This window comes from Leuciscus leuciscus (genome assembly GCF_965113295.1).
Source record: "Leuciscus leuciscus genome assembly, chromosome: 1".
In the NCBI taxonomy this organism is placed as follows: domain Eukaryota; kingdom Metazoa; phylum Chordata; class Actinopteri; order Cypriniformes; family Leuciscidae; genus Leuciscus; species Leuciscus leuciscus.
Genome location: NC_138725.1, coordinates 3,662,534 through 3,806,712, shown reverse-complemented (window position 1 = coordinate 3,806,712; position 144,179 = coordinate 3,662,534). Strand labels below are relative to the sequence as shown.

Below are 144,179 nucleotides of genomic sequence, written 5' to 3'. Positions count from 1 at the left end.
GTAATCAGCAATATTTTAAAATGTTGTTTAACAGGGAGCAATCTTGTAAGTAAAGAAGTTCATAAAGTCATTACTGCTGTGCTGCTTGGAAACGTCTGGGCTTGAAGCTTTATTTTTCGTTAGTTTTGCCACTGTTTCAAATAAATACCTAGGGTTTTGTTCATTTTCTTCTAATAGGGTTGAAAAATAAGCAGATCTAACAGCTTTTCTGAAGGCCACTCTGTAAGTAATCGAGCTCTCCTTCCATGAAATGCGAAATACCTCTAGTTTTGTTTTCTTCCAGTTGCACTCCATCTTTCTGGCTGCTCTCTTAAGGGCCCGAGTGTGCTCGTTGTACCACGGCGTTGGACTATTTCCTTTAATCTTCTTTAAGCGCAACGGAGCAACTGTGTCTAAAGTGCTGGAAAAGAGAGTTTAAAGTTTCTGGCGCAATATCAAGTTCTTCTAAGCTATCCGGGATGCTAAGATGATGAAACTGATTAGGAAGATTATTAATAAAGCAATCTTTAGTGGCAGAAGTGATAGGTCTAACATATTTGTTACACGGAGTCGGCTTTGCAGCCTTGGCTAAATGTAATTTACACGAGACTAGATAATGATCTGAGATGTCATCGCTCTGCTGCAGAATTTCAACGGCATCAACATCTATTCCATGTGATAATATTAGATCTAGAGTATGATTACGACAACGAGTAGGTCCTGACACGTGTTGTCTAACTCCAATAGAGTTCAGAATGTCCTTAAATGCCAAACCCAATGCATCTTTTTCATTATCGATGTGTATATTAAAATCCCCAACAATTAGGACTTTATCTGCAGCCAGTACTAACTCTGATAGAAAATCAGCAAATTCTTTGATAAAGTCTGTATGGTGCCCTGGTGGCCTGTATACAGTAGCCAGCGCAAATCTCAAACGTGATTTATCATTTACACTACAGTATATATTGTTATATTAAGCACCAACACTTCAAAAGAATTATATTTGAAACTAGACTTCTTAGTAATTCTGATAACATTACTATAAATTACAGCGACACCTCCCCCTTTGCCTTTCAGACGAGGTTCATGTTTATAACAGTAATCTTGCGGGGTTGACTCATTTAAAGTAATGTAATTGTCTGGTTTTAGCCAGGTTTCTGTCAAACACGGCACATCTAGGTTATGGTCTGTAATCATATCATTAACAATAAGTGCTTTTGAAGTAAGAGCTCGAATATTCAGCAACCTGAGCTTTATCATTTGTTCATTTGTATTTTATCTGTTTTTTTTTATTTGTTGAACATCAATTACATTTTTACCCTTAGATGGGTTTGGAAATTTGTTGCATTTCCTAATTCGGGGAACAGACACAGTCTCTATATGATGATAGCTAGGTAAAAGAGGCTCTATGTGATTGGATTTATCTGACCTTGGTGACATGAGACAGCTAGCAGACGGTCGGTTTAGCCAGTCTGTCTGCTTCCTGACCTGAGCCCCAGATTGTCATGTTTGAGCTCTAAGACTATGTGCCATATTACTAGAGAGAAGAGCATCACCATCCCAGGAGGGATGAATACCATCTCTTTTCAACAGGTCATGTCTGCCCCAAAAACTTTTCCAATTGTCTATGAATTCTATATTATTTTGTGGACACCACTTAGGCCCCGTCCACACTACTGCGTTTTCGTTTAGAAACGGAGACCTTTTGCTACGTTTGCACCTCCCGTCCACACTAAAACGGCAAAAACGGAGACCCAAAACGGAGAAGTTTAGAAACGCTGCCGACCCGTTTTTCGTTTTGAATCTCCGGAGGGCGTTTTAGTCTGGACGGGTCAAAACGGAGGACTTTAGAAACGATGACGTAGTAGAGGCTCACGCTCGGATCTATGATTGGGTGTCATCAGTCATGGCGTAGGCTATATCTTTTCTAGCAGCTGTTGTGCAAGTAAATTCTGCATTTTACAATGCTAACTGCCTACATGCGCCGGAGGCAAGCTATTATTCGAGCGATCTGTGACAATTCCCGGTAAAATAGTGACAATGTGACAATTCCCGTGTGCAACTGACAATTCCCGATAAAACAGTTTACGTTTGACAATTCCCGGTATCGACCGTGTACATGGAGCATCGGTTTTGGGTTAACCTGGGAAGAACCAGCGCATGGTGGGATAATTTTATCAATGAAGTTGATAGTGTTTACACCGGCTCGTGCATGCCCAGTGTTGGTGAATGGTCACATGATCCGCGTTTTCAGTCGTTTTAATGTGGACGGAGATCAATTCTAATACGCAGCTAAAACGCTGGTGTGGACGGAGATCGTATTCGTTTTAATTCTCCGTTTCTAAACGAAAATGCAGTAGTGTGGACAGGGCCTTAGATAGCCAACAACTGAGTGAACACAATCTATTAACTATCTCATCACTCCTGCAACAGGAAGGGGGCCAGAGCAAATTACAGTGCCTGACATCGTACTTGCGAGTTCACACACCTCTTTAACGTTAGTTTTGTCACAGACCCCTGAGTGAGGTGTCAAATCGACCGGCTCATTGAGGAGAGGTGTGCTATGACTTTTCTAAGCGATCGGGTGTACGATGTTCGCACAGCGGATGAAAAAGCGGCCAAAAAAGTCCCATTGACTTAACATTGGGCATTCTAAAAAATTCAAATCCCAACTGCCGTTTTCACACACACAGACTCCAAAGGGCCTGAAACCCCTGCATCTCTCCCTCTCTCTCTCCCTCAGAGGATTTATATTATCAAGCAGCCAATAAGTAATGGCCTAAAATCTTCATAGCCACACCCTGGCAACCACTAAGAGCTCCCTAGCAACCACCCTAAACCCAAAAAAATTGTTTATTTTATTTTTTTATAAAGCAATATCACACTCGTAGCCTTGCGATATCGCTCCATGCTTGTGCCTATTCGGCCATAGGCACGAGGCCGCAGGCCGAGTGCCGTACTGAAGGCACTCTTTATTAAAGATTTTAAGAACTCTATAAGAAACTCCATAGTTACCATCTTTGACAACTACCAACCACCTAGTAACACCATAGCAACTACCAAAAATACCTTAGCAACCACCCTGAACACCCCAGCAACATCTTGAAACGCTCTAGTAACCACCAAAAATACCCTAGAAACCACCCAGAACACCCTAGAAACTGCCTAGCAACCCCCAGAACACCTAGCAACTGCCTAGCAACCACCCAGAACACCCTAGCAACTGCCTAGCAATGCCCTAGACCCCACCCAGAACACCTTAGCAACTGCCTAGCAACACCATAGCAACCGCCCAGAACACCCTAGCAACCACCCAGAACACCTTAGCAACTGCCTAGCAACACCATAGCAACTACCCAGAACACCCTAGCAACCACCTAGCAAACACCAAGAATAACCTAGCAACCGCCTAGCAACTACTCAGAACACCTTAGCAACTGCCTAGCAACCACCTAGAAACCACCCAGAACACCCTAGCAACTGCCTAGCAACCGCTTAGTAACAAAGTAACTTAGATTTCATAAGACCAATCATTTTTGAGTGAATCGAAATCAAGTGACTGTAAACTTTTTATATGCTACGTCAAAAACTTAAATGGAGCTGTTTTAAATAAACATTTCAAAACCACACTCAGAACAACCAAAAACAAGCAAACAGGAACGTTGTGTGGAGGTACAGTACAACCACAGGAGAACGTTTTAGTTGGTTGGTTCCCTTAAAGTTTAGGGAACGTTATAACCCTGAGGGAGTTCCCTGAACGTTAGTTTTTGGTTTGGTTCAAACTAAACTTTAGAGAACCATAAACTGTGTTAGTGGGGATGACAGCGTATAATCAAAGAGAGTTGGATAATTTTGTAGAGGCAAAAGTTCAAATTGGTCGCAAAATTATACCATTTAGTCAAAGTCTGGAGCCCCGATTTACAGTGAATCGCTATTGGCAAGTTGGGGCTATTTATAGAATGTGTTTAGCGGGCAACTCACAGGCACCAGGTTGGAGACCACTGCTATACTATAACTTAACTATTCAAATATCATGTAAGCAAATTTAAAAGTGTAGTAGGCCTATAGGTAAGCCTTACAAAACTAACTTTCTGTCAGTGGATAGACCGACTCTTCTTCCTCAGTTGTGTTTTTACACGTAGCATATATAAGTGATTTTTTTTTGTGCCGACGGCCCTCGGTTGGATGGCCGTTCTGGACTTTTCCAGAAGCACAGATTGTCAGTCCGTCCCTGCACATATGAAAAAATGCTGGTACAATAATCAGTGATCATGCAGCAGTATCTATGGAGATACATTTGGGTAGATTTCAGCATTGTTCCAGATGGAGGTTGCAAATTTTGTTACAAGACCCAGCTTTTATCAAATTTGTGGAGAATTGTATTGCTAAATATTTTGAACTAAATACGAATGAAACTACGGCAAGTATTAGATGGAAAGTGTACGTAAGAGGAGAAATTATTAGTTATACAAACAACATAATAAGGAATTATGAGAGCTAACTATGATAAATTAACAACCGACAGCCTATATATAGCCTTTCAAAATCCACAAATGCGTGAGGGGATTCACAAATGCACAAGAAGAGATTCACAAATGCGTGCAGCGATTTACAAATGCACAGAAAGCGGTTCACAAATTAATGCCAGGCAGAGTTGTGTTTGTTAAATAATAAAACATTTGTAAATATTTTTTTATTTGCAAATCTTATTTTTATCTTAAATCTTATTTGTGAATTTGATATTTTTTGTGAATCTCCTTACATTTATTTGCAGATCTTAATCTATTTATTTGTGAATTTGATACATTTTTGTGAATCTCTTTACATTTATTTGCGAATATTAATCTATTTATCTGGAATAATGCAACAATTTTAACCCCATAATCCTCCTCTGCCTATTCTGCCTATTTTGTGCTTCACTTGAAAAAGTTCCTTTCACCTTTAGTAACTGGAGTCACTTCAGTTCTAAAATAATAATAATAATGGAAGGCTACTAGTAAAGCTGAATCTGCGTGGCCCTGATTGGCTGCGGGGGTGTCCCGTACGCAGGCTGATGACGTCACCGCTCGCTCGCGCCGTCTCTCTTCCGTCATTGAGAGTTTTAGCGTCGAGTCTTCTGAGGTGAGGAGAGCAGGGCTGCGTTCCAGTCCAAAATTGTCATGCCCTTCACTCGCTAAATTCCCTCCATCTCGTTCACTCGGATGTACGTCATTGCGAGTGCTCACTACTGGCGGAAACTGCAATGGGCTGAATTGGAACGTCCTAAGCCCTTGATCACTTGGAATCAGCTGTGGAGTTGATTTATTATTTACATTTTTTTTCCCTTTAAGAATTTGTTTAATGCAGCATCCAAATGTTTATAGGTGTGTTTGGGTTGTTTTAAATTAAAAATATATATTATTAATATATCACAGAGTTGTCTGTTGTGGTGGTGATTAGATGAGATATGTGGTGACGTCACAATCGTACTGCATTGTGGGACATATAGGTGCCTGAAGTGTACATTTGAAGCAGACTCGCTCCCTCGGTCAAAATCGAGGGAACGAGGGTCTGTCCATATAAACTTCCCTCGTCCACTTCACGAAGTGGAACGCACTTAAAAATGGCGGCAGGGATTCCCCCAAGGGGAAGTGCTTAGGGAAGTTTGCAAGTGCGTGTCTAAAAGTGGACTCGAACGCAGCACAGTTCACGGTATTTCTCATATTTACACAACCATAACACACACTTTATACAGTTTGATTAAGCGACAGGCTCATTTCTGTATTGTTTTCATCGATCACAGCGATACTTGTGCGTCTTTTCTGGCGTCTTCCTTCTGAAATAAACATTTAGTGCAGCAGCAGCAGCGAGCATGAGGAGAATATGTTGAGTTCATTCAGACCTGAGCGAGTTTGTGTTCGTTTGTGTGATTGACTCGTCAAGTCAAAGATCTGTGAAGGGAATGAATGGATATCGATCTCAAGTGTCATACTGGAACAGATCTGCTAAAGCTTTACATTATTTTACTTTACTCTTATATACTTAAAGTTTACAGCCTATAATGAGCCACGTGAGACATTAAATCAATAGCCTACTTATAAATATGAATAGGGTTTTACTCTTGGAACAATAGTGCTCTTTGGTGCTTTTTATTTTCAAAAGTTTAATGATAATTCTCAGTTTCTGCACATATAAAATATTATTATAATGATCTAATTTATAGTGATTAATGAATCATAAGATCAAACTATATTTAGATTAATTTGGACAGATTATGCTGCTGTAGTTATTTATCTGTAGTGGTTGATGAAGATGAGTGTCATTTAGGGATGTCAATTTTCATAAATTCCCATCGATCGATTGTCGTTTAAATTAACGATCAATTAATTGATTAATCGTTAGCCTTAACACTGCAATATGAGTCTGCTGCAGTGGCATATGGCCAACAGCATGACAGGTTGTGCAAATACTATGGCTGAACGATTTTGGAAAATAATCTAATTGCGATTTAGTTTTACCAATATAGCGATTGCGATTTGATATGAGATTTTTTTTAAAGCTCTTTATCTTTTCTATTATTCAACCAAAACAAGCAATAAATCATTGTAAAATAGGGAAGGGAATCTTTAGGCACCTCATGAGCCGATTACATTTTGTTCTTTTATTGATCTTATTAATAAAACTTAAAATATTTAATTACATAATTATAAGTAGGCCTACTTATAATAATTACACATTAAAAAACTAAATTAATACAATTACATGTTAATAATTTTAACAAACAAATATAGCTTCAAAACAAATAACAAAGAGGGGAAAAAAATATTAGAAGCAATAAACAAAGAGTGCTTTCAGTATTTAAGAGTAGGCAAGGCTATCTAACGTTTTCATCTCTTTTGCAATTATAAGATGTGGTTTGTCCTGTCTGTTTAATAACTTAAGATATAACTGCCTGTGTCTCATTAATTTCGCGTCATAAAAGCATTTTGAGATGCAAGTACATTTAACCACGTAGACGGAGTCAATCACAGCCGCATGCTCAAACGCTCTTCGCAAAGCGCGCGCGAGTATTTGAAATTGAAAGCAGCTTCTGTTGGTGTTTTTCATATTTTTAAATATATAAGCCAACTGCATTCCAAGGTTCCCACACGTCCTGGAAAACCTGGAAAATGAAAGACCAATTTTCCAGTCCTGGAAAACACATGGAAAATGGAAAAAAAAGTAAAATGTCCTGGAAACTTTTGCGTTGTCCTGGAAAATAATTTTCCCTCCTTGTGGATGAACGCAAACCGGTTAAACATTTTACGCATGAATGTCTGTTTTCAGCTGCCTTCAACGGGTAATATCAGAGAATGTCTAATAGGAAGAGAATTGGCACTCTCTGGTGGTTACTTCCGGTTTCTTGACTGGCTGCAGTAACACGTCTCTGTCCATGCGGGGGAGCTCGCAGGCGAGTGCAGAATGAATGGAGGTCTATGGCGCTATACCCCTCAAAATCCACTTTTCTCAGGATATAATTTTTACAGATACAGAATCGTTAGAGAGAATCTATAACATTGATCATCGATTAAGCAGGTTCATGCGCGCGCGCGTGCTGCTCAACCGCAAAACATGTATAGCGAGCACGCCGGAGTTATGTTTGGGACCATTTTACACCTTCATCATGACTATAAGTTTGCGTGTGCATTCGCTAGGGCTGGACGATTTTGGCTAAAATCATAATCGCAATTAATCAAACAAGTTACCTCGATTACGATTATTGAACGATTATTTATAAAAAAAAATTCCTATGTCACTGGCAAGGCTTATACTGTAAATACGTTCGTATTTTTACTGCTAAAACTAAAATAATTTGTTTTTAGCCTTAATGTGGATAAATAAAATAAAAAAGTGGTTTAAATTCAAACTTTTCTACTTGTCTTCAAAAAAAAAGGTTGAAAAAAATGTCAATAATTATCGATACCGAATGATATGAAACATTATATCGTGATAATTTTTTTAGCTATATCGCACAGCCCTAGCTTACGGTACGTGATCCTCTTCAGTTTCAGCGCACACAGCTCAAACGGCAATGCACTGTCATATTACATAACATTATAAAGAGAACAATATTGAAATAAAATATTGTGAATTATTTGGGTTTAGTTGCCATAGTCGCGTTGCTCCAGAAATAGCACGTCCACAACATGAGTCATTCTGAATGGCACGTAACTTAGTTCAAGTTCACTTGTGCATTCGCTTCATTTTGTTCAGATATAATTTGTAATATTATGTTTATTTTGTATCTGATTAATCTCATATGCGTTTCTTTGAGTTAAATAACGCTCTGGCAAAGTGCTCCAGTTTGACGGTATTCATTCAGCGCGCCGCTCAAACAGCAATGCACGGTTATTAATAACTATGATTAGGACTGTCATATTACATAACATGAGTTGTGAATTCATTGGGTTTAGTTGCCATTTTCAGCGCGTTGTTCCAGGAAGAGCACGTCCACAACAGTCACATATTCCAAGCACGCATCTGAGGCGTTGTGACACTTTTCATTAGTCGTTATATTTAATTATTAAATAATTAATTTAATGAAATAATCACATTGAAACATTTTACAATCCTAAGTAGCCCTTTATTTAGATTAAAAAACATTTCTCATTCATTTGGTGAGGAACATAGCGTTTTGTGCAGTATTTGCACACCCTGTCCTGCTGTTGGCCATATGCCAATGCAGCAGACTCATAATGCAGTGTTACGGCTAACGGGTAATCGATTAATTGATCATTAATTTAAACGACGATCGATCATGGGAATTTGTTAAAATTGACATCCCTAACGGCAACTTAACCCAAATAATTCACAATGTTTTATTACAATGTTGTTCTCTTTATAATGTTATAATATGACAGTCCAATAGTCATTATTAGTCGTGCATTGCCGTTTGAGCTGCGCACGCTGAAACTAAAAAGGATCACTGTACACTTTACTACATTAATTCTTAACCACATGCGTCCTATATGAGATAAATCAGATATAGATAGGCCTACACAAAATAAACACAATATTACAACTTACATTTGCACAGAACAAAAGGCTGCGAATGCACACGCAAACTTATAGTCATGATAAAGGTGTAAAATGGTCCCAAAAATAACTCCGGCACACTTGCTACGTTTCGTGGTCGAGCAGCACGCAGACGCACACTTATGAACCTGCTTAATCAATGACTGATAAGTTTTAGCGATTAAATGTATTATCGTCAATTAATCGTTAACGTCCCTAGTGTCATTAGTGATTGTTTTTGTATTATTGATGTTTTATCCATGTCATAGTGTGAGAAATGACAGTATTGTCTTTCAATGGAGCAGTTTAATAGGCTTTTGTCATCTATCTGACTCAAATAATGTGTTTCTAACAGCAAACACTCAGAATAAAGTGAGTTGATCTGCTGGTGATTCTGAATGGCTTGTTGAATGAGTGTTGATTTGGGCTGTAGCGATATGCGACATGAAACCGAAATCGCAACACTCAGATCCACGAACCTGTGTCACGGTGTGAGAAGGTAAAATCGCGACACACCCCTTCCAACACTCAGAGTTATCCTTCCCGTCCAGATCCAATGCTACCTAGGGCTGTGACGTGGCAGTTTTTTACCACCACGGTGGAAATTGACCAATACCGGCGGTGATTAGGGGGTGTTTTTGAAAAGTCAAGTCAAGTTTATTTATATAGCGCTTTTCACAATACAGATTGTATCAAAGCAGCTTCACAGTATTTAATTAAAATAATACATCAATGTTTGTTTCTAGTGGAAAACGTCCACGTTTGGTAATGCTGATCAATAGTATTGTTGATTGATTAATTAAATTAAATATCCCCAAATGTCCCCAATTGAGCAAGCCAAAGGCAACAGTGGCAAGGAACCAAGAAACTCCATCAGGTGACCTAATGGAGAAAAAAAAAAACCTTGGGAGAACCCAGGCTTAGTTGGGGGCCAGTTCTCCTCTGGCGTTTATGAACTAGAGACCGGATTTAACTGTAAGATTAAAAGTATTATATGAATGCCTGGCTGAAGAGATGCGTCTTTAATCTAGTTTTAAACTGGGAGAGCGAGTCTGAGCAACGAACAGTATCAGGAAGACTATTCCAGAGTTTTGGAGCTAAATATGAAAATGCTTTCCCTCCTTTGGTGGACCTAGATATCCTAGGTATGACCAAAAGCCTCGAATTTAGTGATCTTAAAGAGCGCAATGGATTATAGGGCGATAGAAGATCCGTTAAATAGCCGTTTAGGGCTTTATAAGTCAGTAGCAATACCTTGTAATTAATACGGAACTTTATAGGTAAATAATGTAGTGATGATAAAATTGGTGTTATATGATCATATTTTCTTGATCTCGTAAGAACTCTAGCGGCGGCATTTTGGACTAACTGTAGCTTGTTTATTGAGGACGCAGGACAACCGGCTAATAAAGCATTACAGTAATCTTATCTCGAGGACATGAATGCATGAACTAACTTTTCTGCATCAGAAACTGATAGCATATTACGTAGCTTAGCAATGTTTCTAAGGTGGAAAAAAGGCTGTTCTTGTAACATATGAAATATGATTTTCAAAAGACAGGTTGCAGTCTAATATAACACCCAGGTCTTTTACTGTAGAGGATAAAGTAACAGGACATCCTACTATGTTAAAGTTGTAGTGTGAGAGGTTTTGTAGGCGTTTTTTTGAACCGATAAGTAGTACCTCTGTCTTGTCAGGATTTAATAAAAGAAAATTGCGCGTCATCCAATCTTTTATATCTTTAACACACTGTCAATTTGGATAATTTAGCGTTTTCATCTGGCCGTGATGAAATATATATTTGAGTGTCATCAGCATAACAATGGAAACTAATTCCATGTTTCCTTATAATATTTCCAAGTGGCAGCATATATATTGAGAATAACAGAGGGCCTAACACAGATCCCTGCGGCACTCAATAGTTTACTGGAGTTATGATAGATTTTTCTCCATTTAAATAGACAAAATGGTAGCGGTCAGATAGGTATGATCTGAACCAGCTTAATGCTTGTCCTTGAACACCAGTATAATTTTGTAGTCGATCTAAAAGTATTGTGTGATCTATAGTATCGAACGCAGCACTAAGATCAAGTAAAACTAGTATTGAGATACAGCCTTGGTCAGAAGCTAAGAGTAAATCATTTGTGATTTTAACAAGAGCAGTTTCAGTGCTATGATGCGGTCTGAATCCAGACTGAAACTTTTCATAGACGTCATTTTCTTGCAGGAAAGAGCCTTGTTGGGCGGACACAACTTTTTCTAGAATTTTAGACATAAAAGGAAGATTTGAAATGGGTCTATAATTTGCTAGATTATGTGGGTCTAATTGTGGTTTCTTAATGAGAGGTTTTATAACTGCCAGTTTAAATGTTCTTGGAACATGACCTAAAGATAAAGATGAGTTAATAATATTGAGGAGAGGCTCTTCCACTATAGGTAACACTTCTTTCAGTAGTTTAGTGGGTATAGGATCTAATAAACATGTTGTTGTTTTAGATGAAGTGATACGTTTATTTAACTCTATTTGTTCTATAGTTGTAAAGCACTGTAATTGTTCTTGCGGGGTGATAATTGAGGCTGAATTATAAGGCGCGATTGAGGATTGAACTTTTACAATTGTGGTTCTGATGTTTTCTATTTTCTCAGTGAAGAACTTAATGAAATCATTACTACTAAACTGTAAAGGAATATTTTGTTCAGGTGACATCTGTTTATTTGTTAGTCTAGCCATGGTGTTAAATAAAAACCTAGGATTGTTTGGGTTGATTATATGAAAGCGGAAACCGTATGAGATGAGTAAGATAGGATCATAAGATGCCCAATATATCGGGAGACATATGGAGTGGGTCAGACATGATTTTGACCACTTAAGTTTTGATTTGTAGAAAGCCTTTCGTTAAAGTGAATTTCGTTTTGTATAAATTGTATAGGCCTATTAATTTAATCAATGTTTCATCAACCTATTGCCTGGATTTAATAAATAAGAAGCAAATAAAGCAGACAATATAATCAGGACACGGAGGCGCCGGTGCGTGAACTGGAGCTCGCCTCATAAATGAACAGAAACTCAGTGTATAGGCTATATTTGCCTCACAGACTTGAGAGAAAGCTTGAAATGTCTACTTTTAAACAAAACAATTCAAAACGAAAAGAACTGGGCTACTCTCTGCTTATGTAGGCTAATTCGTATGAAGTGTGCATTTCTCTCTATAGGTGGGTTCACTAAGTACTGCGAGGATGGCGAGTCAGCATCACCAACTTTGTTTGCAGCCGACACTGACAGAAATCACTAGTTTATTAATAAACAATTAAAATGTCTCATGCATAATCATTACTTTTGCCGGTTCTTTGTGGCAAGCGTTATGCCTGCGCTTGAGATGTGGAATCGGACTGGCACCCTCTGCATTACAATCTTCTGTTACATACGAGAAACATCAAACAAAACGAAAGTGAAACGAAACTGCACTAATCTGGGGGTTTTTTTGCGCTATTCTTTTGAGTTGAGCTCAGAACAGGTTTATCCGTGGGCCGATCTCAATCACAAGACACTGTTATTACACAGCGCTGGGAGATCCAGTGAGAAAGCGTTTGAATTCACAGCAGAATTAATAACATCGCAGTGAGATCTAATTGGAAGCATTCAAATTAGGCGCAGAATTCTGTTATAAACCACACGTCAGATCAAACGTCTGAAGCACGTATGTCAACTAGTTCATTGGAAAGAACGAACGTCACGGGCGGGTGACATCATGAACAGGAAAGGATAAAAGCACATTCTGTGCTGCTTCGAGAGCTGAAGCAAAGTCGATCACAGGGATGCAGAAAGTATGGCAGGGTGCAGCGTCTCGTTCCCTTCTCAGGGAAATAGGGTTACAGTCGTAACCTGTGACGTTCCCTTTCGAGGGAACTCGCGCTGCGTCAATGACGCTTTGGGAACAAGAATACCCAATACGCCATACTTACAATTGCCTGTATGTAAAACTGTTGCCAATCTATGTAAGAAGCACCTGAGACCCTGGGGCAGCGTCCAGGTCAAGGCTATAAAATCTCACAAATGTGAGAGGCGAGAACCAACCCACCGCATCACAAACCTCTTGAAGGGAAACCCCTGATAAGGCTTTAGAAGTTGCCATACTCCTAGTAGAATGAGCTCTGACCACCAAAGGGCACGGCTGGCCAGAGGATTCATAGGCAAGAAAGATAGCCGTCCTTCGGATGAGACGTTAAACCGAGGTCCTGACTCTCTGTGGTCATTAAAAATCCCAGGATGTCCTTCGAAAAAGAGTAGGGGTGTAACCCCGGCATCCTGGCCAAATTTGCCCCTTGGCCTCTGTCCATCATGGCCTCCTAATCATCCCCATATACTGATTGGCTTCATCACTGTCTCCTCTCCACCAGTAAGCTGGTGTGTGGTGGGCGTTCTGGCGCAATATGGCTGCCGTCGCATCATCCAAGTGGATGCTGCACATTGGTGGTTGGTGGCTGGAAGACCCTTCTTAGGTGATCCAAAGCAGACAAACAACTGATCTGATTTTCTCCACGGCCCAGCCCTGTGGACATAAGTATCCAGTGCTCACACTGGACATAAGTATCCAGTGCTCACACTGGACACAAGAGATTCAGTTTTTCCTGGTCCGAAGAAGCAAACTGAGGAGGACAGAAAGCCTGCAGCACAATAGGCCTCGGAATATTGGTCGGCACCTTAGGGACGTATCCCTTCTTAGGGTATAAGAATGCCTTGACCATCCTGGGTGCAAACTCAAGGCAGGTGGGAGAAACCGAAAGGGCCTGAAGGTCTCCGACTCTTTTGAGGGACGAAATAGCTAAAAGAAAGATGGTCTTGAAAGTCAGAAATTTTTCTGAGACTGAATCTAGGGGCTTGAATGGAGTCCCTGACAGGCCTTCCAAAACTATTGCCAGGTCCCAAGCCGGCACCCTAGTGCGAGTTGCTGGCCTCAGCCTCAAGGTGCCACAAAGGATCGTATGACCAGGGGGTCTTGACCCAAAGATGTACCACCCACCAGGGCGTGGAAAGCTGCAATGGCCGCCACGTAGACCTTTAAGGTGGAAGGACATAAACCTGATGCAAAGCGATCTTGCAGAAACTCAAGTACTGTGTTTACAGAACAGTTAACTGGATCCCTCTGATGCTGGTGGCACCAGAAAGTAAAAACTCTCCACTTTAGTGCATATAATTTCCTCGTAGCTGGAGCTCTGGAGCTTAGGATGGTCTCAACAACCTCATTGAGGAGATGAATTAGGTCCGCAAACCAATTTCAGCTCGGCCAGCATGGTGCTACTTGCAGTAGACTTATTCCGTCCTGGCGGACTCTCTCCAGAACTCCTGGGAGCAGAGCAACAGGGGGAAATGCGTACAGATGTAGCCTCGGCCACGTCTGCACCATAGCATCTAGCCCCAGGGGGCTTGGTGAGTGAGGGAAAACCATAGTGGACAAAGCGTTGTGTATTGAGACACAAGCAAATCCACTTCTGCATGGCTGTAAAATTCCCATATTTGCTCCACCGCCTTGGGGTGGAGTCTCCAGTCCTCTGGCCTCAGCCCCTGCCTCGACAGGGTGTCTGCTCCTATATTTTGCCCCCCTGATACACTGCCCTCAGAGAGAGTATTTTCCCTAAGGACCACAGGAGGATCTGGTGCGCCAGTTTGCAGAATGGACGAGAATGCAGACCCCCCTGACGATTTATGTAAGAGACCACCGATGTGTTGTCTATGTGCTCCACAAGCACATGATGGCCCCTCAGGTCTGGGAGGAAATGTCTCAACGCATTGAAGACTGCCATCATGTGCCATGTGATTTTGATCGTACGAAATGGGTTTCCCCTCAGGGAGAACCCTCTGGTCCTGAGCCACCACTGCAAGGGTCTCATGTACAGTGGGCCCAACAGTCTCTCAAACTGTTTCACAGTGTGTGACTGGCCTAGTTTCAACTCTTTTGTGGCTGTGAGGATAGTAGCTACACGAACAGGCAATAGTGTGGCTTGCATCGTGACTGAATCCCATATCACATCAAGGAAAGTGGTTCTCTATAGTGGAGAAAGCACACTCTTCTGAACGAAAGCACCCGGTATTGGTATTCTTTGCCCCCGAAAGAAAACCTCAGGGACTTCCTGTGTCGAGAGAGGATGGAGACATGGAAGTAAGCATCTTTTAAATCTGTCTTGACAAAACAGTCCTCATATCTGATTTGAGTCACGATCTGTTTGAGTGTGAGCATCTTGAACTTGAGTTTCTCGACTGCGCGATTCAACAGATGAAGATCTAAAATTGGACGCAACAATTTTGTTACCCCCCCGCAAACCCTGATTCTCTATTGGGCGAGTACACCTGCTCTATTGCTCCATTCGTTAATATAGAGATTTCTGCTAAATTTAACCAGAGATGTCTCTCAGTAGCTACAAGGGCTGCCATAGACCACCCATGAGTGGTTTCCTTCGTAGCCCTGAGAGACAGATCTGTGGCCCGACGAAGTTCTCGAATTTCATCGGACCCACTCCCTCACTATTATCCAGATCCCCCAACAGGTCTGCCTGATAAGCCTGAAGCACTGCCATAGTGTGAAGACAGGCTCCAGATTGACCTGCTGCAGTATAAGCTTTGACCACTAAATTAGATATAGTTTAATTTTAAAGGTTTAGTGGGCAGCACGGGAGCCTTCAGGGACTATGCTTAACCAGGAGACAGATAGCTCGCGAGCTTCTGCTCAGCCCGGGGCATCAACCCATAACCATGTTCCCTCAGTCCCCTTATGTCTGAATATGTATGCACCTGGGGACTGAAGAGAAGGGAACAATATGGTTTATTCCACGATCTACATAGCTCACTATGTAGATCGGGAAAAAATGGAGGCCCCGTGATGGAGATGATAAATTAGAAGATAAAATGCGCTCGTCTAACTTGCTTTTGGGACGAGCACCTTTTTTCTTGGCTGGCCACTCAATTTTTAATTTATGTACAGCACGAGTTATCACCTCCACAAGCTCCTTATATGCTGCGGAAAGAGATGGTGAATCCTCTTCCCTAATGTTTGAGACACTATCTCCAATGCTCAGTACATCTGCCTCCTCAGAGCTAGAGTACCGAAGCATTGGGCTCTCTCCCCGGGTGGAAGGAGCCGCAGGATGGGCTTCCGACACAGGCAAAAGAGCAATGGATCCCACGGATAAGGGAGGAGATAAGGCAGGGGCCGTCTCCAACCCCACCGAGAGATCCATTTGCGAACCCCAGGTATGCGATCTCCGTGCTGCCTAAGCAGCAGCGGGTCCCACACCCTGAGGTTTGCGAGCCTGGCCACTTTCATCAAATAATGACAGGCGGGAGCGGAGCATGCGGGGCGGGAGCGGAGCATGCAGAGCCGTAGCTGCTCACAATGCTGACAGTCAGCTCCCTCAAAGGCTGACAATAGCATGCTCCACTCCCAAACAGATTACACAAAAATCGTGTGTATCCCCACCCGTAAGGAAACGAGGGCAAGGAGAAGCACATGACTTGAATAACTGTTTTGCCATACTTTAGATAATGATGTGACAGACAAACAATAAATATAATAGACAGTTTTGACACAGAGCACTTTGCTGAGGCACAAAAGCTAGCGCCGGTTGCACCGGATGTGCTTATTATCCTTTCCTGGTCATGACGTCACCCGTCTGTGACGTTCATTATTTCCATTGGACTAGTTGATTTATGTGCTTCAGACGTAATCATGTGGGGGCGTTCCCAAAGCGTCATCGATGCAGCGCGAGTTCCCTCGGAAAAAGGCAACAGAAGTGTTAGCCTTTAGCTTTGGCTATTTATTTATTTTACTTCGGTATATTGTTAATAATTTGCATAGTTAATAATGTTATTTGGTGTTCCGTTTATACAGGTTTTTCAAATGTTATTTAATAAGAATATCTTTTTTTTCCACAAAATATCTTTTTTTGCACTCCTGCACATCATCGGTGAAGCTCCTCCCACTGCAATCACATCATCAGTGAAGCTCCTCCCACAGTAATTCAGCAATAAATGCTGTAAATTCCTATCAGCTACAAGTGAAGACGAGCATGAAAGCATCAGGAAGAGCTGAAATCTGCAAAGTTTATTAAAGAGGACAGTGAGAACATGAGTGATCCAGAACCCTGCAAAATGAAACACACTGAAGATCCTGAAGAACAAAGAGGTTGGTGTTTATTCTTCATTCATTCATGATGCTGAAGAACATTCATGTTAGAAACATTCAAGCACTTCATCACGTTTAGATAAACAGTTCAACTATGAAATGGTACAGAATGTTCTGGGTTTTCTTCAACAAATGGTCAGTAAAGGGAGATTTGAGACATTTTTATATTGATTGTCAATATGAGATCAGGCTAAATACTATTTTAATTGTTTTATTTTATATTTATTTTATATCTGGTTTCCAATTTGCAACAACGTTACCAGAATTTTAGTCATTTTCAACAGTTTACAAAATTAATATTATTATATTAACGGCCATTAATAATTAAAAAGTTTTTAGTAAAATAAATATCAATCTCAAAGTTGGTGTCAAAACATGGAAGTATTGTATATTTTAATTTTAATATCATGTTAGATAATTGTCATTGATCAAATACATTTAATAGTTCTTGCTAAAGAAACATGGGATTCGTGCCTACAATGTTTTAAAAATAATAAAAATAATAATTGGAAGATATATTGACCTCATTCATGGAAAGTTTCAAGAACATATAATCAATTTAATGATAATTTTATTATAATGATAATTATATTTATAAAAAGGCATCAAATGATCACAATAATTTATAACAGTTGTCTACTTTCTACAATTACATCAGGGCTCACTTTCATGTCCTTTCACTTTATATTTCTCTCTTTGAATTATTTTGATGTACTGAAAATTAAATGTAATATTTGTTTCTTTCATGTCAGACCTGATGGAAGTGAAGGAGGAGAGTGAAGAACTGAGTGAAGTGGAGGAGGAGAGTGAAGAACTGAGTGAAGTGAAGGAGGAGAGAGAAGAACTGAGTGAAGTGAAGGAGGAGAGTGAAGAACTGAGTGAAGTGGAGGAGGAACATCATGTCCAACCTCAAAGTCGCTCAAAGACTAAAAAGACATTTTTAAAGAAAAGAAGAGCCAAGAAATCTTTCATCTGCACTCAGTGTGGAAACAGTTTCACAAGAAAACAAAGTCTTCAGATTCACATGAGGATCCACACTGGAGAGAAGCTATTCTCATGTGATCAATGTGGAAAGCATTTCACACACATAGCAAATCGTTATCGACACATGAGGATCCACACTGGAGAGAAGCCGTTCTCATGTGATCAGTGCGGGAAGAGTTTCAGTCAATCATCATCCCTTAATGTTCACATGAGAATCCACACCGGAGATAAGACGTTCACATGTGATCAATGTGGCAAAACATTTCTCTGTGCATCACACCTGAAGACACACCTGGCAGTTCATACGAAGGAGAAGCCGCATTCATGTTCTGTTTGTGGAAAGAGTTTTTCACTGCTGCAATATTTACATGGACATGAGAAAATTCACACTGGTGTAAGAGAGTACATGTGCTTTGAGTGCGAGAAGACTTTTACTACAGCGTACAATTTAAAACAGCACCAGAGAATTCACACTGGAGAAAAACCTTACAAGTGTTCACACTGTGACAAGAGATATAGTCAGTCATTATCTCTGAAAAAACATGAGAGGATTCACACTGGAGAGAAGCCGCATGTATGCCATCAATGTGGAAACAATTTCACATACAAACATTCTCTTGATGTTCACATGAGGATCCACACTGGAGAGAAGCTGTTCTCATGTGATCAATGCGGGAAGAGTTTCAGTCAATCAGCAAACCTTAATGTTCACATGATGATCCACACCGGAGAGAAGCCGTTCTCATGTAACCAATGTGGCAAAACATTTATTTGTGCATCAAACCTGAAGAAACACCTGACAGTTCATACGAAGGAGAAGCCACATTCATGTTCTGTGTGTGGAAAGAGTTTTTCACTGCTGCACAATTTACATAGACATGAGAAAATTCACACGGGTGTGAGAGAGTACATGTGCTTTGAGTGCGAGAAGACTTTTACTACAGCGAACTGTTTAAAACGGCACCAGAGAATTCACACTGGAGAAAAACCTTACAAGTGTTCACACTGTGACAAGAGATTCAGTCTGTCAGCAGATCAGAAAAGACATGAGAGGATCCACACTGGAGAAAAAACTTACAAGTGATCCTTTGATCCTTTACCACCTCTGTGTGACAACAGCTCATTTGAACCACATTCAATCACCATTAAAATCCATTTATAGTTGGATTTCTTGCAGGGGTTCAGGCTGCAAGACTGCCGAATGACTAAAGAAACGTTGTCAGCAAGATGGTCGAAAACTGTAAATTTCTTGTCTATTACCACCCACTACAACTTATACCAATGACGGAAATAAGCGCAGTTAAAATATCTTAAAGCAGGGGTTCCCAAACTTTTCAAATGACAAGGCCCCCAAATACCACTAGGTTCTGGCCAAGGCCCCCCTTTTGCAGGTTGTGTTATTGAACCCATCGACAATACTATACGGCAAATGTAGAAATAAATAAATGAAACATCTAGGTGAACATCAGATTATGTGATAATGTTTGATACCAGCCAATCAGAAAGATTATAGAGATGCACCGATTACAATTTTCTAGGCCCATTCCGATTTTGCATTGAGTTTGACCTGCCGATACAGATTTTAGCCGATTCCGATTTCATTTTTTTAACCACTTTACAGCACACACAAATATTTAAGAAGAGTCAAGAGGCATTTATTTGTCATTTGCATAGTTAACACTGGGGAAGAACTGTGCATTGAAATGCTTGTGACGAGGCTTAATTTCTTCTTGTGACTTAATTTCTATATACAGTGGGGAGAACAAGTATTTGATACACTGCCAATTTTGCAGGTTTTCCCACTTACAAAGCATGTAGAAGTCTGTCATTTTTATCATAGGTACTCTTCAACTGTGAGTGACGGAATCTAAAACAAAAAAATCCAGAAAATCACATTGTATGATTTTTAAGTAATTAATTTGCATTTTATTGCATGACATAAGTATTTGATACATCAGAAAAGCAGAACTTAATATTTGGTACAGAAACCTTTGTTTGCAATTACAGAGATCAAACGTTTCCTGTAGATTTTGGCCCACTCCTCCATACAGACCTTCTCCAGATCCTTCAGGTTTCGGGGCTGTCGCTGGGCAATACGGACTTTCAGCTCCCTCCAAAGATTTTCTATTGGGTTCAGGTCTGGAGACTGGCTAGGCCAACTACAGGACCTTGAGATGCTTCTTTACGGAGCCACTCCTTAGTTGCCCTGGCTGTGTGTTTCGGGTCGTTGTCATGCTGGAAGACCCAGCCACGACCCATCTTCAATGCTCTTACTGAGGGAAGGAGGTTGTTGGCCAAGATCTCACAATACATGGCCCCATCCATCCTCCCCTCAATACGGTGCAGTCGTCCTGTCCCCTTTGCAGAAAAGCATCCCCAAAGAATGATGTTTCCACCACCATGCTTCACGGTTGGGGATGGAGTTCTTGGGGTTGTAATCATCCTCCTTCTTCCTACAAACACGGCGAGTGGAGTTTAGACCAAAAAGCTCTATTTCTGTCTCATCAGACCACATGACATTCTCCCATTCCTCTGGATCATCCAGATGGTCATTGGCAAACTTCAGACGGGCCTGGACATGCGCTGGCTTGAGCAGGGGGACCTTGCGTGCGCTGCAGGATTTTAATCCATGACGGCGTAGTGTGTTACTAATGGTTTTCTTTGAGACTGTGGTCCCAGCTCTCTTCAGGTCATTGACCAGGTCCTGCCGTGTAGTTCTGGGCTGATCCCTCACCTTCCTCATGATCATTGATGCCCCACGAGGTGAGATCTTGCATGGTGCCCCAGACCGAGGGAGATTGACTGTCATCTTGAACTTCTTCCATTTTCTAATAATTGCGCCAACAGTTGTTGCCTTCTCACCAATCTGCTTGCCTATTGTCCTGTAGCCCATCCCTGCCTTGTGCAGGTCTACAATTGTATCCCTGATGTCCTTACACAGCTCTCTGGTCTTGGCCATTGTGGAGAGGTTGGAGTCTGTTTGATTGAGTTTGTGGACAGGTGTCTTTTATACAGGTACTAGTTCAAACAGGTGCAGTTAATACAGGTAATGAGTGGAGAACAGGAGGGCTTCTTAAAGAAAAACTAACAGGTCTGTGAGAGCCGGAATTCTTACTGGTTGGTAGGTGATCAAATACTTATATCATGCATTAAAATGCAAATTAATTATTTCAAAATAATACAATGTGATTTTCTGGATTTTAGTTTTAGATTCCGTCACTCACAGTTGAAGAGTACCTATGATAAAAATTAAAGACCTCTACATGCTTTGTAAGTAGGAAAACCTGCAAAATCGGCAATGTATTAAATACTTGTTCTCTCCACTGTATATATATTTTTTTATAAAACACCACTTTTACCCAAACTGATTAATAAAAACAAGTTTAAATGGGTACATTTTATATAAATATGTTTGAGTCTTTCTGATTTTTGACATTAAAACACACTATACATGGAAATTATGTGCATTTTAGGTACTTTTAGTGTGAAATCATATTTATTTTGTCCATCAAAAGTGTGCTTTCACTTTAATTGAGCGTGAGCAGTGCAGCAAAAATAGTAGGTGGCGCTCATGTAAAGCAGAAATACAGCACTATACAGGGCTCTAGACTGCGAGTAAATGGTCACATTTTGTGACCTTTTATAAGAGAGAGCTGCCATTTCTGCCGCATACGAGAAACATCACACGGCAAACGAAAGCAGAATGAAACCACGCTACTCGCCTGAGGCTGCGCAGCACACACAGTTTATCCGCTCGGAGCAATACTAGACAGCGGTTTACTCGAGCCGATCTCGATCACACAACAACATTACTACACAGAGCTGGCAGATCCATTGAGAAAGCATTTTAAAGGGATAGTTAGCCCAAAAAGGAAAATTAGCCCATGATTTACTCACCCTCAACTCATCCTAGGGGTGTTTGACATTCTTCTTTCAGACAAATACAATCAGAGTTATATAAAAAATGTCCTGGCTATTTATCTTCTTCATCCTAGCGTTTGTCCCGCGCAGGTGCAGGGTCCGCTTTTTGGCAGGCTGCTTTCCATTTATTCCAGTCCGTAGTGTCCTCCGGGGCGACTTGCACGTCCTTCATATCTTGTTTGAGCCGGTCCATCCATCTCATCTTTGGGCGGCCACATGGTCGGTTACCGGGTGGGTCAAGGCGCATAGCTGTTTTCGCCACTGAGTTCTCATGGCTGCGTGTTACATGGCCGTACCAGCGGAGACGAGCCTCGAGCATCTTCTCCGTAATCTGCGCTATTTCCATCCGCTTCCTGTCGTCAATGTTCATGACGTGGTCTAGCCTTGTCAGGCCGAGTGACCGGCGGAGCATACGCATTTCCATGGCGTGTAGAAGCTGGCCATGTTTGGCAGTCGCTGGCCAACATTCGGCTCCATACAGGGCGACAGGGCGTACAATGATCTTATAGATTTTGGACTTTAGGTGGATGGGCATTCGGCGATCGCATAGCATTCCCGTGACTTGGCGCCACTTTGACCAGGCGGCACTCACACCCCGAACATCCCGCTGTAGGTCCCCGAGGGTCCTCGTTTCCAGCCGACGCCACGAGGAGGAGGTGGTTGGCTTTTGACGGCCGTCCTGGCTATTTATAATGCGCTTATAATGGCAGGGAATGGCTTTTTATGTTTTGAAGTCCATAAAAGTGCATCTATCCATGATAAAAGTGCATCTATCCATGCTAAAAGTGCTCCACATGTCTCCAGGGGGTTAATAAAATGCCTTCTGAAGCGATGCGTAAGAAAAATGTCCACATTTAAAACTTTATAAAGCAAAATAACTAGCTCCCGGCCAAACAAACATATGGATTTGACTTAAGTTGCGCTTAGACTGACGCAAATAATGTGACGCACTGCTGATATTTACGCTACGCCATGACACACTTAGTGCTTTAGGCGCAAGTAGACTGCATTCAGCCGAAAGCTAGAATTATAAAGTCCATGAGTGTCGATCACTGAGATCTCTTAACCCATCCTCACTGTAGTTTCTGCCCGACACTGTTTCGTCTGAGAGTCTGAACCGGATGTAGATTTAAACAGGTTTCTGCCGATGATGGTGTTTCCAGTGGCACTTTTCCCACATCCAGTTTTTCCCAGCAGAATCAGTCTGATCTGGTCTTTCCTCACAGGAATCTGATGCTCATCTTCAGCTGTTGAACTTTCTCCTGAAACTACAACACAACAATCACATCAATGTGCAATTTAATTAAATACAACCTTCTCTATCAGCTCTTCTCTTTTAAGATCAGTGATAGTTACATATCAGGCATTAGCAGATGTTCTCAAACGGGTTATGAAATGCATTTTTTAAGTTATTATATCATGGTCATGAGGTGCTCTTATAATGCTAGTTTTTTTTTTTTTTACATAAAAAATGGTCATGATTTAGAAAAAAAAAAAAAAAGTTCCTAGCCTGATTTTAGCCTCTGATCTATTAATAAGAAATAGCCACTTTTGGTCAGGGATAATATCAGTGAATTACTATATCACCTAATCATCTTTGTTTCAGGTTCCCTTTGCAACAAATTATGTGTTTTGTTGAACACTGTTACAAAGACCACACACTCACATAAAAGCCAAGAGTCAAACTGTCAACTAAATGAAACACTGATCACCATAATGGTAACCACACATGCTCAATAAATCATCAACATTTAAACCACTGTTAATCTCAATAAGAGCTTCTGTAGACATCTGACAGAAATACAGTCGATCTGTTTATTAATAAGATAAGTGAAGCTGGTAATGCTGTTTGTGGAGTTGTTTAATCATCCTCTGCTGAAATCTCCAGAGATGTAAAGGTGCTGTAGGACATCTGGGAAAATGCTAACTTTAGCCTGATAGCACTAAAAGCAAACGTATGCGAGAAGTGATATGGAAATAACGCGAGATCACGCATGCGTGAGACCGAAATTGTTATTAAAAATGATAGCCCGCAAGAAGATTGCGATCCAAATTGTCTGTGCGCTGATTTGCAGTAAAAAGGAGAAAATGAAAAACAGATTATGCAGAAGGAAATGGTTGAGGAGAGCAAGGATTGTGTGTTTCTGCAAAGAGAGTTGGGGGTAAATAAATAATTTTGCAATGTGCTGCTGTTGCTGCTGGTCAAGCAAATGTTTGTGCTTTATTTCTGTATGATATGATGGTAAATATATCTCTTAAATTGTCTAGTCTATAACTCCTCCCCGAACATCCCGCTGTCCTGTATCTTGCTCTCTCATTGGCTGTCGATCATGTTTTTGGTAGGCTAAAACGTTTAGCCTACCCGCGGCATCGCCCGCGCCTACCGATAGCTGGGCCGGCCCTACCGTAACGGTACGCGTCAGGGAGGATGGATGGGAGGAAGAGGCCAGGAGGGATGGAAGCTTGTTTCCGCCACAGAATAAAACATTTTAAAAGATAATTGTGACTTTTTATCTCACAATTGCGAGTTTACATCTCGGAATACATCAGAATTGCCTGAAATAAAGTTGCAATCGCGTGTTATAAAGTCAGCATTGCGAGATGGTCAGAATTGCGTGATATTAAGTCAGAATTGCCTGAAATAAAGTTGCAATTGCGTGTTATAAAGTCCGTCAACATTGCGAGATGGTCAGAATTGCCTGAAATAAAGTTGCAATTGCGTGTTATAAAGTCAGAATTGCGAGATATAAAGTCAGAATTGCCTGAAATAAAGTTGCAATTGCGTTTTATAAAGTCAGCATTGCGAGATGGTCAAAATTTTGAGATATTAAGTCGCAATTGCGTGTTATAAAGTCAGAATTGTGTGAATTAAAGTCGCAATTGCTTCTTATAGTCAGAAATTGCAAGATATAAAGTCAGAACTGCGTGAAATAAAGTTGCAATTGCTTCTTTTAAAGTCAGAAATTCAGAATTGCGAGATATAGTCAGAATTGTGTGATATAAAGTCGCAATTGCTTCTTATAAAGTCTAAGTGAATTATTATTTAACCTTTACATTATTTGTTGAACTATGGTATTAATACAAACTACACAATAGTAACAGTTGAACTGTTGCTTCATTTATCCAAATTAGAAAAAGTGCTAATTTGGAATTCCACCATGGAGAAAGTGGGCCGGTCTTGGGCCTGAACTCCAGGGCTGAAAAGTGGCCCCACTCCGGCCCTGCATCATGCTTTTGATCAGCGCAGTCGGTGGAGAGCAACTGCGCTCGACTGCAGAATTCGACACGTGCGCCTTGCGCTCGCGATAGAGTTTTTTGAAATACGTCAGCATGACATCAGACCAAGGCGGACCGCACTCGGACACATTTCTAACTGGCATGCATCTCGCGCTGATCACCGGTGATCGGTTCTGCGCAGATTTTGCTAATCTCAAACAAGCCTATTCACACAGCAGGATTGTGAATCACCGATATTTAGCCAAATATCTCACGGATATTTTCTCAGATCGAGTCTTTGATAATTCACACTGTGTGATTGTCACTCACGGGAACGAGCACCATTTTGCCTGTGATTTCGGGCATTTGTCGGCGATCTCCCAAACGTGTTGGCGAGTGAAAATCGGGGCTAAAATCATTCAGTGTGAAGCACTCAGCATAACACTCTTTAGAGAGGGACAACTTGTACTCTGAGCAGATTTAATTTAACTGACTAATTTAACTTAATTGTTTGTTTTTTGACATTTACAACATGCTCTACAATAGAAAAAAATCAAACTTGCACTCTCCTATTCACATAGGTATACAGTTACTTTACACTCAAACTCAAACAAACTCAACATGTGATGCTGACATCTGAGAAACAAGACCATGGGTCAAGAAGTAAGGTGTGAAACGAGTGCTGGAGTCGTTGTGTTGTAAGCGAAAGCCACATGCTTCACATAATCGTCCCATTCCCCTCCATAGGTCAAAAGAGTCTTAGCCAGTTGATCAATCAGGGTCCGATTAAATCGTTCAACCATAACGTCCAACTGCGGATGGTAGGGAGTGGTGCGTGTCTTTTTAATGCTGAGCAGATGACAGAGATTCTGAACCACCTCCGCCACAAAATGACAACCCTGGTCCGAATGCAAAGTCTCTGGAATGCCATGAATCAGAACATAGTCCTCAAACAGACAATGTGCTACTGTCTGTACTGGCTGATTAAGCAAAGCATACAGGTTGACAAATTTGGTGAAGTAGTCCTCGACAACCAGCACATACCGGTTTCCTTTTAAAGTCACTGGCAGCTCTAAGATGTCCATAGCTACTCTTTCAAATGGCCGTACTGACTCGGACACCCCCCCATCCCCCATCCCCCCCCCCCCCCATTGGTGCACAGAGGGCTGGAACCGGACCGCACCGTGTCTGACATGCCTTGCACTGCTCACACCATGCTTTGATGTAAGGCCAGTAACAAAATAGTCTTGCCTATTCCCACACACACTCCGAAGAGAAATGGGCAGAAGCTGGGGCCCCTGGTTAGGGAGATTAAAGAGCTGTTATTTCTCAGAAGATTTAAAACTGACCAGGTTTGTGTGAGTTGTTTTTTGTAATATTAGGTCAGAGCAAATTGTCACCCCTTATTGATCATGTCCCGCTTCTCCATTCTTTGTTGCAGTGGTAAAGGTCATTTTGAAATGTCATAGAAGTTAACGCTAGTATTTTCTTGGTATCGTAAGCTGTAAACATTAAATGTTCGGTTGTGGTTAAGACAGTGTTAGTTAACGTTAATGTGTTGATGTGCGACATCAGTGGTGTCTTTTTGGGGGCTGAACGTTTAATGAAGGCTCTCTTTTAACGTAATTCTGGGCCAGTTTGAGTAAGCAAAAACCCTAACTTGATCCAACATTTTCACCTTTGTAACAAAACGTCATCAACCACACTTTTAATCATTCAAACTTTGATTTTTCATGCTCAGAGTTCATAAAAGAAACATTGATTCTAGTATCTAGCCAAAAATATTCAGAAAATAATATTATACATATCTAGAATATCCCCTATTATTGCAAAACAAAATAGATTTAGCACAAGACTGCTTCAATTACTGGCATGATGTCCATAACTTGTAGTTTAGCTCTGATAAAGGTGTAAATAGTTGTTAACAAGAGGGAAAAGAGTTGTAAATAGGTGAAAATTGTAAATAGTTTAGATTGTAAAAAGTTTTGTAAAATGTTTGTGGTTTAGTTTTCATAGTTTTCTTTTTTGATTCATTGTCTTATTTGTTTGTTCCAAATGAAATTTTTATAGAAATGTAACATTTATTTGTATAAAAGCAATCAAACAAATAGTATGGAAAAAAAAAACAAATCAATGTGTGTTGTGTTATCATATGCCAGATCAAGTAACTAAGTGACCTTTAGGAATCACCAATATGGTGTGCCTGACCCTTAGTGGATTTATGGAGGTGATGCAGCTAAAAGTCTCACAAAGCTTTTTTGAGATTTTGACCTTAAATTATTAACACAACTTGGTTAGAACTATGGCTGAAACCTATATTAATTTATATATTTTTTTAATAAAAGAAAAAATCTATATTTTATTATATTTTCATTACAATAAATTTACACTTCAATAACTTTTATATAATTTAATTATATTAATTTATTCCACTTCAGCAATATCTTACTATGATGTTTCATTGTGGTATTTGTGAGTTTATCAGTGCCTCAGTTTCGGACTATGTGAAGTACGTCAGGACCCATAGAAACATTAGCCGGGCAATTTTTCCTTGTGGCAGAAGCTTTTCCTCTTATAATTCTTTAAATGTGCACTTGTCCAGAATTCACCGTGAAGGGGGAAAGCAGTCTTTTAATCGTCATATATCTGTGCAGTTAAAGTGTTCTTGGGAGTTTTGTGGCAAAGAGTGTGGAAGCATAAAATGTCTTGTATCCCACCTTAAGTGTCTTTATGCGCGTTTCCATTACAAAAAACTATTGCGAAATGACGGCGTTTCCATTAACCAATGTTGTGCGACTAAAAGTCAATTTTTTCATCTCGCAATAAGTAAAATCATTACAAAAAATAATCCCTTTTGATTAGCCTAATTTTGATTTTAGTAAAGACAAGAACAGCTTAATAAAAAATATAAAATATTATAATTCTTAGTAAAATTAAACATGAATGCAGTTTTGGATTAAATAAAAGTACAGTCAAGTCAAATAAAACACGTTTTATCTAGTTTGGTAACACTACAATAAGATACCATTTATTAACATTACTTAATGCGTTGTCTAACATCAACACATCGAGTGAACAATATATTTTTACAACATTAATTAATGTTTGTGAATGTTATTTAATGCAAACACTTGATTGGTCATGTTTGTTCACTTCATTCATTGTGCATTAAAAACTGTTAAGGCCATTGCACACCGAGTCCGAAATTTTCGTATGCGTTTTTTCGTGTTCGTCAGCCTAAAAATTCGTCACGCACAGAAACCTTGCACACCGAGTCCGATGCGTATTTTTTACACATTTGCGGAAAAAAACGCAAACAATACAAAATGGATTCGTTAAGCAGTGAGGATGATTTTGTTGCCCTGTCTCTTCTTAAAAATAAAAGAAAGAGGAAATATTGGGTCCATCCAATTCTGACTTTGCGGCGAGAGGAAGGAGAGTTTCACCTCCTAATTAAGGAGTTACGAAATTATCCCGAGCGATTTAAAATTTACTTCAGAATGTCAGTGGAACAGTTTGACGATTTGCTAGCAATACTGGAGCCACACATTAAAAAGAAGACCACCAATTATCGTGAACCAATTCATCCTGAACAGAGACTGGCAGTATGTCTAAGGTATGGACACACACACACACACACGGCCGGCCGGCCGGCGGAAGCACTGGGCAGACAGAACAGCTGTAGCCTACAGGCTTTATTTTTTTAACCAAATAATACATTAGTATTCAAATTGGCTGCTCAATCACACCTTAATCCAGGGTTCACCAATCTCGGTCCTGGAGGGCCGCTGTCCTGCAGAGTTTAGCTCCAACCCCAATTAAACACACCTGAACCAGCTAATCAAGCTCTCACTAGGCATACTAGAAACTTTCAAACAGGTGTGTTGGAGCTGGTTGGAGCTAAACTCTGCAGGACAGCGGCCCTCCAGGACCGAGATTGGTGAACCCTGCCTTAATCGATCTGAAATTTCGATCAAATTGAAAGGAGTGGTTTATAATCCTTTTTTAATACGATCGAGAGAACATGTAAACACTTGATCGAATTGAAAACCGAAAGTGAAAGGACTGCGCATGTGCGGAACGAGCTGTTCTTCCCAGAGCCTTGGCTTGTCTCCCCCTGGCCTCACACACACACACACACACACACACACACACATTATTGAAAACAGCATACAAAACCACATCATTTCATGTTCTATAATAATATATGTATAATTTTAGGTATCTGAGCACTGGGGACTCATTCACCACCATCGCCAGCAGTTTTAGGTTGGGCATAAGCACTGTAGGGAAGATTGTGAGGGAGACCTGTGACCAAATTTGGCTGCAGCTCAAGGACACCTACATGCCAACTCCAACAGAGGACATCTGGAAACACACGGCAATGAGGTTCAATGAGAAGTGGAACTTCCCTAATTGCATTGGTGCTCTCGATGGGAAGCATGTCAAGATTGAGGCCCCTGCAAACACAGGTTCCCTTTTTTTTAATTATAAAGGCACCTTTTCCATTGTCCTCCTCGCATTAGTAGATGCTGATTACCGTTTCCTGGCCATCGATGTGGGGAGCTATGGTGGGAACAGCGATGGAGGCATTTTTGCAGATTCTGCACTGGGACGGGCCCTTGGAGCTGTTCCACCCCCATTGGAGCTCCCATCTGCGCCTGAATTGGGGAAAGTCAACCATGTTATCGTGGCAGAAGAGGCCTTTCCCATGAAGCCTTATTTGCTCCGACCCTACGGTGGAAAGCGCCTTGAAGAAGACAAGCGCATCTTCAACCTCCGCCTGTCAAGAGCCCGTCGCATCTCGGAAAATGCGTTCGGCATTTTGACTCAGAGATTCAGGGTTTACAAGAGGCCTATGGAGGTGAACCCTGACCTGTCAGACAGCATCATCAAGGCAACCTGTATCTTATGCAACTACCTGCGCCATGAAGTTGTGGGACAAGCCAGCCTGGGTAAAAGCTTTGATGTTGACGATGCTGGCGGTGGCAACACCAGTCTACAGGAGCTTCAGAGGCCAAGGGGCAACCGCGCATCTGAAGAGGCTCTCCACATTAGAGACACATACACAAAATATTTTGTCTCACCTGCTGGCGAGGTACCATGGCAGTATGACCGTGTGCGTCGTGGACTCAGATTGTAGACACACACAACCAATCACAACGGATAGACCTCAGTCGTGCATTATGTATGCAGTTGTGTATGCAGTGTAGTTTGTAAACACAACCAAATATATACAATCAGTTAACATTATTACTTAAACTATTATTATTATTACATTCAATGCAACACTGATCCACAAATTGTTAAATATACATTATACTCTGTTAAACATGATACTGTATATAGTTTATACATTTAGATTTTGTACATACAATATGTATTCATTTTTGTATTGTAGTTTTTGTTGTATTAATTTTTGTATTATAGTATTGTTATACAATATTTATAAAATAAACATGTAAATATATATAGAAATACAACTTAAGACAGTTGAATGAATCATTTCTTGTTTATTCTGCTTTTAAAAGAACTTGCTGCCCAGAAGAACAGAATCAAAATCAAGTAAACATTTAAAATGTGTTTCTGCATATCAAAAATAATAATAATTTAAACTGAAATTTTAGATGAACCTCTTAAGTCCCAGTTAAACTAGAATAATGCATCAGTAATAATAATTACTTTAATTTTAATAATTACTTTAACACTTAAAGGAGAAGTTCACTTTTAAAAAAACTTTTGCTGATAATTTACTCACCCCCATGTCATCCAAGATGTCCATGTCTTTCTTTCTTCAGTCGAAAAGAAATTAAGGTTTTTGATGAAAACATTCCAGGATTTTTTCACATATTATGGATTCCATTGGGACCCAAACGGTTCAAGGTCCAAATGACAGTTTCATTGCCGCTTCAAAGGGCTTTAAACGATACCAGACGATGAATAAGGGTCTTATCTAGCGAAACGATCGGTCATTTCAAAAATAAAATAAAAAGTTGACGTTTTATAAGCACAAATGTTCGGCTTGCTCTGTTCTGTGATGCGCGTTCGTGACGTCACGTAATACGCAATTACGTTGAAAAGGTCACGCTTGAAAAATTGAAGAAAATGTTCTTTTTGGCTTTTTAATATTAAAACACTCAGGATGCGCACACGAAATGGGCATTTTAAACGATAAACTGACACAAATACATTTGAAAATGTTTATATGGTCCTCCTTCCGCACATTTGTAAACACATCAAACTTGACCTTTTCAACGTAATTGCGTATTACGTGACGTCACGAACGCGCATCACAGAACAGAGCAAGGCGAACATTTGTGCTTATAAAACGTCAACTTTTTATTTTATTTTTGAAATGACCGATCGTTTCGCTAGATAAGACCCTTATTCATCGTCTGGTATCGTTTAAAGCCCTTTGAAGCGGCAATGAAACTGTCATTTGGACCTTGAACCGTTTGGGTCCCAATGGAATCCATAATATGTGGAAAAATCCTGGAATGTTTTCATCAAAAACCTTAATTTCTTTTCGACTGAAGAAAGAAAGACATGGACATCTTGGATGACATGGGGGTGAGTAAATTATCAGCAAAAGTTTTTTCAAAAGTGAACTTCTCCTTTAATGGTTGTGAAAAAATATTTAAGCATGTACAAAAAAATAGTTAATTTACAGAGAACGGTAGTTTGGATTCTGGGAAAACTGCTGATAGTAAACCCCTCCAAATGAAACATTGTGAACCAATTCCTGCATTTTAATTTTTAGATGGGATAATTTATCTGGGGTGAGTCTCCTCATGCTGGGGGCCAAGCTGGAGAGAAAGGTGGACCCCTCATCATTTTGCAGGTCCTGCCAGGCCTGACACTGCTGTCGCTCTGCCTCTCTCTCCTTTAATCCCTTGCTTCTCTCCATTGACAGTACCTCTCTAAGTTGTCCTCACTCTCTGCCTGCATCTTCTTGCTTTTTGCACCGCAGCTACCTGAAGAAATTGTGCTGCCCTATTCCATTCTCATCCTCCTCATCATCAACCGCAAGCTTTATATGGTGCATTTATGGATAGGGTAACATTACCTTCTCCTTGCCAATGAATGTTGTAAGAAGGACATTGAGTCCATATGGACCCACTTCTTTTTCTTGCTGGCTCCCTGTCCACTTCTGCCCTGTCCTTCTTTTTTATAGTGGACATATGTGTCCCGCAGGTTTCGCCACATTTTCTTCACTGCTTCAACTAACATCATGTAAAAAAGGTACATTATTGTTATTATATTATATGTATTGCAGTTATTTATTCATAATATGTAATATAATACACTAATATCATGTATTGTAACATAATATATATATATATATATATATATATATATATATTGTTATATTACTGCAGTAATTTAGGTGACCAGAGCTTTGCATGTATTCTATTAAAGTCCAAGTATGCTAGCAACTGAATGAATAAACCCTGGTTCATTATTCACTACGATGAATGACATTAGCAAAAGAGTATAGCTAACTTGAACACAATACTATACACTTTCGTACACACTTTGTTTTGAAATGAATGCCTACCATCCTGTTTCCCAAGCTGTTCAGCAATCACCTGCCACAATCTGTCTTTATATTCAGTGTCTTTGTAATCCGCATTTTGTTTATCATACAGTGCTTTGTGCTGCGAGACCAAGTGTATCAACTTGTCAGACTGGATGTTGTCGTTCGCTTGTACGGTGGCTCTGAATAGTCACAAATTCTCTCAAAACGCTGCCTGTGGATGCGAAAAACGCAGAAAATCGAACCCAATCCGAATATTTTTATTACGGACGAATGTTTCGGAGGCAGTGTGCAAGCGTGATTGACATAACGTGAGGTCGAATTTTTTTTTTAACGTGCGAAAATTTCGGATGCGAATTTCGGACTCGGTGTGCAATGGCCTTTAATGTTAACTTTTGATTTTAAAAATGTATTTTTAAAATTCAAAAGTTAACATTATTATTATATATTATTAGGTTATTTTATCTAATGTTATCTAACAAATGGAATCTTATTGTAATGTGTTTTTAATACTTCAGTTTCCATCTTTGTAACCGTGTGTCACGAACTGCTCCGAGACTCAAAGGTAAAGATCCAAAAGCAGCTTTATTTGAGGGCAATCCAGAGGCGTAATCCAATGTACAGGCCAGAGTCATACACAGACAGGCAGTCTGTAGCGGCCCTTCAGCTTCGTAGAAAAAGAGGCAGAGAGTTATTGACAGGTGCCTTCGATTTATTTTGTTAAGATGCAATAACAAATTAAAGGGGAAGGCCATTACACAGTCAAAACAAAGAAACAAAGAAACAAACAAACAAAACAGGCAGGGACCAGAGGCAAGAGAGTAATCCAGGGAACAGGGCAAGATATCCAAAAACCAAGAGACATGAAACCAGGGAGAATGCTCAGAAATGCAGTTAGACACAAACAAGACTTCGCGGTGAGTGAATGAATGAACATGGTATAAATAGACTGAGACTAACAGGATAAGACACAGGTGAATGCAATCAGTGAATGAGGTGCAGGTGAATGTGATCAGTGATAATGAGTCCGGGCAGTGAGTTATGGGAAATGTAGTTTGTGAGTGATAATAGTCTTATGTGGAGTGCCCTCTGGTGGCTCTCAAGGGCACTCCAGCTGGTGACCGTTACATAGCCCCCCCTCTAAGGAGCGGATTCCAGACGCTCCTAACATTGTTCAGGAGGGAGGTGGAGCGGAGGCGGACCCGGGGGCGGGATGGAGGGCCAGGCCCGTGGAGCGGCAGAGGACCTGGAGACTGCGGCAGGATGGGAGGCCAGGGCGGATCAGGCTGTGCAGGCGACCAGGGCGGATCAGGCTGTGCAGGCGACCAGGGCGGAGCAGGCTGTGCAGGCGACCAGGGCGGAGCAGGCTGTGCAGGCGACCAGGGCGGAGCAGGCTGTGCAGGCGACCAGGGCGGAGCAGGCTGTGCAGGCGACCAGGGCGGAGCAGGCTGTGCAGGCGACCAGGGCGGAGCAGGCTGTGCAGGCGACCAGGGCGGAGCAGGCTGTGCAGGCGACCAGGGAGGAGACGAACCTTCAGGCGGCCAGGGCGGAGACGACCCTTCAGGCGGCCAGGGAGGAGACGACCCTTCAGGCGGCCAGGGAGGAGACGACCCTTCAGGCGGCCAGGGAGGAGACGACCCTTCAGGCGGCCATGGCACAGGAACAGACACCGGCTCAGTACCAGGAACAGACACTGGCTCAGGAACAGAAAGAGACACCGGCTCAGGAACAGGAACAGACACTGGCTCAGGAACAGGAACAGACACCGGCTCAGGGAAAGGAGCAGACACCGTGGCAGCGGCTATCTCTGCTGAGGGCTCAGGTTCAGGCGTGTCGGCGGTCATCTCTGCTGAGGGCTCAGGTTCAGGCGTGTCAGCGGCCATCTCTGCTGAGGGCAACTCTGCTGAGGACACTGGCTCGGTGGAGACCATCTTGTCCTGAGACACTGGCTCGGCGGAGACCATCTTGTCCTGAGACACTGGCTCGGCGGCGGCGACCATCTTGTCCGGAGACACCGGACGAGACTCTTGACGGGCAGACGTTACGTGAAGCTCAGTCTCTGGATCGGCAGAAGTGACGTGAAGCTCTGGCTCTGGCTCGGCAGGACTGACGTGAAGCTCTGGCTCTGGCTCGGCAGGACTGACGTGAATAGTCTCTGGATCGGCAGGCACGAAGTGAAGCGTCTCTGAGCTTGACGGAACCAGCGGCGAAGAGGGCTTTGAGCTGGGCGGGACCAGCGATGAAGAGGGCTCTGAGCTGGGCGGGACCAGCGATGAAGAGGGCTCTGAGCTGGACGGGACCAGCGATGAAGAGGGCTCTGAGCTGGACGGGACCAGCGATGAAGAGGGCTCTGTGCTGGGCAGCGATGAGGGCTCTGTGCTGGGCAGCGATGAGGGCTCTGTGCTGGGCAGCGATGAGGGCTCTGTGCTGGGCAGCGATGAGGGCTCTGTGCTGGGCAGCGATGAGGGCTCTGTGCTGGGCAGCGATGAGGGCTCTGTGCTGGGCAGCGATGAGGGCTCTGTGCTGGGCAGCGATGAGGGCTCTGTGCTGGGCAGCGATGAGGGCTCTGTGCTGGGCAGCGATGAGGGCTCTGTGCTGGGCAGCGATGAGGGCTCTGTGCTGGGCAGCGATGAGGGCTCTGTGCTGGGCAGCGATGAGGGCTCTGTGCTGGGCAGCGATGAGGGCTCTGTGCTGGGCAGCGATGAGGGCTCTGTGCTGGGCAGCGATGAGGGCTCTGTGCTGGGCAGCGATGAGGGCTCTGTGCTGGGCGAGACCAGCGGTGAAGGCTCTAGCTTGGCGGGCATGTCACTTGCTGTCTCAGGCATGGCGGGCATGACGCTTGCTGTCTCAGGCATGGCGGGCATGACGCTCTCAGTCTCAGGAGCGGCGGGCATGACGCATACTGCCTTGGCTTCGGCAGATTTGCCGTGAATTGCAGGCTCGGCTGGACTGGCGTGAAGTGCAGGCTCGGCTGGACTGGCGTGAAGTGCAGGCTCGGCTGGACTGGCGTGAAGTGCAGGCTCGGCTGGACTGGCGTGAAGAGCAGGCTCGGCTGGACTGGCGTGAAGCTCTGGCTCGGCAGGACTGACGTGGAGCGCAGGTTCGGCAGGGCTGACGGGGAGTGCAGCCTCGGCAGGGCTGACGTGGAGCGCAGGCTCGGCAGGGCTGACGTGGAGAGCAGGCTCGGCAGGGGATACTGTGGGTTCACGGAACTCTTCCTCTACCCTGCCCACAGTAAACGATGAGCCGCTCAACAAAAGGCCCAGGTTAATGTACTGCTCTAAAGTCCCGTGAGGATCATGCAAGGGCATGAATGAACTGAGCGGTTCAGATAGTCCTCCACGAAAAAATATCATTAGGCACTCTGTGGTCATTGAGGTGAGATGTGCCAGTTCAATAAACTCTTCGACATACCTCTCAATCGAAAGATTCCCCTGACGGAGACGCAGGATTAGTACTCCTGTATCCATGGTTGGCATGGCTGCTGGATCTTGGTGTGGCGAAGTCTTCTGTCACAAACTGCTCCGAGACTCAAAGGTAGAGATCCAAAAGCAGCTTTATTTGAGGGCAATCCAGAGGCGTAATCCAATGTACAGGCCAGAGTCATACACAGACAGGCAGTCAAAACAAAGAAACAAACAAACAAAACAGGCAGGGACCAGAGGCAAGAGAGTAATCCAGGGAACAGGGCAAGATATCCAAAAACCAAGAGACATGAAACCAGGGAGAATGCTCAGAAATGCAGTTAGACACAAACAAGACTTTGCGGTGAGTGAATGAATGAACATGGTATAAATAGACTGAGACTAACAGGATAAGACACAGGTGAATGCAATCAGTGAATGAGGTGCAGGTGAATGTGATCAGTGATAATGAGTCCGGGCAGTGAGTTATGGGAAATGTAGTTTGTGAGTGATAATAGTCTTATGTGGAGTGCCCTCTGGTGGCTCTCAAGGGCACTCCAGCTGGTGACCGTTACACCGTGATATACACTTTAATATATGTAAATTTAATCTAAATTTAGCTTTGGTACCGAAATTGGTTCCGAGAACCATGGATTTTCACTGGTATTGGTACCAAATAGGGCTGGGCGATATATCGTTATAAAAAATATATCGATATATTTTTAAATGCGATATGAAATTAGACCATATTGCATATATCGATATAGTTCAAATTTGCGCTCTGCTCCCCGTGCCTCCGCTCCTCCTTTTCCACTCTGCGTGCGTGTTTAGAGCATGTTATGTTATGAGAGGCGAATCATGACTACTTCAGAAAACCCAGCAAAATAGGAACCAGGCAGTGACATAAGTGTACGCTGAAATAAAGTCTTTCACCTCAGAAAAACTGACTTTCTTGTCCTGTCAGCCGTTATCCTGTTCTCGTAGCGCACACTCAATTGCACGCGCAAATGCAGCTGTATCGCCTAACTGATCCAAGTGCAAAAGAAACTACGAGCATGCAACGCCGTTACGTTGTAAATTACACAAAATAAAAGTAATGCATGGATGATTTTCATTCTATTCACCAGGAGCAGTTTCCATGTTTCATTAACAGTTCTTGTTAATATTGTGTATTCACCATGGTAACTGTCGTTTCCATATTAACCCCAAAATGCCACTATTTTTCTTTGTGTTGTTTTTTATATTTTTAAATGACTGTAGTGGCTCATACCAACATTGCATTAACAAAAACTAGTTTAGGACTGCTATTTAATAGCTTTAGCATAATGTTTATTTATTAGTACTAGTCTTTACTATTAGTCATATTCTTACAATTCATGTTAAGTAAAGGGGAAATGTATGTATATATATATATATATATATATATATATATATGTGTGTGTGTGTGTGTGTGTGTATGTGTGTGTGTATATATATATATATATATAGGCAAAATATAACATGTTTACACAAAATTTGTTTATATATATTCAATGTAAACTTTGATAATCATAATTAATAAATCGCAAATAACAATTCGAAGGGAATAATCGGCAATTATGATTTTTGTCATAATCGTGCAGCCCTAAGGTGAATGTAATAGCAATTTTTATCTCACTGGGAAAAACAGCATCACAGGTGTAAGGAACACTCAAGAGGCAAAATTGTAATAAAGAAGAGAGGTTTATTCTCTGAGGATTCGTTACAATACCGCAGCTACCCAGCTTGTAAGCAAACAATCCCGGAGACATAATAAAAACTGAGACATTTTATACAGGCCCCCAACATCTTAACCACACCCTCCTTGGTTAGTGTAATTTTTACAGAAAAGATACCTTCTATCATAGCTGGTTTGGACTGGTTTCTTAACCCCCCCCCCCCCCCCCCCCTGAGCAGACTACACTGTTCTTTGATTCTTGATAACTCAAAAGGCCTTCATTTATGACCTAAATTGCCTCCTGCTAGATTGCCTCCTGCTTCCCCTAAGGGGAGGGCATGGGACCCCATGTTTATTGTTAAACGACCCCTGTATTCTCCTGGCCGGATCCTTTCTCGTGCCCAGGTGTAAGTATTTTATTACCCTGTCTTCCTGTCCCTTCTTCAGCTGTTAGAAAACCCTCACAGAAGCACATGGTCAGATGCTACTACACATAGTTAAATGAAATCAACAAGTTTAAATGAATAAACACAAGAACAATGAATTTTTCATTAACAGTGAAGAAACCTGTTTATTATTTATTCATTTGATTTGCAACTGTTCACTGAAATAGCCGGTTTCAATAAAACTACTTTTAACATGTCATATTTGGCTTTGACTTTGACTGAACATTTGCTCTCACTTTGCAGAAAAAATATCGGGATATATATCGTATATCGATATTCAGCCTAAATATATCGGGATATGACTTTTGGTCCATATCGCCCAGCCCTAGTACCAAATACTGAAATTTTGGTACCCTGACAACACTAAAATACAGTATATACGTCTGCTATATGTTGCCACCCCTCAAAATTCCTGCCCCCCATCTCGCCACCCCATGAATATTTTTCTAGATCCGCCCCTGGCAACATGCCAAAGTAATATTAAATAGTCATTAAAATACATTACAGGATGTGGTCTATCAGCATAATTGCGTAATCAGTGTTAGGTGTAATGCAGTACTAACTAATTAATTAATTACTGTAATTTAATTACTTTTTATTCAAAAAAAATATGTATAGTAATCTTATTACACTGTTGAAGATGTAATTAGTAGCTTTTAGTAGAATAAAGCAGAAGTTATGAGAACAGTCTTCTGTAGAAGTATTTTTATTTCAGTGTTTTTTCTTTAGTAAGGAAATGTGCTAGTCGAACTGCCTCATGGATCTAAACTTTAAACTTAATAGAAGCTTTCTACTTTTATCTGGGGTTTCAACAAAAGGAAATTCTACAGGTGCTAATCTACCGACATGCAGGGGCGTAATTTGTGGGGGGGTTGGGGGGGAGATAACCCCCCCAATATTTAAGCATTACAACCCCCAACCCCCCAATATTTATACCATGATCACATGAAAAGGAGGCATCAGGAGGCATACCCAAACATACCCCCCCATGTTCAAACCAAATCTACGCCCTTGCCAACATGCCTTTACTATTTGTCTTAGGACACTACAGAATAAACTGAGCCGGACTTTACAGGCCAAAACTCTTCAGACTGGATGGAGGTGATCCTCCTCTGCTTATTCTGACTATTTTGTGCTTCACTTGAAAAAGTTCCTTTCACCTTTAGTAACTGGAGTCACTTCAGTTCTAAAATAATAGTAAAGCTGAATCTGCGTGGCCCTGATTGGCTGCGGGGGTGTCCCGTACGCGATATTTTTTTTCCCAGGATGGTAGGGGAAGACTCATGAATATTAATTAGGAAAGTCATCCCTGATTGGTCCGACGACCTACCCCTAACCCCACCCCTAAACCTACCCGCCACTGGGGGTCTGACTATCTACCCCTAGCCCCGCCCTAAACCTACCCGTCACTGGGGTTAAGACCAATCAGGGATGACTTTCCTAATTAATATTCATGAGTCTTCCCCTACCGTCCCGTACGCGCATGGCCGAGTGCTTTGAAGGCCGATGACGTCACCGCTCGCTCGCGCCGTCTCTCTTCCCTCAGTTTCAGTGTCGAGTCTTCTGAGGCGAGGAGAGCAGTTCACGGTATTTCTCATATTTACTCAACCATCACACACACTAATACGGTTTGATTAAGCGACAGGCTCATTTCTGTAGTGTTTTCATCGATCACAGCGATACTTGTGCGTCTTTTCTGGCGTCTTCCTTCTGAAATAAACATTTAGTGCAGCAGCAGCGAGCATGAGGAGAATATGTTGAGTTCATTCAGACCTGAGCGAGTTTGTGTTCGTTTGTGTGATTGACTCGATGTTTGGAGTGAGAACTGTTAAAGTTAAAAAAGTTAAAGTCAAGTTAAAGTTTGAGGTCTGTGAGGGGGATTGATGGGAATCGATCTCAAGTGTTGCTGTTGTCGTTTTCATTATTTCTTTGTCAACATTTATCTTTGGCAGATTACATTTACTTATTAAAATCGATGTAGACACTTTATATTGCCCCTGTATAAGTAATGAATGTGGGAAATATCAAATATATACATGCATGGGAATATAGATAAATATTAATGAAGTTTTACACAGGAAACATTAAATTTTCTTCATTTTTTAAGAGTTTTATGATCATTGTCAGTTTCTGTACGAATATGTAACATGTTAATGATGGAATTACTTTATTGCAATTAATAGTTATTATAAAGTCAAACTATTTTTAGATTCACATATTATGGTGTTGTAGTTATTTGCCTGAAGAAGTTATTTATTTAATTATTTTGTTTTATTATTGGTGATTTATAACTTATTTTGGTGGTTATATTGTGAGAAATAACAGTATTGTCTTTCAGTAGAGCAGTTTTATAGGTTTTTGTCATCTATCCTGACTCAATTAATGTGTTTCTAACAGCAAACACTCAGAATAAAGTGAGATGATCTGCTGATGATCCTGAATGGCTTGTTGAATGAGTGTTGATAGTCTGAGGCTCATCAATATTAACAGATCTGCTGAAAACACTCTTTATTTCATGACAATAGTTCCTGTTTTCACCTCATTTATTATGCTGATGTCTTCAGATCTCCTGTAAATTGACACTTAAAGCTCATTTCATTGGTGTCAGCAGACTGAGGGGATTTGTTGGCTACTATACGTTTATTTCTGTCTTTATGCTTTTAACTGTTTTCCTTAACATTATTTATATTTGGAAGAATTTAAATTATTTATATTATTTTCTTTAGTTCTAGATACCTGTATTTTAATGAAGAAGCATGAATAATGTTAGGATTAGTAATAAAAATAATGAAAAATAATGAATTGGCATCAGTTACTGTACGATAAATAGATGGACAGGCGTAAATGCTTAGAAGTGTCATTTATTATAAAAACAAACTCAGTAATTTATATTTTTGATTTTGGCAGATCAGCTCCTCCCACACTGGAATACATCATCAGTGAAGCTCCTCCCACACTGGAAGACATCATCAGTGAAGCTCCTCCCACAGTAATTCTCCAATAAATGCTGTAAATTCCCATCAGCTACAAGTGAAGACGAGCATCAGAGCATCAGGAAGAGCTGAAATCTGCAAAGACTGAGTTTCTTAAAGAGGACAGTGAGAACATGAGTGATCCAGAACCCTGCAGAATGAAACACACTGAAGATGCTGAAGAACAAAGAGGTTGGTGTTTATTCTCCATTCATTCATTCATGAGGCTGAAGAACATTCATGTTAGAAACCAGTGTTTCCCACAGAATTAGATTCTATTTGCGGTGGGGTGGGGTGGGGTGGGGTGGGGTGTGATTAAGGCACAACAAAAGGGTTAAATATATCATATATTTTTATTGACACATATACACATTTCCATTGTCAACACTTAGTGTTAGATAACTTAAAGACATTGCTATTGCTACATTGCTATGCCATTGCTACACTTTCTATGACTGCTCCACAGACTCCACAGATTTTGCACCCTTTGAACATTTTATTTTACGGGCCTTTTTGAAAAAATGTTCCAGTGCCCTATTCTATGGGAAGGCCTCAGGACAGGGTCCATTAGGGCTAGGTATTGTTAAAAAAATTCCGATACCGATACCTTGATTTCGATACCGGTTCCAAACTATACTTTTTTCAATAACAATTTTATGAAATCCATTTTAATAAGATTACATAACACATTACCTCAGAAAAACTTTGGTTTTATTTTTTCAGTTTGACTCATGCTCCTTAGCCAGCACAAAGGAACACATTTTTTTTTCATAAAGAGCTCATGCTCACCAAAGCTGAATTTGTTTGATCAAAAATACAGTAAAACTTGTAACGTTGTGAAATAGTATTACAATTTAAAATCTTATTTTAAAATATTTCAAAATGTAATTTGTGAGAGATTATTTGCTCCAAGTGAGAATGTTAGTGTGCAGGGTTGGGGAGTAACGGAATACATGTAACGGCGTTATGTAATCAGGATGCAAAAATCCAGTAACTGTAATTCGTTACAGTTACGTCAAAAAACTTAGTAATCTGATTATAGTTAGATTTGGAAAAAAAGGGGGAATACTTTCAGGATTACAATGGTTTCATTTAAAACTAAATAAATCAGTTTTTTTTGGCATCACTATATTAAGCGCTGCTTGATTATACAGTAGTTCCTGGTTCTATTGCCAGTAATGACTCACGTGTGCCACCCGCGGGTGCATGCGCAAATAACAGCTGTAGAATCTGTAGAAATTAGGACAGTAGCTTTTTTAGTACCCAAAATGTCCTTTCTTAATCTCTTCTCTCTTAACGGGATGTTTGCTGTCTAGGTAACGTAGGGGAACTCCCAGTGCCAACGGTCCAAGTTCAGTCAGGCAAATTAAGAAAGATCACGGCTTTAGTCAACATGTAGGCCTATTTTAAAATAAACTAATATGTAGATTGTGTGTAGAATTTTTAAATGTTTTTTTTTTTTCTGTACATGTTAGTTAAAAATAAAACAAAATAATCTGTAATACCATACTGTAGCCACTAGATGTCTGTATAGTCCTTTACATAAATATATATTCAGGGCTGTGAAATTCTTAATAATAGAATTTTTTTAATTTTTTTTTTTATAATATTTGACCTTGAAGTAATCCAAAAGTAATCAATTACATTACTTTCATATTGTGGTACTTGGGTTATGTTACTGAATACTTTTTTTTATGAAGTAATTTGTAACTGTGACGGAAAACATTTTTAAAGTAACCTTCCCAAGCATGTTAGTGTGAAATTGAACACTACAGTTTATGCCAATGTTGTTTTGTTGTTTATAGGCCAATGTTGTCAAAAAAAACATTTGCACAAAGCAAGCCAATCCACTTTTCCATGTTGATAAGAGCATTAACCCTCTGAGGTCGACAAACGCGCCGGCGCGTTTTGCTGGATTTTCTCCACATTGTAGCACTATAAACTTAAATTACTCCGTCATTTATGGTCGTGGGTGGGAGACATGACATGCAATTCTATCCGTCCATGATGTCATAACCTACTAAAAATGGGTATTTGTTAAAAATATATATCTTCATGTTGTTCCTCTGACAAGATATTATTACAACATACCATAGCTGTAGTTGGTGTATAAAGACCTCTACTTCAAATTTTTATCTAAACATCAAAATTGTCATGTGGTGTGACTGTCCGGGATATGTGTGACCTTACTAATACGACAATATATGTCAGCAAAGTATAAATAATTGATTGATTTACACTTTAAGTAACAGAATTAGGCCATTTCAACAGACACAGAAAGTGTTGATGTCTGTGTATGATTTTAAAGCAAGTTCTGGCCAAATACATTTTGTCCGTAAAATGGGTGTCATATGGTGTGACACTGCAATCTATATTTTGAACGGGCAATAATTTGGACATCATTATGATGAAGAGGTCCACACTCAACCAGGAAGTTGCAGTGTCATCTCTGGAGTGGTTTGCAAGGTCAAGAGTTGAGTTCTGGCTTTTTAATTTTTTATTAAAAAGCTCTGTATCTGATATGCTCACTAGTGGTCAATGTTTTGTGTCTTATGGTGTGACATTATTTACATAAAAATAAAACACTTTTATACAAATTTTACTTATTAATTCTTAAAAATCATTCCTGCCATGTGGCAATTTACATGCTAAGTATAAGCTAGCTGTTTTTAGTTAACCAAGAGATTACCTTAACTGAACAAAACGTCATATGGTGTGACACTGTATCATATGGTGTGACTGTTTTTCTAAGTCACACCATATGATATATTTGTCACACAATATTACACACACCTTTTTTAATGATAAATAAATAACTATTCAAAACATATTCAATGATAATAGTGAACATTAAATTACCTATACAATTAATGTATTTCTTTTCAATTTTATACTTAATTTAATGTTCTTGAAGTGAGATGATGTTTGATTTACTCATATTTATGAGTTTCTTATAATTTTAAAAGTTTTTGATTAATGTTTTGATTAATGTTAACTGAATTGAATTAATTGAATGTTGAATGCAAATAAAATACAGTTTTTTGCATTGACAAATTGTGGAGTGGTGCAGTTCATCATATAGCGTGACACTATATCATTTGGTGTGACATTCAGAATTGTGCCAGTAAAAATACTTTCTTAATTATAAATCATTAAAGTCAACGGAACACAAGAGAAATAGTATCAGCAAGAGTCACAAGCATTTTCATAGATTTATAACCGGGTTTAACATAATTAATCTAAAATATCTGGAAAGGTTGAGGAGAGATGACTTACTTTGCATGATGATTTAGAAAAACAATACAAAATCTAATGAATCTGCACAAAAGAAATGTTAAATCTTAAGATAGTAATGAAAACAATTTATGTTGAAGTTAGTTACTTAGGGAGAGTATATCCCATTTTCATTTTATATAGAATAACTTTTATGTCACACCATATGACATTTTTAGGCATGAATGCAACAAATTGGTGAATAAATCCATTTTAAAATAAAAAATCTTAAAGACCACATATATTGTGGGAAATGCAAGAGCCAGTACAACACAACTCAATATTTTTTATGCTTAATATTTGAAGTAAAAAATAAAAACTTTTTTCAGGCTTATATGTCTCCCACCCTCGAATACAGAAAAAAGAAAAATATAAAAATGATCTGTGATATTTCTACTTTTGTATGTGTCCACTTACAATCAAATCAAAACATTGTGCTTTTGTAAAATAAAGAAAATAGACAGGGTGTGCGTTCTGCCTCTCCGTCGCGGTGAACTTTTTTTCTTGAGCACGTCTATAAACTGAAACAAAACTCAGCGAATACTTGTCACACATTTATGAGCCATACACCTTTATAAACATTTAAGTGTGTACTTTTAAATGATCGGGTTCAAAACGAAAACAAATATTTTCTGTTTAAGTAATTTGTATAAAACCAACAAGATGTCCAGCTTCTCAAACGCTTGCTCATTACAGTTAATTTGGCCACGCCCACTCGCGCAAAAGATATTCACATGCAAATCTCCACATGGAACGCGAACGCGTTCGTTACCTCAACAACAAAACACCAAAACACTTCACTTCACTTTTCGTCGAGTTTGAAAGACGCACCAGAGCTTACATTGGATTTAGGCTACCTCAGAAGAAGAAGAACGTGATTTGAAGACAAGAAAGATTTAAGGTAAGAAATTTTTACATATTAGTTTGTTATTGTTGCATAAATGTCACATTGCAGTTGAACTGTTGCTAGATATATGGGGAATATTATAATATTTTGACTTTGTGGATATCTGGTCAAACGTAGATATGTATGGTAACTAGGGGTGGCACGGTACATGAAAAAACATCCGAACCGTTCGGTTCGCTTGTCTCGGTTCGGTGCGTGTGTGCGTCGCGCGGTTCGCACGGTTCGACGCATGCGCAATGTAGCCTTGTGCCCGTGCTACTGCTAATACAATGCTAAATCATAAATCAGACAAATGTAGAATAACATTACAATGTCCAGCAATCGATTTAAATAGTACACTGGGTTTACTTAGACATTTAATGAGATCAACTCCACTAGGCTATATGTTGTTTTTTTCACGTGAATAAATAGGCTACATAGATCGACTGTTCCACGTACCGGTATGTACTTTAATGGTCCAGTGGCAGAACTTGCCAAGCGTGTCAAAGGTTCTGAGTTCTAATCTGCACTCGTATATATTTTTCTTTTTCATCAAAACCGATTATGTTTATCAGCGGTTGTATATCAAGCAGGGACAGATTTGTATGAATTTTGTTTTGTGATTTCATCGGAACGAATAGAGTAGCCTAGAGTCTCCTCAACGGACTGAAGCGCGCGTCTGAGTGAAGAATGTGCGGCCGCTGCGGTGTGTGCGCGAGCCACGAGAACACTGTATCAGCGCCACTGATCGCAACGGCAACGAGAACTTTGATCACTTGATTAAAAAAAACACATTTCAGCGCTAGATTGCTTCTTATTTAACAAACGAACGAAACGAATACTTTGCTAGTTAACTGGAAATGTTTTATTTATTTGTATTGGTACATCCGTGCTGGGACATAATATCAACCCTGGCAAAAAGTGGTGACAAATAACTGTCCGACACAGCCCACGGGAAATGAGAAGCTGCGTTTTGCAAACACACCCCATTTATGAAATAAATTAATTAATAATTAGATAATTCAGCTATATATCATATGCTGAAGTAAATTTTTGGAGTGTTAAAGATTAAAAGAAAAAACAACAACAAGAACCGTACAGAACCGAAAACCGTGACCCTAAAACCGTGATACGAACCGAACCGTGGGTTTTGTGAACCGTGCCACCCCTAATGGTAACCATAATGTTTTATATTTGAGCGCGATTGCGTTTGAATGTATCAGATTTTGCAGCGCGATCGCGTTTGAATGTATCAGATTTTGCAGCGCGATCGCGTTTGAATGTATCAGATTTTGCAGTGCGATCGCGTTTGAATGTATCAGATTTTGCAGCGCGATCGCGTTTGAATGTATCATTTGAAAATTTGAAAAGCAAAACACACCAAACGGCTTCATGTTTTTACTATTATCTCATTTCATATCATCATAACGAATGGAAACATTTGAAGTAACATGATAATCAATATATTTTTCTCTAGCTTGGTTGTTACTGAAATATTTTGGAAGATTTATACTGCTATCTATTGTTATTATTATTTTACCCAGCACTGCGCATAGCTTATGCCTACAAGGCACAACAAACCTGGTGTTCATTATATTGTATATTGTTGGAAACATTTGTGTGTGTATGTGTGTGTGTATTTTGTGAATTTTAAAAAGCAATTTTAACCAGAAAAATCTAATATTTATTTCCAAAATCGTGCAGGCCTTTCTCTTGATATCAGTATGTTCACTTTTTTTTCAGGGCCCAGATGCCACTGAGTCCTGCCGACTTCAACATTCACATGAGTCTCTGGAACATGAACATGGTAAAGTGAAAATCAAACACCTTGGAAATGAAAGGTATGTACAATGTTTTTAGGAATGGCACAAATGTCTCTGTCTTTCAATAAGTGCTTTTTTGCCATTTGTTGTGTCTATTGGGATTATGTTGTGTAAATAAATCCAAACAATCTAAAAGCCATTCTTTTTTAAATCTCCTCATTTACAGTATTGTGCAAGGTTGCTCAGAATGATAGGGCCGTGATAGCTCCTAATAGGGCCGTTAGGGGAGGTTCTTTGTCTTTCTCAGGTGAGAAAAGCCATACATATTAATGAGCTCTCGCATAAGGCTTATTCACACAAAACACGTCGTAAAAATTTTAAATCAATATATTGTCTTCTCTGAATGAGCAGTCAGGGTGATTTTCACATAGTTTTAGAGCAAATATTCTAGGCTATGTCATACAATTTTCAAAAGTCTTGTGAAGAAATAATCAGTAGGGGTTTCATGGCCTTATTTCAGTGAGAATTTTTTTTTGTATTTTCACAAACCACGCATAAATGTCATTATCTCAAAACTGCAAACTTTTACACACATGCTGCTGATATATTATTGTAGCAGAGTTTGTGCTGAATACAGTGTAATTAGACTTTAGCCATGAAAATGTCACAAGTAACAGAAATAACCAGAAATGTCAGAGCATGTCAGAACACCTCCAGGGCCCAGAAAACAGCTCAGACCTCAGAGGGTTAAAATGAGAAAAAATAATGGGACAAAAAGAAATCAAGAGACATTTAGAATAGATAAAAATGTGCGATTAATTGCGATTAATCGCGATTAAATATTTTAATCGTTTGACAGCACTTATTTATACACACAAAAACTTGAGATCAGAGTTTTAAAATCAAAACAGTTTAAAAGAGAACAATACGTCACGGTTGTTTAAACCAATGAGCATTAAGCTGTGTCATCAGCAAATCGTTTCCCATCATGCTCTTGATCATCAGTCGGTGGAGAGCAACTGCAGAATCCGACACGGCCGCCTTGCGCTCACGAGAGTTTCAGACACACGTCAGCATGACATCAGAGCAAGGCGGACTCGGACACATTTCTAACCAGCATGCATCTCGCGCTGATCACCGGCGATCGGTTCTGCACGGATTTTACTCATCAAGCCTAGTTTTTTCTTGTCTTCCCATCATGCAATAGAAAGAGCCCAGATGATGTCACTTCCTATGCATCACAGTATTAAGAAATGCTCTGTTTTTAAAAGGAGGAAAATCATGTCAGGAGTAACAGGGTTGAGTCAAACATGTAGGACAAAGATAAAGCTAATAAAATAGTTAATTTAAAGCCAGTTGAAGTTATGGCCACTCTACACTTTGAGCTTGTGAAGTTTCTACAGACAAACTCCAGTTGTCGAATGCGCATGCGTCGCGTCTGAACGCATTGTTGTCGAGCTCCATCGATTTGATTTATAATTCTTGATTTTACTCTTTAAACTTACTTACAACAAACATTTTCTACTTTTCCTCACTGAGAAGCACTACTGCTCAAACCTCATAGTTACAACGCGGACTGTTGAGCAGACGCGTTTCAAGCCTATTAGTGATCCAACGCTGGATACTCCTATAGGTTACTCCCGTGGATCAAGGCTGAACGCGTCTTCTCCACACTGACTTACAAACATTTTTCGGCTATCGTGCGTCTTCTCTACACCCGTACTACTAAAAATACGGATTATATCTAAGACTTCAGTCATAAATTAGTATTAATATTGTTAGCATCACTGGTAGCGTAGTTGCTAACTTACTGTCCATCTGTTAAAATGGCGAATATATCAGATGTAAGTAGTCTACCTTTTGGTGCAGGTGAGGACACATTTGAGCTGCATGCGGTGCAGTCTGAGCTGGAAGCTGTTGAGAAACAGATCCACGACCTTTTAGTGAGAAAAGCCGAGCTGATAGACCAGCGGTTAGCTCTTGAAACATCACGCGCCGATGCACACAAATCAGAGATTAACGTTACTAACCCGCTGACTCTGACCTCGTCTAGGCAAGGCAAGGCAAGTTTATTTATATAGCACATTTCATACACAATGGCAATTCAAAGTGCTTTACATAGAAGAAATTAAAATAATAAAAGAAATAAGAATAATTAAAACAGTTTAGAAAAATAAAATAAAATACAGTACAAACAGTCGGACGAACATTGGCACAGTGTTCATTCAGTAAAAGCACAGCTAAACAGAAGTGTTTTGAGTCTGGATTTGAAAGTGACTACTGTAGGAGCACATCTGATCTCCTCTGGAAGCTGGTTCCAGCTGCGGCTGGCATAATAGCTAAAAGCGGACTCGCCATGCTTAGAGTGAACCCTTGGTATTTCTAGCTGATATGATCCTAGTGATCTGTTGGGTTTATATTCAGTGAGCATATCTGCAATGTATTGAGGTCCTAGGCCATTGAATGATTTATATACCAGTAATAATACTTTAAAATCAATCCTAAATTTAACTGGGAGCCAGTGTAAAGACCTGAGGACTGGTGTGATGTGTTCATATTTTCTGGTTCTGCTCAGAATCCTGGCGGCAGCGTTCTGTATGAGCTGCAACTGTCTTATGGTCTTTTTGGGAAGGCCAGTGAGGAGTCCATTACAATAATCCACCCTGCTGGTGATGAAAGCATGCACAAGTTTCTCTAAGTCTTGTCTGGAAACAAAGCATCTAATTCTTGCAATATTTTTCAGATGATAGTATGCTGATTTAGTTATTGCTTTGACATGACTACTGAAACTAAGGTCTGACTCTAGGGACACACCGAGATTCCTGACTTGATTTTTAGTTGTTTGACCCCTAGAGTGAAGGTATGCGTTCACCTTGAGAACTTCATCTTTGTTTCCAAACGCAATGACTTCAGTTTTGTCTTTGTTTAACTGAAGAAAGTTTTGACACATCCAACTGTTGACTTCGTCAATGCATTGGCACAGGGAGTCAATGGGGCTGTAATCGTTAGGCGATAGGGCTAAGTAGATCTGTGTGTCGTCTGCATAGCTGTGGTAAGCAATTTGGTTCTTTCTCATTATTTGGCTCATTGGGAGCATATACAAGGTTGAACAGGAGTGGTGCAAGAATTGAGCCTTGAGGTACTCCGCATGTCATGGATGTCCACTCAGACTTATGGTCACCTATACTCACATAATAACCTCTCCCATCTAAGTATGACCTGAACCATTTTAGGACTATCCCAGAAAGCCCCACCCAGTTTTCCAGCCTGTCAAGAAGTATGTTATGATCAACAGTGTCAAATGCAGCACTGAGGTCGAGTAGTACCAGCACTGATAATTTGCCTGAATCAGTATTTAAGCGAATATTGTTTATTATCTTTATGAGCGCTGTCTCTGTGCTGTGGTGCGGTCGGAAACCAGATTGAAAATTGTCAAAGTATCCATTCAAGCTCAAGAATTTGTTCAGCTGATTGAAGACAACTTTTTCAATAATCTTGCCTATGAAAGGAAGATTTGAGATCGGTCTATAGTTGCTTAATATGGTCTTATCCAGATTGCTCTTTTTCAGGAGGGGCTTGCCAACTGCAGTTTTCAGGGAGTATGGAAAACTCCCAGAGCGAAGTGAGACATTTACCACTTCTAGGAGATCTGCTTCTAAACTGTTTAACACACTTTTGAAAAATGATGTGGGAAGTGTGTCAAGAGCGCATGTTGATGTTTTAAGGTGCTGTACAGTTTCTTCCAAAATTTTGCCATCAATTTCTTTGAAATCAGACATAGTAACTACTTTCTCAGGCGGTTTGATCTGTCTGACCTCAGTGCAACTCAAGGATGTGCTGATCACCTTTCTGATATTACTGATTTTCTCAGAGAAGAAAGAAGCAAACTCACTGCACTTGTTGTCTGAGAGCATTTCACTGGGAATCTGGCTTGGAGGGTTTGTCAGTCTCTCTACAGTAGCAAAAAGAGTGCGTGTGTTGTTTAAATTGCTGTTTATAATATTTGAGAAGAAAGTCTGTCTAGCTTTGCCTAGTTACATATTGAAAGCATGAAGGCTGTCTTTGTAGATGTTATAATGGACTACAAGTTTAGTCTTAGCCACATGCGCTCTGCTTTTCTGCATTGTCTTTTCATATTTTGCACTGCTGTTGAGTTTCTCCAAGGTGCTTTTTGTCTGCCACTCTTCTTCCTGACTTTCACAGGAGCAATATCATCAATTATACCTTTAACTTTTGAGTTAAAAGAATCAAGGAGAAAATCAACAGAGTCTGCACATATGCTTGGTGTTAAGGATATAGCCTTCATAAATAGTACACTAGTGTTCTCATTTAAGCATCTCTTCTTGACAGACACAGATCTAGCTTCAGTGGCAGGAGAGATCAATATATCAAAGAAAATACAGAAATGATCAGACAGTGCTACATCCTTAATAACAATTAATGAAATGTTTAGACCCTTACTGATAAGTAAATCTAGAGTGTGTCCACGATTGTGTGTGGGTCCATGTACATGCTGAGTCAGATCAAAAGTTTTTAAAACAGTTTTGATTTCTTTTGCCATAATTGTTCTCTGCACTATCTATGTGAATGTTAAAATCTCCTGCAATGGCAAAACAGTCAAACTCTGAGGTAATTGTTGATAACAGTTCTGTAAAGTCCTCAGCGAAGGCTGGAGAGTATTTTGGAGGCCTGTAAATAATGATAAGTAAAATGCGTGGATCACCTTTCAACACAATACCCAGATATTCGAAAGAAGGGTAATTCCCAAATTATATTTGCTTACATTGATAGATATCTTTAAAAAAGAGCAGCTAGACCCCCACCTCTCTTAACAGCTCTGCAGACACTCATAAAAGTAAAGTTAGGAGGGGCTGCTTCATTGAGGATTGTTGCACTGCAGCTGTCTTCTAGCCAGGTTTCATTTAGAAGCATAAAATCCAGGTTGTTTGTGGTTATTAAATTGTTGACTAGAAGTGATTTATTTTTAAGTGAACGAATGTTTAAAAGTGCTAACTTAACAGTCTTACTTTTTGTCCCTACATCGATCTTACTTTGACGTGTAATAGGCACCAGATTAGTTTGCTGCACGGCTATTGAAGGCCTTAGATTTTCTATCTTGTAATAGAACAGCAATAGAGAAAGATACAGGCACACTGGGTTCCCGCTTGTTCTGTAAACATTTGAGAAAGTTACTGTTATCAGAGCGGGGACCCAAAACACATCACTGAGAGCTGGTATCAGTTGTTTTTGGTTCACCTCGAGTAGATGGAGGAGGGTGTGGGCCCTGGCGTTGTGGTAGAGGCCGAAGAGCTCTCACAGGAGGGGGAGGGCGAGCTGGGCCCGCAGGCTTTGGTGGTAATGGTGCCTGTCGTTTTTTGGTTGGTATCTGGGGGCTTGCAGCAAAAGAGTGGGATAGTCTGGTTCCAGCATGCACCAGTTCTTCCATTTTCTGTGAGAAGCACAGTAGTGGCGATGCAGGAAAAAGGGATAGCGTGTCTGGTGAAAGGGGCTGTTGCTCTGGTGTTATAGGAAGTTGAGATATGCTGTCCTGGCTTCCCTGGCTGCTTTCCAGGAAGTCGTCCTTGGGTGCTGAATCTTCAAGCAGTTCTGATATGTCTCTCTGTGGGCAGGGTTCAGCTGAGTTTGTGTCCGTGAGCAGAGGTTGTTGTGGCGGAGTGATGTTATCATTGTCCTTGTGTGATATGTCAACCGCATGTCCATTTTTCTGCTGAAGTGAAGTCCCGTGGTCATTCATACTGTGTCCATGTGTGTGTGTGCCGTTCAGATTGAGTGGATTGGCACAAACTGCAGAAGGATGATTGAGGGAGAAGTAGAAATTGTCCTTTAACACTCTTGAACCAAGTTTGTTTGGGTGATGGCCATCCCGATGAAAAAGTTGTCTCTGACTCCAGAAAAGATTGAAATTGTCAATGAAGTTTACTCCTTTTATATTGCAGGTTTTTTGCAGCCATGTATTTAGCCCAAGCAACCGTGAAAACCTGTTTGTTCCTCTTGCTGGGAGTGGTCCACTGATGAATGTTTGAACTTTCAGTCTTTTAAGTGTTTCAAAAAGTTCATTGAAATCCTTCTTAAGGAGTTCTGACTGCTCTTTATGAATATCATTCTTCCCCACATGAATGATGAGTCGATTTGCAGTCTTATGTTTCATCAGAATGTTCTGAAGTTCCCTGTTTACATCAGAAGTTGTTGCTTGTGGAAGGCAGCATGTAGTTGTATCCCTGCCGCTAATGTTTCTGATTATCGAGTCCCCCACTATCAGAGTCCTGGGCTCGGCTGCGCTCTGAGCTGAGTGCCGCTGTCTGCTCGACCTTGAGCGCCAGTTAGCGCCAGTCTACTCCGTGCGTTTCTCAGCATCGGTCCCGAGCGCCGAGGTCGCGATCAGCCATGGTCTCGTTCACTCCGGCTCCAACACGCCACCACGAAGCCTGGATATTTCCGCAGCGGAAGACGCGAGTCAGGTCTAGACCAAGACCCTCTCCGACCCTCCCGGTTTTCGAGTTATCCACACAAAACCGCTTCTCCCCTCTTCGCGAAACCGAACGCGATGCTGTAATCATCATTCGGCACGTCCACGTTACATTAGGTAAGAGTAAGGTGCACAGTCACTGCTTTCCTGGTGCTCGTGTTTCTGAAATCGCTGCTCACGTTCCCGAGATTCTGAACGATATCAGAACTGTGGTTCTGCACGCGGGAGTGAACGACATCAGGCTGCGCCAGACGGAAGTTCTGAAGAAAGACTTCAGGAATCTGATCGATACGGTACGCAGCACATCGCCTGATATAACGATCATTGTGTCAGGACCGCTTCCCACGTACCGACTAGGACATGACAAGTTTAGTAGATTATTCGCGCTAAATGAATGGTTAATGTCATGGTGCAATGATCAGGAACTGCTCTTTGTAAATAATTGGAATCTGTTTTGGGAGCGTCCTAGGCTTTTCCGTGCTGATGGCTTACACCCAAGCAGATTCGGAGCGGATCTTCTGTCGGATAACATCTCCAAAATGTTAAATACCTTTTGACTAGTAACCAAAAGTCCAAATCATAGTCTCTGCTGCACCAAATTAACTGATATAAATACTAGTGTAGAACATTGCATAGAAATTGTGTCTATTCCTCGTTTAGTGCGATCAAATCATAAATCTACTGCAGGATCTAGGAAAAATCTAATTGTTATTAAAACAGAAAATGTTGCTATTAGTAAACAAAAACAATTTCTAAAGCTAGGTGCTAAAGTTTCTAAAGCTAGGTCTTCTAAACATTAGATCTCTCACACCTAAGGCAGTTATTGTAAATGAATTAGTCACAGATAATAGCTTCGATGTACTTTGCCTTACTGAAACCTGGCTTAAACCAAATGATTATTTCGGTCTAAATGAGTCTACTCCATCAGGATACTCCTATAAACATGAGGCCCGTCTGATTGGTCGTGGCGGCGGTATTGCAACAATCTATAGAGATTTTCTTAGTTACTCAGAAAACGGGTTATACGTTTATTTCATTTGAAGTACTTGTACTAAATGTTACGCTCTTAGATGCTAAAAAAACATCCCTATTATCTTTAGCCTTGGCTACCGTATATAGACCGCCTGGGCCTTACGCTGATTTCCTAAAAGAATTTGCAGATTTTCTCTCAGACCTATTGGTCAATGTCGATAAAGCATTAATTGTTGGAGATTTTAACATACACGTAGATAATCAAAATTATGCGTTAGGGGCTGCGTTTATAGATTTATTAAACTCCTTTGGGGTTAAGCAAAACGTTACCGGACCAACTCATCGTTTTAATCATACACTCGATTTAATTATATCACATGGAACCGATCCAACCGATATAGATATCATTCCACAAAGTGATGATGTCACTGACCATTACATGTTAACTTGCATATTACGTACCCTGTAATATATCATGCTGCGCCGCGTTATCGATTAAGCAGAACAATCCTTCCATCCACCATAGATAATTTTTCAAATTGCTTATCGGATCTGTCTCAGCTGCTGCCTGAACCCAAACAAACAGATGAACTAGAGGAACTAACCAGCACTATGAGCACCATTCTCTCTCGGACACTGGATATTGTTGCACCTATTAGACTAAAAAAGGTCAGAGAGAAAATGAAAGCACCATGGTACAACAATACTACGCGTGTTCTAAAGAGAGAAACCCGTAATTTAGAGCGTAAATGGAAACAAACTAATTTAGAGGTTTTTAGAATCGCGTGTAAAGACAGTATGTCACGTTATAAATAGGCCCTAAAAGAGGCCAGGGCTGAGCACCTCCGCAATCTAATAGAAAATAACCAAAACAATCCTAGGTTTTTATTTAACACCGTGGCTAGACTAACAAATAAACAAGCGTCACCTGAACAAAATATTCCGTTACAGTTTAGTAGTAATGATTTCATGAATTTTTTCACTGAGAAAATAGAAAACATCAGAACCACAATTGCAAACGTTCAATCCTCAATCGCGCCTTATAATTCAGCTTCAATTATCACCCCGCAAGAACAATTACAGTGCTTTACAACTATAGAACAAATAGAGTTAAATAAACTTATCACTTCCTCTAAAACAACAACATGTTTATTAGATCCCATACCAACTAAACTACTGAAAGAAGTGTTACCTATAGTGGAAGAGCCTTTCCACTATAGTGGAATTTCTTTCTAATAACCTCAATATTATTAACTCGTCTTTATCTTTAGGTCATGTTCCAAGAACATTTAAACTGGCAGTTATAAAACCACTCATTAAGAAACCACAATTAGACCCAAATAAGCTAGCAAATTATAGACCCATTTCAAATCTTCCTTTTATGTCTAAAATACTAGAAAAAGTTGTGTCCGCTCAACTGGGCTCGTTCTTGCAAGAAAATGACATCTATGAAAAGTTTCAGTCTGGATTCAGGCCGCACCATAGCACTGAAACTGCGCTCGTTAAAATCACAAATGATTTACTCTTAGCTTCTGACCAAGGCTGTATCTCAATCTACTAGTTTTACTTGATCTTAGTGCTGCGTTCGATACTATAGATCACACAATACTCTTAGATCGACTACAAAATTATACTGGTGTTCAAGGACAAGCATTAACCCTCTGGGGACCAAGCTGTTTTTGGGGCCCTTGAGATGTTCTGACATGCTCTGACATTTGTGCTTTTTTCAGTTATTTATAAACATGTTAATGGCAAAGGTGTAAATTCACTCTATATAGCACAAACAGGCCTACCATAATATGCGAGCAACATGTATGTAGATGTTTGTATTTTTAAGAGAATAATGTTTATGCGTGGTTATTTAAAAAAATAAAAATGAAAGTTGCTGAAATAAGACCACAAAACTCATACAAAATATGTGCCTACAAGACTTTTGACTAATGGATGTTGTCCCTTTCAGTTCTAGCTTCAAAATTATGTGAAAATAGTCTTGCTTTATCGTTCACAAAACAAAATACATTGATTTAAATGGTGTAAAACAGGTTTTGCTTGGAAAGCCAATATGCGAGGGGGAGGAGTAGTTTACACCTTAGTCCCACCCACTCTGCATAATGACTCTGCATAATTAGCCATTCACTCAGGTGTGACACTGACTGAGCCACAATGCAAGAACAAAATATATATTTTGAAGAAGACTTATATTGACCATTTAAGATTTTGCTTACATCTATCTTGTAAATATGTTTTGCTATTTTATTAAAAAGGTTACAATTACAACAATAATTACAATTTCAGCAATATTTCTGCAAAAAAGTACTCTTTCTTTGTAAAAAAAAAAAAAAAAAAAGATTATAGGCCTACATTTTATCATATGTATTCATTAGTTTGAATATAGCCAACATTGGAACATCTTAGTCTATGACTTTATTTTTGACAAAATAGTATTTTATATATATGAGCAGAAAAGCTTATTTGATGTGACAGTATATTCTACAGCAAAAACTGTACCCAAATCTAGTCAACAAAATGTTGTCTTTCATACTTCGCCTGACTGTAACGCAGTAACTGTAACTGTAAAAGCAGTTTATTCTTTCACACACAGACGCGCGATTCATATTTAGGCTAAACACTCTTTACAAATAGACGCGCGATTCATATTATAGAAACGCGATTCATCTTTTTGTTTACATAAGCCTACAACGTTATTCCATAACGTTATTCCACATTAACACTTGAGAAAGGATAACTTAGCCTACCTCACTCCTCAGCGGGATCTGCTCCTCATATCAGCACGGAAAATTTTCTCCATAAGGTAGGCTATATTATGCCTCTTTGTTTACAGCTGATGTGGGGGCGTTTCACAGACTGAAATGGTTCTCAGAATTTGCGTTTGAATAGCACGCGCTCTCCGGGGCGTGGTCAAATTACTTTTGAATGGCTCGTAATGAGCTCGACTGGAGTCGCTCTCTTTTTATACAGATTACAGAAGCTGATAATATTTGTTTTTTATATAAATTACTTCATTTAAAAGCTGCGATCTCAAGCTTTATGCCCGTGGGTCTGTTTGCCTGTTTGACTGAATTTTCGCGGAGTTATAGATAATTTTCGAACGCGTTTCAAATGGGAGTTTACTGACAGAGAGAAGGCAGAAATAGCATCATGTTAGTTTTTCTTTATTTGTCAAAAAGCAAAACACTTTATTTGTATTGTGAGTATACAGAAAAAAAATAGAAACTGAACAGGATCGATTGATGTATTACACGAAAATTAAAGATCAAAATTAACAGAGCATTTTGTGTTTATTTTTCATTGCTAAAAAAAAAAACGAGCAAAACGCGCAGGCGCGTTTTTGGTCCCCAGAGGGTTAAGCTGGTTCAGATCATACCTATCTGACCGATATCATTTTGTCTATTTAACCCTCTGGGGACCAAGCTGTTTTTGGGGCCCTTGAGATGTTCTGACATGCTCTGACATTTGTGCTTTTTTCAGTTATTTATAAACATGTTAATGGCAAAGGTGTAAATTCACTCTATATAGCACAAACAGGCCTACCATAATATGCGAGCAACATGTATGTAGATGTTTGTATTTTTAAGAGAATAATGTTTATGCGTGGTTATTTAAAAAAATAAAAATGAAAGTTGCTGAAATAAGACCACAAAACTCATACAAAATATGTGCCCACAAGACTTTTGACTAATGGATGTTTTCTCTTCGAGTTCTAGCTTCAAAATTATGTGAAAATAGTCTTTCTTTATCGTTCACAAAAAAATATATACATTGATTTAAAAGGTGTAAAACAGGTTTTGCTTGGAAAGCCAATATGCGAGGGGGAGGAGTAGTTTACACCTTAGTCCCACCCACTCTACATAATGACTCTGCATAATTAGCCATTCATTCAGGTGTGACACTGACTGAGCCACAATGCAAGGACAAAATATATATTTTGAAGAAGACTTATATTGACCATTTAAGATTTTGCTTACATCTATCTTGTAAATATGTTTTGCTATTTTATTAAAAAGGTTACAATTACAACAATAATTACAATTTCAGCAATATTTCTGCAAAAAAGTACTCTTTCTTTGTAAAAAAAAAGAAAAAAGATTATAGGCCTACATTTTATCATATGTATTCATTATGACCGCCGCTAGCGTAGCTAGTGAAAGCGGTCATATAGGGATTGTCAAAGTTTTTTTTTTTTTTTTTTTTTGTCACCTTACTGAATTTTTCGTCAACGATACCAGGGACACCGAAGCACCGGGGAACATGAAATTTGGTGGGCATGTAGCCCCACTAGACTTCTAAGGAAAAATTTCGTTTGGTCCCCGGGGGCCACTCCCCCCCCGCGCTGGGCCCCCCCAAACCCCAAAAAATGCAGTTTTTCCTAAATAACTACCTGAACCGTGGCACCGAGGATGAAGAAATTTTTATGGTATGTTGGTCTACTAGACTTTTACGGAAAAATTTCGTTTGGTCCCCGGGGGCCACTTCCCCCCCCGCGCTGGGGCCCCCTTAAATTTTTCGTCAACGATACCAGGGACACCGAAACACCGGGGAACATGAAATTTGGTGGGCATGTAGCCCCACTAGACTTCTAAGGAAAAATTTCGTTTGGTCCCCGGGGGCCACTCCCCCCCCGCGCTGGGCCCCCCCAAACCCCAAAAAATGCAGTTTTTCCTAAATAACTACCTGAACCGTGGCACCGAGGATGAATAAATTTTTATGGTATGTTGGTCTACTAGACTTTTATGGAAAAATTTCGTTTGGTCCCCGGGGGCCACTTCCCCCCCCCCCCGCGCTGGGGCCCCCGTAAATTTTTCGTCAACGATACCAGGGACACCGAAGCACCGGGGAACATGAAATTTGGTGGGCATGTAGCCCCACTAGACTTCTACGGAAAAATTTCGTTTGGTCCCCGGGGGCCACTCCCCCCCCGCGCTGGGCCCCCCCAAACCCAAAAAAATGCAGTTTTTCCTAAATAACTACCTGAACCGTGGCACAGAGGATGAAGAAATTTTTATGGTATGTTGGTCTACTAGACTTTTACGGAAAAATTTCGTTTGGTCCCCGGGGGCCACTTCCCCCCCCGCGCTGGGGCCCCCGTAAATTTTTCGTCAACGATACCAGGGACAAATTTGGTGGGCATGTAGCCCCACTAGACTTCTACGGAAAAATTTCGTTTGGTCCCCGGGGGCCACTCCCCCCCCGCGCTGGGCCCCCCTTAACCCAAAAAAATGCAGTTTTTCCTAAATAACTACCTGAACCGTGGCACCGAGGATGAAGAAATTTTCATGGTATGTTCGTCTACTAGACTTCTACGGAAAAATTTCGTTTGGTCCCCGGGGGCCACTCCCCCCCCGCGCTGGGCCCCCCCAAAACCAACAAAATGCAGTTTTTCCTAAATAACTACCTGAACCGTGGCACCGAGGATGAAGAAATTTTTATGGTATGTTGGTCTACTAGACTTTTACGGAAAAATTTCGTTTGGTCCCCGGGGGCCACTTCCCCCCCCGCGCTGGGGCCCCCGTAAATTTTTCGTCAACGATACCAGGGACACCGAAACACGGGGGAACATGAAATTTGGTGGGCATGTAGCCCCACTAGACTTCTACGGAAAAAATTAGTTTGGTCCCCGGGGGCCACCCCCCCCCCCCCCCCGCGCTGGGCCCCCCCAAACCCCAAAAAATGCAGTTTTTCCTAAATAACTACCTGAACCGTGGCACCGAGGATGAAGAAATTTTTATGGTATGTTGCTCTTAAGGGCCCACATCAACCTAGCCCATAATCACTCATTTGTGATTTGTGCCCCTCCCATAAAAAATGAAAATGCTATATTATTCTGCTTTAATCGCCCCTATCTTCAGTGGAGATGTTCAGAACTGCACCATATTTCATGTGTATGATTAACTTGACATCCTCTGGGGGTATCCTCTGCTAAGTTTTGTAGAATTTCATCCATGGGGGGGTATAAAATAAATTCATTTATGTGCACATTTAGTGACTGTACACTCATCGGCCTGTAGATGGTGCTGTTGAGCGAAGGGTTGCTGGTTTAGGATGATACTGTCACACACACACATGCAGGAATACAAACAAACGCAAGCATGCACACACACTGACATCCACACGCACAGACACACACCCATACACACACATACAAATCCACATGCACAGACACACACACACAAACACACACGCGCACACATGTACGCACACATACATACACGCACAGACACACACACACACACACACACACAGACACACACATACACAAACACACACACATACACACACACACACACACACACACACACACACACACACACACACAGACAGACATGCACATACTATTACTTTTTTTAGGTATATACATAAACACGCAATACAGCCAAATTACTCCACGTCATTTCTTTTTGTGGAAAGCCAGTGCAGGCCTGAGCGGCGGTCATATTTTGTACCGCGATGCGGTACATCTAGTTAGTTTGAATATAGCCAACATTGGAACATCTTTTTTTTTTTTTTTTTAACCTTTATTTAACCAGAAAAAGCTCTCTGAGATTAAAAATCTCTTTCACAGGAGTGTCCTGGCCAAAATGTGCAGCAGTACAATCAGTTTCATCACAGATAAACATCACACAAACAGATTAGAAAACACTTAAAAGCAGTTACATAATGTTAGATCAACTTCCATTCGCCGGATAACTGATTTGAAACGGTCTAGAGTCAGCAGATTTTCTAATTTTAATTTAGATTGGAGGAGATTCCAATCAAACGGCGCAGCATACATAAAAGACTTCTTACCTAACTCAGTCCGAGTAAAAGGAACAGAAAGAGTATAAAAGTTTTGCGAACGAAGAGAATAATTCTTGTTAATTTTCTGCTGCATAAAACAACAGAGATAAGAAGGCAACAACCCCAAGATGGCTTTGTAAATAATTAAATACCAGTGCATTTTTCTTCTGGTAGACAGAGAAGGCCAACCTACTCTATGATACAAGGTGCAATGATGAGTTGAAGATTTACAATTTGATATAAACCTTAAGGCACCATGATAAACGGCATCTAAGGAAGAAAGAAGATAAGAAGGTGCAAACTGATATACAACATCACCATAATCGAGGACAGGGAGAAAAGTAGCAGAGACTAATTTCTTTTTTACGTTAAAAGAGAAGCAAAACTTGTTCCTGAAATAAAACCCAAGCTTGATTTTCAGTTTATTCTTCAGTTGAGTGATATGAGAGCTAAAAGATAGGGCATCATCAACTATGATGCCTAGATATTTGTACTCTTTTACTAATTCAATCACTGTACCTTGAAAGGTCTGAAGAGATACTAAATTATTTTCACGTTTTTTTGATTTGGAAAATAACATGTACTTGGTTTTATCAGTATTCAGAACAAGTTTTAAACTGTGGAGCCTTAACTGAATAATATTAAAGGCTGACTGAAGCTTAGACAAGGCTTGCTGTCCAGAGGTAGCGCTGCTATACACAACAGAATCATCGGCATAAAAATGAAAGTTGGCATCCTGAATGTCATAATCAAGGCTATTTATATAAATGGTGAATAAAAGGGGCCCCAGCACCGATCCTTGGGGAACACCTTTAGAAATCTCTAATGAATCAGATTGTTTACCTTCGGCTTGAACACACTGGGTTCTTCCACTCAGATAATTTTTAAACCAAGGTATAACGTAACTTGATAAACCAACAACCTTCAATCTGTGCAGCAATATTCCATGATCCACTGTATCGAAAGCCTTTGATAAATCAATAAAAAGCGAGGCACAAAATTCACCATTATCCATTAAACCTACAATATCATTTAAAACTTTCAAAATAGCCGTTGTAGTGCTGTGTTTTTTGCGAAACCCAGATTGATTGATAGACAACACCCTGTTTGCATTCAAATAGCATGTCAACTGTTCACTAATGAGGCTTTCTAATATCTTTGATAAAACGCAGAGCTTTGAGATTGGTCTGTAGTTATTCATTATAGTGGGATCCCCCCCTTTTAATAAAGGAACAACAAATGCTGATTTCCAAATTTCTGGAATAACACCAGTATTTAAAGAAAGATTAAAAATATAAGTTAAAGCGGATGTAATATAATCTGCTGCTAGTTTCAAATACACAGGCTCCACACAATCAGGACCTGAAGATTTGTTTGTGTCAAGCAGACCGAGTGCTTTATAAACGTCAGTACTCTTAATTTGTTTAAATCTAAACTCTTCCTTTTCTAGATGACTTTCTGCATTAATAAAATCAGAATCGGAACCTGTAAGATTTAGTGGTTCAAATAGAAACCCAGAGGCAACAAAATGCTTATTAAAGCAATTGAGCATATGTTCTTTATCTGATATGCTAGTAGAATCCATTTTTATACATGATGGAAAGCTAGACTTGTTTTTACTACCTGATATCAGTTTTATATTCTGCCAGAATTTCTTGGGGTTATTTGAGTTAATAGTGGTATTTTCAATAAAATAATCAGCCTTTGCTTTTCTAATAGCGACTGTGCATTTATTCCGGAGCTGCCTAAAACGGATCCAATCGGAGCCAACATCAGATTGTCTAGCTTTTGCCCAAGCCACATCCCGCTCACGAATTTGAACAGAAAGGGCTTCAGAAAACCAGGGGTTATCCCTACCTTTAACACGGAATTTTTTAAAAGGTGCATGCCTGTTGATGATTGATAAGAATCCATCATAAAAATATTTCCAGGCAGACTCAACATCGGGAATAAGAAAAATCCTGTCCCAATCATAGCGTGCTACATCAAAAAGAAAGGCTTGTTCATTAAAATGTTGTGTACATCGTCTAGTGATAATACGTGGTTTATGCTTGGGTAATTTGGTATCTCTGACTATGGCAACGACGCAGTGATCACTAACATCATTAGCATATACAGAGGCCAAAGAGTACTTATGAGGCAAATTACTAAAAATAAGATCAATTAATGTGGACTTTTTGTAATCCTTCGAGTTAGGTCTAGTAGGTGTCTCAACTAGCTGAAAGAGATTTAAAGAGTCACAAATTGCTTTGAAACAATCGGATACTGACTGAAGCCAGTTCACATTAAAATCACCGAGAAGAACAAGCTCCTTATAGTTCAAAGAAGTCACCGAGTGCATCAGAGAGGAAATAGCATCAGTACTAGCTGATGGGGGTCTGTAGCAACCAACTACAGTAAGATGTAAAGTCTTGGAAACGATAAGATTTAAAGCTAATAATTCATACTTTTTAACTACTGACTCAGAGAGCAACACAGTAACTTCAAAACTGTCCTTAACATAAATTGCTACCCCCCCTCCCCTTTTTGGTCTATCAGTCCTATAAACAGTATAGCCATCAATATCTATGGCATTATCCGAAACTGTTTTTTTAAGCCATGTTTCGGATATCACTATAACATCAGCACTGGTATTTTTTGCCCAGATACGCACCAAGTCCAACTTAGGAAGCAGGCTTCTCACATTCATATGAATAAAACCTAGTCCTGATCTAGATTTAAAGTCAGCCGGAACTTTGAACGTTAGGGAAGTGTCATTAAAAGGACCAGGATTTGGTAATACATTTCCTGATATCAGTAACATAAGAACTATAAAACTCCGACGCCTTACTGTTTCACTTACATTTCCAACAGAAAAATTCAAACAAGTGGAACAGTTGAAGATGCTGGGCTCCTTATTTGTTTGAGCAGAAACTATAGAGTCCTCGTACACAAAGTTTGAAAGCAGTGACTTCAAACGGCAGTCCGAGAGAACGTTAAAGTTTGTATGTACCAATCCCCGTCCAATTTGTCCATTTTAAAGTTAAGAAAATATCGTTATGTAATGAAAAATCAGAGTCATACCTGTAGCCGATGTTTCCCTGGTAGAGTATCACAACCAGAAATGCCACCAGAGCCGCGCAATTAGATGAAACAAACCGCATTGTCCTTTCAAAGTCCAACTGAGCCGACAACCAAAATAAAATATGAAGGTTTCTTTGCTGACGTGTAGACTTGTGGTACTCCAACTCTTTTCACAGAGCGCTGCCCGACACCACGATGCAGAAAGAGGGATCCACGCTAACATCAAACCACGTCCCACACCGAGAGAAAATCAAAACAAAACAAAAACAAACAGAAAAGGATCAGTGCCAGAACAACAAACAGCGACCAATTTCTCAAAAACGCTAGTTTATGGACAAGGCCACAAGCGTTAATGAAATAAGCACTTTCCTTAGCGAAGTAGAGCCTAGTACATTTAATCCAGTGGGTCGGCGTCTTCCCTTCGTTAGTAAAGATAGCCCAGCACGATCGGCAGATCAGCTCTTCTCTTCCGTTGGTGGAGATATAAAACCACACACGATCAGCAAACAGAAAAGGATCAGTGCCAGAACAACAAACAGCGACCAATTTCTCAAAACGCTAATTTATGGACAAGGCCACAAGCGTTAATGAAATAAGCACTTTCCTTAGCGAAGTAGAGCCTAATACATTTAATCCAGTGGGTCGGCGTCTTCCCTTCGTTAGTAAAGATAACCCAGCACGATCGGCAGATCAGCTCTTCTCTTCCGTTGGTGGAGATATAAAACCACACACGATCAGCAAACAATCCCCGGCTTGTCTTAACATAAGACGGCGAACTCCATAGGTAAAAATAGATAAACATAAAACAAAATAAAATTATATTTGACATAAAATTAAGACAAACTAAAACGTGCTACACACAAACGCGGACATGCTGCCATCTTGGATTCCGATGTTTATGATGTAATATGTCTATGACTTAGTCATCTTAGTCTATGACTTAGTCTATCTTAGTCTATGACTTTATTTTTGACAAAATAGTATTTTATATATGGGCCATTCTACAGAATTGGTGCAAACTGCTGTCCCTCATCCAAAAAACACATTTGAAAAGCATTTAATTATTAAAATCTTAGATGTTTACTAAGATCCTTCAATTATCTATTGAAACCCACAATAATATTTAAGATATCAGTAAGCTTTATATATATAAAATCATAATTTATGGGCTACTTTCAATTAGGAGGTGGCTGTCCCAAACCCTAACCCCTAAATTTCAACTTGTGAAAATGATATTGAAAAAAATGTTGCAAATTTTTCCATTCTTGTTTTAAAAAAAATATTTTTGTTTTTTTTAAAAAAATGAAGTTAAAAAAAATATTTATTTTATATTTTATTTTTAAATCATGAAACTTTATCAAAAAAAAACATGTCCCGCATTTTCATGTCACTACCAAAACAGTGAATGTTGTAGTCCATTGGCTGAGACTGATTTTAACCACACTCCTACATTTTTGATCAGGAAATATTCCTGTGTCCCTCTCTCTCATGTGCTATATGGTGAGTAGATTGATCCCATCATTTTGAGGTAAATGTGTTCTAAAGTCTAAAAATCTGTGTGTAACTTTAAGGAATGTCACTACCAAACTCATTTTTTCTGCTATTGAGAATTTTTTTTTGGATGTTATTCCATAAAATTTAGTTGTTATATGTGTTCAACTGTTCTGACCAGTGATTGCTAACCATGTGCTGATTAGCATCTTCGAGCTAGGCTCAAAAGTATCTAAAATTGTCACTACCAAAACAGTCACAACCGAAACATTTTCTTGAAGTTTCGGTTGTGACATTGTTTTGGTAGTGACAAAAGGGAACACATAATCCTTTATTTGGAGGAATAAACTACATTTTAGTACAGTTATGCAAATAATTACTACTGTAGTATGTTTTAGTAGTGTTTTAGTATGCAATATTCTGTTAAAATTCTGTAATGTGATGAGGTTACAATTACTTAAGGTTGCAGTCCATGATACTAGCTTAGGTGTAAGGTTGTTGTCAGTAATGTTAATTTATATGATTAACTTGACAGGGAGAATGACATAAAACACCAACATGCCTAAAAAAAATAGAAAAACTACAACAGAGAGACAGAGAGAATACAAACAAAGGTTGAGGGAAGACCCAGTGAAGTACGAGGAATACTTAAGGAAAGAAAGAGAAAGAAATAAGAAACGAAGGGAAGAAGGAAAGTTGAAGAGTATCAGTGAATTACCTGACAGGGAGCAAAGAGATGTCAGAAAAGCATGGAGGAAAAGACACAGGATGATGGTGAAAAGACAAAAAGAGGTGGAGACATTTTGCAGGGCTTCCACACCACCTAGCACTTCCAGTGAGGGTGATCAGACACCAGTACACACACACACACACACACACACAGTTCAGTGGTTCTGGAGATTTATCTGAATGAGGAAAATTATTCTGAAATTAATGTTTTATGTACACACACACACACACACACACACACACACACACACACACACACACACACACACACACACACACACACACACACACACACAGTTCAGTGGTTCTGGAGATTTATCTGAATGACTCATAAACAAAATGTTGAAAATGTGCAAATAAAACAAAGTGGTTCTGAGTCTACATTGTAAGTTGTTGTTTTTTTGGGAAGAAAAATCTAGGAGCATACCTCTTCTCACTTGCACCTCAAGACCCAAAGTATAGAATAGCTCTAGGTGTTCTTATAAGATATTTACTGTCAGATGTGTGTCTGCTATATGTACTGACTGCATATGTGCATCATAGTTATTTATTTATATTAACATAAAATGTGGACAGTCTGATTCAGCCATGGCAAACTAATTATTGTGGTCACTACCAAAACATTACTGTCACTACCAAAAATGTGCAGTCACTACCGTAACATGGGATGTTTTGTCAAAAATAAAGTATATTGAATTATCAACTAAGATGTTATGATAGTGTTTGGTTCAATGCATATTCAAACTAATGAATCCTTAACTTTGAAATCAGTACGATAAACTTTATGCCTTCTACAAAGAAAGATTGGGTTCAAAATACAACAAATCTCATAAATCACACTTAAAATATTGTTAAAATTATAATCTTTATTGATTTAACCAGTAAAAATATTTTTTAAAAATAGAAAAAATATATATTTATAAGGTAGATGTAAACAAAATCTTAATAGGTCATTATAAGCCTTCTTAATAAATTATTTAATATTGTGTTTCGGTAGTGACAAATTTGGGGAGAAGGAAAATATTCCAGCATTTTCTGAAAATACAATATGAGAATTAACTGCACAATTACTAGAAAAGCGTACCTTGGATATTATACAATTTGCATACATGCAAAATTTGTGGGAAAAAACAAAAAAATGTCAAGATGTTTCCAACTCTGACTTTGCACCAATTCTGTAGAATGGCCCATATATGAGCAGAAAAGCTTATTTGATGTGACAGTATATTCTACAGTAAAAACTGTACCCAAATCTAGTCAACAAAATGTTGTCTTTCATACTTCGCCTGACTGTAACGTTGTTTTTATGAAATATTAGGGCATAGCCTATAAATGTTAATTTGCAGTTTAATACGTTGCTTATACAAATACATTTTATTTCAACATATTTCAGTCGATTTTTACTCATCTCAGTAGGCTATAGCAAAGCAGTTTATTCTTTCACACACAGACGCGCGATTCATATTTAGGCTAAACAGTCTTTACAAATATGTACCCTTCATTCATCTCACAGAAACGCGATTCATATTTAGGCTAAACAGTCTTTACAAATATGTACCCTTCATTCATCTCACAGAAACGCGATTCATATTTAGGCTAAACAGTCTTTACAAATATGTACCCTTCATTCATCTCACAGAAACGCGATTCATATTTAGGCTAAACAGTCTTTACAAATATGTACCCTTCATTCATCTCACAGAAACGCGATTCATATTATAGAAACGCGATTCATCTTTTTGTTTACATAGGCCTACACTAACGTTATTCCATAACGTTATTCCACATTAACACTTGAGAAAGGATAACTTAGCCTACCTCACTCCTCAGCGGGATCTGCTCCTCATATCAGCACGGAAAATTTTCTCCATAAGGTAGGCTATATTATGCCTCTTTGTTTACAGCTGATGTGGGGGCGTTTCACAGACTGAAATGGTTCTCAGAATTTGCGTTTGAATAGCACGCGCTCTCCGGGGCGTGGTCAAATTACTGTGAATCATCTCGTAATGAGCTCGACTGGAGTCGCTCTCTTTTTATACAGATTACAGAAGCTGATAATATTTGTTTTTTATATAAATTACTTCATTTAAAAGCTGCGATCTCAAGCTTTATGCCCGTGGGTCTGTTTGCCTGTTTGACTGAATTTTCGCGGAGTTATAGATCATTTTCGAACGCGTTTCAAATGGGAGTTTACTGACAGAGAGAAGGCAGAAATAGCATCATGTTAGTTTTTCTTTATTTGTCAAAAAGCAAAACACTTTATTTTTATTGTGAGTATACAGAAAAAAAATAGAAACTGAACAGGATCGATTGATGTATTACACGAAAATGAAAGATCAAAATTAACAGAGCATTTTGTGTTTATTTTTCATTGCTAAAAAAAAAAACGAGCAAAACGCGCGGGCGCGTTTTTGGTCCCCAGAGGGTTAAATGGAGAAAAATCGATCATAACTCCAGTAAACTATGGAGTGCCGCAAGGATCTGTGTTAGGCCCTCTATTATTCTCAATATATATGCTGCCACTTGGAAATATTATAAGGAAACATGGAATTAGTTTCCATTGTTATGCTGATGACACTCAAATATATATTTCATCACGGCCGGATGAAAGCGCTAAATTATCCAAATTGACAGAGTGTTAAAGATATAAAAGATTGGATGACGCGCAATTTTCTTTTATTAAATCCAGACAAGACAGAGGTAATACTTATCGGTTCAAAAAACCGCCCACAAAACCTCTCACAATACAACTTTAACATAGTAGAATGTCCTGTTACTTTATCATCTACAGTAAAAGACCTGGGTGTTATACTTGACTGCAACCTGTCTTTTGAAAATCATATTTCATATGTTACAAAAACAGCCTTTTTCCACCTTAGAAACATTGCTAAGCTACGTAATATGCTATCTGTTTCTGATGCAGAAAAGTTAGTTCATGCGTTCATGACCTCGAGACTAGATTATTGTAATGCTTTAGTAGCTGGTTGTCCTGCATCCTCAATAAACAAGCTACAGTTAGTCCAAAATGCAGCCGCTAGAGTTCTTACTAGATCAAGAAAATTTGACCATATAACACCAATTTTATCATCACTGCATTGGTTACCTATAAAGTTCCGTATTAATTACAAGGTATTGCTACTGACTTATAAAGCCCTAAACGGCTTAGCTCCAGTTTATTTAACGGATCTTCTATCGCCCTATAATCCATCGCGCTCTTTAAGATCACTAAATTCGAGGCTTTTGGTCATACCTAGGATATCCAGATCCACCAAAGGAGGGAGATCATTTTCACATTTAGCTCCAAAACTCTGGAATAGCCTTCCTGATACTGTTCGTTGCTCAGACTCGCTCTCCCAGTTTAAAACCAGATTAAAGACGCATCTCTTCAGCCAGGCATTTATATAATATTTTGAATCTTACAGTTAAATCCGGTCTCTAGTTCATAAACGCCAGAGGAGAACTGGTCCCCGACTGAGCCTGGGTTCTCCCAAGGTTTTTTTTTTCTCCATTAGGTCACCTGATGAAGTTTTTCGGTTCCTTGCCACTGTTGCCTTTGGCTTGCTCAGTTGGGGATACTTAATTTAATTAATCAATCAACAATACTATTGATCAGCATTACCAAACGTGGACGTTTTACACTAGAAACAAACACTGATGTACTATTTTATTTAATACTGTGAAGCTGCTTTGATACAATCTGTATTGTGAAAAGCGCTATATAAATAAAGTTGACTTGACTTGACTTGACACTGCAATGGCCGTGAAATTACGTCTTTTTTACAAACACAAGTTCAACATATAACAAATAATAATAATTCAAAATGTAAAAATAAACAACCCACTCCACTTGAATGCTAAACGCTTGTGTTATTTCTCACAGAGTAATTCACTTGAGCTTGTGTTTCTGGTGTCCCACTTTCACATGCGCATGAATGGAAGTCAGTGCAAGGAAAAGTCTAGGGTGAACGGCCATTAATAATTAAAACGATTTTAGTAAAATAAATATCAATCTCAAAGTTGGTATCGAAACATGGCACTATTGTATATTTTAATTTTAATATCATGTTAGATAATTGTGTCATTGATCAAATATATTCAATAGTTCTTGCTAAAGAAACATGGGAATTCGTGCCTATAATGTTTTAAAGATAATAATAGGATTATAAATTTACCTCGTTCATGCAAAGTTTCAAGGACATATAATCAATTTATAAATAGCCATCAAATTATCATAATATTTTATAACAGTTGTCTACTTTCTACTATTACATCAGGGCTCACTTACATGTCCTTTCACTTTATATTTCTCTCATTAATTATTATTATTTTGATGTACTGAAAATTAAATGTGATATTTTTTTTTCTTTCCTTTTTGAAGTGAAGGAGGAGAGTGAAGAACTGAGTGAAGTGGAGGAGGAGAGTGAAGAACTGAGTGAAGTGGAGGAGGAGAGTGAAGAACTGAGTGAAGTGAAGGAGGAACATCATGTCAAACCTGGAGGAAAACCTTTGAGTCGCTCAAAGACTAAAAAGACATTTTTAAAGAAAAGACGAGCCAAGAAATCTTTCACCTGCACTCAGTGTGGAAAGAGTTTATTTGACAAGCGTAATCTTGAGTGTCACATGATGATCCACACTGGAGAGAAGCCGTTCACATGTGATCAGTGTGGGAAGAGTTTCAGTCATTCATCACACCTTAATGCTCACATGAGGATCCACACCGGAGAGAAGCCATTCACATGTGATCAATGTGGAAAGAGATTCTCATGCAAACCATATCTTAATGTTCACATGATGATCCACACCGGAGTGAAGCCGTTCTCATGTGATCAATGCGGCAAAAGATTTCTCTGTGCATCAAACCTGAAGAGACATCTGACAGTTCATACGAAGGAGAAGCCGCATTCATGTTCTGTGTGTGGAAAGAGTTTTTCACGGCTGCAATATTTACTTAGACATGAGAAAATTCACACTGGAGTGAGAGAGTACATGTGCTTTGAGTGTGAGAAGACTTTTGCTACAGCGTACAATTTAAAACAGCACCAGAGAATTCACACTGGAGAAAAACCTTACAAGTGTTCACACTGTGACAGGAGATTCAATCAGTCAGAAAATCTGAAAACACATGAGATGATCCACACTGGAGAAAAACCTTGTAAGTGTTCACACTGTGACAAGAGATTCAGTCGATCAGCAGATCTGAAAACACATGAGAGGATCCACACTGGAGAAAAACCATACAAGTGTTCACACTGTGACAAGAGATTCAGTCGATCAGCAGATCTGAAATCACATGAGAGGATCCACACTGGAGAGAAACCTTACAAGTGTTCACACTGTGACAAGAGATTCAGTCAGTCAGCAGATCTGAAATCACATGAGAGGATCCACACTGGAGAAAAACCTTACAAGTGTTCACACTGTGACGAGATTCAGTGTGTCATCATCTCTGAGATACCATGAGAGGATCCACACTGGAGAGAAACCTTACAAGTGTTCACACTGTGACAAGAGATTCAGTCGGTCAGCACATCTGAAAACACATGAGATGATCCACACTGGAGAAAAACCTTACAAGTGTTCACACTGTGACAAGAGATTCAGTCAATCAGCAGATCTGAAAACACATGAGAGGATCCACACTGGAGAAAAACCTTACAAGTGTTCACACTGTGACAAGAGATTCAGTATGTCATCATCTCTAAAAACACATGAGATGATCCACACTGGAGAAAAACCTTACAAGTGTTCACACTGTGACAAGAGATTCAGTCTGTCAGCAAATCTGAAAACACATGAGATGATCCACACTGGAGAAAAACCTTACAAGTGTTCACACTGTGACAAGAGATTCAGCATGTCATCATTTCTAAAAAAACATGAGAGGATCCACACTGGAGAAAAACCTTACAAGTGTTCACACTGTGACAAGAGATTCAGTCTGTCAGCAAATCTGAAAAGACATGAGAGGATCCACACTGGAGAGAAGCCGCACACGTGTGATCAGTGCAGGAAGAGTTTCTCTATTAAAGCTAACCTGAAGCGACACATGAATATTCATGCAGTGGAGAAACCACATCACCACATGCATCGTTAAAATAGTCCAACAGACTACAGAGGCTCAACTAGTGATGTCCGGTTCGTGAACGAATCGTTCTTTTGAACCGGTTCTTTTTAGTGAACTGGTCGAACCAGTACACTAAATCGGACTGAATCGTTCGAAACAGTTCGCGTCTTGCGTCAGCACTGATCCACAAGAAGTTACTAAAGTCGCTCACTTTCGGACATGCCTGAGTCCTGACAGTCCCTTTGACTCAAAATAAACCAATATCCCGGAGTAGGCATATATGTTACTCCAGTAAATCCAACAGTTCACTGAACTGAGACATGTTGTGCTGAGAGAAGTGATGAGCACGAGCAGTTGACACTGAGCATGCGCGCACTACTGAACGCACAGGTACAGCGGTTCTCGGACCACCAGTACAGAACCGAGAACTGTTTCTTTCGGATGCGTTCGATACGGAGAACCGATGAGCTGATGAGCTGAGCATGCGTGCAATTCTGTCAGAGGGACGAAATGCATGTTTCTTCAGTATTTTATTGAACATCAATAAGTGTAACAAAATAAAACATTTTAGAAACATGTTTATCACATAGGCTACTGCCTTTTCACCGTATTATTTTGAAGATTGGAAACACAATGAATGGATTGTAAAACTAAACATTTATTATTATAGCCTACTAAAACATTATTTTCTGGAACAGATCATTTAATTTCTAAGTAAGTTGATATACATTTTTGACAAACTCTTGCCAAGGTTTTAAAGGGTGCAAAGTAATGTTTATAATGTGTTAATCTAAACATAACGTATTAAACATACTGGAGACATGCATCGAGTTTTTAGTTTTGTCGACTGAAGGCTATAGCCTAGTAAGGTTTCAGTAGTTCTCAGCTCACACACAGGCATGCTACGGTTCTCGAGTCAAGAACTGGTTGTTGTTGCAGCAGTTCTCGGATCACCAGTACAGAACCGAGAACTGTTTCTTTCGGATGCGTTCGATACAGAGAACCGACGAGCTGGAGAGACTGCGCATGCGTGATCGCACCGTCTCTGAACCAAACTTTCTTTTGACCAACTGATGCTATGTTTATACTGTCTATGTGCTGTGCTGATACATGAGCACGGGTGAACAAAGGACTTGAAATTCGGCGAAATGTAAGTTTATTTAATTACAAATAAAATAAAAATGATGAAGACCAGTTTATTCACTTCAAGACATGTAAAACATCCGCGTTTGCGCATCGCCTTAGGCCTACTACAGGGTTCATTTTCAAAACGTAAATGTAAGAAACCTATCCAAGATGATTATGACGATGAATACTATTATTTAACTGAAGTTATGATTACAAATGCCTTTATTTGAATGTATATTTATCCGCCGGGATGATAGAATTGACGTCATTACGTGATGACGTAAAAGAACTGGTGAACCGTTTTTTTGAACCGGTTCATTGAAACGAACTGTCCGAAAGAACCGGTTCGCAGAAAAGAACCAGACTTCCCATCACTAGGCTCAACCTTAAGTTTATCAAGCGACGAGAATACCCCGCTCTCCCCTACGTAATATTTACATATGATTTGACAGTTTTCTTGAAGAAATTCCTAAAAAATCTGAAAATTCAACTGAAAATAAATACTGGTTTAGAAAATATTAAAGAGCAACTTGCAGGTTAGAAGACCCAACAAGTCAATGTATAGAAAAATAATGTAGGAACTAGATTTTCTTAAAAAAAAAATTATAAATACGCTACAGTGGCTTCTGGAGTCGTTTTTGTGAGAAAATTTTACTTCCGCATCTGAAAATGGGCGTGACGGGCGAGAGTCGTGACGTAGCACGAGGGAGAGCGGTCGATTCAAACAACAGGGAAAAATGGATTGCAATGACATTTCGGACGCTGAGGAAATTGTTGACGGACCACAACCATACAATTATGAGCCTGCTAGGCTGCCAAGAGAGCAGGGACAGGCCAGGATCAATGTTAGACAGAACATATTGGAACTTACAATAACAGAAACTAAGCTTTGATCAGGCGTTTGTCATGCTCATTAATATCCGCCCAGACTAACGTTACGTGATATAACTTAGCGGTTTCTCATCGAGAGACAGAGAGATATTTATTCCTGCTAACATTTTTTGTTCCATAGGTGCTTGTGTGGGAAATGCGAGGCAATGTTTACAGCTGAGGAAAGTCAGTGTTGCAGGGAGGTGGATGCATACTGGGCCTTAGTGGAAAATGCCAAACTTCCATGGTTGCAGTTAGTGTTACTACAGTAAAGCCATGGTGAATGTTGCTGATCTGTGGACACTGGATAGTTCGTTCATTCATTGCACAATGTTTATTCCTGGTTTCCACGTCAGCGCTGTTCGATCCGTTAATAACGGAGAAATGTGAATATTTCTCACTAGATCTCGCAGCGATGTTATTACTTCAGTGGCGAATTCAAATGCTTTATTTACTGGATCTCGCAGTTACAGTGTTGCTTGATCAGGCTCGCGCTGCACTGGTCCAAACTGATAAACGGTCCACACAAACACAATAACGAGTAGCTCAGTTTCGTTCCGCTTACATTGCGTTTGCCAGTTGATGTTGTGCTCGCGCCTACATCCGGTGAGAGAACCCGAAGATGCGTGCACTGATAGAGCTCAGGTTACAAATTACAATGGATGTGAATGAATCCCATCCGAGATTCCAACAAATCTCCAGGTCGATAATTCTCCGGAGTGAAATGTGCGCCACAAACGACCGAGTGTGCGGTGACAGACGCGGCAGTGAAGTCTGCTCTCTTCACCTGAACAAAACGCACCCAAGAACGAAAAGCCTTGTTTTTCCTAGAAGGAAAATGATGGACACGATGTCCTGACAGGCTGGATTTTGTGCAACCAGCACAAACACAATAATTTACCATTATGGCTTCTCTAAAACTCGATCTAAAACTTTCTCTGTCGCTCACTACTGCTCTAACTACTACACCCACAATGAGAGCGCTGGCTGAACGCGAGCTCATATTTACCTCGGCATACGTCATATGACGCGTTGCTATAGGGGGAAAGGCGTATTCCAGAGCCTAGCACATTTTCATCAAAATCTCTACAACCAATTAGATTTCATTAGTAATTTCTACATATGTGTTTTTAAAAAACCTCTTCAGACAATATCAAGTATTAATTCAGTTATAAATTTAACCTGCAAGTTGCTCTTTAAGCACGATTTCCAAAATCTTGTGCAATGCCACGTGTTCTAATATAGATGGTATTAAATTTTTGTATTTTGCATGGATTAGACAACACAGTTCTGTTCCAATAAATAAAAAATAAAAATCACACAGACATTATTTAGTCATTTAACATTATTTAATTTACTTCACTTTATACATTACTTTATTTTCAACACAAAATTTAAATATAATGTGTGTGTGTGTGTAAACATTCTCAGCATGAAATGTTTGTTCGTGTGGGTTAACTGCACCATCACATGTGTTATGCTCTGCTCTGCCTCAGAACAGCTGTATTCTTATATTGGGTCCCTTATGCCTCGTTTCCACTGAGAAGTACAGTACGGTACGGGACGGTGCGCGTTCTTAAAAGCGTCACTCAGCTCGCTCTGCTACTCCGGATATCTCTGTTATCTCTGTATGTACATTTTAAGCAACAATAAAACGAAATATGTTATAAAACACCACTCTGCCTCTTTTCTTTTTCATTTAAATAAATTAAACATTATAGGGACACAAATGTGGTTCATGCGCAACGCATATTGATTATTCACTGCATCTTATACGTTATTCTATTTATTACAAAACGAAATTTAAAACACAACCCTAACGTTACCTCTTTTTGTTTAAATAATAGTTTTTTTTTTTTTACATATTCCAGGCAATATATGCATTTGTACAAATGTTGCAATAAACATCAGTGATAATCTTGTAATAAAAAAATGACAATAAACCATATTTCTTTTTGTAAAATTTCAGTTTTATAAATAATAGCCTATATAAAAGTTTAAGTAAACGGTACAAGAAGCTATACAATAAGAAATAAAGCAAACAAGTCAAATATCCAAATGCAGCGCTCTAGTCTAACATTACAAGTAAAGTTAAATACAAATAGCCTATAACGTTAATATGAAACTAAACTTAGCCCTCAGCCAAAACGATTGACAGGGAACTCATTATATATTCACGAGACCAAAGATCGCCCGTTAGGTCTACACAAGACGAATTATATCTCATGTTTAACCACTACCGTCGGAGTCAGCGACGAACGTCAGAAGAACTAGCCGAGGAAAGGCTCATCCAGCCGGGAAACATGAGCGCCCGCTGAACGCAAAAACCGGGGGGAAAAAATCATCTTTATAAATAAACCACAGATTTGGGCTTTAAACAACTACATTCTTGCCTGAAAAACTCTTAAAATTACATTTCGTGATACAGTAACAGTAGTATTATATTAAACTGTATTTTAAAAAATGGCGCTTCTTATGTTGTTATTCTCCTTGTAGCACGCGCAAGTGACGATTCTCTGTCAACTAATCATCAACGTCCTGCAGTGAGTCTAGCTCCACCTTTTAGTACCGTTCCACTGTGCTAGGTACCCCACTGGAAGGGTACCTAAAAAGTGGTACGGTACGGTTCGGCATTTTGGTACCATTCACAACTTTTGATAGTGGAAACGCAAATAAATGCGTACCGTTCCGTACTGTACCGCTCAGTGGAAACGAGCCATTAGAAGCTGGATTGGGTCCCTTAGCCCTACAATCTAAGAAAGAAGTAAAGAGCCTAGGTGTCATTTTTTTAACCACAATGCTCCAAAAATGTGGAATTCTTACCAAGTGAAGTGAAGTGAGTTTACTAGCATTCACATTTTTAAAAGGCAGGTTAAGAGAGACAAGTAAGAGTGTTTAGAGAGGTACTGGCATGGCATGGTGTTTGCTCAACTGAGCCGGATGCAAGAAACCCTATTACGAGGAAACTTTTTGGTTCTACAGCTCAATGTAAGTTGTATATATTTTGTAATTCTATGTTTATTATATTAGTAATTTAGTAAGTAATTTTAATTTATAAAGCACATTTACATACAGCGCAAAACTGACCAGAGTGCTGTAAAATAAATAACTAAAAAGACAAGTAAAAAGAAAAAACCTCCTTGAACTGCCACCTTATCGTGGTGGAGGGGTTTGAGTACCCGAACGACCCTAGGAGCTATGTTGTCTGGGGCTATATGCCCCTGGTAGGGTCTCCTAAGGCAAACAGGTCCTAGGCGACGGGTCAGACTAAGAGCGGTTCAAAACCCTTTATGAGGACTATACACTTGAGGACCGTGACGTCGCCCGGCATGGCACAGCTGGGGCCCCACCCTGAAGCCAGGCCTGGGGTTGGGGCTCGTATGCGAGCGCCTGGTGGTCAGGCCTCCCCCCGTGGGGTCCGGCTGGGCTCAGCCCGAAGGAGCGACGTGGGGCCGCCCTCCCGTGGACCCACCACCTGCAGGAGAGACCGTAAGGGGCCGGTGCATAGTGGATCGGGCGGCAGTCGAAGGCGGGGGCCTCGACAACCAGATCCCTGGACGCGGAATCTAGCTCTAGGGACATGGAATGTCACCTCTCTGGTGGGGAAGGAGCCTGAGATTGTGTGTGAGATTCCGAGATTCCAAGATTCCGACTAGAGATAGTTGGGATCACCTCCACGCACGGCTTGGGCTCTGGAACCACACTCCTCGAGAGAGGATGGACTCTTCACCACTCTGGAGTTGCCCATGGTGAGAGGCGGCAGGCTGGTATGGGTTTGCTTATAGCCCCCCAGCTCAGCCGCCATGTGTTGAAGTTTACCCCGGTGAACGAGAGGGTCGCTTCCCTGCACTTTTGGGTCGGGGATAGGTCTCTCACTGTCGTGTGCGCCTATGGGCCAAACGGCAGTGTAGAGTACCCGGACTTCTTGGAGACTGGGAGGGGTGCTGGAAAGTGCTCCGACTGGGGACTCTGTCATTCTACTGGGGGACTTCAACGCCCACGTGGGCAGTGACAGTGACACCTGGAGGGGCGTGATTGGGAGGAACGGCCCCCCTGATCTGAACCCGATTGGTGTTCTGTTATTGGACTTCTGTGCTAGTTACAGCTTGCCCATAACAAACACCATGTTCAAACATAAGTGTGTCCATCAGTGCACATGGCACCAGGACACCCTAGGCCGGAGGTCGACTTTGTGGTTGTTTCATCTGACCTCCAGCCGTATGTCTTGGACACTCGGGTGAAGAGAGGGGCGGAGCTGTCAACTGATCACCACCTGGTGGTGAGTTGGATCCGATGGCGGGGGAGGAAGCTGGACAGACTCGGCAGACCAAAACGTACTGTGAGGGTATGTTGGGAACGTTTGGCCGAATCCCCTGTCAGAGAGATCTTCAACTTCCACCTCCGGCAGAGCTTCGACCAGATCCCAAGGGAGTCTGGAGATATTGAGTCCGAGTGGACCATGTTCTCCACCTCCATTGTCAACGTGGCCACTCGGAGCTGGTGCCTGTCGAGGCGGCAATCCCTGAACCTGGTGGGGGACACCGGAAGTAAGGGATGCCGTAAAGCTGAAGAAGGAGTCCTATCGGGCCAGGCTGGCTTGTGGGACTCCTGAGGCAGCTGACGGGTACCGAGAGGCCAAGCGGACTGCAGCCCGGGTGGTTGTGGAGGCAAAAAATCGGCCTGGGAGGATTTCGGTGAGGCCATGGAGAAGGAAACCGGTCGGCCTTGAAGAGATTATGGCAAACCGTCCGGCGCCTCAGGAGGGGGAAGCAGTGCCCTACCAATGCTGTTTTCAGTGGAGGTGGGCAGCTGTTGACCTCGACTGGGGATGTCATCGGACGGTGGAAGGAATACTTCGAGGATCTCCTCAATCCCACCGTCACGTCTTCCATTGAGGAAGCAGAGGCTGAGGGCTCAGGGGTGGACTCGTCCATCACCCAAGCTGAAGTCACTGAGGTAGTCAAGAAACTACTCGGTGGCAAGGCACCGGGGGTGGATGAGATCCGCCCTGAGTACCTTAAGTCTCTGGATGTTGTGGGGCTGTCTTGGCTGACACGCCTCTGCAACATCGCATGGCGGTCGGGGACAGTGCCTTTGGACTGGCGGGGGCCCTTTGCTAAGGGCTATCCGGTCCCTGTACGACTAGAGCAGGAGCTTGGTTCGCATTGCCGGCAGTAAGTCAGACTTGTTCCCGGTTCGTTTTGGACTCCGGCAGGGTTGCCCTTTGCCGCTGGTACTATTCATAATGTTTATTGACAGAATTTCTAGGCGCAGCCAGGGGCCGGAGGGTGTCAGGTTTGGGGACCACATGATCTCATCTCTGCTCTTTGCGAATGATGTTGTCATGCTGGCCTCATCAGACCAGAACCTTCAGCATGCACTGGGACGGTTTGCAGCCTATGTTCCAGCCTATGAGCTTTGAGTCATGACCGAAAGGACAAGATCCCGGATACAGGTGGCCGAAATGAGCATTCTCCACAGGGTGGCTGGGCGATCCATTAGAGAGAGGGTGAGAAGCTCGGTCACTCGGGAGGAGCTCAGAGTAGAGCCGCTGCTCCTCCACATCGAGAGGGGCCAGCTGAGGTGGCTCGGGCATCTGTTCCTGATGCCTCCTGGTCGCCTTCCCAGGAAGGTGTTCCGGGCATGTCCCGACGGGAGGAGGCCCCGAGGAAGACCAAGGACACGCTGGAGGGACTATGTATCCTGGCTGGCCTGGGAACGCCTTGGTGTCTCCCCGGAAGAGCTGGAGGAAGTGTCCAGGGAGAGGGAGGTCTGGGCATCCCTGCTTAGACTGCTGCCCCCGCGACCCGGCCCCGGATAAGTGGACGAACATGGATGGATGGATGGACAAGTAAAAAATAAAAGGCATAGAATCAATAATCCTAATTATAGAAAACATAAATAAAAAGAAAACCTTCAATACCAGGGCACATAATACAGAAATACAAAAAACAAACAGGAGTGCCAGGTTAGGGAACAAGAAAGGCCAAAGAATAAAGATTGTGGGCCCAAGCCGGTGGCACCGCCACCCTGGTGCCTTTAGTTACACAGCGGTGAGAAGTAAGGTACACTCGTAAATGTTTATTTTAGTACACCAAAACCACACTATAAAAGAATCGTGTAAAAGCAGTAAACCAGATTATTCCTTGTGACATTAGAAAATAAAATGGATATGAGAACGTAACCTACAACTAAATTAACGTTATCTTACATAACAATTTCTAAACATTTTTATTTAGTTTTGTGAACCTTTTTATAAAACATGGCCATTTATTTAAAGGGCTTATGTCTGCTATTGTAGACTCATTTTGTTAATGCAAGCAACTAATTTAGACGCAAGAACTGGGTGCCGGTGCTGTGAGATGTACATGCTCGGCCAGATTCGGCTCGAAGTCGTGCATCTTCGGATGCGGAGCCGTGCGCACTAAAAAGCTGCGCACTGCACACCGCCACACAAAATTTGGCCTTGCGCACCCAGTGCACACGACCGCCCACACCGCAATGATGACATTTTTTTGTCGTGCACACCCTTGCGCTTGTGCGTCTGCACATAAATAAGAGATGCTTTATTTCCAGTTTTATAGCTGATTGTCTTATTTTGTTTACATCTTACTTTACACACTTCAGGGCAGGCTGTTGCAGCTAGCTCAGGGAAGAGACTGTATGACACTAGGTGGTACAGCCTGAGACATGTACAAAAAATTGCCTTCTGCATTTTTGTTTTGCTTTTCTCTCCATTGTACCGAACCGTGATGTCTGAACCGAGATATGAACCGAACCGTGATTTCTGTGTACCGTTCCACCCCTAGTAGGAATTGTACTAATGAATATTTAAATAGAGCAGTGTAATTTTTATGTTAGGTTGACTACTTTATTATTATATATTATTAAGGCTATAATGAATAGACTGCGATGTCAAGATTGCAATGCTGGAATGTGTGTGTGTGTGTGTGCCACGGGCGCGATTGAACAGTGGACACATTAAAAGATACTCCGTCATTTTGTTCATACAGGACATCATTCAAACTGCAAAGTGTTAACTTATATTTGTGTACAGGCGCAATAAAACACAACATTGTGCTTTTGTAAAATAAATTCAAGCAATCTGCCCCCGAAATGGCGCTAATTTTAAAATTAAACTAAAATGCTCACGGCTGCACGGGCAGTCATAACGGTGAACGCGTCTTCTCCACACTCACTTACAAACAAACATTTTTTCGCCTTTCGTGCGTCTACTCTACAGCCGTATCGCTAAAAAGACGGATTTTATCCAAGACTTCAGCCATAAATTAGTATTAATATTGATAGCATCACTGGTAGCGTCGTTGCTAACTTAACCTTTTGGCGCAGGTGAAGACACATTTGAACTTCACGTTATAGTGTTATATACTAGCGAATAGCGAATAGTGTTTATTCTGTGCCGGACTCTCTTCATCATCTGGGTCCAGCAGGGCGGGGATTATGCAGCTCATTTACATTTAAGATGGTACACACCAAAACAGCTCTTTTTAAAACAGGCCCCAAAAATGACATTTTCAAATGGTTATAATAAATTAACTGTGGGGTATTTTGTGCTGAAAATTCACAAATACATTCTGGGGACACCCAAGACCAATATTACATCTTGTAAAACGGGGCATAATAGGTGCCCTTTAAACCAGAAAATGTTGCTATTAGTAATCAAAAACAATTTCTAAAGCTAGGTCTTCTAAACATTAGATCACTCACACCTAAGGCAGTTATTGTAAATGAAATAGTCACAGATAATAGCTTCGATGTACTTACTGAAACCTGGCTTAAACCAAATGATTATTTCGGTCTAAATGAGTCTACTCCGTCAGGATACTGTTATAAGCATGAGCCCCGTCTGATTGGTCGTGGCGGCGGTGTTGCAACAATCTATAGAGATATTCTCAATGTTACTCAGAAAACGGGCTATAAGTTTATTTCGTTTGAAGTACTTGTTCTAAATGTTACGCTCTTAGATGTTCGAAAAACATCCCTATTATCTTTAGCCTTGGCTACCGTATATAGACCGCCTGGGCCTTACGGTGATTTCCTAAAAGAGTTTGCAGATTTTCTCTCAGACCTATTAGTTAATGTCGATAAAGCATTAATTGTTGGAGATTTTAACATACAAGCAGATAATCCAAATGATGTGTTATGGGCTGCTATTACAGATTTATTAAACTCCTTTGGGGTCAAGCAAAACGTTACCGGACCAATTCATCGTTTTAATCATACACTCGATTTAATTATATCACATGGAACCGATCCAACCGATATAGATATCATTCCACAAAATGACGATGTCACTGACCATTACATGGTAACTTGCATATTACGTACTCCTGTACTATATCATGTTGCGCCACGTTATCGATCAGGCAGAACAATCCTTCCATCCACCATAGATAATTTTTCAAATTGCTTATCTGATCTGTCTCAGCTGCTCAGTGAACCCAAACAAACAGATGAACTAGAGGAATTAACTAGCACTATGAGCACCATTCTCGCTAGAACTTTGGATATTGTTGCACCCATTAAATTAAAAAAGGTCAGAGAGAAAAGTAAAGCACCATGGTACAATAATACTACGCATGTTCTAAAGAGAGAAACCCGTAATTTAGAGCGTAAATGGAAACAGACTAATTTAGAGGTCTTTAGAATCGCATGGAAAGACAGTATGTCACGTTATAAAAAGGCCGTAAAAGCGGCCAGGGCTGAGCACCTCTGCAAACTAATAGAAAACAACCGAAACAATCCAAGGTTTTTATTTAACACCGTGGCTAGACTAACAAATAAACAGATGTCACCTGAACAAAATATTCCGTTACAGTTTAGTAGTAATGATTTCATGAAGTTCTTCACTGAGAAAATAGAAAACATCAGAACCACAATTGTAAACGTTCAATCCTCAATTACGCCTTATAATTCAGCCTAAATTCTCACCCCGCAAGAACAATTACAGTGCTTTACAACTATAGAACAAAAAGAGTTAAATAAACTTATCACTTCATCTTAAACAACAACATGTTTATTAGATGAATGAATGAATGAATGAATAGCTTTATTGGTCACTAGTCACAAGTACCAGCGAAATTCCGCCATCAACCTGTCCATACAAACATACATACAATATGACAAGGGGGTAGACAGGACAGGAAGACAGAGCATTTTAGGAAAGAATACAGCATAACATGAGGAGAGGTGAGGAGAAAAAAAAGGCCACCCCCAGACTACGCTCCTGTAAGGAGTCCAGTTTGGGAACAGTAAAAAACACCTCAGCAACATTGGCACATAATCAGTACACAACATGAACACACAAGACTTGCAACAAGGGAGGGTAGTTGGGGATGGAGGTAACCCAGCACAAACAAGCAGCCATCCGGTTCCTGCAGCCATTCTTCGGCGCTGGTCGGACCCGCCTGCCAGACTGGTGGTATGTAGCGTCGAAGGCGAGGGATGGGGGTATGGGGTGGTGATTGCATATCTGTATATATGTAGTGCGTGTATGTGTAGGCCTGGAAAGCCGCTGCGTCTGGCATCCTAATCTAGCCTCAGTCCGCAGGATGTCATTGCGAAACACAGCAATTGCTATGGAGACAGCCTTGATCAGGTCCCAGACAGAGTCAACAATCAGCAGGTGTCTGTGGGGGATGGGGGAAGGAACGCAAGAGCGTCACGCTGCAGTGCTCCACGGGGGGAGTTGTAGTTCCAGCAGCAGCCTCGGCCAAGGCCAGTGCTGGTTGAGGGGGGCCGAAAGCAGATAAGATTGGGGTTGTTTGGTCTTGGGACGAGTAGCTGCATTCCAATTTACGCAGCCCCTGGTCCATTTTGGTCTCCGAAACGATCCATTTGCCTTTGCAAAGCTGTAAGCTTCTCCAAGATGTTATCCATATTTTGGTTCAAAGTCACCAAAGTCACAGTCTGAGTGCTGACAGCTCTGCCCACTGCTTCAATCATAACGGGCAGCCTTATGGGGTTTTGGACAGCTGTCACCGTCTTCTTAATTCCTCGATAAACCAGGGCAATGCCTAATCCAAACAGCAGAAAACCTGTTATCATGGTTCCGAATAGGTAGATGTCTTCAATGTCCTCCACGGAAAGAGCCGCCAGACACACGACCCGCCACCTCTCCCACGCGTCCATCGTGTAGCCAGCTGCGAACGTTCCGGCAGGGCAGTCAGGTTCCCCCGAACCCAAGCTTCTCGTCGAGAAGATGGTGTCAATTGCGTTGAGAGACCAGTTGATCAAATCCATAATTTCTTAGTTTGGAGAACAGTGCGGAGAGAGTCTCTCAAAGTACAAGTAGACTAGACGAGACGAGAGAAGCAAAGCAGGGGAGATAAGGGAGAGGAGGGTAAGAAAATGCGACCGCCTTCGTTGAGAGCAAAAGAAGAAGATCCTATACCAACTAAACTACTGAAAGAAGTGTTACCTGTAGTGGAAGAGCCTCTCCTCAATATTAACTCATCTTTATCTTTAGGTCATGTTCCAAGAACATTTAAACTGGCAGTTATAAAATCTCTCATTAAGAAACCACAATTAGACCCATATAATCTAGCAAATTATAGACCCATTTCAAATCTACCTTTTATGTCTAAAATACTGGAAAAAGTTGTGTCCGCTCAACTGGGCTCTTTCTTGCATGAAAATGACATCTATGAAAAGTTTCAGTCAGGATTCAGGCCGCATCATAGCACTGACACTGCGCTCATTAAAATCACAAATGATTTACTTTTAGCTTCTGACCAAGGCTGTATCTCAATATTAGTTTTACTTGATCTTAGTGCTGCGTTCGATACTATAGATCATACAATACTCTTAGATCGACTACAAAATTATACTGGTGTTCAAGGACGAGCATTGAGAAAAATCGATCATAACTCCAGTAAACTATGGAGTGCCGCAGGGATCTGTGTTGGGCCCTCTGTTATTTTCAATATATATGCTGCCACTTGGAAATATTATAAGGAAACATGGAATTAGTTTCCATTGTTATGCTGATGACACTCAAATCTATATTTCATCACGGCCAGATGAAAACGCTAAATTATCCAAATTGACAGAGTGTGTTAAAGATATAAAAGATTGGATGACGCGTAATTTTCTTTTATTAAATCCAGACAAGACAGAGGTACTAATCATCGGTTCAAAAAACCACCCACAAAACCTCTCACAATACAACTTTAACATAGTAGGATGTCCTGTTACTTTATCCTCTACAGTAAAAGACCTGGGTGTTATACTAGACTGCAACCTGTCTTTTGAAAATCATATTTCATATGTTACAAGAACAGCCTTTTTCCACCTTAGAAACATTGCTAAGCTACGTAACATGCCATCAGTTTCTGACGCAGAAAAGTTAGTTCATGCATTCATGACCTCGAGACTAGATTACTGTAATGCTTTATTAGCTGGTTGTCCTGCATCCTCAATAAACAAGCTACAGTTAGTCCAAAATGCAGCTGCTAGAGTTCTTACTAGATCAAGAAAATTTGACCATATAACACCAATTTTATCATCACTACATTGGTTACCTATAAAGTTCCGTATTAATTACAAGGTATTGCTACTGACTTATAAAGCCCTAAACGGCTTAGCTCCAGTCTATTTAACCGATCTTCTATCGCCCTATAATCCATCGCGCTCTTTAAGATTACTAAATTCGAGGCTTTTGGTCATACCTAGGATATCTAGATCCACCAAAGGAGGTAGAGCATTTTCACATTTAGCTCCAAAACTCTGGAATAGCCTTCCTGATACTGTTCGTTGCTCAGACTCGCTCTCCCAGTTTAAAACTAGGTTAAAGACGCATCTCTTCAGCCAGGCATTCATATAATACTTTTAATCTTACAGTTAAATCCGGTCTCTAGTTCATAAATGCCAGAGGAGAACTGGCCCCCGACTGAGCCTGGGTTCTCCCAAGGTTTTTTTTTCTCCATTAGGTCACCTGATGGAGTTTTTCGGTTCCTTGCCACTGTTGCCTTTGGCTTGCTCAGTTGGGGATATTTGTGGATATTTAAAGGAGACATATCATGCTTTTAAATCGTTCCTTTTTACATATAAATCATACATTTGTAGTCTATATAAAGCGGAACTGCAATGTTTGGGTCTGAATTCCTCGTTATTATAGCTCCACAGGCCCCTTTTCTACCCATTTTCTGATGTGCGTCTGAGAGCAACTCGTTTTGGTGCGGTCTCTTTAAATACAATTGAGACACTTCATACCCCGCCCCCTCTCCAGGTTGCATAGGTGACACTCGGTTCAACTCCACCCCGTTCGGCCATTTTTGTAGTTTGATAGCAGAGATACGATTATCTAGCGGCACAGAAACGTTTTATTCACACGTTATTAACAAAATGTCAACAACGGAAGACTTGTCCAGCCAGCCTTACATGTTCGAGCCAGAGTCGGAGTCGGAGCGAGATGAAAATTAAGACGACGAACCTGCAGAACAACGTCTTCATATGGATGTATCGCAATGGTGTGTTACTGTATTTATATATGAAACTTTGGTCTTCCGACCTTTTACCACCGTGTCGATTTATTTTGATTAATATGTGCGAGGGAGAGAGAGCAAGACAGCATCTAGTTTGGAGACGGTGAAGTCTTGTTTACACTTTTTCGCCTGACTCCGAGAGAGAGTGCGCGTGCGCGACCGGGTCTCTCTCTCTGCTCATTCTTTCAGTTAAACATGCGCACTGTCACAAGCGCGGCAGTTCATCTACATTAGACGGTGTAATGAAGCGTGTGGGTTACTACATCCAACAACCGAACATTTTAACTTACCCTCTCGTAACTTCTGCATCCTTAAGCTTGGACTACAAAATTGCAGCGAGAAATAAAAATGGCGGATTGCTCGAAATGATGGGCCGGAAGTCAATGTCCTTATTTGGCAGTTCCGCTGCAAATACTGTGATGTAATGGTTCAAAAAACGTCATAGAGAACAGAAAAATTGGAACAGGTTGAAAAATATGACCAAAACAGAATATAAAGATATCAACGAAGCACCTGAAGAGAATAATTTCATATTTTCTGTACTTCTAAACACTCCAAATATACAACAAAATGCATTTCAGGGCTAAAAAAGTGGATTTAGCATGATATGTCCCCTTTAATTTAATTAATCAATCAACAATACTATTGATCAGCATTACCAAACGTGGACGTTTTCCACTAGAAACAAACAGTGATGTATTATTTTTATTTAATACTGTGAAGCTGCTTTGATACAATCTGTTGTGAAAAGCGCTATATAAATAAACTTGACTTGACTTGACTTGACTATAATGTTCGTGAGCCGCCGTTATTAACCCTCTGAGGTCGACAAACGCGCCGGCGCGTTTTGCCGGATTTTCTTCACATTGTCGCACTATAAACTTAAATTACTCTGTCATTTATGGTCATACAGAAAAAAGAAATATAAAAAAAGAATCTGTGATATTTTTACTTTTGTATGTGTCCACTTACAATCAAATCAAAACATTGTGCTTTTGTAAAATAAAGAAAATAAACAGGGTGTGCGTTCTGCCTCTCCGTCGCGGTGAACTTTTTTTTCTTGAGCACGTCTATAAACTGAAACAAAACTCAGCGAATACTTGTCACACATGTATGAGCCATATACCTTTATAAACATTTAAGTGTGTACTTTTAAATGATCGGATTCAAACTGAAAACAAATATTCTCTTTTTAAGTAATTTGTATAAAACCAACAAGATGTCCAGCTTCTCAAACGCTTCCTAATTATTTTTAATTTGAACACGCCCACTCGCGCAAAAGAGATTGACATGCAAATCTCCACGTGGAACGCGATCGCTCATTACCTCAGAAACAAAACACCAAAACACTTCACAAGTCTCTGCTTTTCGTCGAGCGCCGTGAGCTTACATTGGAATTACCTCAGAAGAAGAAGAACGCGATTTGAAGGCAAGAAAGATGTAAGGTAAGAAATTCTTACATATTAGTTTGTTATTGTTGCATAAATTTCACATTGCAGTTGAACTGTTGCTAGATATATGGTGAATATTATAATATTTAGACCCGTGTTTACTGTTACTGTGTTTGTGGATATCTGCTCAAATGTAGATATGTATATGGTAACCATAATGTTTTATATTTGAGCGTGATCGCGTTTGAATGTATCATATTCAAATCGCCATCGCGTTTGAAAAGCACCAAACGGCTTCATGTTTTTACTATTATCTCATTTCATATCATCATAACGAATGGAAACATTTGAAGTAACATGATAATCAATATATTTTTTCTCTAGCTTAGTTGTTACTGAAACATTTTGGAAGGTTTATAGGCTGCTATGGTTATTATGACCGCCGCTAGCGTAGCTAGCGAAGCGGCGGTCATATAGGGATTGTCAAAGTTTTTTTTTTTTTTTGTCATCTAACTGAATTTTTCGTCAACGATACCAGGGACACCGAAGCACCGGGGAACATGAAATTTGGTGGGCATGTAGCCCCACTAGACTTGTACGGAAAAATTTCGTTTGGTCCCCGGGGGCCACTCCCCCCCCGCGCTGGGCCCCCCCAAACCCCAAAAAATGCAGTTTTTCCTAAATAACTACCTGAACCGTGGCACCGAGGATGAAGAAAGTTTTATGGTATGTTGGTCTACTAGACTTTTACGGAAAAATTTCGTTTGGTCCCTGGGGGCCACTCCCCCCCCTCCCCCGCTCTGGGGCCCCCGTAAATTTTTCGTCAACGATACCAGGGACACCGAAGCACCGGGGAACATGAAATTTGGTGGGCATGTAGCCCCACTACACTTCTACGGAAAACTTTCGTTTGGTCCCCGGGGGCCACTCCCCCCCCGCGCTGGGCCCCCCCAAACCCAAAAAAATGCAGTTTTTCCTAAATAACTACCTGAACCGTGGCACAGAGGATGAAGAAATTTGTATGGTATGTTGGTCTACTAGACTTTTACGGAAAAATTTCGTTTGGTCCCCGGGGGCCACTCCCCCCCCCCGCGCTGGGGCCCCCGTAAATTTTTCGTCAACGATACCAGGGACACCGAAGCACCGGGGAACATGAAATTTGGTGGGCATGTAGCCCAACTAGACCTCTACGGAAAAATTTCGTTTGGTCCCTGGGGGCCACTCCCCCCCCGCGCTGGGCCCCCCCAAAACCAAAAAAAAAGCAGTTTTTCCTAAATAACTACCTGAACCGTGGCACCGAGGATGAAGACATTTTTATGGTATGTTGGTCTACTAGACTTTTACGGAAAAATTTCGTTTGGTTCCCGGGGGCCACTTCCCCCCCCGCGCTGGGGCCCCCGTAAATTTTTCGTCAACGATACCAGGGACACCGAAGCACCGGGGAACATTCAATTTGGTGGGCATGTAGCCCCACTACACTTCTACGGAAAAATTTTGTTTGGTCCCCGGGGGCCACTCCCCCCCGCGCTGGGCCCCCCCAAACCCCCAAAAATGCAGTTTTTCCTAAATAACTACCTGAACCGTGGCACCGAGGATGAATAAATTTTTATGGTATGTTGGCCTACTAGACTTTTACGGAAAAATTTCGTTTGGTCCCCGGGGGCCACTTCCCCCCCTGCGCTGGGGCCCCCGTAAATTTTTCGTCAACGATACCAGGGACACCGAAACACCGGGGAACATGAAATTTGGTGGGCATGTAGCCCCACTAGACTTCTACGGAAAAATTTCGTTTGGTCCCCGGGGGCCACCCCCCCCCCCGCGCTGGGCCCCCCCAAAACCAAAAAAATGCAGTTTTTCCTAAATAACTACCTGAACCGTGGCACCGAGGATGAAGAAATTTTTATGGTATGTTGCTCTTAAGGGCCCACATCAACCTAGCCCATAATCACTCATTTGTGATTTGCGCCCCTCCCATAAAAAATGAAAATGCAATATTATTCTGCTTTAATCGCCCCTATTTTCAGTGGAGATGTTCAGAACTGCACCATATTTCATGTGTATGATTAACTTGACATCCTCTGGGGGTATCCTCTGCTAAATTTCGTAGAATTTCATCCATGGGGGGGTATAAAATAAATTAATTTATGTGCACATTTAGTGACTGTACACTCATCGGCCTGTAGATGGTGCTGTTGAGCGAAGTGTTGCTGGTTTAGGATGATACTGTCACACACACACATGCAGGAATACAAACAAACGCAAGCATGCACACACACTGACATCCACACGCACAGACACACACCCATACACACACATACAAATCCACATGCACAGACACACACACACAAACACACACACGCACACATGTACGCACACATACATACACGCACAGACACACACACACACACACACACAGACACACACATACACAAACACACACACATACACACACACACACACACACACACATGCACATACTACTACTTTTTTTAGGTATATACATAAACACGCAATACAGCCAAATTACTCCACGTCATTTATTTTTGTGGAAAGCCAGTGCAGGCCTGAGCGGCGGTCATATTTTGTACCGCGATGCGGTACATCTAGTTGTTATTATTATTTTATGCAGCACTGCTCATAGCCTATGCCTACAAGGCACAACAAACCTAATGTTCATTATATTATATATTGTTGGAAACATTTATGTGTGTGTGTGTATTCTGTGAATTTTAAAAAGCAATTTTAACCAGAAAAATCTAAAATGTATTCCCAAAACGTGCAGGCCTATAGTTTCTCTTGATATCAGCATGTTCATTTTTTTTTTCTTTTTTTTCTTTTTTTTTCTTTCAGGGCCCAGATGCCACTCCTGCTGACTTCAACATTCACATGAGTCTATGAACATGGTAAAGTGAAAATCAAACACCTTGGAAATGAAAGGTATGTACAATGTTTTTAGGAATGGCACAAAGGTCTCTGTCTTTGGATCAGTGTGTTCAATACATGCTTTTTTGTCATTTGTTTTGTATCTTTGGATTATGTTGTGTTGTAAATAAATTAGTGATCGACCGATGTATCGGTTTACCGATATTTTTCCCGATTTTTAAGCATTTTCCCATAATCGGGTATCGGTTTTGTAATATCGGATTCGCCGATAAACGGCGCCATCTTGTGGCCGTTTTGAGAATTCCGCCATTGCAGCCCGCGTCTGAGGAGATCAGTCAACAACAACTCTGTGCACAGGTAAAACATATGTTCTGCTTGCTTTGCTTTAATTATTCAACTTTATTTAACATAACAGACATGCAGAAATGAGATTTGAGACATGAATGCCTGATATAGTTTATTTATGCAGCTTGGTTCTAAAAAATTGAGACGAACTCATGGAGTCACGTAGCGAAATCCGTCATGTCCTGCCCCAATAAAGACGTAAATTTACATGAATTAAATAAAACAGACATGAATGAGTGCATGTTGAAAATAAAAGCGCTGAATTTAATTCTCTATCTGTTGTATTTGCTCACCATTAGTCTCGAGAAAAAAGTTCGTTCATATTGCTGAGCACTCACTGGGTTGATGACCAGGAATGCTCAAGCACGGCCACTGAATGAAACTTTTGACAAGATTATCTTGTTTAAACATCCTAGATTATATTACTACATAGCAATTATTTCGCTAATACAAATCTAAATAAATACCGCTCTGTGGAAATTTATTATTTATTATCTCCACGCGCGATCGCGGTTGAGTAGCCTAAGTTATAGTTCTGTGTAAAGGCATAGATAAACAGCACTTTGTCAGAAAGGATTTCATTAATAACATACTAGTTGGAAAATGCAAATATGCTGTTTTGTTTGTTACTTTCCTGACAATGTTATATTCCAGCTAATATTATTCAGTGAATTAATATTACCCAGTGAATTATTCCTCACTCTTTAAACCTATTAAACGGCACATAAACCTTCTAAAACTGTTTAAAATAAATTATATAATACATTTCAATACAAAATACAATACAAAAAATACCTCCAACATGTGGAACCACTTAAAGATACATCACTCAACTATCTTTGAATATATGTTAGAATAATTTTTGTGCTTTATTTTTTACCTCATCAAAGCTTTTATTTTTAAACAAAGACACTTAGTAACAGTGCACTTTATTTTTTGGACTCAGAAAATTGGACCCCTCTATTTATTTGTGTATAAATATAAAGTTTTTTTATGTATGCAAGGAGGGAGTGATTGTTATAAATAAAAAATTTTGTTCAGTTCATTTGTGTTGTAATAATTGTGTCAAAAACAGAAGTATAACAGTAAATAAATATCGGTTCTGCATATCGGTAATCGGCACATAAACATGCAAATAATCGGTATCGGTTATAAAAAATCAATATCGGTCGATCACTAAAATAAATCAAACAATCTAAAAGCCATTCTTTTTTAAATCTCCTCATTTACAGTATTGTGCAAGGTTGCTCAGAATGATAGGGCCCTGATAGTTCCTAATAGGGCCGTTAGGGGAGGTTCTTTGTCTTTCTTAGGTGAGAAAAGCTTGCATATTAATGAGCTTCCGCATAAGGCTTTTTTACACAAAACACGTCGTAACATTTTTAAATCAATATATTGTCTTATCTGAATGAGCAGTCAGGGTGATTTTCACATCGTTTTAGAGCAAATATTCTAGGCTACGTCATACAATTTTCAAAAGTCTTGTGAAGAAATAATCAGTATGGGTTTCATGACCTTATTTCAGTGAGAATTTTTTTTTGTATTTTCACAAACCACGCATAAATGTTATTATCTCAAAACAACAAACTTTTACATACATGCTGCTGATATATTACTGTAGCAGAGTTTGTGCTGAATACAGTGTAATTAGACTTTAGCCATGAAAATGTCACAAGTAACAGAAATAAGCACAAATGTCAGAGCATGTCAGACCACCTCCAGGGCCCAGAAAACAGCTCAGACCTCAGAGGGTTAACCAGCGCTTGGTTAGGGAGATTAAAGAGCTGTTATTTCTCATAAGATTTAAAACTGACCAGGTTTGTGTGAGTTGTTTTTTGTCATATTAGGTCAGAGCAAATTATCACCCCTTATTGATCATGTCCCGCTTCTCCAGTCTTTGTGGCAGTGGTAAAGGTCATTTTGAAATGTCATAGAAATTAACGCTAGTGTTTTCTTGGTATCGTAAGCTGTAAACATTAAATGTTCGGTCATGGTTAAGACAGTGTTAGTTAACGTTAATGTGTTGATGTGTGACATCAGTGGTGTCTTTTTGGGGGCTGAACGTTTAATGAAGGCTCTCTTTTAACGTAATTCTGGGCCATTTTGAGTGAGTGAAAACCCTAACTTAATCCAACATTTTCACCTTTGTAACAAAACGTCAACAACCACACTTTTAATCATTCAAACTTTGATTTTCATGCTCAGAGTTCATAAAAGAAACATTGATTCTAGTATCTAGCCAAAAATATTCAGAAAATAATTTTATACATGTAGAGAATATCCACCTACCCCTATGCTGTATACATTATTGCAAAACAAAATAGATTTAGCACGAGACTGCTTCAATTACTGGCATGATGTCCATAACTAGTTTAGCTCTGTTAAAGGTGTAAATAGTTGTTAACAAGAGGGAAAAGAGTTTTTTTCTAATAGTTTAGATTGTAAAAAGTTTTGTAAAATGTTTGTGGTTTAGTTTTCATAGTTTTCTTTTTTGATTCATTGTCTTATTTGTTTGTTCCAAATGAAATTTTTATAGAAATTTAACATTTATTTGTATAAAAGCAATAAAATAAATAGTAAAAAAAAAAAAAAAAAAAAAAAAACATATCAATGTGTTGTCATATGCCAGAACAAGTAACTAAGTGACCTTTAGGAATCACCAATATGGTGTGCCTGACCCCTAGTGGATATCAATAAACTTACACTTCAATAACTTTTATATAATTTAATTATATTAATTTATTCCACTTAAGCAATAATCTGCCAAGTGTCTTATTTTAAAAGAGACCAACCGTAAGTCTTTAGTCCAAAGGGTTCATGAATTACAACAACCGTTAAGTTTTTTAAGAGGATTTTTTTTGTGTGTGTGAAAAGAACTACTAGTGCCAACAGTTGAACGGATGAAAACCTCAAAAGCCATGCAGCCCTTTTACACCTCTTTGCTATTGAGACATTTATGAGATCAAGATGAGATGTCTCATTTACTTGCTCTCACTATGATGTTTCATTGTGGTATCTGTGAGTTTATCAGTGCCTCAGTTTCGGACTACGTAAAGCACGTATAGAAACATTAGCCGGGCAATTTTTCCTTGTGGCTTTCCAGACTGTGGAAGAAGCTTTTCCTCTTATAATTCTTTAAATGTGCACTTGTCCAGAATTCACCATGAAGGGAGAAAGCAGTCTTTTAATCGTCATATATCTGTGCAGTTAAAGTGTTCTTGGGAGTTTTGTGGAAGCATAAAATGTCTTGTATCCCACCTTAAGTGTCTTTAGGCGCGTTTCCATTACAAGAAACTATTGCGAAATGACGGCGTTTCCATTAACCAATGTTGTGCGACTAAAACTTAATTTTTTCATCTCACGATAAGTAAAATCATTACAAAAAATAATCCCTTTGATTAGCCTAATTTTCATTTTAGTAAAGACAAGAACAGCTTAATAAAAAATATACAATATAATAACTCTTAGTAAAATTAAATATGAATGCAGTTTTGGATTAAATAAAAGCACAGTCAAGTCAAATAAAACAAATTTTATCTAGTTTGGTAACACTACAATACGATACCATTCATTACCTTACTTAATGCGTTATCTAACATCAACACATCGAGTGAACAGTATATTTTTACAACATTAATTAATGTTTGTGAATGTTATTTAATACAAACACTTGATTGGTCATGTTTTGTTCACTTCATTCATTGTGCATTAAAAACTGTTTACTGAAATAATGTTAACTTTTGATTTTAAAAATTTATTTTTAAATTCAAAAGTTAACATTATTATTATATATTATTAGGTAATTTTATCTAATGTTATCTAACAAATGGAATCTTATTGTAATGTGTTTTTAATACTACAGTTTCCATCTTTGTAACCGTGATATACACTTTAATATATGTAAATTTAATCTAAATTAAGATTTGGTACCGAAATTGGTACCGAGAACCGTGGATTTTCACTGGTATTGGTACCAAATACTGAAATTTTGGTACCATGACAACACTAAAATACAGTAGGCCTATATATACGTCTGCCATATGTTGCCACCCCTCAAAATTCCTGCCCCCCCTCTCGCCACCCCATGAATATCTTTCTAGATCCGCCCCTGGCAACATGCCAAAGTAATATTAAATAGTCATTATACAATACAGCAGGGGTCGGCAATAGGCGATATTTTCTGGCCCGCCGGATTATTTTGGAAGTCCCTTTTTTTTTTTTTTAAATCAGCCTAGTTTTATTTTACAATAACGGTTTACAAATAGTAAATCAATAAATAGTAAATAGCCCCGTGTATCATTCGTTCAATCGTTTATTTTTTTTTTTTCAACGACTTGTTTTTCCATAATTTATTTCCTGAACTAAAATGAAAAAAACGAATAACGACTCATTTTCCGATTTTCTGTTTGTGCACTCAGATCAAAAATATAAAAAATGAATAAAAAATATTTCATTAAACTCTTCCAATACTTGAGAAAAGCCTATCTGACAATTTTGGGTTCAAACACGCGTTGCACACCACACATACTTAACAGTGTTAATTTAAATTTTAAAAATACTGTCCGATAGCACTGCTTTGTTACCACAGTTTCTGCGTGCTTCCTCAGGGATGAAGTTCCACATTTGCGGCTATCCAACACGAAAATGCATGCAGCAAAGCCTTTCACAATATTTTCTTCAGATAACTCCAAATTTCTCCCACACACTGGACTTGATTTTTGATTGTCGACAACTTTACAATCTCCACTAGCTATTCTTTTCTTCAACTCCTCAGCATCCATCTCGACAAGTGCAGATCGCGCGCGCGCGGTTATGATGAATTTTTAAAAGTGAAAGTGACCTAGTAACGTTATAGATCCTGGGAGGGTGTGGTGCGTGGGCACAAATAAACTGATGTGGATTTTAAATTATTTTATAAACTTGAAATACAGGTAGGCCTATATTTTTGTAGATGTGTTCCTAAAAATATGCATATTTTTACGTTTGAATGTGATTTTTTTTAAACCCGTGTCCGACCCGACACAGTTGGATATTTTTCACCCGTTTGAGCAACATTTTCGGGTGACCCGTCGGGTACCCGAACCCGTGCAGGACTCTATTTTAAAGTATAAAGACGGTATCGGTCAGAACTCTGGTGTAGTTTGGACGGAGCGGGCGGTCTGACTGACAATAGCCCACTCCCGACATGTTTTGACAGCGCATCCGCACTTCATTCTGACCACCTGTAGCCTACACCTAGCTCTGAGGAGCTGTTTGGTACTGAAACCATTGTCAGTCAACAACATTCTTTTTTTTGCAAGGATGTTTGAAATCGTTTGGCAGAAAATAGCCTACTTCATTTGTCAGTAGGGCAATATGGTTTTCATTTATGTTGCTTGAGTGATTTGATATTTATTTGTTATTTATATTTCATTTTTTTTTTTCTGTGACATTTTTTTCTCTGCTGACAGTACAATGTTAAAATAATATTTATATTGACATGAACACAATTTTTGTATAGCATTTATAATTGTTATAGGCTCCGTGTAGCTGGCCCGCCATCTACTGGCTAAAAAAAATATTGGCCCGCGGCCAAAGTTATTTGCCGACCCCTGCAATACAGGATGTGGTCTATCAGCATAATTGCGTAATCAGAGTTGGGTGTAATGCAGTACTACCTAATTCATTAATTACTGTAATTTAATTACTTTTTATTCTAAAAGTAAATAAGGAATTATTCTTAAAAAATGTGTATAGTAATCTTATTACACTGTTGAAGATGAAATTAGTAGCTTTTAGTAGAATAAAGCAGAAGTTACGAGAATAGTCAAGTCAAGTCAACTTTATTTATATAGCGCTTTTCACAATACTTAAGCTTCACAGTAATAAATAAAATAGTACATCAGTGTTTGTTTCTAGTGTAAAACGTCCACGTTTGGTAATGCTGATCAATAGTAGGCTATTGTTGATTGATTAATTAAATTAAGTATTCCCAACTGAGCAAGCCAAAGGCAATACAGTCTTCTGTAGAAGTATTTTTTCTTTAGTAAGGAAATGCGCTAGTCGAACTGCCTCATGGATCTAAACATAATAGAAGCTTTCTACTTTTATCTGGGGTTTCAACACAAGGAAATTCTACAGGTGCTAATCTACCAACATGCAGGGGCGTAATTTGTTGGGGGGTTGGGGGGGAGATAACCCCCCCAATATTTATATCTATGCATTACAACTCGCGCCGTGCCGCCGTCTCTTCCCTCAGTTTCAGCGTGGAGTCTTCTGAGGTGAGGAGAGCAGTTCACGGTATTTCTCACATTTACACAACCACCACACACACTTTACACAGTTTGATTAAGCGACAGACTCATTTCTGTATTGTTTTCATCGATCACAGCGATACTTGTGCGTCTTTTCTGGCGTCTTCCTTCTGAAATAAACATTTAGTGCAGCAGCAGCGAGCATGAGGAGAATATGTTGAGTTCATTCAAACCTCAGCGAGTTTGTGTTCGTTTGTGTGATTGACTCGATGTTTGGAGTGAGAACTGTTAAAGTTAAAAAAGTTTAAGTCAAGTTAAAGTTTGAGATCTGTGAGGGGGATTGATGGGAATCGATCTCAAGTGTTTCTGTTGCCGTTTTCATCATTTCTTTGTCGACATTTATCTTTGGCAGATTACATTTACTTATTAAAATTGATGTAGACACTTTATATTGTCCCTGTATGAGTAATGAACGTGGGAAATATCAAATCTATACATGCATGGGAATATAGATACATATTAATGAAGTTTGACACAGGAAACATTACATTTTCTTCATTTTTTAAGAGTTTTATGATCATTGTCAGTTTCTGTACGAATATGTAACATGTTAATGATGGAATTACTTTATTGCTATTAATAGTTATTATAAAGTCAATCTATATTCAGATTCACATATTATGGTGTTGTAGTTATTTGCCTGAAGAGGTTATTTATTTAATTATTTTGTTTTATTATTGGTGATTTATAACTTATTTTGGTGGTTATATTGTGAGAAATAACAGTATTGTCTTTCAGTAGAGCAGTTTTACAGGCTTTTGTCTTGTATCCTGACTCAAATAATGTGTTTATTAGGGCTGTGCCGGTAAACTTGACGACCGCACCACCGCGGTTGTAAAGCGCCACCGCGGTGGCTGAGTAGTACCGGCGGTTGTTCGCCTAAAAAAAATTTTTGTATATGAATGCTGTTTTACATTAATATTATGACACACAAAGCTTTGTTTACAAAAGAAATAATAGGTTAGCAATTAAATGTTATATCGCAGCCATGGAAAAGTTTTAATTCATGACGAATGAGAGAGTTGTACGTGAGCCCATAAACTTAAGCTTTGTCGGCTTTGAATTCTGGTTTGCGATCTGGTCACCCGATTATCAGCGAATTGAAAAAATATTCCATTAGTTATTCCTTATAGAAAGCTTGAATTGTCTACTTTTAAACAAAACAATTCAAAACGGAAAATAAACCGACTAGCATATGCTTGTGTATTCCGTATGAAGTGTGCATTTCTCTCTCGCGTTCACTGCGAAGAGTGAGCATCGTCAACTTCATCTTTGCAGCCCGACACTGACACAAACACACACACAAAACACTTTATTAATAAAAAATTCAAATGTCTCCTTGCTATATCTGACATGTTCATAATCATGCCGGTTCTTTGTAACAGCTGTTATGTGCGTTATTGGCAGCGTCACCCTCCGGTTACATGAACGCGTCACCGCTGCATCAGCATCAGAACATGGAGATTTTATTTTAGAGAATGATTGCACGACAGACATTAGAACATTAGATATTCTATAATTAAATCAACTAATCGAATATTCAAAAATCGCGACTCATCCCTGCATGGAATCTCTTTTTTCTTTTCCCATATCTTCACTCGCGTCTCACCCAAATTATAAACGTTTCTTCCTTCGCTTTTAGGTCGATTATTTTCGTATTCTTTACTGTGGTAAAGAAGCCTAGAAAAACGCTGTAGGTCAGATAGCCTACATTTTTACTTGTACGTCAAATTCTTTTTAACACAGTTTGTGCTTGTTATTAGACATGGTAATTGGTAAGGCGCGTCAAGTTCATTTTGTAAAGCGCGTTTCACACGCGCGGGGAATTTTAGTTTTGCTTTCTCTGGCAGCGCGCAAACAGCCTCTAAATGCCTTGCCCTTGTAGAAGATAAATTCGCTCTTCATACCTTTTACAAGTAGAAAACATGAAGATATCAGAAAAGAGATCGATGGTCTCTTTCCTGCTCGTGTCCCACATCCCTCTCAAAGCGCAGAGCGGTAGGCTATATCACGCGCCTTTGTGTGGAAATATTAAACAAACAAACAAAAAAAAAAATAGATTCAACTTTATTATATTATGTAAGTTACCAGTATTTACTGATATTTCTTTCAATGCTTTACAGGCTTTAGTGTGTTGTTTCTTTTTTTTTTTTTTTTTAAACAATATTGCGATGACGATATGACTTGCGATAAATATTCAAATGTGAATGTTAGCTATGCTGTTCCCATGTCTTAGTGCTTTAATAGGTTCTTTGCGTGATAGGTCAAACGTTTATTACCTGCCTAGTTCAGATTACACGATTTTAGCGCGATTTTTGCACGATCCATTTGACGTATGGGTGTCGTGGGGATTCGTAAACGACAACGGGCGTCGGGACGCAAGATTCGATCGTTTCATCTCGTATAGTGTGTCATAGTGGGCGATAACCTACGTCGTGTCTGTGATGCATCACGACAGAAAGACTAGCATGTTTAATTTTTTAATGGTCCTCCATGACGGGTTGAGTATGTGAGCGAGAGTGAGTGAGAGCGTGAGTAACAGTGTGTGTGTGCGAGTGAGTGAGCATGAGCGCGAGTGTGTGTGTGTGTGTGTGTGTGTGCGCGCGAGTGAACGAGTGTGTGTGTGTGCGTGCGTGTGAGTGAGTGTGACGGCACGCGATGACTGGTCGGAAAGCAACGTGTCTGACATGTTTCTTGTCCACAACATGACAAGATTTTAGAAGTCAAAAACGTGTAATCTGACTCCGTGACTATCATAACAGACACAAAAATCTTGTAATCTGAACCAGGCATTATTCATCGTGTCAGGCTGTCTGTTGCGATGTGTTCATATCGCGAGTTCATATCGCGAGTTCGTATCGCGATGACGATGAAAATTCGATGTATCGTTCAGCCCTACTATACGTTTATTTCTGTCTTTATGCTTTTAACTGTTTTCCTTACCATTATTTATATTTGGAAGAATTTTAATTATTTATATTATTTTCTTTAATTCTAGATACCTGTATTTTAATGAAGAAGCATGAATAATGTTAGGATTAGTAATAAAAATAAATAAAAATAATGAATTGGCATCAGTTACTGTACGATAAATAGATAGACAGGCGTAAATGCTTAGAAGTGTCATTTATTATAAAAACAAACTCAGTAATTTATATTTTTGATTTTGGCAGATCAGCTCCTCCCACACTGGAATACATCATCAGTGAAGCTCCTCCCACACTGGAAGACATCATCAGTGAAGCTCCTCCCACTGTAATTCTCCAATAAATGCTGTAAATTCCCATCAGCTACAAGTAAAGACGAGCATCAGAGCATCAGGAAGAGCTGAAATCTGCAAAGACTGAGTTTATTAAAGAGGACAGTGAGAACATGAGTGATCCAGAACCCTGCAGAATGAAACACACTGAAGATCCTGAAGAACAAAGAGGTTGGTGTTTATTCTCCATTCATTCATGATGCTGAAGAACATTCATGTTAGAAACCAGTGTTTCCCACAGAATTAGATTCTATTTGCGGTGGGGTGGGGTGGGGTGGGGTGGGGTGATTAAGGCACAACAAAAGGGTTAAATATATCATATATTTTTATTGACACATATACACATTTCCATTGTCAACACTTAGTGTTAGATAACTTAAAGACATTGCTATTGCTACATTGCTATGCCATTGCTACACTTTATATGACTGCTCCACAGACTTCTTGTTGCAAATTTTGCACCCTTTGAACATTTTATTTAACGGGCCTTTTTGAAAAAATGTTCCAGTGCCCTATCATATGGGAAGGCTTCAGGACAGGGTCCATTAGGGCTGGGTATCGTTCAAAAAATTTCGATACCGATACCTTGATTTCGATACCGGTTCCAAACTATACTTTTTCGATACCAATTTTATGAAATCCATTTTAATAAGATTACATAACACATTACCTCAGAAAAACTTTGGTTTTATTTTTTCAGTTTGACTCATGCTCCTTAGCCAGTGCACAAAGTGCTTTCAATTAATGGATGCTCGAATCTGTAGAAATTAGGACAGTAGCTTTTTTAGTACCCAAAATGTCCTTTCTTAATCTCTTCTCTCTTAACGGGATGTTTGCTGTCTAGGTAACATAGGGGAACTCCCACTGCCAACGGTCCAAGTTCAGTCAGGCAAATTAAGAAAGATCACGGCTTTAGTCAACATGTAGGCCTATTTTAAAATAAACTAATATGTTGAATTTTTAAATGTTTTTTTTTTCTTGTACATGTTAGTTAAAAATAAAACAAAATGATCTGTAATACCATATTGTAGCCACTAGATGTCTGTATAGTCCTTTACATAAATATATATTCAGGGCTGTGAAATTCTTAATAAATAAAAGTTTTTTTTTTCTTTATTTTTAATAATATTTGACCTTGAAGTAATCCAAAAGTAATCAGATTACATTACTTTCATATTGTGGTACTTAGATTACGTTACTGAATACTTTTTTCTATGAAGTAATTTGTAACTGTAACGGAATACATTTTTAAAGTAACCCTCCCAAGCATGATAGTGTGAAATTGAACACTACAGTATATTTTGTTGTTTATATGCCAATGTTGTCAAAAAAACATTTGCACAAAGCAAGCCAATCCACTTTTCCATGTTGATAAGAGCATTAAAATGAGAAAAAATAATGGGACAAAAAGAAATCAAGAGACATTTAGAATAGATAAAAATGTGCGATTAATTGCGATTAAATATTTTAATCGTTTGTCAGCACTTATTTATACACAAAAACTTGAGATCAGAGTTTTACAATCAAAACAGTTTAAAAGAGAACAATACATCACGGTTGTTTAAACCAATGAGCATTGAGCTGTGTCATCAGCAAGTCGTTTCCCATCATGCTCTTGATCTTCAGTCGGTGGAGAGCAACTGCAGAATCCGACACGGCCGCCTTGCGCTCACGAGAGTTTCAGACACACGTCAGCATGACATCAGAGCAAGGCGGACCGCACTCGGACACATTTATAACCAGCATGCACCTCACGCTGATCACCGGCGATCAGTTCTGCGCAGATTTTGCTCATCAAGCCTAGTTTTTTCTTGTCTTCCCATCATGCAGTAGAAAGAGCCCAGATGATGTCACTTCCTGTGCGTCACAGTATTAAGAAATGCTCTCTTTTTAAAAGGAGGAAAATCATGTCAGGAGTAACAGGGTCGAGTGAAACATGTAGGACACAGATAATGCTAATAAAAAGGTTCATTTAAAGCCAGTTAAAGTTATGGCCACTCTACACTTTGAGCTTGTGAAGTTTCTACAGACGTCACATTCTGCGGCAGCTTTTTTACAAACACAAGTTCAACATATAACAAATAATAATAATTCAAAATGTAAAAATAAACAATCCACTCCACTTGAATGCTAAACGCTTGTGTTATTTCTCACAGGGTAATTCACTTGAGCTTGTGTTTCTGGTGTCCCACTTTCACATGCGCATGAATGGAAGTCAGTGCAAGGAAAAGTCTAGTGTGAACGGCCATTAATAATTAAAACATTTTAGTAAAATAAATATCAATCTCAAAGTTGGTATCGAAACATGGCATTATTGTATATTTTAATGTTAATATCATGTTAGATAATTGTGTCATTGATCAAATATATTCAATAGTTCTTTCTAAAGAAACATGGTATTTGTGCCTATAATGTTGTAAAGATAATAATTGGATGATAAATTTACCTCGTTCTTGGAAAGTTTCAAGAACATATTATCAATTATAAAAAGGCATCAAATTATCATAATATTTTATAACAGTTGTCTACTTTCTAATATTACATCAGGGCTCACTTTCATGTCTTTCACTTTATATTTCTCTCATTAATTATTATTATTTTGATGTACTGAAAATTAAATGTGATATTTTTTTTCTTTCCTTTTTGAAGTGAAGGAGGAGAGTGAAGAACTGAGTGAAGTGAAGGAGGAGGAGACTGAAGAACTGAGTGAAGTGAAGGAGGAGAGTGAAGAACTGAGTGAAGTGAAGGAGGAGAGTGAAGTGAAGGAGGAGAGTGAAGTGAAGGAGGAGAGTGAAGAACTGAGTGAAGTGAAGGAGGAGGAGACTGAAGAACTGAGTGAAGTGAAGGAGGAGAGTGAAGAACCGAGTGAAGTGAAGGAGGAGAGAGAAGAACCGAGTGAAGTGAAGGAGGAGAGTGAAGAACCGAGTGAAGTGAAGGAGGAGAGTGAAGAACTGAGTGAAGTGAAGGAGGAGAGTGAAGAACTGAGTGAAGTGAAGGAGGAGAGAGAAGAACCGAGTGAAGTGAAGGAGGAGAGTGAAGAACCGAGTGAAGTGAAGGAGGAGAGTGAAGAACCGAGTGAAGTGAAGGAGGAGAGAGAAGAACCGAGTGAAGTGAAGGAGGAGAGTGAAGAACCGAGTGAAGTGAAGGAGGAGAGTGAAGAACCGAGTGAAGTGAAGGAGGAGAGTGAAGAACCGAGTGAAGTGAAGGAGGAGAGTGAAGAACCGAGTGAAGTGAAGGAGGAGAGTGATGAACTGAGTGAAGTGAAGGAGGAGAGAGAAGAACTGAGTGAAGTGAAGGAGGAGAGTGAAGAACTGAGTGAAGTGGAGGAGGAGAGTGAAGAACTGAGTGAAGTGAAGGAGGAACATCATGTCAAACCTGGAGAAAAACCTTTGAGTCGCTCAAAGACTAAAAATACATTTTTAAAGAAAAGAAGAGCCAATAAATCTTTCACCTGCACTCAGTGTGGAAAGAGTCTCACAACCAAACAAAGTCTTGAGATTCACATCAGAGTTCATACTGGAGAGAAGCCGTTCTCATGTGATCAGTGTGGGAAGAGTTTCAGTCATTCATCACACCTTAATGCTCACATGAGGATTCACACTGGAGAGAAGCCGTTCTCATGTGATCAGTGTGGGAAGAGTTTCAGTCATTCATCACACCTTAATGCTCACATGAGGATTCACACTGGAGAGAAGCCGTTCTCATGTGATCAATGCGGCAAAACATTTCTCTGTGCATCAAACCTGAAGAGACACCTGATAGTTCATACGAAGGAGAAGCCGCATTCATGTTGTGTGTGTGGAAAGAGTTTTTCACGGCTGCAATATTTACACACACATCAGAAAATTCACACTGGAGTGAGAGAGTACATGTGCTTTGAGTGTGAGAAGACTTTTACTACAGCGGACGGTTTAAAACTGCACCAGAGAATTCACACTGGAGAAAAACCTTACAAGTGTTCACACTGTGACAAGAGATTCAGTCAGTCAGAACATCTGAAAACACACGAGAGGATCCACACTGGAGAAAAACCTTACAAGTGTTCACACTGTGACAAGAGATTCAGTGTGTCATCATCTCTGATAACACATGAGAGGATCCACACTGGAGAGAAGCCGCACACGTGTGATCAATGCGGGAAGAGTTTCTCTATCAAAGCTAACCTGAAGCGACACATGAATATCCATGCAGTGGAGAAACCACATCGCCACATGCATCGTTAAAATAGTCCAACAGACTACAGTGGCTCAACCTTAAGTTTATAAAGCGACGAGAATACCCCGCTCTCCCCTACGTAATATTTACATATGATTTGACAGTTTACTTGAATAAATACCTAAAAAATCAGAAAATTCAACTGAAAATAAATACTGGTTTAGAAAATATTAAGCACGATTTCCAAAATCTTGTGCAATGCCACATGCTCTAATATAGATGGTATTACATTTTGGTATTTTGCATGGATTAGACAACACAGTTCTGTTCCAATAAATAAAAAATAAAAATCACACAGACATTTAGTAATTTAACATTATTTTATTTAGTTCACTTTTTACATTACTTTATTTTCAACACAAAATTTAAATTAAATGTGTGTGTGTGTGTGTGTGTGTGTGTAAACATTCTCAGCATGAAATGTTTCTGTTCGTGTGGGTTAACTGCACCATCACATGTGTTATGCTCTGCTCTGTCTCCGAACAGCTGTATTCTTATATTGGGTCCCTTATGCCTCGTTTCCACTGAGCAGTACAGTATGGTATGGGACAGTACGGTACGGTTCGGGTCTGTTAACCATGATCTGGCTAGCGTTTCCACTGCCAACAGTACCCTTACTTGATAGGCGTGGTGTTTCGATCGACGTTATTTTCGCGCAAAGAAGAACATAGTAAACTACAATGGATGACATACAGCAGATCTTGTTCTTGCTCCTCGACATGTTTGTCACAAGAAGACAAGCGCAGACATTAGGCTTATCTCAATATCAAGTACGCAAAGTTTGTACTTGCCATGTGCGACTCCTACATGGTACAGCGCGTTCTTAAAAGCGTCACTCAGCTCGCTCTGCTACTCCGGATATCTCTGTTAACTTACTCTGTATGTACATTTTAAGCAACAATAAAACGAAATATGTTATAAAACACCACTCGGCCTCTTTTCGTTTTCATTTAAATAAATTAAACATTATAGGGACACAAATGTGGTTCATGCGCAACGCATATTGATTATTCACTGCACGTTATACGTTATTCTATTTATAACAAAACGAAATTTAAAACACAACCCTAACGTTACCTCTTTTCGTTTAAATTTTTTTTTTTTTTTTTCATATTCCAGGCAATATATGCATTTGTACAAATGTTGCAATAAACATCAGTGATAATCTTGTAATAAAAAAATTACAAGAAACCATATTTCTTTTTGTAAAATTTCAGTTTTATAAATAATAGCCTATATAAAAGTTTAAGTAAAAGGTACAAGAAGCTATACAATAAGAAATAAAGCAAACAAGTCAAATATCGAAATGCAGCGCTATAGTCTAACATTACAAGTAAAGTTAAATACAAATAGCCTATAACGTTAATATGAAACTAAACTTAGCCCTCAGCCAAAACGATTGACAGGGAACTCATTATATATTCATGAGACCAAAGATCGCCCGTTAGGTCTACACAAGACGAATTATATCTCATGTTTAACCACTACCGTCGGAGTCGGCGACGAATGTCAGAAGAACTAGCCGAGGAAAGGCTCATCCAGCCGGGAAACATGAGCGCCGAGCGCCCGCTGAATGCATGGATCTCAAAAACCGGGGGAAAAAAATCATCTTTATTAAACCACAGATTTGGGCTTTAAACAACTACATTCTCGCCTGAAAAACTCTTAAAATTACATTTCGTGATACAGTAACAGTAGTATTATATTAAACTGTATATTAAAAAATGGCGTTTCTTATGTTGTCATTCTCCTTGTAGCACGCGCAAGTGACGATTCTCTGTCAACCAATCAACGTCCTGCAGTGAGTCTAGCTCCACCTTTTAGTACCGTTCCACTGTGCTAGGTACCCCAATGGAAGGGTACCTAAAAAGTGGTACGGTACGGTTCGGCATTTTGGTAGCATTCACAACTTTTGATAGTGGAAACGCAAATAAATGCGTACCGTTCCGTACCGTACCGCTCAGTGGAAACGAGCCATTAGAAGCTGGATTGGGTCCCTTAGCCCTACAATCTAAGAAAGAAGTAAAGACCCTAGACGTAATTTTTTTAACCACAATGCTCCAAAAATGTGGAATTCTTACCAAGTGAAGTGAAGTGAGTTTACTAGCATTCACAATTTTAAAAGGCAGGTTAAGAGAGACAAGTAAGAGTGTTTAGAGAGGTACTGGCATGGCTTTGAGTGTTTGCTCAACTGAGCCGGATGCAAGAAACCCTATTACGAGGAAACTTTTTGGTTCTACAGCTCAATGTAAGTTGTATATATTTTGTAATTCTATGTTTATTATATTAGTAATTTAGTAAGTAATTTTAATTTATAAAGCACATTTACACACAGCGCAAAACTGACCAGAGTGCTGTAAAATGAATAACTAAAAAGACAAGTAAAAAAAAAAAAACCTCCTTGAACTGCCACCTTATCGTGGTGGAGGGGTTTGAGTGCCCGAACGACCCTAGGAGCTATATTGTCTGGGGCTATATGCTCCTGGTAGGGTCTCCTAAGGCAAACAGTTCCTAGGCGATGGGTCAGACTAAGAGCGGTTCAAAACCCTTTATGAGGACTATACACTTGAGGACCGTGACGTCGCCCGGCATGGCACAGCTGGGGCCCCACCCTGAAGCCAGGCCCGGGGTTGGGGCTCGTAAGCGAGCGCCTGGTGGTCAGGCCTCCCCCCATGGGGTCCGGCTGGGCTCAGCCCGAAGGAGCGACGTGGGGCCGCCCTCCCGTGGACCCACCACCTGCAGGAGGGACCGTAAGGGGCCGGTGCATAGTGGATCAGGCGGCAGTCGAAGGCAGGGGCCTCGACAACCCGATCCCTGGACGCGGAATCTAGCTCTAGGGACATGGAATGTCACCTCTCTGGCGGGGAAGGAGCCTGAGATTGTGTGTGAGATTCCGAGATTCCGACTAGAGATAGTTGGGATCACCTCCACGCACGGCTTGGGCTCTGGAACCACACTCCTCGAGAGAGGATGGACTCTTCACCACTCTGGAGTTGCCCATGGTGAGAGGCGGCGGGCTGGTATGGGTTTGCTTATAGCCCCCCAGCTCAGCCGCCATGTGTTGAAGTTTACCCCGGTGAACGAGATGGTCGCTTCCCTGCACCTTTGGGTCGGGGATAGGTCTCTCACTGTCGTGTGCGCCTATGGGCCAAACGGCAGTGTAGAGTACCCGGACTTCTTGGAGACTGGGAGGGGTGCTGGAAAGTGCTCCGACTGGGGACTCCGTCATTCTACTGGGGGACTTCAAAGCCCACGTGGGCAGCGACAGTGACACCTGGAGGAGCGTGATTGGGAGGAAATGCCCCCCTGATCTGAACCCGATTGGTGTTCTGTTATTGGACTTCTGTGCTAGTTACAGCTTGCCCATAACAAACACCATGTTCAAGCATAAGTGTGTCCATCAGTGCACATGGCACCAGGACACCCTAGGCCGGAGGTCGACTTTGTGGTTGTTTCATCTGACCTCCAGCCGTATGTCTTGGACACTCGGGTGAAGAGAGGGGCGGAGCTGTCAACTGATCACCACCTGGTGGTGAGTTGGATCCGATGGCGGGGGAGGAAGCTGGACAGACTCGGCAGACCAAAACGTACTGTGAGGGTATGTTGGGAATGTTTGGCCGAATCCCCTGTCAGAGAGATCTTCAACTTCCACCTCCGGCAGAGCTTCGACCAGATCACAAGGGAGTCTGGAGATATTGAGTCCGAGTGGACCATGTTCTCCACCTCCATTGTCAACGCGGCCACTCGGAGCTGGTGCCTGTCGAGGCGGCAATCCCCGAACCCGGTGGGGGACACCGGAAGTAAGGGATGCCGTAAATCTGAAGAAGGAGTCCTATCGGGCCAGGCTGGCTTGTGGGACTCCTGAGGCAGCTGACGGGTACCGAGAGGCCAAGCGGACTGCAGCCCGGGTGGTTGTGGAGGCAAAAAAATCGGCCTGGGAGGAGTTCGGTGAGGCCATGGAGAAGGAAACCGGTCGGCCTCGAAGAGATTATGGCAAACCGTCCGGCGCCTCAGGAGGGGGAAGCAGTACCCTACCAATGCTGTTTTCAGTGGAGGTGGGCAGCTGTTGACCTCGACTGGGGATGTCATCGGACGGTGGAAGGAATACTTCGAGGATCTCCTCAATCCCACCGTCACGTCTTCCATTGAGGAAGCAGAGGCCGAGGGCTCAGGGGTGGACTCGTCCATCACCCAAGCTGAAGTCACTGAGGTAGTCAAGAAACTACTCGGTGGCAAGGCACCGGGGGTGGATGAGATCCGCCTTGAGTACCTCAAGTCTCTGGATGTTGTGGGGCTGTCTTGGCTGACACGCCTCTGCAACATCGCGTGGCGGTCGGGGACAGTGCCTTTGGACTGGCAGAACCCCTGGCGGGGGCCCTTTGCTAAGGGCTATCCGGTCCCTGTACGACCAGAGCAGGAGCTTGGTTCGCATTGCCGGCAGTAAGTCAGACTTGTTCCCGGTTCGTTTTGGACTCCGGCAGGGCTGCCCTTTGCCGCTGGTTCTGTTCATAATGTTTATTGACAGAATTTCTAGGTGCAGCCAGGGGCCGGAGGGTGTCAGGTTTGGGGGCCACATGATCTCATCTCTGCTCTTTGCGAATGATGTTGTCATGCTGGCCTCATCAGACCAGAACCTTCAGCATGCACTGGGACGGTTTGCAGCCGAGTGTGAAGCAGCTGGGATGAGAATCAGCCCCTCCAAATCCGAGGCCATGGTTCTCAGCCGGAAAAAGGTATTCACGAGTGAGGGAAGGCTGGAACGGGAGATTGACAGACGGATCGGTGCAGCTTCTGCAGTAATGCAGTCGATGTACCGGTCTGTTGTGGTGAAGAAAGCGGCGAAGCTCTCGATTTATCGGTCAATCTATGTTCCTACTCTCACCTATGGTCATGAGCTTTGGGTCATGACCGAAAGGACAAGATCCTGGATACAGGCGGCCGAAATGAGCTTTCTCCGCAGGGTGGCTGGGCGATCCATTAGAGATAGGGTGAGAAGCTCGGTCACTCGGGAGGAGCTCAGAGTAGAGCCGCTGCTCCTCCACATCGAGAGGGGTCAGCTGAGGTGGCTCGGGCATCTGTTCCTGATGCCTCCTGGTCGCCTTCCCGGGAAGGTGTTCCGGGCATGTCCTGACGGGAGGAGGCCCCAAGGAAGACCAAGGACACGCTGGAGGGACTATGTCTCCCGGCTGGCCTGGGAACGCCTTGGTGTCTCCCCGGAAGAGCTGGAGGAAGTGTCCAGGGAGAGGGAGGTCTGGGCATCCCTGCTTAGACTGCTGCCCCCGCGACCCGGCCCCGGATAAGTGGACGAAGATGGATGGATGGATGGATGGACAAGTAAAAAATAAAAGGCATAGAATCAATAATCCTAATTATAGAAAACATAAATAAAAAGAAAATCTTCAATACCAGGGCACATAACACAGAAATACAAAAAACAAACAGGAGTGCCAGGTTAGGGAACAAGAAAGGCCAAAGAATAAAGATTGCGGGCCCAAGCCGGTGGCACGGCCACCCTGGTGCCTTTAGTTACACAGCGGTGAGAAGTAAGGTACACTCGTGAATGTTTATTTTAGTACACCAAAACCACACTATAAAAGAATCGTGTAAAAGCAGTAAACCAGATTATTCCTTGTGACATTAGAAAATAAAGTGGATATGAGAACGTAACCTACAACTAAATTAACGTTATCTTACATAATTTCTAAACATTTTTATTTAGTTTTGTGAACCTTTTTATAAAACATGGCCATTTATTTTTATTTTAAGGGCTTATGTCTGCTATTGTAGGCTCATTTTGTTAATGTAAGCAACTAATTTAGACGCAAGAACTGGGTGCCGGTGCTGTGAGATGTACATGCTCGGCCAGATTCGGCTCGAAGTCGTGCATCTTCGGATGCGGAGCCGTGCGCACTAAAAAGCTGCGCACTGCACACCGCCACGCAAAATTTGGCCTTGCGCACCCAGCGCACACGACCGCCCACACCGCAATGATGACATTTTTGCCGTGCACACCCTTGCGCTCGTGCGTCTGCACATAATAAGAGATGTTTTATTTCCAGTTTTATAGCTGATTGTCTTATTTTGTTTACATCTTACTTTACACACTTCAGGGCAGGCTGTTGCAGCTAGCTCAGGGAAGAGACTGTATGACACTAGGTGGTACAGCCTGAGACATGTACAAAAAATTGCCTTCTGCATTTTTGTTTTGCTTTTCTCTCCATTGTACCGACCTCATACCGAACCGTGATGTCTGAACCGAGGTATGAACCGAACCGTGATTTCTGTGTACCGTTCCACCCCTAGTAGGAATTGTACTACTGAATATTTAAATAGAGCAGTGTAATTTTTATGTTAGGTTGACTACTTTATTATTATATTTTATTAAGGCTATAATGAACAGACTGCAATGCAAGATTGCAATGCTGGAATGTGTGTGTGTGTGTGTGTGTGTGGCACGGGCGCGATTGAACAGTGGACACATAAAAAGATACTCCGTCATTTTGTTCATACAGGACATTATTCAAACTGCAAAGTGTTAACTTATATTTGTGTACAGTCGCAATAAAACACAACATTGTGCTTTTGTAAAATAAATTCAAGCAATCTGTCCCCGAAATGGCACTAATTTTAAAATTAAACTAAAATGCTCATGGCTGCACGGGCAGTCATAACGGTGCACGTCCACGGTGAGGAATGGGCAGAACAGAGTCAACTTTTTTTAGTTCATTCCTACTTCCATAGGAATTCATTGAAAACGCTTGCTCTGCTCTGCACCATTATCCATGTCAGTGTAGATGAACATATTTTACTTTTGTTTTTAAGTTGGCAGTTCAAAAGCCCCCAGCGGTCGCGAGCCTCCCGGAAAGAGGGCTAACATTGAAGCAGAGCTGATGCATCTGCTCACGCAGGCCGTAGCGAGCCTCGGCCTCGAGTGGTCCCTAGCACCCCGTACATCAGGGGCGGACTGGGACCAAAAAGTGGCCCTGGACTTTCTGGCCCACAGCAGCCCACCACATCCCACATCATAACATATTGGCACAATAATGTGCAGAATGATTTTTAACACCACTTATTGCATAAAAATTAGGGCTGGGAAAAGATTAATCGCGATTAATCGCATCCAAAATAAAAGTTTGTGTCTACGTGATATATGCGTGTGTACTATGTATAATTATTTTGTATATATAAATACACACACATATGCATGTATATATTTAAGAAATATTTGTATGTATATACTGTATATTTATATATAATTTATATTATATATAAATTTTAATATTTTATATATAAATAACAAATATTTCTTAAATATATACATGCAAGTGTGTATTTATATATACAAAATAATTATGTATAATAATACAGAGTACACACACATATATCACGTAGACACAAACTTTTATTTTGGATGCGATTAATCGCTATTAATCTTTTCCCAGCCCTAGTAAAAATATAACACAATACAAAAATAAATGCTATTTAAACATTAATTTTAAGTAACAACATATATTAGGTCATATTTGTAAAACAAAGGGAAACAAACAGAAGAACATTAAGACACACAACATTATTAATATAAAACTATCAAGACAGAATATCAGCTAGTCAGGGGGAGCTAGAGCTGTCAGAGCCTGCTGAACTGCTACTCTTTGCGACAAATGTAGGCATATGTTAATTTGAAGCATTTCACGGCATCTACCTCTAATGCTTTTTTAAACACGTAACCTTTCAGCTCCACCTTTTCTTTACTTCCTCTTGTCATACATGGACAATTATAATAATTATATAAATTATTATAAAATAATTATCTGGTTAGTGAACAAGTCAGTGCACGATAATAATAGCAAAACAGCGAGCAAAGAAGTCAAAACGACACAGATAGAAGACTGTTCTAATGTCACGTCATGTTACCTGAGTGTTCCTTGGCGAATATTTCAATATTAACATGAGCGGAGTGGAATAAAGAAAGTGTTTAGCAGGATTGATATTCAAAACGGTAAGCACACACTGCTTTGTTTACAGTTTGTGTAACTTATCTGCAGCCAGCAGCGTCGGTTTCTCTTTTTGAATGATGAAGATGAATATACCGCATCATTCAATACATACATTTACACGCAGACGCAGAACGCGCATTCTAGCTGATAGCCGGCTGTAGTTTTCTCGGTGTGTTCAAGTGCAGCTTTTTTCCCGCGACGCGAGGCGACAACACAGTCGGCTTTCATCAGCGCTAGTTCATCGGCGTCGGCTTGGTGTGTTCCAGGCATAGACTGTAAAGGTTCCAGGACATGAAAGGGGGCGTGTTTCAAGATACGCAATGGAGTAGACCAAAATAATTAACAGGGAGGGAGTGCAATCCACTCACAAAACACTTGTCGGCCGCGCCCGCGCGATCGACTCACTCATCCATTTGCGTCGAAAATAAATGTAATGATTTCCGTCATTTAAAAAAAAAAAAATATATATATATATATATATATATATATATAGGCAAGTCTATATATATATATTTGTGTACCGGGTGGGCCGGCCCACTTTGGCCAGCGGCCCACCGGGAAAAGTCCCGGTGCTCCAGATGGCCAGTCCGCCCCTGCCGTACATTCACGATGTGCATGGATGCAGCGCTCGCACCCCTGAAACTCTGGGGCATGCGAGTTTTGAACTACCTGGACAATTGGCTGATTCTAGAGCTCACACTCAGAGCTCATAGAACACAGGACCATATTACTCGAACATCTCGAGAATCTAGGTCTCAAAGGCAAGGCAAGGCAAGGCAAGTTTATTTATATAGCACATTTCATACACAATGGCAATTCAAAGTGCTTTACATAGAAGAAATTAAAATAATAAAAAATTAAAACAGTTTAAAAAAATAAAATACAGTACAGTACAAACAGTCGGACGAACAGCGGCACAGTGCTCATTCATTAAATGCATAGCTAAACAAATGTGTTTTGAGTCTGGATTTGAAAGTGACTACTGTAGGAGCACATCTGATCTCCTCTGGAAGCTGGTTCCACCTGTGGCTGGCATAATAGCTAAAAGCGGACTCACCATGCTTAGAGTGAACCCTTGGTATTTCTAGCTGATATGATCCTAATGATCTGAGTGATCTGTTGGGCTTATATTCGGTGAGCATATCTGCAATGTATTGAGGTCCTAGGCCATTGAATGATTTATATACCAGTAATAATACTTTAAAATCAATCCTAAATCTAACTGGGAGCCAGTGTAAAGACCTGAGGACTGGTGTGATATGTTCATATTTTCTGGTTCTGCTCAGAATCCTGGCGGCAGCATTCTGTATGAGCTGCAACTGTCTTATGGTCTTTTTGGGAAGGCCAGTGAGGAGTCCATTACAATAATCCACCCTGCTGGTGATGAAAGCATGCACAAGTTTCTCTAAGTCTTGTCTGGAAACAAAGCATCTAATTCTTGCAATATTTTTCAGATGATAGTATGCTGATTTAGTTATTGCTTTAACATGATTACTGAAACTGAGGTCTGACTCTAGCGTCACACCAAGATTCCTTTGACCCCTAGAGTGAAGGTATGCGTTCACCTTGAGAACTTCATCTTTGTTTCCAAACGCAATGACTTCAGTTTTGTCTTTGTTTAACTGAAGAAAGTTTTGACACATCCAACTGTTTACTTCATCGATGCATTGGCACAAGGACTCAATGGGGCAGTAATCGTTAGGTGATAGGGCTAAGTAGAGCTGTGTCGTCTGCATAGCTGTGGTAAGCAATTTGGTTCTTTCTCATTATTTGGCTCATTGGGAGCATATACAGGTTGAACAGGATTGGCGCAAGAATTGAGCCTTGAGGGACTCCGCATGTCATGGATGTCCACTCAGACTTATGGTCTCCTTTACTCACATAATAACCTCTCCAATCTAAGTATGACCTGAACCATTTTAGGACTATCCCAGAAAGCCCCACCCAGTTTTCCAGTCTGTCAAGAAGTATGTTATGATCGACAGTGTCAAATGCAGCACTGATAATTTGTCGAGTAGTACCAGCACTGATAACTTGCCTGAATCAGTATTTAAGCGAATGTCGTTTATTATCTTTATGAGCGCTGTCTCTGTGCAGTGGTGCGAAACCAGATTGAAAATTGTCAAAGTATCCATTCGAGCATAAGAATTTGTTCAGCTGATTGAAGACAACTTGTTCAATGATCTTGCCTATGAAGGGAAGATTTGAGATCGGTCTATAGTTGCTTAATATGGTCTTATCCAGATTGCTCTTTTTCAGGAGGGGCTTGACAACTGCAGTTTTCAGGGAGTTTGGAAAACTCCCAGAGAGAAGTGAGGCATTTACCACTTCTAGAAGATCTGCTTCTAAACTGTTTAACACACTTTTGAAGGAAGATGTGGGAAGCGTGTCAAGAGCGCAGGTTGATGTTTTAAGGTGCTGTACGGTTTCTTCCAAAATTTTGCCATCAATTTCTTTGAAATCAGACATAGTAACTACTTTCTCAGGTGGTCTGATCTGTCTGACCTCAGTGCACCTCAAGGATGTGCTGATCACTTTTCTGATATTATTGATTTTCTCAGAGAAGAAAGAAGCAAACTCACTGCACTTGCTGTCTGAGAGCATTTCACTGGGAATCTGGCTTGGGGGGTTTGTCAGTCTCTCTACAGTAGCGCAAAGAGTGCGTGTGTTGTTTAAATTGCAGTTTATAATATTTGAGAAGAAAGTCTGTCTAGCTTTGCCTAGCTCCATATTGAAAGCATGAAGGCTGTCTTTGTAGATGTTATAATGGACTACAAGTTTTGTCTTCCGCCACATGCGCTCTGCTTTTCTGCATTGTCTTTTCATATTTTTTCATATTTTGCAAAGTCAATTGGGCGAAGAGTTCACTGTCTCCCAGTCAGAGAATTTCTTTTCTGGGCTTGGAACTGGACTCGCTGTCTATGACAGCACGACTATCGCCACAGCGCAGACTGGATGTCCAGCGCACGACGAAATCCTTCCGTCGCGGCACTATAGTCCCGCTCAGAAGGTTTCAGAAAATGCTGGGTCTCATGGCCTCAAAATCATCAGTGCTCCAGCTGGGTCTGCTTCGCATGCGCCCGCTGTAGTTCTGGCTAAAAGCGCGAGTACCACGGTGAGCATGGACCTCTGGTCTTTTTCGCCTCAAGATCACTCAGGAATGCGTCTCAGCCCTGAAATCTTGGAAAGTGACCGACTGGTACCGGTCAGGTGTAAGCCTGGGGACTTCCTTGAGTGTGAAGGCGGTGTCTACGGATGCCTCCACCTCGGGATGGGGAGCGCTGCTCGAGGGCAGACCGTTCTTCGGCCAGTGGTCAGAACAGGAAAAGCTCCTACACATAAACTGCCTGGAAATTATGGCAGTCGACAACGCGCTGAGGCGTTTTTGTCCCCAAATAAAAGGACACCACGTCTTGGTCCGTTCGGACAACATGTCGGTGGTGTCTTATATAAATCACCAAGGAGGTATCAGATCCCGAAACCTTTACAGGCTGACGGAACGCCACCTGGTTTGGGCTCAGCACAATCTGCGTCGCTCAGAGCAGCGCACGTGCCAGGCCATCTGAATTTGGGACCAGACAGACTGTCCAGAAACAATATTCCTGCAGGAGAATGGTCCCTACACCCACAGACAGTCCAACTGCTGTGGAAAACTTTCGGCAGAGCAAAGATAGATCTGTTTGCGTCTCGCTCACTGTCCGGAGTTTTTCTCCAAGAGCAGGGATGCGCTGGCCCACGTCTGGCCCCGCTGCCCACTCTATGCTTTTCCCCCAGTTGCGCTCCTGCTTCGGGTGTTAGAGTGAATCAGGGAAAACGGAAGCTCAGTGCTACTGGTGGCTCCGTTCTGGAAGAACTAGGCTTGGTTCCCAGTTCTGATGCAGCTGACAAGCACTGCCCCATTGCCAATACCAGTGAGGAAGGACCTCCTCTCTCAGGCCAAAGGCTCGATCTGGCATCCTCGCCCAGAGCTGTGGTCCCTACATGCGTGGGCCATCAATGGGTACCCATAGTACCCATTGACGGCCATAGCAGCCTTTACTAAACCGACGTTTGGCCAGTCACTTGGAAGAAACGATCTGGTTATTCGCTTCCTTAGAGGAGCTAAGAGTTTAAATCCTCCTAGACCTCCCTCAGTTCCCATGTGGGACCTTTCTACGGTCTTGGAGGCCATGAAAGGTGCCCCATTCAAGCCAATCCAATCAATAGATATCAAACACTTGTCTTTCAAGACAGTGTTTCTTCTGGCTCTCGCTTCAGTAAAGCGTATAGGGGACTTACAAGCGCTCTCAGTGAGCGCGACATGTATTGAGTTTGGGCCAAATGACTCGTCTGCAGTGCCCGTTAGGTGTCAGAGCGCATTCCACAAGAGGCATGGCCTCGTCATGAGAGTCTAGTGCAGGGGTGTCAAACTCAGTTCCTGGAGGGCCACAGCCCTGCAGAGTTTAGCTTCAACCCGAATTAAACACACCTGATCAGCTAATCAAGTCCTTCAGGCTTATTTGAAGAAGCATGGTTGGAACAAAACTCTGTAGGACTGTGGCCCTCCAGGAACTGAGTTTGACACCCCTGGTCTAGTGGGATTGCCTTGTAAGATATCTGTATGGTGGCAGGCTGGGCCTCCCCATCTATAAGGTTTTATAACCTAGAGGTTCCCGCCTTGCAGGCTAAGCTGCTTTCGGTCTAATAAATCGGTATTGTCTGTCCTGATGCTATCGGCCCAGAATACTGAAACTGCTTGAGCAACGCTCACTGATCAATCATGCAACTCTATGGGCAATGTGTAAGACCCATAATATTTATCAGTCCAGGCTGAGTTTTTTCTCCCTGGCTGTGTGGAACACTATCAATATAATTGCTCCTTATAGGATGTTATTTATTACAGGAATGATGCTATTCTAGCCCTTCTTCCTGGACTCTCTGCGAGTCCCTGATGACCATGTACTATATGAGCCCCGGGCACTTGCCCTTGGGACTTTGGTATTGGATCTCAGCATGCATGGCGTTTTACATTGTGTTCCCCATAGCGTAAGATATTACGCAGTACGAGAGAACCTCTCGTAAGAGAACATACTCGGTTACTAATGTAACCTCGTTTCTCTCTAGAAGAGGGAACGAGTACTGCGTATCTTTGCCGTGCCTGCAACACGCTCTGGTTCGCTTTGGCGATGAAAAACCAGTGAAATCAGCCTACCGAGCTATATTTATAGGCCCAGGCCACGTGAGTTTTGGCGGGACGTGACGCATCCAAATGGATCTGACGTCACGGGGGCCTGTCTCGATAGGCTGCTGCAGTTGCCGCAGGGCAGCCAATAGGCACACGATCCATCTTGCCTATGCCTGCATGCTGCCGCAACACGTTTTACATTATTTCAAAATTAAGGATAATTTTTTGCTTCAATTTCTTGCGGAAAAGAGATTTCCCCATAGCGTAAGATATTACGCAGTACTTGTTCCCTCTTATAGAAAGAACAGAGAATACGTTAGTAACCGAGTACGATTTCCCCATAGCGTAAGATATTACGCAGTACTCGTTCCCTCTTCTAGAGAGAACCGAGGTTACGTTAGTAACCGAGTACGTTTCAGGCATTATTTTAATAGTGCATTATTAGACATGGTGCATTTGTCAGTGCCGCACTCTTACTGACTCTTATTCTGCCTGACAGAAAGAAAAGCTTGTACTGAAGGCGGAGCGTTTCGACCAATCAGATAAAAGGGGCGTTTCAAAGGGCTGAAGTGTAATGCTGAACTCTTTTCCGAATCCACTTCAGAAAAGGGCAACCCTGACAGGATTTTTGTTGTTGTTGTTGTACAAAGCCTTGTTGATCGTCAATAATTAGTTGGGAACATATTTGTCTAATTTTCTAGCAAGTGCTTTACAAAGTATTTTTGTATCACATCCCACTAAACTAATTGGTCTGTATAATGAGCATTCAGTTGGGGGTTTATTTGGTTTTAATATTATAGTCATTATAGCTAGTCTTAATGAATCTGGGAGCCTTCCAGTAATAAATGATTCCTCATACATGTCAAGTAATGGTCTTATAAGCTGTCTTTTAAATATTTTGTAGAATTCAACTGGAATCCCATCTAGCCCTGCGCTTTACCGCTATTGATATCCCCTATAGCTTCACTAAGATCTTCTACTGTTAATGGACTAATGCGGATTTCTCATCTTCTGATATAGTCTCAAACATGATACTGGATATCAAGGGTGAAACTGTTAATAATGAAGACAGACAGCAATCTCATTCAATGTCCTATTGAGAAAATGAAAACATGGAAAGCTCAAAAAGCAATCATATCAGTCTACTTCATGACTTTAAGAACTAAAAATATAACTAATTCAAGCAGAATTAGAAGAAAATAAGAAAATAGACTAACAATGAGATGCTGATAAAATGAGTAAAGAGTTTAATCAATCATTACATAGCAAATACAAACATTAAGTAAAGGTGAATGAGACAGATCTCTCTCTCTCTCTTTACTGACTTATAAGAGCTAAAGCATTTCAAGAGAAGAAGAGAAGAAAAGTGTCCAGTTTCAAAGATACATGAAAGTATATCTTGCGTTTGCATGGAAGAGTAGAAGTGGAAGAGAAACTAGATGTTCTGATGAAAAACAATCAAGAACGAGTTAAAAATTAAAATCAGATTCACATCTCTCTTAAAAGTGTTATGGCCTTCTTCTCCATGTGAATTTTCTGGTGCTCTTTCAGTTTATCTTCTATAGTAAAGGCCTTCTGCACTGAAACACACACCGCCGTGTCTTTTCTGCTGTAATATTAAGGATGAATCTTCTCCTTTGTGTGAATCTTCAGGTGTTTCTTCAGGACTGAAGCCCAATGAAACAGTTTACCGCACTGATCACAGTTAAGTGGTCTTTCTTCAGAATGAGAAGATGTGATTTCAGAGAGAAATCCTGAGATGCTTCTTCCCAGTGTGAACTCTCATGTGAATCTTCAGACTTCACTGAGGGCAGGAGACAGATTTATTGGCTTCTGTTTTTCCTTTCTTGTTCACGTCCATCAGATCTAAAAAAAACATTAAATCAAGTGAGTTTCAATGTAATATTTTATGCAAACAGCTTGCTAATCATGTCTTACTCATGTAGTTAAAGTAGTGATGGTTGATTTCGAAACACTGCTTCACGAAGCTCAAACACCTTTATGAATCTTTTGTTTCAAATCAGTGGTTCAGAGCGTGAATCAAACTGCGAAAGTCACAACATTTTGCAGATGTTTTAATGAGACATTTGTATAATTAAAAGGAATAGTTAATAGTCTCTTATTGGCCTGTTTAGCTGAGTATTGAAAACCCACATGTTATACAGATCCTTAATATTTATGATATTAAATGATTTGTTGATTGCATTTAATTGATTTAATTGAATGCAATGGTTTGTAAAATGTGTTTTTATGCATGTTTGGATTATTATGGTGGTTATCAGTATATTACAAAGGTATAAAGAAATTGAATTATAGCATTTATCGGGTAATGAAATATAAAGATTGTCCCATAAAACTAAAAGGTTACTACTGTATTTTTATGGTAAAATACTGGGAAACAGAGCTGAAGATTTTTTTTTTTTTTACCACACATTTAAGTCCTGCTGATGTGTATTTTTTTATTTTTTGTTGTAAATTTAAGTCCAAAGTAAGGTTGCTACCATATTTTATATTACTTTTCAAAGCAGCTTTACAGTGATAAAAGCAATTACCATAGCAGTGAAGTTGCGAAGATCATTAGTTAGGGACACTGTTCCAACAGAAAACCCTTAACGTGCTCCGGCCACCCATCCGCACAAACATAAAAGGTTGACACCATATTTTTTACGGTAAAATACTGGCAACCAAAGCTGCCGTTTTTTTTACCGTAAATTTCACCGTTTTGAAATTTCACAGAAACAGTGTGACCGATTAAACCGCTTATTAAAAAAATGCAACTTAATCCTACAGAATTAGTCAATTACAGGCCGAACTCAAATCTAGCTGTTCTGTCAAAGATACTAGAAAAGGCAGTCTCTACACTGTAACAGTTCTGAAAGGCTGTTCCATTTCTTGTACTGTGATGCTACTCCCCACCTCAAGGGGGATCTAGGGAGGTTTCTACAGAAAGGGAATCCTTTTTAAGAGAGACATGTAAGAGTGTTTAGAGAGGTACTGGCATGGCCATAGATATCATATATAAATGCTAGATGTCTTATGGCGCAGTCACTTCCAGCATCACCGTTCGGACATTTTGTCACAGTGAAGCTGTGAATTAAGGTGAGTGATCAGCATGCACACAAATCCTCTTATCTCGCTGAAATCTTGACGGATTTACAAACGGTTTGGTTTCTTACAAACGTTATTAACGTGGCTATAATTCCGAATGCTTGAACATGTAGGTTATAATTATTCATATGTATGCAGTGTATGTATGCAGTGTCATAACTACATCTCTGACGTTTATAACAAACCGTCAACTTTTGCCGAAAATTGAGCAAGTTATGGTTATTTAAAAGTACATGCACCATTAAACGAGTGAGCGAGCACACTGTGGCAAGATGGCCCCCACATGCGGACGTCGACCTCCATTGGCCAGCAGCGCGCACGAGACATCTAGCGTTTATATAAGATATCTATGGGCACGGCTTTGAGTGTTTGCTCAACTGAGCCGGATGCAAGAAACCCTATTATGAGGAACCTTTTTGGTTCTACAGCTCAATGTAAGTTGTATATATTTTGTAATTCTATGTTTATTATATGTGTTTTTTCACTGGTCAATTTTGAGATTTTGGGATTGTTTTACATTGTTGTCAGATACAAATATGGTAATTTCCTTTTTATCAGCAACCAATCGTGAAAGTACAATGGGGCATTTAACTCTAAAAGCAAAATCTCATTGGCTGATGTCAATTTCTGACAACGTGATTCATTCAGATGCATCACGTGACGTGCTCGAGATGTGTCATATTTAATGAGGTAATGCCTAATTTGCACAAACATACAAATTTCTAAAACTTGTAATACATTTTTTTATATATACTTGTGTAAGTAATCAACTGAGGAAGTTTCATGGTGATATCTATTATTTTAAAATTCTACCCTGTTCACCTGTAGTGTCTCGCCTTAATCTAGAATACTGTCTAACACCCGATGGCTGCTCTGTCAAGTCCTCGTTGTCGGTTAGGAACCTGGGTGTGCTCTTTGATACCAATCTTTCATTTGAAAGTCACGTGTCTAGTATCTGTAAAACCGCATTTTCATCTAAAGAAATATACCTAAATTACGTCATATGCTCTCATTGACAAATGCGGAACAAGTTGTTCATGCGTTCATGACCTCAAGGCTAGATTATTGTAATGCTATTATGGGTGGTTGCCCTGCACGCTTAATAAACAAACTACAGCTGGTCCAAAGCGCAGCAGTACAGAGCAGTGCAGCTCCATCAAATTGGTGCGTGTCTTCGGTAAACTACTAGCCTGGTTAAAAACAGACCATTCTCAGTAGTAACTGAGTTATAGTCTGGCAAAGCTCCATAGACAAATCATTTCCAAAGGGGCGTCACCAATGGACGTCGCTCAAATGCCTCTGGGCGCAATTGGATAGACCTAAAACCAATCAGAGCGATCATCATCGTGTAAAGCCATATGCTGCGTCCCAATTCACCTAAGTTACACTACACCATAAAAGTATGTACTCTTTTTGTGAAGAAAAGGTATTATCTTTTGAATGTGTAGCAAAAAATTAGGCAAGCTTTGGGACATACTACTTCGTCATCTTTATCGGACGGATCTGTCGCGTGCATCCTGTCACTTAAACTGCCCTGTCAATCATCGTGTCACAGTTTAAATCCTCTATTAAATCTAATTTATACCATGGTCTGGGTGAATACTCGATTCTGATTGGCTGCAGGGTGTCCATTAAAAAGTGATAATGTACACCTAGGAAAGGCGTCCCATCAATTTGCCTGATGACAGTTCTAAATGATTGCGCTGGCTCAAACTCACTGATCAACTGCTGCGGTCGGGTCGCTGTCGCCACGTTGCTTGGCAACGCCTGTATACGGGAGATATTAAATAGTGCGCTCGGCTTAATAAATAAAAACCCTCACGATTTTTACTCTAAAACACATTAAAGTATTATTAATTGATTAAATATTTCTTTCTTTCGTAAGTGACCATGGTATAAGTCAAGTCAAGTCAAGTTTATTTGTATAGCGCTTTTCACAATACAGATTGTATCAAAGCAGCTTCACAGTATTAAATTAAAATAATACAACAAAGTTTGTTTCAAGAGAAATTTATTGATTGATAAAATTAAATTAAATATCCCCAAAATATCCCCAACTGAGCAAGCCAAAGGCAACAGTGGCAAGGAACCGAAAAACTTCATCAAGTGACCTAATGGTGTCCTAAAACTCCATCAGGTGACCTAATGGAGAAAAAAAAAACCTTGGGAGAACCCAGGCTCAGTCTGGGGCCAGTTCTCCTCTGGCATTTATGAGCTAGAGGCCGGATTGTAGTTTGAACTGTAGGATTATATGAATGCCTGGCTGAAGAGATGCGACTTTAATCTAGTTTTAAACTGGGAGAGCGAGTCTGAGCAACGAACAGTATCAGGAAGACTATTCCAGAGTTTTGGAGCCAAATGTGAGAATGCTCTCCCTCCTTTGGTGGTTCTGGATATCCTAGGTATGACCAAAAGCCTTGAATTTAGTGATCTTAAAGAGCGCGATGGATTATAGGGTGATAAAAGATCCGTTAAATAGACTGGAGCTAAGCCGTTTAGGGCTTTATAGGTCAGTAGCAATACCTTGTAATTAATACGGAACTTTATAGGTAACCAATGCAGTGATGATAAAATCGGTGTTATATGATCATATTTTCTTGATCTAGTAAGAACTCTAGCGGCGGCATTTTGGACTAACTGTAGCTTGTTTATTGAGGATGCAGGACAACCAGCTAGTAAAGCATTACAGTAATCCAGTCTCGAGGTCATGAATGCATGAACTAACTTTTCTGCATCAGAAACTGATAGCATATTACGTAGTTTAGCAATGTTTCTAAGGTGGAAAAATGCTGTTTTTGTAACATATGAAATATGATTTTCAAAAGACAGGTTGCAATCGAGTATGACACCCAGGTCTTTTACTGTAGAGGATAAAGTAACAGGACATCCTATGATGTTAAAGTTGTATTGTGCGAGGTTTTGTGGGCGGTTTTTTGAACCGATAAGTATTACCTCTGTCTTGTCTGGATTTAATAAAAGAAAATTACGGGTCATCCAATCTTTTATATCTTTAACACACTCTGTCAATTTGGAAAATTTTGCGTTTTCATCCGGCCGTGATGAAATATATATTTGAGTGTCATCAGCATAACAATGGAAACTAATTCCATGTTTCCTTATAATATTTCCAAGTGGCATCATATATATTGAAAATAACAGAGGGCCTAATACAGATCCCTGCGGCACTCCATAGTTTACTGGAGTTATGATCGATTTTTCTCCATTTAAATAGACAAAATGGTAGCGGTCAGATAGGTATGATTTGAACCAGCTTAGTGCTTGTCCTTGAACACCAGTATAATTTTGTAGTCGATCTAAGAGTAATGTATGATCTATAGTATCGAACGCAGCACTAAGATCAAGTAAAACTAGTATTGAGATACAGCCTTGGTCAGAAGCTAAAAGTAAATCATTTGTGATTTTAACGAGCGCAGTTTCAGTGCTATGATGCGGTCTGAATCCAGACTGAAACTTTTCATAGATCTCATTTTGTTGCAAGAAAGAGCCCAGTTGAGCGGACACCACTTTTTCTAATATTTTAGACATAAATGGAAGATTTGAAATGGGTCTATAATTTGCTAGATTATTATGATCTAATTGTGGTTTCTTAATGAGAGGTTTTATAACTGCCAGTTTAAATGTTCTTGGAACATGACCTAAAGATAAAGACGAGTTAATAATATTGAGGAGAGGATCTTCCACTACAGGTAACACTTCTTTCAGTAGTTTAGTTGGTATAGGATCTAATAAACATGTTGTTGTTTTAGATGAAGTGATAAGTTTATTTAACTCTTTTTGTTCTATAGTTGCAAAGCACTGTAATTGTTCTTTCGGGGTGATAATTGAAGCTGAATTATAAGGCGCGATTGAAGATTGAACGTTTACAATTGTGGTTCTGATGCTTTCTATTTTCTCAGTGAAGAAGTTCATGAAATCATTACTACTGAACTGTAACGGGATATTTTGTTCGGGTGACGTCTGTTTATTTGTTAGTCTAGCCACGGTGTTAAATAAAAACCTTGGATTGTTTTGGTTGTTTTCTATTAGTTTGCGGAGGTGCTCAGCCCTGGCCGCTTTTAGGGCCTTTTTATAACGTGACATACTGTCTTTCCACGCGATTCTAAAGACCTCTAAATTAGTTTGTTTCCATTTACGCTCTAAAATACGCGTTTCTCTCTTTAAAACATGCGTAGTATTGTTATACCATGGTGCTTTATTTTTCTCTCTGACCTTTTTTAATTTAATAGGTGCAACCACATCCAATGTTCTAGAGAGAATGGTGCTCATAGTGCTAGTTAGTTCTTCTAGTTCATCTGTTTGTTTGGGTTCAGGCAGCAGCTGAGACAGATTAGATAAGCAATTTGAGAAATTATCTATGGTGGATGGGAGGATTGTTCTGCCTGGTTGATAACGCGACGCCGCATGACATATTACAGCAGTACGTAATATGCAAGTTACCATGTAGTGATCAGTGACTTCATCACTTTGTGGAATGATATCTATATCGGTTGGATCGGTTCCATGTGATATAATTAAATCGAGTGTATGATTAAGACGATGTGTTGGTCCGGTGACGTTTTGCTTGACCCCAAATGAATTTAATAAATCTGTAAACGCAGCTCCTAACGCATCATTTGGATTATCTACGTGTATGTTAAAATCTCCAACAATTAGTGCTTTATCGACATTGACTAATAGGTCTGAGAGAAAATCTGCAAACTCTTTTAGGAAATCAGCGTAAGGCCCTGGCGGTCTATATACGGTAGCCAAGGCTAGAGATAATAGGGATGTTTTTCTAACATCTAAGAGCGTAACATTTAGTACAAGTACTTCAAATGAAATAAACTTATAACCCCTTTTCTGGGTAACATTTAGAATATCTTTATAAATGGTTGCAACACCTCCGCCACGACCAATCAGACGGGGCTCATGCTTATAACAGTATCCAGGAGGAGTAGACTCATTAATACCGAAATAATCATTTGGTTTAAGCCAGGTTTCAGTAAGGCAAAGTATATCGAAGCTATTATCTGTGACTATTTCATTTACAATAACTGCCTTAGGTGTGAGTGATCTAATGTTTAGAAGACCTAGCTTTAGAAATAGTTTTTGTTTACTAATAGCAACATTTTCTGTTTTAATAACAATTAGATTTTTCCTAGATCCTGCATTAGATTTATTATTTGATCTCACTAAACGAGGAATAGACACGGTTTCTATGCAATGTTCTACACTAGTATTTATATCAGTTGAATTGGTGCAGCAGAGACTATGATTTGGACTTTTGGTTACTAGTCAAAGGGTATTTAACATTTTTATAAGCGGGTTAATGCCCTTCGAGGTGTCCATTGTCAGGTATTAATGGACTCCGCTGCGCGTCGGACGGTTCACGCCTCGCCGTCGTCCATTAATACCTGATAATGGACACCTCATCGGGCATTAACCCTTACTTAATTTCCTACCGTTTCGGAGAGAAATGTAGTAGCACTTACATCTGCCAGTGGGTCTTTCATGAAGACTGTCCTCATGTGTTTGCAATTTGAATATAATAATGCATTTAAAAGTTGAACGGACGTCGCTCAAATGCCTCTGGGGGCAATTGGATAGACCTAAAACCAATCAGAGCGAATGTCATTGTGTAAAGCCCGCCTCAACGTCTCTGATTGGTGCCGCGATTTCTAGGCCATGGAAATGGGCTTGAATGAGCTCTTTGCCAAACTACTTCTCGAGCAAATCTGAATTTGCCGGAAGTTGTCTGGGTTTTCCCAGGCTAGTAAACTACATGTTTGTGTAATTTTTTTGTATCTATAAATTAGTTATTGTTCTGAATATTGTTTATTTAAATTCAAAGAAAAGAACATACAGAGCCGTGATGTGAGTCACCTAAACGAGTCTCACGTCGGTCTTTTCACATGATGTAAACGCCTGATGCCTTGCATAAAATTCTATGATTTTTTTCAAAAAAAGATAGAGAATATAAATGCTTAGAAAGATCAAATATGTTCTCAGAACTGTACACTGATTGTTTATGGACAGGTTATGAAGTCAATCGCAGCATATTTTGGTCAATAAAATACCCAAAAATGGGTTGTTTTTAATCCAGTGTTTTTTAGAGTGTAGTTCAAAGTGTCAATGAAATGCTAATGTTTTATTTAAAGTAATTCCAATATTTAATGCTATGTTGCAATTTCTAAGTTGCAGTTGATTGACACTGAATAATTATAAGGTTAAATGATTATAATTGCTTTAATGTTTGTGATCGTTTTGCTGTTAACCTTTACAATATATTCAAACAAACTACATTACCCATGAGCAGCGGCGCGAGTGAGGAGGAAGTGGGTGGAGCCTGTGCGTCAGTCTGTATTTATCTGCTCTACGGCTGTTTTATTATGCTTTCAACATGATTTTGTTTATCATCAAAAATTCTTGTTCAGTAAAGTTTCCTACAAAGCTGAGATGACGCCCGTTTCATTATTTTGCTCCAAATTATTTCATGCTGGTTTCACTAATGCCACCAAATGCTCTTAAATGTGAATCTGCAGCAGCTCAAAGTTTATATCTGGTCAGCACTTGTCTTTAAAGGGCAAAGCAAATAGTAGAAATATTATCTGAAGAAAAAAGCATAGCATCATTAGCGGTTGAATATTCCAGCCCAGCGTGAATGTCTAAAATGACACAATCAAGAAAGTTCAATGTTCAATTTTAATTAGTTTAATGTCTTTTTATATTCTTTACCTGAAACAATGTACATCTCAAATAAACACCAACCTCTGTGTTCTTCAGTATCATGTTTAATTTTCTTAAATTGTTTTTGATGATCAATACAACCTTTAATTAACTAGGGCTGCAAGAAGGAATTGATGAGATTGATCATGAAAATAATCAACAACCAAGATAATTATAGATTAATTGTGTGCTCAATCATGTCAATTTACAGCTCTGAAAAACATAACTATGGACAAAACGCAACTTTATATTTCCGAGAACGGTTTGTAATTGTGCCGTGCCGTACCAGGCTCAAGTGGAAACACAACTGGAACCTTTTCTGAAGGTGGAAAAGCAGCTTTTGTTTCTCAGCACATAAAGATGAACTACTTACCGCAATCTCAGACTGTGTTGATGTGGTTTCTCCACTGCATGGATCTTCATGTGTCGCTTCAGGTGACTTTTAAAAGAGAAACTCTTTCCACACTGATCACATGTGTGCGGCTTCTCTCTGCTGTGGATCCTCTCATGTGATCTCAGAGATGATGACTCACTGAATCTCTTGTCACAATGTGAACACTTGTAAGGTTTCTCTCCAGTGTGGATCCTCTCATGTGATTTCAGAGATGATGACTCACTGAATCTCTTGTCACAATGTGAACACTTGTAAGGTTTCTCTCCGGTGTGGATCCTCTCATGTCTTATCCGAGCTGATGAGTGACTGAATCTCTTGTCACAGTGTGAACACTTGTAAGGTGTTTCTCCAGTGTGGATCCTCTCATGTGATCTCAGTTGTTCTGACAGACCGAATCTCTTGTCACAGTGTGAACACTTGTGAGGTTTTTCTCCAGTGTGGATCCTCTCATGTCTTTTCAGATGTGATGACTCACTGAATCTCTTGTCACAGTGTGAACACTTGTAAGGCTTCTCTCCAGTGTGGATCATCTCATGTGTTTTCAGAGATGATGGCACACTGAATCTCTTGTCACAGTGTGAACACTTGTGAGGTTTTTCTCCAGTGTGGTTCATCTCATGTGTTTTCAGATTTGATGACAGACTGAATCTCTTGTCACAGTATAAACACATGTAAGGTTTTTCTCCAGTGTGAATCCTCTGGTGCTCTTTTAACTTGCTTGGTTTAGTGAATGTCTTCTCACACTCAAAGCACATGTACTCTCTTATACCAGTGTGTATTTTCTCATGTTTATGTAAATATTGCAGCACTGAAAAACTCTTTCCACACACAGAACATGAATGCGGCTTCTCCTTCGTATGAACCGCCAGGTGTGCCTTCTGGTGTGATTCACAGGTAAATCTTTTGCCGCACTGATCACATGAGAACGGCTTCTCTCCGGTGTGGACCCTCATGTGAACATTAAGGGATGCTGATTGCCTGAAACTCTTCCCACACTGATCACATGAGAACGGCTTCTCACCGGTATGGATTCTCATGTGAATCTCAAGACTTCGTTTGGCTGTGAAGCTGTTTCCACACTGATCACATGAGAACGGCTTCTCTCCAGTGTGGATTTTCTTGTGAAGATTAAGATTACCTTTGTGTGTGAAACTCTTTCCACACTGATCACATGTGAACGGCTTCTCTCCGGTGTGGATCCTCATGTGACGCTCAAGACTTTGTTTGGTTTTGAAACTGTTTCCACACTGAGTGCAGGTGAAAGATTTCTTGGCTTTTCTTTTCTTTAAAAGTGTCTTTTTAGTCTTTGAGCGACTCAAAAGTTTTCCTCCAGGTTTGACATGATGTTCCTCCTCCACTTCACTCAGTTCTTCACTCTCCTCCTCCACGTCACTCAGTTCTTCACTCTCCTCGCTCTCTTCCATCAGGTCTGACATGACAGAAAAAAATCATTTTCAAATTAATAAATAACTTTCTAAACCCAATTGATTATCCCAGATGAAACAGACAACTGCTACAAAATATGACAATTTGTCTTTTTATAAATTAATTGTACGTTCCTGAAACTCTCCATGAATGAGGTACACTGATTTTCCAGTTATTTAAAAAAAAAACATAGGCACAAATCCCATGTTTCTGTACTGAGAACTATTATGTTTGATCAATGACACACTTATATAACATGATATGAACATTAACCCTCTGAGGTCTGAGCTGTTTTCTGGGCTCTGGAGGTGTTCTGACATGCTCTGACATTTGTGTTTTTTTCTGTTACTAGTGACATTTTCATGGCTAAAGTCTAATTACACTGTATTCAGCACAAACTCTGCTACAATAATATATCAGCAGCATGTATGTAAAAGTTTGTAGTTTTGAGATAATGACATTTATGCGTGGTTTGTGAAAATACAAAAAAAAAATGTCACTGAAATAAGGTCATGAAACCCATACTGATTATTTCTTCACAAGACTTTAGAAAATTGTATGACGTAGCCTAGAATATTTGCTCCAAAACTATGTGAAAATCACCCTGACTGCTCATTCAGATAAGACAATATATTGATTTAAAATTTCTAAGACGTGTTTTGTGTGACAAAGCCATATGCGAAGAGGCGTGATCATCTCATGAATATGTAAGGTTTTAACACCTGAGAAAGACAAAGACACTCCCCTAACTGCCCTATTAGGAGCGATCAGGCCCTGTCATTCAGAGCAACCTTGCACAAAGAATGAGGAGATTTAAAAAAGAATGGCTTTTAGATTGTTTGGATTTATTTACAACACAACATAATCCAAAAATACAAATGACAAAAGAGCACATTGAAAACAATGATCCAAAGACAGAGACCTTTGTGCCATTCCTAAAAACATTGTACATACCATTTCCAAGGTGTTTGATTTTCACTTTACCATGTTCATGTACAGAGACTCATGTGAATGTTGAAGTCAGCAGGACTCAGTTGCATCTGGTCCCTGAAAGAAAAGAAAAAAGTGAACATACTGGTATCAAGAGAAACTAGGCCTGCACGATTTTGGGAATACATTTTAGGTTTTTCTGGTTAAAATTGCTTTTTAAAATTCACAGAATACACACACACACACACACACACACACACACACACACACACACACACAAATGTTTCCAACAATATATAATATAAAGAACACCATATTTGTTGTGCCTTGTAGGCATAAGCTATGTGCAGTACTGCATAAAATAATTTTATTTTACAAAGCAGCCTATAAATCTTCCAAAAGATTTCAGTAACAATGCTAGAGAAAAATATATTGATTATCTTATGTTACTTCAAATGTTTCCATTTGTTATGATTATATGAAATGAGATAATAGTAAAAACATAAAGCCTAATGTTTGGTGCATTTTTCCTTTCAAACGCAATCGCGCTCCAAAATATGATACATTAAAACCCACAGCGCGCTCCAAAATATTAAACATTATGGTTATACATATCTATGCTTGAGCAGATATCCACAAACAGTATTTAACAGGAAACACGGGTCTAAATAGTATAATATTCACCATATATCTAGCAACAGTTCAACTGCAATGTGAAGTTTATGCAACAATACCATAAACTAATAAGTACGAATTTCTTACCTTACATCTTTCTTGTCTTCAAATCGCGTTCTTCTTCTTCTGATGTAAATCCAATGTAAGCTCACAGCGCGTCTTCCAAACTCGACGAAAAGCAGAGACTTGTGAAGTGTTTTGGTGTTTTGTGTTTGAGGTAACGAGGGCGTTCGCGTTCCATGTGGAGATTTGCATGTGAATCTCTTTTGCGCGAGTGGGCGTGGCCGAATTAAAAGTAATTAGCAAGCGTTTGAGATACTGGACATCCTGTTGGTTTTATACAAATTACTTAAACAGAGAATATGTGTTTTCAGTTTGAATCCGATCATTTAAAAGTACACACTTAAATGTGTATAAAGGTGTATGGCTCATAAATGTGTGAGAAGGATTCGATGAGTTTTGTTTCAGTTTATAGACGTGCTCAAGAAAAAAAAGTTCACCGCGACGGAGAGGCAGAACGCACACCCTGTTTATTTTCTTTATTTTACAAAAGCACAATGTTTTGATTTGATTGTAAGTGGACACATACAAAAGTAGAAATATCACAGATTCTTTTTTTATATTTCTTTTTTCTGTATAACCATAAATGACGGAGTAATTTAAGTTTATTGTACTACAATGTGAAGAAAATCCAGCAAAACGCGGGGGCGCGTTTTCCGACCTCAGAGGGTTAAAATGCACAATATTGGCATACTGTGACACCTACTTTTTGAAATGTAATTGTTTAAATATTTATATTATTTGAATACCATGTTATTTCTTTTGATTTTTTTTTTATAAATTTGGGTTTAGATCGCTCAAATTGCTTATGTCACTTAAAGGAGAAGTTCACTTTTAAAATGAAAATTCTGTCATCATATACTCACCCTCATGTTGTTTCAAACCTGAATGAATTTCTTTCTTCTGCTGAACAGAAAGGAAGATATTTAGAAGAATATCAGTAACCAGACAGTTTTTGGGTCCCATTGACTTCCATAGTATATTTTTTTCCTACTATGGAAGTCAATGGGACCCAAAAACTGTCTGGTTACTGACATTCTTCTAAATATCTTCCTTTCTGTTCAGCAGAAAAAAGAAATTCATACAGCTTTGAAACAACATGAGGGTGAGTATATGATGACAGAATTTTCATTTTAAAAGTGAACTTCTCCTTTAAGCCGCGTTTCCACCGCAGGAACATTCCCCAGGAACTAGGCACTTTGTGGTGGTACTCGGTGTGTTTACACCGCAGGAACCAGGGTCTAAATGAAGTTCTGGGTAAATATTTCTCCCTCAGAAAGACCCTGCTGGCGAGGTAGTACTTTTTCAAAGTTCAGAAACTTTCGGGGTGGGACTTGTGCACTGAACATGCTGATTGGTTGTGTTAACACTGCATTTTGATTGGATGACTCCACACAGCATTATCAAGCATAGCGTTAGTTCTGGCAGGTGACGTTAGTCAAGCTCGCATCAGCTGACCCACAGCTGATCCACATCTACCTATAGGAATACGACGCCGATCACCGTATACATATATAAGCTCCTTCGGTATTATCAGCAGCTATCGCGTTTCTCAGAAGCGAATTACCCTCCTTCATCCCCAGCTCCTTCTCTTGCCCAGCCAGGATTTGGCATTCTGATTCCCCTTGAATCAGAATAAACTTTTAAAATCTTAAATGAAATATATTTGCAAACTTTCATGTTGGTTCTGTTCTGTTTACCCCAAGGGGGGTTATTGCTGCTCTCCCTGCTCTTATCCATGCTAGGGAGTTCTCGCCCAGAACGGTATTGTCAATCGTATTTGATGGTCCTGACAGAACTGTTTTAACCGCCATTTTTAAAAATATATTGCGGTTTGTGGCTTCATGCAGTAAGACTTGTCTGTCTGCAAATATGGAATTTAATTTTTTTTTAAAAACGGCCGCTGGGCCAATGACGAGGTTCAGGCTTTATTAAGCGTATTAGTGGAAGTGGAAATTTTTCTGCGCGTCCGTCCCAGCCAACTCACGGTCAATGTCCGCAATAGCTGATAACATACGTTATCTAATTTTATGAAGTAAAATCCTATGTTTCTGTAGTAAGAACTACACAATATTGGCATATTTTGACACCAACTTTTTGATATTTAATTATGTTAAAAACTACTAAAACGTTTTAATTAAGGGCCGTTCACAATGAACTTCTCCTTCCGTTTACTTTACATGCATGTGAAAGTGGGACACAAGAAACATAAGATCAAGTGAATTTCACTGCGAGAAAGAACACACATGTTTGCAGTAAAGCAGAGTAGATTGTACAATTTTACATTTTGGAATGATTATTATTTGTTATACATGTTTGTAAAAATACGCACAAATTCTGGTAACATTGTTACAAATTGCTTAAAACACAGTGGGAACGCCCTCTGGGTCTGCCGATTGTCTGAAGCCTTCATAGAATCACGCCAATTTATTGGCTGATGGCACGGGCGCCGCCCCGACGCTCTTACGTCCTCACATTATATATGCACGCGCGCCATCTACTCCTAAGATTTCTCTGCCGAAAATTACGTTTGTTGGCAGCGCGAGGAGCTTGGCAGCAAACACAGCGCCTAGTTCCCTATTCAGAGAACACAGTTTACATCAGTAACCAGAGGCGTTCTCTTTCACAGGTTCACTCAACGCTGCGTAGCTTAAGATGCAATTAAGTTTCCTGTCTTCCTCAGAAACAAGAGGGGGAGGATGGAAAGAGTGAAGGTTAATAACCTGAGAGCGAAATGCTGTGGACAATACTTTGGGCACATATCCTGGTCTTGGTCTTAAAGTCACCCTGACCAGACCATGGGCGAAGTCTATACATGTCTCGCTAACAGAAAGAGCTTGCAAATCCCCCACCCGCTTAAACGAAGTCAAAGCTAACAAAAGAGTAACCTTGAGAGTCAGAATCCGCTCCGTAGCTGACTCCAAGGGCTCAAAAGGAGCCTCAGTTAAGCCCTCCAGGACGACTGACAGGTCCTAAAAGGGAATTCCAGGGGAGCATGCTGGTTTCAGGCGCCTAACCCCACGTTTAAATGCTGAGACTAACCTCAGTTTACCCAGGGGGGTCTCATCCGACTCTCTATGAGCTGCAATAGCAGCAACGTATACTCTCAGAGTGGTAGCGGCCGCTCCAGAAGCAAAGTTCTCCTGTAGAAATTCCAGCACTGAACCCACTGGGCAGCTGACTGGGTCCCTAGCATGTGCCAAACACCATGACTCAAAAACCCTCCACTTGGAGGAATACAACCTTCTTGTGGACAGGGCTCTCCCTCTTACAGACCTCAGCGGGAAGACCAAAGCTCAAAGCTAGTGGCCTCCAATGGGCCATGCGCATAGCTTCCAAATGTCGGGGCAGGATGCCATATCCTGCCATGAAGCTGGGATAGTAGATCCTCCCTGACTGGAATCTCCCAGGGGGGGGAATTCCAGAAGAGAAACCTGCTTAGAGAACCATGGCTGGGACCGCCAGAATGGGGAGACGGGCTCTGCTCTCCCTCACTCTGGACAGAACCACCTGGATCAACCTGACAGGCGGGAATGCATAAAGTTTCCGCGTCGGCCATGGGTGGGCGAATGCATCTATCCCCAACGATGCTGGGGGGCTCAGGTAGAACTAAAGCGTTCATTGGGACTGATGCAAAAAGGTTCACTTCTGCTTTTCTGAACCCCGACCTGAGCTTCTGCCTCCACAGAAAATCCGCTGCGAGGTTCAGGACCCCAGGGACATGGACTGCCCTCAGTGAAAGGAATATGTCCTGGGACCACGGGAGGAGGTGGCGCGCATGCCTGTCCCAGGTGCGTGACCATGAACCCCCTGCCGGTTAACATGGGACACTACCGCCATATTGTCTGTTCTGACAATGACATGGTGCCCTTCGAGAAAAGGGAGAATGTGAAGAAGGGCCAGGGAAACAGCTCTCAGCTCCAAGATGTTTCTGTGCCAAGAGAGAGTCTCCCCAGTCCAGACCCCACATGCTGGCCTGCCCTCGAAAACCGCGCTCCAGCCGGTCAGAGAGGCATCCATCGTAATCATTTGGCGTTGGAAAACTGCGCCCATGCTGACCCCTTTCCAAAGGAAGAGGGGGTCGCGCCAGATTGAAAGGGCGCGGAAGCAACTGCATGACACCTTCAATAGGCGAAGAGCTGGTCCTGTGGACCGGGCCCCTGAGAACTTCATCCACCACAGAAAAGGTCTCATGTGGAGCAACCCAGGGGAGGCTGCGGCCATGAGCCCCAGAAGCCTGCGGCAAGTGCCCACAGAAACACGATGGCCGTGAAGCGGGCCAAACAGGATGTTAAGTATACGGATGCCCTGGAGCCGCAACGAGGCCAGAGCAGCATCCATACACTTTGTGAACGTTCTCTGCGCTAGAGCAAGACCAAAAGGAAGGACCCTGTACTGGTACGCCTTTTCCTCCAAAGGCGAATCTGAGGAACCTCCTGTGTCGCCGTATGACCTGAATATGGAAATATGCATCATTTATGTCTACTGTCAAGAACCAGTCCCCCGCCCGAATTTAAGATATGATAGCTTTCAGCGTCAACATCTTGAATTTCCCTTTGTTAAGGGAGAAATTCAGACGACGGGGGTCTAGTATAGGTCGCAGACCGCCACCGTTCTTCAGGACCAGGAAGTAACGGCTGAAGAAGCCTTGCTCGACTTCCTTCGGAGGAACCTCTTCTATCGCTTCCTTGAGGAGAAGGGACGAAATCTCCTGCTGTAGTACAGAAGCCTCTGAGGTGCTGTCGACTACAGTTGGAAAAACCCTGTTGAAGCAAGGGGGGTTGCGACAGAACTGAAGCGGAGTGTTGCAATGCAGAGGACATACCTGTGTTAAGGTGTCACACTGACTCCTGTGGGGTGGCATGGTCGAACATGAAGGAGAGCACTTGGCGTCCTGACACGTAGTGGGAGGTACCACTGCCTGGATTGGTATTACAGGGTCTGCCTGCTCCTGAGGAAAACAGAACGTGCCTCCGAGGATGCGAGTGAACTCCGTCCTATGAGAAGAACATTTGAGGTCCGGGTTGAGACGGGGAGGGGTTCGATGATTGATCCCACCCCTCCTGGGCATAAACTGCCTGAAACTGGGGCGTCCAGGAGGAAAACCTTCTCTTTGTCGCAGATCTCTGTGAGATTGAGCCATAGGTGGCAGCAACCGCACCCGCCATAGACTATAGCGCGTGCGGTGTGCTTGGTGGCTCTTAAGGCCAGATCCGTGCAGATGAAGAATGTTGATGTTAAATCCAATATTTGGGCCAGAAAAACCGAGACCAAAGGACTTAAAATGACCGCTTTGTGAAGGCAGAGAAATCTGAGGAGCAGATGGCACGCGCATATATAATGTGACGACGTAAAAGTGTTCGGGCGGTGCCCGCGCCATCAGCCAATAAATTGGTGTGATTCTATAAGGGCTTCAGACAATCGGCACACCCAGAGGGCGTTCCCACTGCGTCTTAAGCTACGCAGCGTTGAGTGAACCTATGAAATAGGACCTCCCTTTACTGACCATTTGTTAAAAAAAAACCCAGAACATTCTGTACCATTTTCATAGTTGAACTGTTTATCTAAATGTGATGAAGTGCTTGAATGTCTCTAACATGAATGTTCTTCAGCATCATGAATGAATGAAGAATAAACACCAACCTCTTTGTTCTTCAGGATCTTCAGTGTGTTTCATTCTGAATTGCAGTGGGAGGAGCCTCACTGATGATGTGATTGCAGTGGGAGGAGCTTCACTGATGATGAATTGGAGTGGGAGGAGCTTCACTGATGATGGATTACAGTGGGAGGAGCTTCACTGATGATGTGATTGCAGTGGGAGGAGCTTCACTGATGATGTGATTGCTGTGGTAGGAGTTGATCTGCCAAAATCAAAAATATACAAGTTACTGAGTTTGTTTTTATGCTCATGGACATCAGAATATAATAATGTAAATTCTTCCAAATATACATAATGGTAAGAACAACAGTTCTTGCAAAAAGCATAAACAGATAGGCTACTGTTAGATTTACTGATAGATTGAATGAACAATGCCAAACCCAGCGCTGAGGGAGAAAACTTATCCTCCTATTATCACAGAAAAGCTGCTTTGAAACAATCTATATTGTTAAAAGCGCTATACATGAAGGTGACTTGATTTGACTTAATGAATGAATGTCATATTTCGTATTTAATCTGATAGTTTTGTAATCAAGCAGATCCTCAGGAAAGAAGCTTGATCACGCACGGATGGGATGAGTGATGGAATTTATTCTCTTTTAAAGAGGAGTAGTATGAGGCAAAATTAGCAAAAACACAGAAAGCGTGAATGCTAAAAGGCATGAATGTACCGTTAGGGTTGCAAAATTATCATTTCATTATCAATTATTTCAAAGATGGAAACTTTCCATGGGAATTAATGGGAATTTAAGGGAATTAACAGGAATTTATGGGAATAAATGGGAATAAAATGGGAATTTTCAAATTTGAAGGTTCATAGGGAACTTAAATATAGTTGAGTAAAGTATATTTTAGCATAATCTTGACTAAAACAAACAGATGCCATTCAAATGCACTTGAATATACATGCCATTCCTCAATCACATGCACACTGCTTACTGCATGGCTATTGAGACCACACCCCCTACTGGCACTGTGCATGCCTCCATCACATGTACAGAAGCCCAAAGCACAAGACTATTGAAGGCACACATTTGAGCCTGTGGACTAAACAAAGTGAAGTAAGTTTTGATGATATTATGGGGAAATATATTTATTAAATGTTTAAATTGCAAATATTACATACAAATGTATTCATCTAGTAGATAGCAAGCTGATAAGTTAGATGCTAAATATGCTTGCATAACTTTATTTACCACATAAGTAGGCTGGGCGGTATGACGGTATATATCGTTACCGCGGAAGAAAATGTCAACCGTAACAGATTTTTTTATTCCGTGTATACCGCGACATGTAAATAAGTAGGCGTGGTTAACTCGCGTGCAGCGTGCGTGAGACTGAGACACTGATATTTGTCAAAGAAACATGAAGAAAGACCAAGAGGATCCACAAAAGGAATTACGTTTTCAAAATTAACATGATATTTTCAGTCAACTAGAGCAGTGCAGCGCACTGAAAGTTTAGAGAGACGCACATGCTCGCAACGGGGCTTACTTGACAAGTTCATATATCAATATTCTAACGAATAGAAATAACCTTAAATAATGTATCTATCCATCTCTTATGTGTACAGTTACTTTCAGAGTGGACGCGCAAGCGGTTGCCGTGGTAATGAATATTTCCAAAATTCCCCAGCTTAACTTCCCATGGAAATTTACCGGAAACTTTCCGGAAATTTACCGGTAATTTTCCGCCCCTTTGCAACCCTATGTATCGTACATAATTGCACATATACATGTAGGCAACAAAACACATAAGTGTTTCACAAAATATAACTATGTAATATAACGGTTAATGCAAATAAAACAATACTAAGCATACTTGCAACACACCATCATGTAAACGCATCAAGAAAATGTGTAAATATTTTATAATGTAAAGTCTTTTTGGTACAATCATGCCATGACATTGAATAAGATTGAACCATATTGTAGCGTTGCCAACCGTTCCGTATAATACGGAATCGTCCCGTATTTAAGGCATATGTGAAGCGTCCCGTGTGAAAGCCATACGGAATGCAGTTTGTCCCGCATTTTCAGGCATATGCTCTAAATTGACAATTAATAAAAAAATTTGTGACAAATCTTTGTTTGATTTACAAACATAGTCATTCGCGGAAGGCTTTAAGACCCAGCAGAATCCTCTACCGACTGGACGTTATTGAAACACAAAATAACCAATACAATTCGGTGGTGGTGGCGCAATGGATAGTATGCCTTTGGTGTGAGAGACCCGGGTTCGAATCCACTGTGAGACACCAATGTGTCCCTGAGCAAGACACTTAACCCCTAGTTGCTCCAGAGGCGTGCGACCTCTGACATATATAGCAATTGTAAGTCGCTCTGGATAAAAGCGTCAGCTAAATGAATAAATGTAAATGTAAATGTAAATGTAAATTCAGTTATTGCGCTTTTACATTTTATGCCATCTATGCCTTCCTGACAAAAAAAAAAAACAAGACAAAAAAAACCCTTTTATGTTTATTGTTTTAAATTGTGGTTGATGATACAGTAATATCCATTGGTGTAGCTAGCTATATATTGAAAATGGGTAAAGTTCACCAAGATACATTTCTAGTTTCAACATTATTTGTTCTTCAGAAAATGTGCGACCATTGAAAACGTGCACTAATTTACTCATGGAGCCACATTAGCATCCCTATATATTGGGACTTAAAATGAACCATATTCGGCCATAAAAATTTAGCCTGGCTCTGCCCTCCTGCGTACTTCTGCTCAATTTTATTTCCCTTCAGTACTACGTCTGGGATGGTGGTGTATTCTTTGGTTTTCTCCGATAAGTTTTTTACCGGTCCAATCAGTGAACAGAAGGAGTGGCTGAGAACGATGACGTTGAGATCATGCGCTAGTTTGAGTTGTAGGGTTAACTTACGTCACGACCAAACGTTAGCGATTGGTTATGGCAGATCCTGAGTGACTCTGGGCAGATCCAATAGTTTTAAACTTCAACAGAGTACAGAGTGTACACTACAAGGAAGTTAACGCTTGTCAATGGAGAGAGGCCAGACTCTCTGTACAAATGAAATGTATGAGAGTCTGGTAGAACCAGGCTAATAAAAATTAAGAAACCAAAAGAAAAGTTTGTTAAGAATTAAAATCTAAAAGGATATTAAAATGTTTGTAATATGAGTTGCAGGCATGCGAACTTTGGGCAAAAAAAAATCAAAAGTAGTGCTTTTCCCTGTTTTTAAAATGTCACCGTTGGCATACAGTAGCTATAATAAAACAAAGATGGCTAAAGTCAACCGATTAAGCTAAATAGACCTAACAATCTCTGTGTAAAAGTAAAAGTCATTTTAAACCCCCTGTAATCCGACTCCAAATCTCAGGTAAAAATGGTCATTTTGACCCATTTTACAAAACTGTAATTCCTCAGTAAATATACATCCATCACATATAGCTTAACATTTTGGCTTTCTTCATTTACGTTAGTCTTTCTTCAGAATATTTTTTTTTTTAACAAAATCAAAAATTTGAGCCGGGAAAGTTTGTTTGAAATTTGGTTGATTTTTCCACGAAATGACACAAATGTGTTTGTCTGAGAACCTTTTATACATCTTTTGTACACATATTAACCTGCAGATTCTAAAATGATATGCACTGTGTGTTACAGTACAGATATTTAGAGTGTCCCTTATTTTCCTATAAAGAACTACGATTGTCCCTTATTTTCCTTTCCATAAGTTGGCAACCCTAAGCCTAACTGACGATGCTAGTCAAACAAATATTATATCTTAGATTGCTATTCAATCACATTGAAACTTAAAACAACTTATATAACCATTAAGTGTGCAAACATACCTTTAAAGAAGAGTAGTACGAGGCAAAATGAGCACAAACACACTGGAAGTCCTGCTCTCTCACTCCTGCATGGACAAACACACGCGCGAATGAAGAGATAGGCGCATCACGATTAAAAGCGCCAGTTTCAACGAGAGATATCGCTAATTACACGGATACACGTCATGAACGTTTTAACACGATATACACAGTGATAAAGAGACCGTAAACAGGACGTATGCATGAGAGAGTGAAAGATGCTTCTGCTTTCACAAGCGCGAATGCTTAAAGGGGAAGAGAAACCACTTCCTTCCTAACGGCAGTTTCACACCGCAGGCCTGAGCTCCGCGTCAGCCTCGCGTCAGCTTCTATAGCAAGCCAAAAGGCTTGTTCGACTTCATGCAGTTCTGCGCAGACCGATCAGCGGCTGGCTTGAAGCAGTGCATGCCGGTGTGGTGAACAAATGAGTCCGACTGAAGAGATGAGTCCGAGCTTAGGACCCAAGCAATCCAATTGTCTCAAAGCACGTTATGTGTAATCGCTTTAGTGCCTTGTTACAAATCATACAAAATCACTTTATTATAGAAGAAGTTTGTACTACGTTATAACGAGTCATTATGTATTTTAACTTATATGTTTCATATACTAGTATTTAACCGAAGCTATAGATTGTGAAATTAAACATTTCTCATTGTTAGTGTTTTTTTTTTATTTTTATAAATAACATATTTTAGCTTCAAACTACTACATTCTCGACTGTGAACCCCCATAGGTGGGGTCAGGGTCGGCGCCAGGACATACGGAACGAGGGGGCCTCGTTGTCTCACTGGGGGGGGGCATACCTCCACAATACACCCACTTTTAATTAAAACAACAACAACCATCAAGTCACCATTTAGGCTACCAGACGCAACGATACAGAGCAACGCTGCCTACAGCATTCTCATAAATTAAATAACACGGACAATGTAGTAACACTAACCCTAACCTCAATGTAGTAACAAAGACAAAAAATCAAAAACACATCCTACCTTTAGAAAAGCTGCAGTCGACGAGTGGAAGAGACTTTCTCAGAACGAGGTCTTTCCATTCGTTGCGCATTTTCTTTGTAAGGTCCCGCTCAAACGCAAGTTGCACGAGCTGAGACTTACGTGTGTGGTTCATTGCTCGTCTGTTGTCCATGAAAACGTTCTTAAGCACAGAAAATTAGTTCTCACACATAGCGGTAGAGGCCCCGAATGTGACAGCGAGTTTAAGTGCGGACAAAACACTAGGCATTGCTTCGAGTACTTTGTGATGTTCAGAGAGAAGTCTTCTAGTAGTCATCATCTGCTGGCTTTCCTCCTCTTTGATTCTGGAGATATATTGCTTTGCAACAATGCACTCCGTTTCCACAATGGTAGAATTAGTTAAATCCATGATGGCCTTTATGGACTTTACATCCAAAAAGGTCTCATTTTCTGGGTCAAGAGCGGCAAGTGCTGCGGCAAACTTCGAATTACGTTCACTGAAACGCACCTCAATTTCACCAAGAATATGATCCAAAGCACTGAAGTACAGCCTGCTAGCTCCACTTTATCAATGATGTTGGCTCCAGTTGTTTCTTCAACTACATATTCACTCAGGTTCTTGTTTAACTGTCGCCTCCGTTTTGCTGAGACAGGTGTATCTTTTGTGCTCGCTGTAACTGTGTCACAGAGAATGCAGAATTCATCTTCGCTGCGGAGATTGCGCACACATTCGGCAGCTGAAGATACAAGTTTCATCCCACTTAAAAGGTCTGTATCCTCTCCTTGCAGAATGATATTGGCAGGATTGAGCAACAAAAGAACCTAGGGTGGCAACGATTTAATTAAAGGTTGCGTTAACTGAAATTGAACATTGAAGGATATCTCAAAATTAATGCTGTTTTTTTTTTGTTTTGTTTTTTTGACATTTAAAAAAATTATAATAATAGGCCTAAATAAAATCAGGCTATTTAAACCATTACGACTATCTTTAGTCTGTTTTAACTGCCTTTTAAAAAAATCAGTTTTCAAGTTTAAAGATGTCGATTGTGGCTATAGTAAAATGTCATCAAATTGAATTGAATAATCCTTACACATTATTCATATTATGAAATAATTAGTAAAAAACTTGAGCATTATAAAGCATTTTTATATTAAGCAAAAAGGGAATGGACCATTTAGTTTATGGGAGTCGTATTCATAAATTAAAATAGTTTTAAAATAAATAAAATAAAAAGTTTAAATGTAGGCTATAATTTAAGATTTATACAAAATATTTTAGTAAGCTCTAGTGTGCTTCTCATTTAAAATTCTTGATTCATAATATGTAAGGATTATTCAATTAATTTTGATGGAATTGTACTATTAATTGAAACGCATAAATCTTGAAAAAGGCTTTTAAAAACTAAAAAAATTTGTCCATTCGTGCATTTAAAATTCATAAAATTCTATCGA

At 40.4% G+C, this 144,179-nt stretch overlaps 3 protein-coding genes across 6 annotated transcripts in view; 2 read left to right on the top strand and 1 right to left on the bottom strand.

Moving 5' to 3' along the window:
- The first annotated feature begins 39,937 nt into the window (after positions 1-39,937).
- Positions 39,938-74,679, top strand: LOC309480188 (uncharacterized protein). Its single transcript, XM_082144587.1, has 3 exons — positions 39,938-39,981; positions 41,302-41,558; positions 71,204-74,679. The coding sequence occupies exons 2-3, from the start codon at positions 41,501-41,503 to the stop codon at positions 72,283-72,285; spliced, it is 1,140 nt and encodes a 379-aa protein (XP_082000713.1). The 5' UTR covers positions 39,938-39,981; positions 41,302-41,500; the 3' UTR covers positions 72,286-74,679.
- Positions 45,673-111,428, top strand: LOC309479938 (uncharacterized protein). 2 transcript variants are annotated; one of them, XM_082144240.1, is made up of 3 exons: positions 45,673-46,710; positions 101,603-101,735; positions 104,214-111,428. In XM_082144240.1, exons 2-3 carry the CDS (start codon positions 101,678-101,680, stop codon positions 105,785-105,787), a joined length of 1,632 nt encoding a protein of 543 aa, XP_082000366.1. In that variant the 5' UTR covers positions 45,673-46,710; positions 101,603-101,677; the 3' UTR covers positions 105,788-111,428. The 2 variants fall into 2 exon arrangements, with proteins under 2 accessions (XP_082000366.1, XP_082000365.1); XM_082144239.1 differs by lacking the exon at positions 45,673-46,710 and having other exon boundaries at positions 98,941-101,735.
- Positions 111,429-120,164: 8,736 nt separating this feature from the next.
- LOC309479845 (uncharacterized protein) overlaps positions 120,165-144,179 on the bottom strand; it is a 103,041-nt gene continuing 79,026 nt past the window's right edge. Inside the window, exons 1-5 of one of the 3 annotated variants that reach the window (XM_082144075.1) lie at positions 141,739-141,961; positions 137,902-138,119; positions 137,084-137,255; positions 129,148-130,597; positions 120,165-120,806 (exon numbers count right to left, since the gene is read on the bottom strand). In XM_082144075.1, the coding sequence (XP_082000201.1) occupies positions 120,764-120,806; positions 129,148-130,592 (1,488 nt within the window). In that variant the 5' untranslated portion in view covers positions 130,593-130,597; positions 137,084-137,255; positions 137,902-138,119; positions 141,739-141,961 and the 3' untranslated portion in view covers positions 120,165-120,763. Of the gene's footprint in view, positions 120,807-129,147; positions 130,598-137,083; positions 137,256-137,901; positions 138,120-141,738 lie in introns of those variants that run through there. The other 2 variants (XM_082144076.1, XM_082144074.1) reach the window with 2 other exon arrangements.

Excerpts from the sequence above, each read along its gene's own strand:
- LOC309480188 (XM_082144587.1), top strand. The coding sequence starts at position 41,501 with ATGAGTGATCCAGAACCCTGCAGAATGAAACACACTGAAGATGCTGAA. Across the intron at positions 41,559-71,203 it reads AGATGCTGAAGAACAAAGAG|TGAAGGAGGAGAGTGAAGAA; the intron begins GTTGGTGTTTAT and ends TCCTTTTTGAAG.
- LOC309479938 (XM_082144240.1), top strand. The coding sequence starts at position 101,678 with ATGAGTGATCCAGAACCCTGCAGAATGAAACACACTGAAGATCCTGAA. Across the intron at positions 101,736-104,213 it reads AGATCCTGAAGAACAAAGAG|TGAAGGAGGAGAGTGAAGAA; the intron begins GTTGGTGTTTAT and ends TCCTTTTTGAAG.